The sequence below is a fragment of the Drosophila mojavensis genome, unplaced genomic scaffold (assembly GCF_018153725.1).
Source record: "Drosophila mojavensis isolate 15081-1352.22 unplaced genomic scaffold, ASM1815372v1 contig_74, whole genome shotgun sequence".
Classification (NCBI taxonomy): domain Eukaryota; kingdom Metazoa; phylum Arthropoda; class Insecta; order Diptera; family Drosophilidae; genus Drosophila; species Drosophila mojavensis.
In genome coordinates this window covers 24275206-24397101 of record NW_025318899.1, presented here as the reverse complement: position 1 = coordinate 24397101, position 121896 = coordinate 24275206, and the positions used below count along the sequence as shown (strand labels likewise).

The 121896-nt window shown below is 39.5% G+C and overlaps 6 protein-coding genes and 1 long non-coding RNA gene across 23 annotated transcripts in view; 6 read left to right on the top strand and 1 right to left on the bottom strand.

The window, feature by feature from the left end:
• Positions 1-604: 604 nt before the first annotated feature.
• LOC6583508 (potassium voltage-gated channel protein Shab) lies at positions 605-65480 on the top strand. Of its 15 annotated transcripts, none has more exons than XM_015162895.3 (13): positions 605-1004; positions 3849-4133; positions 38009-38557; positions 38631-40185; positions 47997-48840; positions 55841-55983; positions 56650-57021; positions 57542-57565; positions 60125-60238; positions 62385-63528; positions 63591-63784; positions 63853-64126; positions 64762-65480. In XM_015162895.3, the coding sequence occupies exons 4-13, from the start codon at positions 38638-38640 to the stop codon at positions 64986-64988; spliced, it is 4884 nt and encodes a 1627-aa protein (XP_015018381.2). In that variant the 5' UTR covers positions 605-1004; positions 3849-4133; positions 38009-38557; positions 38631-38637; the 3' UTR covers positions 64989-65480. The 15 variants fall into 15 exon arrangements, with proteins under 15 accessions (XP_015018381.2, XP_032587539.1, XP_032587541.1 ...); XM_032731648.2 differs by having other exon boundaries at positions 55766-55983; XM_044010246.1 differs by lacking the exon at positions 605-1004 and adding an exon at positions 3060-3325 and having other exon boundaries at positions 55766-55983.
• Positions 58431-60091, bottom strand: LOC6583509 (alpha/beta-gliadin A-III). Its single transcript, XM_002009141.4, has 3 exons — positions 59664-60091; positions 59425-59604; positions 58431-59363 (listed from the first exon to the last, which is right to left on the bottom strand). The coding sequence occupies exons 1-3, from the start codon at positions 59689-59691 to the stop codon at positions 58519-58521; spliced, it is 1053 nt and encodes a 350-aa protein (XP_002009177.2). The 5' UTR covers positions 59692-60091; the 3' UTR covers positions 58431-58518.
• Positions 65481-71401: 5921 nt separating the features above from the next.
• On the top strand, positions 71402-74133 carry LOC6583506 (odorant receptor 63a). Its single transcript, XM_002009138.4, has 10 exons — positions 71402-71855; positions 71924-72020; positions 72103-72247; positions 72315-72509; positions 72577-72681; positions 72735-72900; positions 72980-73085; positions 73242-73343; positions 73421-73576; positions 73641-74133. Exons 1-10 carry the CDS (start codon positions 71725-71727, stop codon positions 73698-73700), a joined length of 1263 nt encoding a protein of 420 aa, XP_002009174.1. The 5' UTR covers positions 71402-71724; the 3' UTR covers positions 73701-74133.
• Positions 74134-85759: 11626 nt separating this feature from the next.
• Positions 85760-86435, top strand: LOC122757497. The gene is made up of 2 exons (XR_006357549.1): positions 85760-85991; positions 86091-86435. It is a non-coding gene; the product is annotated as an uncharacterized LOC122757497 (long non-coding RNA).
• Positions 86436-87601: 1166 nt separating this feature from the next.
• LOC6583505 (carnitine O-palmitoyltransferase 2, mitochondrial) lies at positions 87602-90117 on the top strand. The gene is made up of 3 exons (XM_002009137.4): positions 87602-88768; positions 88830-89624; positions 89687-90117. Exons 1-3 carry the CDS (start codon positions 87696-87698, stop codon positions 89844-89846), a joined length of 2028 nt encoding a protein of 675 aa, XP_002009173.1. The 5' UTR covers positions 87602-87695; the 3' UTR covers positions 89847-90117.
• Positions 90118-109013: 18896 nt separating this feature from the next.
• Positions 109014-110202, top strand: LOC6583504 (actin-binding Rho-activating protein). Its single transcript, XM_002009136.4, has 3 exons — positions 109014-109155; positions 109210-109509; positions 109562-110202. Exons 1-3 carry the CDS (start codon positions 109132-109134, stop codon positions 109838-109840), a joined length of 603 nt encoding a protein of 200 aa, XP_002009172.2. The 5' UTR covers positions 109014-109131; the 3' UTR covers positions 109841-110202.
• A 10900-nt stretch (positions 110203-121102) lies between these two features.
• Positions 121103-121896, top strand: part of LOC6583503 (FMRFamide receptor) — a 12375-nt gene continuing 11581 nt past the window's right edge. For all 3 annotated transcript variants that reach the window (XM_002009135.4, XM_044009904.1, XM_044009903.1), the window contains exon 1: positions 121103-121896. This exon is cut by the window's right edge and continues 160 nt beyond it. The gene's annotated coding sequence lies outside the window, so the exon portion shown is untranslated.

Here is a 121896-nt window from a genome sequence, read left to right as displayed (position 1 = left end):
GCAAAATAAAAACAAGAACGAAAAAAAAAATATAACAGCAAATCCATATGTTTTAAATTTATGCATAATGAACTGTCACGTGCCCTAACTAAGTGACCATAAATAATAAAATCCAAAGGAAATGTCCAAATGAAGATAGAAAGAGAAAAACTCTTAGCAACTGATAGCAGTGCGAAAACAACAGCGAGGAGTGCGAGAGCGAGGGCGAGAGAGGCAGAGAGAGAGAGATAAAGAAAATGCCGCAAGTTGACAATGAATGAAAACGTTCGCAAAAATAACAGGAAAATGAAGAAAAAGTTAACCAGCCAACAGAAGGAAAACAACGAAAATTAACGCGTTCTATGGGTCTGGGTCGCTTGTGCTTTATCACCCACCAACAACAACAACAACAACAGAAGCAAAAATTATGCCAGCGAGCGATAAAGAGAGAGCGAGTGAGAGAGAGAGAGAGAGAGGCAGCGAGAGAGAAAGAGGCAGAGAGGAGCGCGGTAAAGAATGCGAGAGACATGAAATGAGCGCGAGCGAGCGAGGCGAGTGAAAAAGTTTTCCCATTGTGAAAAACTTGACATGGTCGCCATTGCCAACGCCATCATCAGTTCAGTGGAGTAACGGCCACAGCTGAATACGGACGTGTTGTGACGTGACGCGTTGAGTCGTCGAGTCGTCGAATCGTTGAGTCAGTCGCCTTCAGTGTACCGAAAGTTTTCGACTTTGGTCTGTCCGAGTGCGCCCAAGGGCTGACAACAACACAAACTGTACACAAAAAGAACAAGAGGAGCACGACGAGGAAGAAGAAGAAGGAGGAGGCAAAAGCAAAGCAAATACAAGAAATTCAACTAAACGAATACAAAGCGAGTGTGAAAAGCGTGTGTACAAAATAAAAAATAGAAATCAAAGTATGCCCAGTGCATTAATGTGAACGCGTCGGTAGTGCTTACCTTGAAAACCGAATCGTAGCGGTCCCCGATGCCATTTCCGATGCGTTGCGATACGATTCGATGCGTGTAAGTGCAAGTAAAAGTGCTGCGACAAATTGTGGCAGAAACCAAGCGAAATGCTGAGCAAATTCATGAAATATGTTCGACAAATGCAAAAAGCCAAGAATCAAACGAAAAAAATACGCACAAACAAATAACAGAAATTAAGCTGAAAAGCGTCAAATAAATCAAGTGACACTACACGAAAAGAAAGAAAACAGCGAAATGCCTTAAGTATTCGCACACACACATAAACAGACACAGCTGCAAAATGGCTGTGTGGCAAATTCCTAGTGACGCGTTTAAAGCGCAGAAAATAGCGGCCGCCACACAGCAGCCAAAGTCAATCCATTGATTTTTCTTCAGCTGGGCTGAAGGGGCAGCTGCCTTTTGGCCAGCCAAAAGGACACTATGATCCTGAAGTGTCTAATCCTAGCTGGCACATGGGGCTCCACACATTCAAATGTCCGCACATTAATAATGCCCACCGCATTTACAGTCCACTCTACTCCGTCTCCCTCTCCCTTGCTCGCTCCTTTACCCTCTCCATCCACTTACAACAGATAAATGGCACAAAAATCGAAAACTAGGCAAACAACACAACAAATTGCCAAACAGCAGCAGTAACAACAACACGAACAACAACAACTAGTGAGCCCAGCAGAGAATCTGGTCCACAGGGCTGGGCTTTTGATTGACAACATTCGTAGGGGTTGTGGGCGTGGGGGACGGGGCTTGGCGTCAGTTTGGGGAAGAAAAAAGAAAAAAAAAAACACGGGCCAGACGCAGACGCGGCGTCGCAATAATCATAAAAGCGTTGAGCAGCAGGCGGAAGGATGAGTGCCGAGGGATCCGAGTGGGGTCTGAGTGGGGTGTGCGGGGTGGATGGGCTGTGGATTCATAAATTCATGAGTATGCGTCAAACAAACTGGGCGCGGCGTCGTCTGCTAGCCCTTGAAACTTATTATTAATGCAGCAGCAGTAATTAGCTAGCAGTCAGTTGTTGGCAATTAGCCGTTAGTAGCTGTGGCTAGGGCCAACTTGCAGTTGCATTAATTATTCGGCAGGCGACTTTAACTAAAGGCCGCATCGGCAGCCCCAAAGGGTACGCCAATTAGGCGCATAAACTGTTTACAGAATGATAGACACACACAGATAAACAAAGAGAGAGAAAGTGAGCGAGAGAGAGAGTGTGTGTGTGTGAGAGAAAACAAGATGAAGACATATAGTCACGTTTTCACTTGACTAAGGTCAAAAGTTTCAACTTCCTACACACACCCCACCTCATCTCGGCTCCCCTCCCCTCCCTTTCCCACACCTTGCCTAGCCTTGCCTCAGCTCATTCCCCACGGCCTGAACTTGATGTTGTCGCGGCTGTCGTCGCCGCTGCTGACGAGGCCTCCGGCAGCTATTTATAACAATTTTTTGTGCGCCCGCACAAATAGCATAAGCACGGCCAATAAATGTTCAAAAACTTTTAGTATAGAAGACAAAAAACCACAAAAAAAAAAACCGCAGGAAATCAACGAAAAATATTCTCCAAACGCAAGATTCGCAGCTAAAAGACAACTTTGCAATTGTCTGCGAGCATTAAGTGGCTAAAAGTCGGCAATCAAAGTTGGTATCAAAACTAATTGAACACATGTAGAAGTCTCTGTGTTGTGTGTGCGTGTGTGTGTGCGTGTGTAACAGTGAACCAAACAGCGACTGTGGTATGCAGACACACAGCAAAGAGCGCAGGACACGCACAGTCCGCTTTTAACAGAGAGCGTTGGAGGGGGAGGGGGAGGGGGAGAGGCAAATAGAGAGAGCGGGCGAGAGACAGAGAGAGCGCGCGTGAATTAGAGAGACTTGTAGAGACTTCCAGGCAACAACAGACACCTTGAGAGTGCTTCCAAAATAACACATTCCGCATGGTACGTGCCTCGGCCGTGCTGGTTCGTTCTCGCACAAAGGATTGTACGCAGGCATTGGAAGGGAAGCCTCTCGTTTCGGCTTTGCTTTCCTTTTCCCTTTGGTGTTGTTCGGTTCTCGTTTTCGGGCTTTCGCTTCTTGATGTGAAGTTTCGCCTTGGCTGGCTCAGTTCGTGGCTAAACTTTGGAGCGTGTTGTGCTGGAAATTGTTGCAAGCGGATAGAACCCCGCCAGTGTTGGCATGTGAATGCAAATTGAAACTTAATAATTAAACAATCTGCATAAGAAACAACACAAATATATCAATTCGGCAACTGTGCCGTGAGTGTCGAGTGTCGAACCAAAGTGGACTCAGTAGAACAAGAAAAGAAGAAGGCGAGACGACACGAAATAGCAAAGCAACTGAATAATTGTGCGAGTGAATATGCTTTTGAAGTAAGGCGTGTACCCAGAACAACATTACAGCCAACACACTCACACACACACACACACGCACGCACACACACACACACAGACTCACGCACACACTCGTATGTGCGTACAGGAAGAGGGTAGGCAAGCAAAGCGTAGACAGATAGGCGAACAGCAGTGCAGACAAACGGACGACGCAAACGTGAGGACAAATATAACGAAATAACCGAGCTGCGACTTCTGTAAATTTCATAGAAGCCCGTGGCCAGCACGGCGTATACGCATTATCATAAATGACAACCGAATAAGTTTTTATTTGCCTCTGACTCCGCATTTGTTTGTCTCTGCTGCCATTTCTCCTGTGTGCTCGTATTTTTCGCTGGTTAATAGATCTAGAAAAAAAAAACAAATATTGTTGTTGTTGTTTGTTGGGGGCATTTTCAATGCAAATTGTTGTGTGTCTCTGTGTGTGTGTGCAATAATTGAGCCAAGTGGAGCATATATATTATAAATGTATATTCTTTAAAATATGTATGTTGCCTCTCAGAAAACGCGTGTGGCTGTGACAAATTTGGTGGCCATTCGAAGCGGAAAATGTAAGCCGCCGCAGCTTGAGCAGAAAAGGCCTCTCAGTGCGTAGGCTCCGAAGTGAGCAAAGCGGAAAGCGAGCGACGACGTTTCCAACTCTAAAAAACTCTCTCTCTCTCTCTCGCTGAGTAACTACTACAACTATATAAAAGGTCTAGTTATAACTAAAGTCTATATAAATATACCTGCAATCTAAGCACGCAGCTCTACTCTCAGCTCTAACTGTGCGTGTACTTCTAGCGAGGTAAGTAAACTGGGGCTAACTGACTCCACATCATCTAGTTGACTTGCAAATTCTAAACTCACATCTGCATATTCGAATATGATTATTAATTTTTAGTGCGCCTCGGGGCGTACTCACTATGAAATTATGTTAATTCAATCGATATTTTGACTAATTTGGGCAGCTTTGCATATTGCTGCGCCCGCCTCCTGCCTGCCACCAGCTGCGGTCGAGTGCCCCCCCAGTTATGAGTCAATTAGCGTTCTAATTTGACATGCTACTTTACGTACTTTACCAACTTCACTTCACTCCGCTCAACTCGACTCGTTGAGGCAGTAAAATTTCTTCTGCGTTCGTTTATCGATAACAAAACAAGCTGCGCAAACACGTTTCCGAGTTGTCAAATAGCATTAGGGCTGTTCTGGTTTGATATATATATATAGCTTGAGATATTTATGTATAGAGACATTTATATATAGAGATATTTATACACATAAATATTTTGAACGCTTGATAAGTCAAGTGATAAGCAGCAGGGTGTGTTGTCTTAATTTATGAGTTTTGACAACTTGTGAGTGAGTAAGCGGGCGTCGATTCCATCACAGCCCAATGTCTCAGCCAGCTCACAGGTGATAAAAGAGCACACAAACAGTGCTCCACGAGTGTCGGCAAGTGGGGAACGGCAGGAGTGCAGGTCTTTTAATGGCTTTGCCAATTCCATTGTCAACAGAGACGGACAAAGGTGTTTTAGCAATTTACAGCAAAAAAAGTAAAAAAAATTATAGTCCGGCTGCCCAGCTAAGAGATACCCAGGGTTTTGAAACATACCCAAAGATTGATTTGATATTAACGGAATTAATTAAAATTGTCAGCATGCGAACATATATATTCTTTTGAGTAACTGTCGCCTTATAACAAGTCCACACTCTATGGTTGTATTTTCAACTGATGTTCACTTTAAAGAATTTAGGAAAATTTAATGCTGCAATCCAATATAAAGGCAAAATAAAAGTTGCATAACTCTTTTTGTATATAGTATATTATTGGGCTTTGTATATAGTATAATATTGGGAGTGTTTTATAGTCAAGTCCCAGACTATTCCAGATTCTCAGATCGATGGGCTCACACATAACAGCAAACGAATAGGGCTAATCAAATCAACTTGACATCCTGATCGATAATAGCCTCCTTCTGTTTGTTGCGATAATCTTAATATTATACCTAATAGCTAAACATCTTTTAGTCTTTTACACTATCAAAGTTCGTCTAAAACTGTCTTTTTCTTGAACTTGAGTTGCCATCCTGTGGAGATTGTCTGACTAGGGTGCTTAACCAAGCTACTCGTGCAACTTTACATATATTATAAACCAATATACCCCGATTTTCCATTTCCAACGTATTCAAGGTATAAACAGGAACGATCCCTCCAAATACATAATCTAGTTGGGTGAATTATGTAGAGATTCAATGCCATTCATTGGGAATGAACAGAATCTCAGCTTGAAGAAATACTTTGCAAAGTTTTACATTTACCGTTAGCATTAACTTGTCCAGAACTAGTTATTCGTCTCTTGCGACAGGTGCTAACTCAGCTCTCAGGATTGACACATTAGAGTAATGAGCCAATGCGAAAAGTTGGGATTATTTTGTAAACTCGGCGAGTGTGCGGATATTTGTTAAGCGTCACGCGACATTTAGCACTAAAACTTTTGCTATTGGCTGATGGTCGCGCCATTTGCCTGACTTTCCTATAATATGTGTCTGTATTGTGTATAGAGTATATATATATTTATAGAATCGCTTAGTTGGCCCATTAAAGTAGTTAACTCGTAATGGGGTCAGCGTAAAGTTGATGCCATTTACGCCAGGTCAATTGACATACTATGACAGGCCTCGTTGTGGTTCCTCCACCGTCTTCTGTGCATTAGCCATCCCGGATGTCCTTTGCCTGATGACGCGCATACGTTGGCAGCTTTATCTGCAGCGCGGCTCCCTCTGCCTGCAGCTCGAGTCAGCGAAGCGCATTTCCATTCATTTTTTGAAGGCATAATCAATATTTGGCAATGCGCCGAGTGTACATATGACAAACAGTCAGCGCGCCTAGAAACTACACGATATGCCACATGCACATATGTATGTAGGTATGTGTGTGTGTGCCTGTCAGAGCTTACAGGCTATTGAGTTATATGTGCACTCGTTTCCGCATCTGAGTGCACTCTCAATGATTTGCAACAAAATGTTGAACGTCTTCTTGTTTCGCCTACTCCCTGCTCATGCAACTCCTCCTTGGCAGTCGCCCATGGTATACCCTAGTAATTACAGTCGAAGTAAACATCGCATAATGAAATTGTTATAAACAAAATAAATTTGAATGTGTGTAGGCTATATATATAGTCTTTCGGGTAGGTATAGCCTCGTTTCCAAGCCAAAACTCTCTTACATTCTACATATATTCCAATATCACGATCCACAATTCAGCTCCAACTGGGTTAATTGAACCGCTGCCTAGCTACTCCCCAACCTCTCCCCCAATCCGTTCGTATGTTATATGACAATTCTCAGACGTTTTCCTCAAGGTTGTCGTATCTGGAGCTGTAGTCGGCTTAGTATCTTTGCCATCGACTTTGTACTACTTATTTATTGTTCGCTTTCATGTTTTGCGCCTCCTGCCTCTGCTTCTGCTTCTCCTTCTCCATTTCCTCTTTTCTTTTTATGTTATGTACGAACGTCAGCGATAAAAATCAATGGCAACGACTCCGAGCAGCTACCGAGTTGCGTTTTGTATTTGATTGGTTTGAGCAAATTTTCGGTTTTTGGCACACATGCCACGTGCTCGTGCCGCGTGGGAGTTCCATGCCCAAGTCCTTGCTAGACATGAGCAGGCCGCCTCCTGCACTCGCCGTTCTGCACTCTGCATTCTGCTGGCTGCAGGTGCACATGCCGCACAGACGGAGCCCAAAAATATGCACGACACATGTACGTGGGCGTTGCCGGGGCTGGCTTAAAGCGCGGACAGGCGAGCTGGATGAGTGGGCGAGGCTGGCAGGCAGAAGCCGTCAAAACTTTCGTGCCGTGTGCCCCTTTAGCGCTTGTTTGTCGCCGGCAGGTCACGAAATGGCTGCCAAGAAGGGGCTGCGCGCCACAAATTTCTCTTTCAATTGGGCAATTGGAGCGGCAAACCCGTCGCCCCACCTCGTCGTCCATTCGTTTCAGCCTGTGTCTTGGATGTGCCCTGTCACAGACTTCTGGAGCCGCTCTTATTGTCCTTCAGCCTCGCCTCTCTCTGCCAGCCCTCTGCCAGACCTCTGCCGGCTTATGTATTATGAATACCCATCCAGCTTTAAATTCACTCATTTATGCATACTCACATATGCGCACCTCCCACTGAGAGTGCGAGCATTGAGACTTGAATGAATTGAGTGTCAATTGCTCACGCCTCGGTCCAAAGCGTGGCCCATACGCAATGTAATTTATCTTGCGCCCCATTATGGCAGAGCGAGCGAGGGCATCAAATTAATTATCTGCTTATCTATTGCTGTGCGCGTCACGGCCTAGGCGTTCCGTCTCCTCTCCGGCTGTGTGTATCCGAGCTCCGTTGATTTGGCCACTTTGACGGAAGCAGTCCGTAAGTGGCAGCCGTTTATCCTAAATGCCAGCCAGCAAATTGTGTGTGGCAACAACAGCAGCAACGCCAGCAGCTACTTGCAACAAATTCCTCTACTCGCTCACGAGAGTGCGGCTGACTGTAACTGTAGTACTGCTGCAAGAGCGCCACTTAAAACGCAAAATGAAAAATGCAAAAAGCAGAACGCGCAGGCCAAAATTTAAACACATTTGCCTCCACACTAGAAGTTGACAAGCTGCAACCCCAACAGTCTGGTAAAGGATGGGCGCAGAGTGGACGTGGTTGATGGTTAGTTAAAATAAAAATAAAATATGAGCGTCATAATTAACAGACATGACGAAACTCTATGTGATTCTTGAAGGCGAGCAGAAATTTATGCTTCTGAGATTCGAGTTCTCTTGAATAATTTACTTTAAGCAAATGAGATAAAAGCCATCAGTCTTACTATATTAAACCATTTATCATCCTAATTAATCTTATCTGAGAGTTATTTTCATAATAATAAACTGTTAATTACATATTTTTTATATTTATTTTTATAAAAATAATCACCTCTTAAATATATTACTCTCCTGATGACTCACAGAGTATAAATCATAGTTAATAATTTATAATTAAAATAATAATAAAATAATATTTGTTTATAATATATACATTATATATTTATACAATATATACATTTTTTAATATTATAACAATAAATATTACTAGTACATTTTATTTTTCTATTATTTTTATCAATAATGTTGAATAATTCTATATTATTCGAGTAACGATCCCAAAAATTGATTCTATTTGACTGTGATCAATTCTGCTGATGATGATCGCTTCAGCAAATATTTGTAAGATAGGATATCAACACTGAGAAAAGCAAATATCCAGTAAGTGTCAATATATATAAAACGATATTTCAAGCTTATATCAATAGACGTCTTTAAATAATCCTCTCATTATTTGATCATAATTTTGTTTTTATATTGTTTGCTCATCACCTCACTCTGGCTAACTTTCGGCAATTATCGATTATTGTGGAAAAGAAAATTTAAGCAAATTTGAAAAAGGGAATAAGTTCCAGATAAATTATTCCAAAAAATTCCTTAGACACTTTTTACTACCACGACAGAGAATCCCCAAAATCTGTTTTTGATTCAATTTAGTGTTTTATTAGGTTTTTTCGCAATCAACTCCGCTTGTCCAAAGATTCTTGCATATTATATTAGAGCTTGTAGACCTGTGCAGTAAATAGCGCACTTAATTGTCGTGCTTCTGTAGAAATAGCCCTGCTCGACTCAGCTCAAGCCCTCATCAGCATCAGCAGTGACCCCTGAGCTCGGCCAACTGCAAAGCATTTGCGGTTGCTCTGCGCTCCATTCTGCGAGGCAGCGCTAATTGCTGGCAGCTTCAAGGCTGCTGCAGCCGCCATTAGCGACATCAGCATTAGGTGGAATAGCGATAATGGAACTTCATAATTAAGACTGTGATAATTTCAATTATCTAAGCAACTCTGTGGCAAGCAATTCACCACTCGCCACTCGCAACTCGCAACTCGGAACCGTCTCTGGATTCTCTCAACTCTCAGCTCGCATCTCACACAACAGGCTGGCATAATTCTTTTTAATGGCGTTGAAATTCAATTAGGAAAACCCCTTCTTGTCATTGCTGCAAATTATGTGAGAAGACTGCTCAAGCGTTCGCTGAGGGCGTGGCAGATGGGCAGATGGGCAGACGCGTATGTTTGTGATATCTTAATAAAGTTAAAAGCGCTGGCGCTTTTGTTGAACTTGTTACTGTCAGTTGCACACGAGCATAAAATGGGCGGGGCCACTGGGAGTGGGACAGCTTGTCGCAAAGTTTTGCCAGCTTTGTGAGTACCAGGCGCAAACAGGAGGCAGGCACATCCTTTGCCCCGTGGAGCGAGGCATGTCGTGCTGGCTCAGATCAAAGCTTCTAAGGAAATTGAAAAATAAAATTTTTGCACGCGGTGAATAAAATGTAAAACGAGCAAAACACAAAATACAAAATACAAAACGTGCCAGACGATAGACGATAGACGGCAGACGAGAGGTGAGAGGCGAGAGACGAGTTCAGAGCCCAAACGATTCGCGTCAGCTTTTAAGTTTCGTGTTAAAACAGTGCCTGAGATCCGTTCCCTTCTCACTGCTCTCCCCTCCCTCTTCGCACCTCGGACTGGGTTGCTGACTGGTCGGGCTCAGTAATGGCCACCGGGGCTTTATGTCAGTGGCTTTATCTGGCTCTGTCCTTTGTTGCCCCATTTGGCTGCAAGCAGCGGACGGCGCCACGTTGCAAGCGAAGCATGTGACACTGTTTGTTTATTTATGCCACAGCTGCTGCTGCGCCCGCGAGGATGTGCATAAAATCGGCTATAGGTGGACTTGACTATGAAAACCAAAGGAATCCCGAGCAGCTTCTGTGCACAGAAAGAGAGAGAGAGAGAGAGAGAAAGAGAGAGAGAGAGAGATAATGAGAGAGAGAGCGTGCTGCAAGCATAAAGCGAGATCTATAGCTAACCACATGCAGTAAAACATGGCTGAAAGCTTTCAAGGCAGTTGGCAGTGTCGTTCACTTTATTATTAATGCATTCCACTGTACTATAGTCTAGCTCCGTGCCCAAGGCTTGACTGTACCTCCTCTGGTAGGAGACACGTAGACAACATATGGCTACATTTTACGTGAAATACTAAAAGGAACAGAGCCACAGGCTGCCTGCATATAGTTAGGCGGGAGTGTCAGTATGCGTATGTGTGTGTGTGTTGCACTAAGAACAACATGAACTCGGGCGGATGTGAGCCAACACTATATACATTTATATTGAAAATATTTACCTGAGAGCTGACAGCACACGCAGCAGGAGACGGAGTCGGAAGCGAGCTGCTCCTCCTGCCCAGTGGATGGCCTGCTGGGCTCTGCGTCGTTAGTCGGCCAAACGAAAGGAGCTGCTTCTGCTTACGAGAATTGCTCTTCAAATAATTAAGAATACCTCGCCGCTCTCACAATAGTCCTCCGATTTGTATAATCGAAAAGCCTTATCCCATTGGCTTAAGCCATTTCTTTCATGACCCATAGTTGAGGCTATAAATTCAAAGTAAGGTAAAAAGTTTTCATTTTTAACTTCAAAATGAATCGTTGCCTCATTTCCAAATATAACTTATATTACAAAATGAAATTCAATTGAAATGCTTTGATAATCAAATGGTAAAAGTTTAGCGATTCATTCATAAAAAAAAGAATAAGAACAAAAATCAGCATAAAGATCCCTTTAGCAGCACTGAAAAATCACAAACAAATCAATAAAATTGCAAAGTTTATTTGATGCATAAATATACAAATCAATTTTTATGTGCGCTGCCTCTCAGAAGCGCGCAGTACTGCCATAAGGCATCTGCCTGACAGCACTTGTCATAAAAATTATGAAATTATGTTCCCTGGGCATGCGAAAGACCTGAACAACGGCAATAGTCAAGAGCATCAAGTTGCGACTCTGACCTGACTATGAGATACCCCTCAGTTCGAGTGTTTGCACAGAATGAATAAAAATATTATAGGATTCAATGCTTCAAGAATGTTGCAATAATAATATAATATTCAATAATATTACACTAATGATCTTTTGAGAATATTGTTTGATATACCATTTTTTATTTTTTTTTTTTGAGACTATACTTTTTTATTATATCGTCGTTATTCTTTTCATTATTTAATATAAAATATCTAAATTTAATTTAGTTATTCCATTTCAATCCTTTTATAATTCAACATTTTATGAAGGCTACGCTGAAATTCTCTTGTCGAGTCATTTCAATGATGAAACACTTCCGCTTCGCCTTACCATATTTCTTGGGTTTCTTTCTTTTCTCGATGATTTGTTTGTTTTGCATTTGTGAAAGATAAATAAAATAGATAAATCGCTTTGCACATTCATATAGTTGAGTTGTGTTTCTGCATGTATTTATTTTATTTATCTATTATTATTATTATTTATTCATTTACTGCCTTTGCCGTCGCTCAGGCTTTCTCTTCTAAAAATACTAAGAGCTTAAATTTGCGATTTTCATTTAACTTCAATTTTTTCAATACAAGTTTAATTCGATGTTTTTTTAACATTCAATATTAGATCTTTCAGATGCCTTTGAGATTTCAAACAGATAATCCGAAACTAAATATTTGTCGTGCTGCGTAAACAAATATTTTAAGCCCATTGGGAGTAAATTCTCTATGCCGTAACTGTTTGCCCGGCCATATACAGTCATTCAATGAACATTTCGTAATCAGGCTTAGCAATTTCATAAATGCTTTGTGTGCCTGATTTGCAGTTATCTGCGTACGTGTGTGTGTGTTTCTAAGGCAACGTATTTGCTCAAGCGAGCATACGAATATGTGCAAAGCCTTGCTCTGTGTGTGTGTGTGTTATATAGAAATCGTAATAGTTGTTGTTGTTGTCATTGGCACTCTTGAAGCGCTAACCATTGGCTGTATAATCGCACTCATCACATCACATCAACATCATCATTATCATCAACTTAGCACCGTGATGTATGTGGTTTCCTCAATATTTTGGTCTAGTGTGGAGCACTTTACGCTCAAGTAGAGATTATCGCAAATTTGTTTACTCAACTCGAATAGAGAGAGAGAGAGAGAGAGAGAGAGAGGGAGGGAGAGGGAGAGAGGGAGAGTGCAGCTGCTCGTGTGGGTGTGTGTGTGTGCAAACACATTTTGCGTCGATTTTTCAATTCCTTTTTGGCGACTGCCTCTGACAGGCGACATCAGCAAACAAACACAGTGGCAGGAGCAGTGGCAGGGACAGTGTAAGGGGCGTGGCCTCGTGTGGGCCCCACGTAAACTGTAGACCTAAGTCGATTCTCGGCCCGTGCTGCTGGTTGACATAATTTCCATGCAATTGATTGACAATTGCGGCATTTTGTGGCACATTTGCAAACAGGCGACCCGCCGGGCGATGTATCGATTAGCCCCTGGCAGGACACGGCGCTGCGAGCGATGTCGCGCTGTTGACATGGCCGGCTGGACAGCCCCCAGTGGGTGGCCGTAAGTGTAATTGAATTGAGCCACAAAAGCGTCTGTAATTTGTTGCATGCAGCGTCTAACAGACGATAGTTATATGCATCGAGTGTATTTGCATACGCACGCGCCTCTCCCACATCGACACTCGCAATGCCATTATAATTTGCGCCTGCAAGTAGGCAGCACTCAGGCGAGTCTCTGGGGACTCTGCTGCTGCATGACTGCGACAAGCGGCTGCTGCTCAGCTCGGGCCCAATCACGTTCAGCCCAGCTCTGCTCAGCTCAGCTCAGCTCAGCTCGGCAATTTGAGAAGATTATCTCGTTACGCTGGGCGGGGACCATGTCAAAGGGTGCAGCCAAGCAAAAGGCGAAAAACAATTAAGAGTGTGCCACTGTATGTGTGCGAGTGTGTGCGTGTGTGTGTGCGTGTGTGCAAGGGTGCCATGTGTGTGGCATGCATGAATGGATCCGTTGTCGTCCGCCTGCAGGCTGGCAGGCCGACAGCAGGCTGACTGCAGCTTGACTGCCTATTGTTCTAGCCACGTTTAGAGCGCGCTGCAGCTGCACTGTAGTGCGCCAGTGGAGCGGCAACATCTTGACATTCGCAATGACACAAGTCATTGTGCTTGCCAGCCCATTCTCATTCACGTTCGTGCCGCGCCTCTATTCCCCTCATTGAGCTGCACAAAGCTGACGCTAAATTGTGGAGCTTGTGCCGTCATGAGAAGGAAGTGTGGCAGGCGAGGGGCGAGGGGCGAGGTGCGAGAGGCGACTATTTATATGAGTATCTGCATCTGACAGAAACAGCCCGAGATACTTCAAATTAAGAAACACTCCACACACTCAGCCCCAACGAGATCTAACAGCAGCACTTTCCGCATGTAAATAACAAACGCACTCAGATCCCAAAATGGAAAACTGAAATTTCTTGCCGCGCAATTTGTGTTTGTAAACAAAATAATTGTTGAAGGTTTTTCTTAAATGAAACACGGTATATGTAGGTGCAACGTAATAAGTTTATTTAACACAACAAAAATATTCAGTAACAAGTACACTTCTTCACGTACCGCGACGATTTGAATTTAACTAACCGAGCCGACACACTGATATTGATCTTACACATTGAACTTACTGAATGAACTTTGGCTCGACTTACAGCTCGCTTATATACCTACTTCTACTGCATATCGAATGTTCTGGATGTCTCCTTATGCTTCTATGTTTGCGTCTATTTCATAATCCAGAACATTCGGTTTCTTATTCTAGAGACAAATGTGCGATCAGCCGACGACTGTGTTTACCGTTAGCTCAAATGCTCACTTGATGATGAGTTTTTCGAGATCAATCCTCAACACCCTCCCTAAAACTCAACATCTCTATAACAAATTTGTCCCTTATTCTTCATTCCCAATTTCTCTCTTAGATACAAAAATCTGGGCTTTGGCAAAGCTTTAGTAAAAATGTCAGCGATCTGCTCTTCACTCTTTACATACCTTACATCTATCTCATCTTTCTCAAATAAATCGCGTACAAAATGATATTTAACATCTATATGTTTGCTTCGTTGATGAAATTCAGGATTTTTGATTAGCTTAATCGCACTTATATTATCTATAAACAAGATGTAGTTACTTAAATTAATGTTACAATCAAAAACAATTTCTTTAGCCATATCATTTCCTTACTTGCTAGAGCTGCACTTACATATTCGGCTTCTGTTGTTGATAAAGCTACACATTGTTGTTTTTTACTTTGCCACGTTATTGCAGCATTCGCATATTTACACAAAATTCCAGATGTAGATTTCCGAGTTTTCTTATCACCTGCATAATCAGCATCACTATATGTCTCAAATATATTATTAATTTTACTGTATAAAATTCCCAAATCCATCGTTCCTTTCAAATAACGAAATATTCTCTTAACTAACGTCCAGTGATGCTGCTTCGGGTTTTCTAGCTCTCGGGAAACTACATTAACAGAAAAACTTATATCTGGCCTTGAAACAACTTGTAAAAACATTAAATTTCCTATTGCTTCGCGGTAAGGTGCATTACAATTATTTTGTTCAGATACATTTTCATCAGACTTTAACGCTTCATTATAATTTAAAGGCAAGCTTTGTGTAATAAATGTAACAGGGCAACCATAAAAATCTGGCATACGAATCTGTGATCTATCTCGCAATCGCCGACCCATTTCACTATTATTATGTTCAGTTGATTCATCTTCAATTTTATTATTTTCGTATTCACTTTCATTAGTCTCACTTTCAGAATTGTCAACTAAAATTTCAGGCCTTTTAAACTGAGCTGTAAAGTTTTCTGGCTTAAAACATACATCTCTACTTATAATTACATCTCTCATATTTGGAACATATACACGATATCCTTTGCAATTTTCAACGTATCCTACTATAAATCCTTTAATAGACTTTTTATCTAATTTTCTCCTTTTTTCTTTTGGTACATGTACAAAACATTCAGTCCCGAAAATTTTAAGATTTCCGATATCTGGCTCTTTCTTGAACCACAACTCATATGGAGTTTTATTCCCATGTTTTGTTGGACCTGTGCGGTTAATTACATAAACTGCAGTGTTTACTGCTTCTGCCCATAGAAATAATGGTAACTCAGAATTAGAATGCAACATTGATCGTGCAGCTTCAATAATAGTTCTATTCTCACGTTCCGCAACTCCATTCTGTTCAGGTGTATAAGGAGCATTAACAATATGTTTTATTCCCTTCTTATTAAAGAACAATTTAACTTCTTTATTAATATATTCTCTACCCCCATCGCTGTGAATTTCTTTAATGTTTTCATGAAATTGATTCTGAATTGCCTGAATAAAAATTTGGAGTTTTTCAAATACTTCTGACTTATGACGTATAAAATAAACTTCCCGATAACTTGAATAATCATCTTTAAAGCTAACAAAATACAACTTTTTACCAATAGACTCTACCTCTATCGGACCGCAAACATCAGTATGAATTATCTCTCGTGTCTTTGTTGCACGGTCAATATTTTTGTGAAATGTTAGCCGATGCTGCTTCCCATAAGCACATCCTTCACAAAAGAAATCATTTTCTAGAAAAACAATATTCTTATTTTTCAAATAATCGCGAACATGTCGAACGTTTTGATGACAAAACCTCTCGTGCCATACTTGTAAAGAATCACTTTCTTTCGATTCTATTTTTCTTGTTAAATTACACAATTTTGGCATCAAAACATTCGCATCTAATTTTAATAAGTTTCCGAACCTAGAACCCGTTGCAATTATTTTATTATCACGTCTCAACAAACACTGTGTTCCTTTATTTTTAATAAGACAATCAACACCCCTTTTTGCAGCTGACATAATAGAAAATAAATTGTAAACTATTTCCGGAACATACAAAACATTAAACATTGTCGTCGCCCTTTTATTATTATTGACATAAGTTTCAATATCAATATTACCTTTTCCGTGCGCCGTGATATATTTACCGTTACCTACGCCTATCCTCAGGGGCTCCAAAAATTCTTCATAAGTAGAATACCAATCTCGACGCCTTGACATGTGATCAGAAGCTCCTGAGTCGATCACCCACACGTCATCTTCTCTGCCGTCCCTGCTCGCAATCAATCCTTTCCTCGATGATTCACCCGATTCTCCTTGATTATTTTCCGCTTGACTTCCTGCATTTCTCCTTTGGTGACATGTGTTGCTCTTGTGGCCTTTCTTCTTGCATATATAACACCTGTAGCAGTCCTTCTTCAGATGTCCCATCACGCCGCAGTTATAGCACTTCATAATTTTCTTCTTATTTTCATGTTCTCTTTTATTTTTTCCGTTGCCGGCGACTAACGCTGTTGACTCTTCAGGTACCACTTCTTGTTCTTTTGACCGCATTTCTTCTGTCATTAAACGAGTCGTCAAATTGTTCAATGTTCTTTTGCTGTCTTCGACCGAATCCCACGCACTATGAAAATAGTTAAACTTTTGAGGCAAAGATGACAGGATTCGCGACATTAACATTGTTTCAGGCACAGCACTTCCAAGATTTTTCATCTTGCTCCACAAAACTTCTAACTTTGAAATATTGTAGTCCACACTCTCACTTTCAATCCATTTGAAATCAAAAAACTGTTTCTGAATAGCCGATAAATTTTCTTCTGATTTCATATCATACACTGAGTTCAATTTTATCCACATTTCTCTTGCTGTTTTGCAGCTTACAATCAATTCCATCGGTCTTCTCTCGATAGAATGAATAATTATTTTCCTTGCAGTCTTATCAGCTTTCAAGAACCTTTTCGAGTCTCTCTCGTATGTTGCAGACTCCTGTGTCGGACACGTCAAACTACCTTCACAAACGGCAAGAACATCGTCGTCTTCTTCCAATAGCGTACGAATCATAAAACACCACAAATGCCAATTGTCTTTGTCGCGTAATCGTTCAATTCTCATATTTAATGGCTCCATTTTCATTGTCTTTATTTAGTTACAAATTTGCCACTAATTCACTTTTGTACTTGCACTCGATTTCACACTACATTACACGTTTAGCACTGTCTGGGCCCATAACCTGTTGAAGGTTTTTCTTAAATGAAACACGGTATATGTAGGTGCAACGTAATAAGTTTATTTAACACAACAAAAATATTCAGTAACAAGTACACTTCTTCACGTACCGCGACGATTTGAACTTAACCAACCGAGCCGACACACTGATATTGATCTTACACATTGAACTTACTGAATGAACTTTGGCTCGACTTACAGCTCGCTTATATACCTACTTCTACTGCATATCGAATGTTCTGGATGTCTCCTTATGCTTCTATGTTTGCGTCTATTTCATAATCCAGAACATTCGGTTTCTTATTCTAGAGACAAATGTGCGATCAGCCGACGACTGTGTTTACCGTTAGCTCAAATGCTCACTTGATGATGAGTTTTTCGAGATCAATCCTCAACAATAATAAAACACTGCATTACTGAGTTCGCTTCTCTCTTTAGAAAATTCTTCTGTTTCAAGCAAATAAAAGCAATTTCTAATCGAACAACTCTCAGGAATTCGACATTAAGTGCATCCACTTGTCAAAGCAGGTGCACGGAATGCGAGTTATATTTATAGGGTAATTGAAGTTTTTAAATGTTGGATATTCAGATCTGATTCTGAAAGCATATAAGCATATTATATATACTTTATATAATACATATATAAATATATGGAAGATCCAGTAAAAGACTCCGACTCAATATACCAACGATATTCGATTTGCTTAATTTAAATCTTTATCTGAATTTACTTATTTTGTTGATTACAAAAGTTGGGCGGAAAGTCTAACTAATTAAGTAATTTGATTATGCCATTTAAACGGTTAATAGCATTTTTGTAGGACTCAACCATTGGGTTATTAAAAGAGCAATATCAAAGCATGCGTAAAAGACACATATATCGGTAGACGTATTAAAGAATTTCTGAAAAGTATTTATGATCGACCATAAAATACTTGCATTAAAAAACAATTAAGAAAGCTTTTCACTCCCTCGTCTATAACAAATAAATGGAATTTTCAGCCGACGCACAGACAGGAAATGGATGCTCAGATATATTTTGTATCCAATAACAAACGCATTGAGCTGCCGAAGCTGTATCAACAAAAGCCGCTATGCAGGTGCATACGGCGGAGCCAGTTGGCTAAGTCCTAGCAGCTGTGCCAGCAATTTATGCAATTAATTTATTTTAGGCATTTATTAAATAAATATATAGACATGCAGCGTTCTCTGCATTCAAAACAAACAATATATTATTAGCGGGCGAGTGGAATATGCCTATATACATATCTATTTGTATATATATAAGTATATGTATATGCTGGCAGGTCTGATCTGGTCTGGTCTGCTGCTGGGACTGTGCTAGGTACTCGAACGAATCCATTTATTCGTTTATCAGGTGGTTTTCCCAAACGCCTTAAAATAGAATTTGTTTTCAATGAGAGCTAAAGAGCGGTATAAAGAGAGCGACAGAGAGGGTGAGTATGAGAGAGAGCGAGATGACGTGCAAGGCTGCGAGTGCTAGGCGGGTATGTGGGCCAACTGAAATAGCCGGCAACTGCGGCTGCACTGCAGCATGGATCCACTCCTATCTCTCTCTCTCTCTCTCCACATATCTCTCTCTACCTCTCCCCCACACTCTCACGATGCGATTGTGTGCGCTTTGCGTGTGAATTTTATTTTAAATTTAGCAAAATTCAAGAAGCGCTGCACACAAAAATAACCTCTTACTCATGTGGGTTGTGTGCGTTGCCTTCGTTTCTGTTTTTAATTATTTTACAACAATCATCTATTAATACGCTCAAGATTTATAATTCCTCGCGCGATATGCTTAGCATATTTGTGGCGCTACTCGCACGGCGACCTGTGCGCCTCATGTGTCAACGCGGCGAATGCGTAATATGCGTCTTGTTTGTTTATCTGGCTACTCTTGGGCCATTCCATGATTGTTATTGTTTTCGCTGTGTGGCAGACGCCAATAACACTTGAGTATAAACAACCATGGCTTTCGCATAGAATTTGTTTACAAACATGAGCTCTCTCTCATTGCGAGTGTATGTGTGTGTGTGTGTGTACGCCATTGTTACTTTCCATAGCGCAATGAAAGTTGTTTATGGCCAACATATGTTCAGGTCGATTGAAAATTTGCGAGCAAACAATATTCGCATTTCACTAGCCCGTTGCACCGATGCCCACGTATATTTTGAGATAAAAATTTCATTTCGCCGTTTGCCAAGTGGCAAGAGCTCATTTTCACGTTTTCACAATATCCCAGCAACAATAAATGGCAGCCAACAGCATCTAAGTGCACGAAGCCCACTCTCGGTGCTTGGTGGTTGCATTTGCCCCGGCAATGCCGTCATCAATTCAAAAACTGCGCCTTCCGCCTGCCCGCCAAAGGAAGCCACAGCAACAGCAACAGCAGCAGCAGCAGTAGCAGCAGCAGCAGCAGTGGCATCAGCAACTGATAAGGCCCAAGCCGTGGTCGGACATGCCCCAACGAGGAAAGTTTTGTGCCATTAACATTGTGGCTGCTACGGCAGCATTTACCGCAGTTCCCATGGATGCCAACCAACCGCCGCAGAAGGTCATTATGTTTATTAGTTGCACTTATTTTAAGACTGCGCCAGCACCAGCGCCTCCTTTTGCTCCTCCTCCTCCTCCTCCTCCTACACAGCCATCGGCATCGCCTACGCCCACATCCCCATGGCAATTTGCACTTGCTGCACGAATGCGAATTTATTTCCGTTTTGATTGTGTCATGTTGGTAATTTTAGCGCACGCTGCGTATACGCAACGCCCGCACTAGTTCAAACGCAGTGTCTGCAGGCGCGCTGCATTTCGCGCTGGCTGCCTTAAGAGCAACCCAAATGCAGCTCATAAATTAGTTTTATGAGGCTTTATTAGTAATGTTGCGGCTGGCCATTGTTGTTGCTTAGGTCGGCTGGCGCTCGAGCTAGTTTTCTGGGTCGTAAATTATGTCAGTGCAAGTGCAGCTCAAGAGCGAAGAAGCTTACGGGTCTCTTTCCAGCTGACACCTGCCTGTGGTTTTAGGCATTGTTGTGGCTTTATTGATTTCTGATTTACAACCGCAAAGTGTTACATAAATGTGACGCCTCTCTCAGCGAATGTGGCACAGCAATGTGCAGTCGAAATTCAAATGAAATAATTAATTAAAATATATTTATATAATAAATATAGTTATATCAATTGAAAATACGTAAATATTCATGTATAAATAAATTATATAAATAAATGAGAAAGCTTAGTAATAAATGAGACCTCAAATGAGATGCTACTAGAATCGAACAACTTGATGAGATGAAAATATAATGATATATTTTATGTTATTTATTTTTTAAATTGGAAATATTAATAGATATAGCATTGAATTGGGGTTAAATTTTAATCATATTCAGGTTATATTAAACAGCTCAGAAAAAAATAAAACAAATAAGTAAATTACAAAATTTAATTAAAAAGTCAACTTAATAGAGCCGCTCCGTTTTCCTTAAAAAATAAATTACAAGATAATAATTTTAAACTTAAATATTCCGGTTATGTATAACTGCTACTGGGCTGGTAATTTGAGTAAAAAGTAAGTTTTAAAAATTATCAAATATAAATAGTGAGTGCAGCTTTAAAGTTGCATCTGTTCAGGTAGTGTAAATAAAGAAAGTTTTCTGCACATCACATGCAAAATATTCATGCTGTAACTCGCCCTTCCGCTGACAGCTTAAAGCCCATGTTAACTAAAAGGGCTTAATTATGTATTGCACATTGTTCCGAGCACGTTAACAAACTGTGCACACAGCGCAGCTATCGAGCGTTTCATGCCTTTGCATAAATTTGCGGATTGAGGTTGTGTGTCATAGCCCCTTGGCTCCGCCCACCCCTTGCTCGGCCCCACTCTGTGGATCGCACTCGGGCCTCTTGCATGCCCATGGATAAAGGCCGAAGGCAAATGGCGAACGACCGCAAACACACAAACATAAACAAATGTGTGTAAAGCAAAAAGGCAGCAGGCGGGTGTAACTGACTGCCCGATGCTCTACACTTAACAGTTGCAAGGCTAGGAAATGTACGCATTATGGCTGTGGATAGAATACGCACCCATCTATGAACTCACTCAACTTTAAGTTAAGCTTTTCATGCTTCAGGTCATCGCAATATACCCCTGATGGAGCTCTGTAATGAGTATTTAAATAAAACAATACCAAAAAGCAAAGTTCGATGCATGCAGCGAGGCCGAAGAGACGCTGAGGACGAGGCTGGGAATGTGGATAGGCCTGGGATCCGTTACAGGCCAATAAAAAGTGGCTGTAAAAATGGCATTTATGGCTTCAACTACACTAATTTATTGCCCGTTTGCCGGGTAATGCGCAATTAAAACTGCCAAGTGTATTCAATTAATTTCAAAAGTCATGACAATGCATATGCAAAGGCTGTATGCGATTGGCCCTGTGAGTAAAATTTAAAATGTCGTCAACTCTCTCAAGACTGCAACGAAAAACCATAATTGAATTTAATTCTTGCGATTTACAGATTTAATTAAAGTCATTTGCGCTTGACGCTTTCTGTGCTCGTAATCCTTTTAAATCTCAGCTGTGGCAGTAAACAATAACTCAGATTATTCACTGCCAGAACAATTATTATTCGTGAGCCAACTATAAGCATTGAATAATAATGGAATAAACATTACCCTTGTATTTGGTCTGAACTTACTAATTATGATATTGGACTTCAGATTCAATTGAATTGAAAACTATAATAATAATAATAATTTTTGTTATACATACGGAAGATATAATTAGAATGACAAATATGATGCAAAGCATTGCCTTTTATATGATTCTTGAGCAATTTTGTGCTCTGTCATTGCTTGGCTAATGAATTAATTAGAGAAAGTTGAATTTGAATATTAAGTAGAAAATTGGAAATCAGGGTATAATCGTTTATTTTAATGTATGTAACTGCAAGAAGGAGGCGTGGCACACAGCATGTATATACCTAATCAGAGCGAGCTGAGTTGTTTTTAAAAATCAATAACTACCCTGATTTTTGTAATCTCGATTAAAACTTCTATCCCATATCCTAAAGCTATATCTTTCAAGCTAGAGTCTCCAAATGTATTTTCATTTTATAGAGTTTCATTTTTTTTTTTTTTTTTATATCCTCAACTGGAGCTTTCTTATTTGTTTATATACAATTTATATAATTTTATATTTAGATTTATTCGAACAACTTTTTTGGTATCAAATAAATAGTAATAAAAGAATATCAAATAAAAAGCAAATTGTTTTAAATTAATTAGTTGCTTTAAAGAGTTACTAATGGGGACATTAGCAAACAAAGAACTTTGGATAAATCGCAGCTGTATTAAATTTGATAAAACATAAAAATAAAAATAAAAACAAATTTAGATACGCTACGAACATTATATATTTTCTTTTAAGTTGTATGTTTTCGTATCAGCTGCTGGCCTGTGATAAAGGCCGACAGCAGCGCTTGGCCATAAACAATTGTTGATGCTCGTTGAAAGCCAATTAAATTCATGCGCTGAAATGCACGCGCACTTCAAAAAGATCCGGCGAGGGCGGCGGGGGTGTATGCTTGGGCGTGGGTGTGGCAAGACAGAAAAAGACACGCACACACACAGAGAGAGAGAGAAACACATATAAGAAATGTCAGCTGGTCCATAAAGCATTTCTGCCTACACGGACGCGGCCGTTAATGTACCAAGCCGAGCCAAAAAAAAAAAAAAGCAAGAGAAATGTAAAAATAAAACAGAATTTGGTTCATTACTGAAAGGCCACCTTGACGTTGTTGCTTGAACTCATGCCAGAGAACTATTGAAGGGTGTTGCGAAGGTCTGCAAATAACAGCCAGCGACACATTTCAGCTGTGGCCAGCACCTTTACCTTTTGATTACATCTCTGCGTACGAAAGCCACTTCTCGGCTCTCTCATTAGGGAGAAGTGCGCACTTTTCCATGTTGTTGCTGTTGCTGTTGCTGCTTTTATTGTTTATTTTGAATCGCCAACATAAGTATAAACAATTTGTGCTGGCATCGAATTATACGAGTATGCAATTAGTTTATGTAGCCATCATTTGGGCTCGAACGACCTTGAAATGGCTTCTCCCCCACCCCAGGGTGCGTGAGTGAAATCGTAAATGTAATTGGACAAATGGATAAATGAACAAATGGTCAAATGGAAGTCGTACTTTGAGTGTCTCTTGTGCGTCGTTGTCTAGGAAAGTATTTTGTTGTTAGTCATAAACTGACCCATATAGAGCAATCGATATTAACAGTGAGTGTGTTTTTTCTTTTTTCCCCTGTCGCCTTCCCATTTTTATCTATGCCTCAAAACTATACAGTTTTCCACGAACACAACACGTAAAGCGATTTCAGCTCTGTGCACATTTACTACAATGTGGCATTCGAATACATAATAATTTCACAAAACTTTTGCTTTTTCACACGTAGCCAGCACAACAAATCCCAAATCTGTATATATAGTTTGTATACTCGCATATAGAGTTTATATCGTAACATTCTTGCTTTTCAGCTTTGATTGATTAGCAACAACAACAAAAATAAAAGAAAAACTGACGAGAGTGCGAATTGATTGATCTATGATTCATTTCATTCACTGCTCAATTATTAGGGATTATAAAATCGAATATAATAAATCGAAATAGACTCTTTCAGTGCGACCAAGTTTATTAAGTCTCTCCTAGCTGCTAGTTCAGCATTGCCAAACAATTGCCAGATCAAGAATTTATTTATTGCAGGGTACATTATTTACAGGGTATCTTGCAGTGTACATATATATTCTCAAATGCATTCTTCACATTAGTTTAAAAGATTTCTAAAAGATTTCGGCAAATTTTCATTAAATTTTCACTGGCATGTGACTACATATGTCTTCCGTGAGCTCTCCCCTGCCTCACCGCCCTTAGCTGAAAGACGCAGCCGCGTTAATTTGAAGGCACTTCAAAACTAGCAACAAAATCTATTGTCATCACACCGAAGCTCCAATACACTTGCTAGCAAATGTGTATCAGAGATAATAAGTTAAATGAAAATATGTATGCTTATATTGAATAGTTGTACGATTTAGTTTAGCTTGCGTCGCTTAAGATATTGTTTAGCTATGGGAAAGGGTATATAGCCTATATCAACTTTGTCTTTAAGGTCTGAATCGTGATACACTTTGTAAGGGTATACGAATGTTCTTGGGATTTGAAAAAAAACGAAGGGGACATAAATGTTTGCGCATTTATGTTGTCAGTGGACTTGTCAGAAAAAAAATCAAGAAAAAGAAATAAGACAAACAGCAGTTGGTAATGAACAAATTAAGAAAATTTTGGTCTTCACTTTGGCAATTGGCCCAGTAAATTTTGTTGTCGATGTTATTGTTGTTGTTACATGTCACAGGAACTGGAAAACGAACAGAGTGTGAAAAGCATGGGCAGAGACATGTAGACACGTGTAAGCTGGGAAAATTAGGTGTGTCATGAGCAGCAGCAGTTCACAATAGTCGCAAACTAAATATGCCAATATTTAAATATACACATAAACTATTCCATGCATATTATATTACGGAATACATCATTGATTTTTATTTGAAACTCATGTGCAAATAATACGACTACCAAGAAATGTTCGTATTTCATTTTCTTACACAATCTACGAATGATTTCGTCATTCTCACTGGCGTCATTGGTTGAGCCTAGCCCGAAAATCAATTAAAAGCAATTTTAATAGAAACCAAAGTGTTAAATCAACAAAAAGCGCAAACCGACAACAAATTAAAGTAATAAAAAAAAATAGAAGAGAAATCATTACAAAGAAATTTCCCATTTGACTGGGGTCAGCATTAATATTGTTATTGTTATTGTTGATGTTGTTGTTGTTATTGGCGTTTGCTCCCCAAGCTGTTCGGCTTGTTGCCAAAAATAGCAATAGATATTAGATTTTTTGGCTGAGGCGGAACACGGTGCGCCGAGACGAATGAGGAAATGGGAACGGGAATGGGAATGGGAATGAGAGTTCGAATTCGTATTCAATAAAATCCATTGAGTTGTATCATTCACAATGCTTCAGCCGTTGTTGTAGCTGTAGATATTATTATTGCTGTTGGCCAAATTAATAACAGATAACAAAGGCGAAGTAAAATCTGGGCCGAAGCTGAAATAATAGAATGGAAGCCACAAAGACAAGGCAAGCTGACGTCCTCAGAATCAAAGCAGCAATTAACAAAACATGCGAATTTAAAAACAAAGCGAATCATAAAAACCATAATAACAATTGAGCTGGATGACAATACTGGCAATGAGATCTGTTTGCGTAATTAATCCAGCCAACAGGCTATTCATGGCTGAAAGGCTGTGACCGTGTTTGCTAGCCCAACGAAAAGCAATCAGCTCTTGGTCATAACAATGAAAGATTGCAGTGCACGCCGCATGCCGCATGCTACATGGTACATGGCACGACCTTCGGCCAGCTTTAATTTGAAGTTATGTGCGTGCTGATGTAACCAGAAACTGGACAGAACCCAGGCACCAAAATGCGCCCAACCGAACTTCAATGCACACCTGCAGGGTATGGGTGAAGCCAAACGAAACCAGGGCTAGGCTGGGCTCAGCGACTGACTGACTGACAGGCTGGTACAAGGGCATCAAATAGAGACAATGAGTGGAAGCCTCTCGCACTGCGCACCGTAAATCTGTGGTGGAAGGCGCAACATAGTCCAAATCCTTGTAATGGCTCGCTGCACAGCAGAAACTGCGGCAATAGAGATGAGAAATCGTATAAAACCCGTTTGTATGTTACTCACAAAATAAAGTGTATACATATAGTAAAATATATACAGTAATTGTCCGTATTTGATGGACCCATCTGGCACCTCTATATCCTTTCACAACGACTTCTACTCGTATTCATAGAGTATTCCTGGCAAGAAACTCCTGGCAAGATGTTTGCTCTATACGATGGTACGATATTTCACGACACGCTGCCATAGCTGATGCGTACGCAGGGCACTCAGTCTCATGCTGTGCAGAGGAGGAAGCTGGCTTCGGTGTTTCAGCAGCATCGGCTGGTGGTGGCCTCAGCAGTGCACCACCTTCACAACACCACAATACGAGCTTGGTGCAGGCGTACCGCTGTGCGGCAGTGGAACGAACCGTGCAACATGCCACACAAACAAAACGTACAAATTGACAACAAACACAAGAAGCAACAACACCAACAGCAACGGCAACGACAACAACTGCACAGAAACAGGCGCGCTGTATTCTGTATCATATTTTCATTCAGTATCCAGCAAGAAAAAGGAAAAAAAAGCTTCCCTTGCGCACGAAGCGGCTGCGATGTTCGTTAAACTGGCAAAGTAGGTCGTCCGTTGTCGTACAACTTCTAACAACCTCATTACGAGGTGTACGTATCGCAAGTGATGACGTCATTGGTTGAGCTTTGCGCTTTGCCTGCTCGTTCGTGCCACCAGAGCTGCGCAGCGCCAGCGTCCTCCTCTTGACTGATGTGGCCCCACGCACACTTCCGGCTTTGAGGCTGGCAGTCTGGTCGGCAGCGAGTTGGTCCTTCAAATGCCAAGTAGCTGACCTCAAAATGCCAAAAAAGATTTGGCATTTATCAATTGCTTATCAGAGCCATCAGATCGACAGGTTTTCGCACAAATCAACTACAGGCACCAAAAAGGTGCTCGTCCTGGAAGCCCCTGCGCACGCTGAGAGCGAGAGAGCCAACGACACAGAGCGAGAGAGAGTGGAAGCGCACGAGAGAAAGAGAGCGCGGATTACTCTCAGCCACTCGGCGTCGGCGTCGGCGTCGTTTTCAGTGTCAATGTGTTTACTGGAAAAACTCGACCGAACGAAGTTAGAACAACAACAAAAGCAACAAAAACTACGAAGGAAATTGCATTAGGCAATAGAATTGAGAGAGCTTTCTGGAGTAGCGAAAGGGAGCTGCTTGCTGGAGCGTAGGACAGCAGGCAGCAGGCAGGAGACAGGAGGCGGCGTATGCGTACCGCACTACGAATTATTATTATTATTCACTTTTATAGCTGCTCATATCTGTGCGTTGAATTCATTTAGTTTTGTTGGCAAGCCAAACGTATCTACTTTCGAAATTCCATAGACAGTCACATTGCTTGATTATGAGTATCTATTTTTATAAATGACTGGGTGTGTATGTGTGTATGTGTGTGTGGAGTGGTATACAACAAAATAGCTGAAGGACTCTAGTAGCCAATGGCTTACTCTATAAGCTTCCTAATCTCTGAATAGAAATAAAACCAAATCTGCTCTAATCGCTTACAATTTTATGAAACGGATTTAATTTTCATTCGAGTCTAACTAAACTGGAAACTGCTGTTTAGTCGTCATTCATTTACGTGCCTTAGCTATTTGCAAATCACTCTCATTTCATTTACATGCAAATTAGCATTACACCCACGCAGCTCACATTATAATATTCAATAGAGTATTCCTCTTTAATTATTCGAATAATTTTTGTGTTTATTTCGTATTCGAAACAATAGCAAGCTGTTTATTGTATATTTGGTAATAATATGTGGAATAGCGCATTTAGATATTTATCGACGAATTTCCAGCTTGTTTACATTATACGAAATATAAACAAAATATGACATAATAAATTATTATATTTAAAAATTCGTTTTGCCTACTCATTTAAAGCAAACAACTGTATTAGCTCATTTGCTTTCCATTCGATTCAGCTGGCTAAGGATCTGCGCCAAGGTCCTTGGTGCGCTGAAAAACCAACCCCATACAAATGACGAAGGTATCCTCATGGCAGTTAGTCAACCGTTTTTGGGCTCTTGTCCCTCTTCATTATTGTTATGAATTTCAATTTGTTGTCTCAAGGCCGCTGCAGGAAATTAAAGCCCCTTAATATGCGCAACACTTTTTACGCCTCCGCCTCCGCCTGCCTCCTGCCACCTGCCTCCAGCCTCCTGCCGCATACAGCTACATCCGCATGTGTGTGTGCGTGAGTATGCGTGTGTGAGTGTATGGATTTTGTGTACACTTTCCTGTGCCGTAGACGCTGCGTATACGTGATACGTATTTTAAACAAAATGGGATTTTAGTTTGATTTGGTTTTCAATTTCCTACTGCCTTATGGCACGCAATAAGCTTCAAACACATTTATTTTATTCAAAATGTGTGTAAAAGTATTCAACATGGAAGTGCCCGACTCGCAGATACCTTAAGCAATGAAAGCTGAACTTTTTATATCATATCTATCCGTATTTTGAGATACTGACTTGAGTTTAAGAAAGTTAATGATAATAATAATTTTAATAAAAATAAAAATAATTAATAATAATATATATTATAGTGATAATAATCATAATATTATTATTATTAATATACATTTAATAACAATAATAATTTTAAAAATAATTATATTATATTCATTAATAATAATTAATAATAAATATAATAATGACGATAATCATAATATTATTATTATTAATATAAATAATATTCTAGTTAAATGAAAAATTCAAATCTACAGCATGAAATCATTTTGATTTCCGGTGTCCTTCAATATATTTGAGTAGAATAAAGACAAAGACTGGCTCCATTCAATTTTGCCGAGCTCTGGGGACACACGCACAAGGAAATCGCTCGACCATTGCCGAATCAGGGTGCCAAGCCATATCCCGCATCCCAGCCCAGGGTAGGCAATCTTTTGCAATTGTTTCAAGTAGTTTTATTGCTGGCCAAGTGCCAAAAGGCCAAAAGTAGGCAAAACCCGCATCCCCGCCTGATTCGGATACACATAGGGCGACCGCAGCGAATAATTCAGCTCGAAAGTAAAACAAAAACACCAAACAGACTGAATGGACAGGCGTAGAAATAGATAGACATAGGCGTAGAGAGTGAGAGAGTTTTCGCTGTTGTCGGGATGACGTCACAGCTGGAAGATCACAACGAAGACGTCTTCGTTGGATGGGCAGATTATTTGTATCTGTTGGGTAAACAAATTGGCTGCGTGCGCTCATCGATTTTTATGAGTTCAAAGATTTACTTCGTGCCGCATTCCTGCACACTGCCAGCAACAAATTCCGGCGAATATTTTTGCAAATATATACTCAAACGTATCCGTATTCGTATTCATATTCGCATTCGCATGCCAGATATCGGAGAAAATTAATGGCGTAATTTGTTGGTCGCACAGCAGCAAAAAGGCAAAACAGTGCAAAAAATATAGAATACGAAATAGGTGAAAACAGATTGGAATGCTAAGAGAATACGAATACGAATCTGAATCTGATTGCGATTCTACAATTCCCATAGAAACTGCAAAATACTCTTGCTTCGACTTATATGCACAGCAATGAAACGGATAAATATGAATGGAACTTCAGACATATGTTGTTGAGCTTGGGTGATATGCGGTATATGGCTAAGCTATGGAGCTTTAGATATATGCATTCACTAAGCCGATTTGCTTGTCGGCTGCTGTGAGTTATAAGATTTCCATTATGTGAGATCCTTGAGATCTCAAGAAGCTTTTACATCAGATATAGTCGCCAACATAACATAAACTAAATCCTCATATTTCTGCATGCGCTGGGATCATTCAGCTGTGATTATAGGGTATGCCAGCAGAGTATAAAAGCCAATGGCGTATTTATTCAAATGCTTAAAGTGCGCTTGACGCAGCTAATTGCCAATAATGTTTTCGGTTCAATTATAATATTTCCGATTAAACGAGATGCTGTTGCAAAAATATGGTTTATTTACATGAATTTTTGCAAGCCATATGCGCCTGCTAAGCACGTGGCAACCAACAACAACAAAAACTGGAGCAATAATAACTAGCTTAACTTCGCGACTTTAATTGAGAGCAGGCACGCGAATAATCTAAACGGCCTTTGGCCTTTGGCTTTTGGCTTTTGGCTTTTGGTTGGTAGCAAAGCAAAATATTTGTTGGGAACTATTTTTAGTTCGCCAATTAATCGTTGAGCTGTTTTTATTTATTTAATATACATATATATATGTATATATTTATAATATTTTTTTGTGATAGATGGGGGAGGGAGAACCAGCGGATGTTAGGAATTTTAAGTGATTTGCTGCCGCTTGGTCAGGTCATTATTTATTTTGATTTCATATCGAACGGGCCGCAATAGAAACGCAGATAAATAAATAAATCCACATTTTACATTAATAGATGCGGTTGGCCCAAAAATAAATGCCTCGGCTGAGCTTACATATGTTTCCCGCGAGGGGGAGGAGAGACTGCCTCATGCTGATGGCCATTTATCATCATCAGAGGCTGGCAGCTGAAGCATTTTATGCGACATCAAATGTATGAGGTGTTTCACACAGCGCGGACAGGAAGAGCGAGAGTGGGAACGAGATCGATGCAAGGCCATTTGATTAATGTACTTAAGGGACATTTAGCAGTATGTAGCCAGTGGATAAATAAATAAAACAAAAAGCAAATAATTCGGAATAACAAAAGCCAATTCAGCTGCATTATTAATATTGTATTCAACACGATGTATCTTCATGCGATGTGTACCTATTGAGCTGTGTGTGTGTGTGTTTGTGTGTGCTGGGTGTGGCTGTGTATGCGTGTGTAATACTTATTATACCATACACGCATAGCAAACAGGTTGGCACACCACAAAACCCAGACGGATAGACAGACAGGCAGATAGACAGAGACACCGAGACACTGAGACATCGAGGGAGCAATGGCCATAATCGAAAATCAATAAGCCGTATATGAATTATGGCTAACAACTAACGGTTAACGTGAAACAACCAGCAACAACAACATTCAATAACAACTAGTAACGGCCAATGGCCTGCCAAGACACGTCGATTATGAATAGTTCATTAGATTCATTCGTCAACTGCGCCGTTGTTAAGGACAACAAAATGTCGGGTCGCCACGCTACGCGGAACGTAGCCTGAGCCAAGGCGCATTTCATTTCATTTTGACCACAACATGAATTCGCTCCACTGCAGTGCACTGCAAGCAACAAGCGTTAGTACAATTTGTGGCCCAAACGGAACAAGAAAAAAGGGTTAATGACACCATTGCAAATATTTTTGAACAGACCTAAAATATTTCATAAAGAATTTGTGAGAAGTTGAAGGGTATAAACTATTTAGTGCACTGTGCGCTTTCGTGCCTGCTTTTTATACCCTGAACCCATTGAAAATGGGAAATCAGGGTATAATGGTTAAAAGTATGTAACAGGCAGAAGGAGGCGTGGCAGACCCCACAAAGTATATATATTCTTGATCAGGGCGACGAGCTAAGTCGATTTGGCCCTGTCCGTCTGTCTGTCCGTCCGTCCGTATGTATGAACGCGTCGATTTCAAGAGATATAAGAGCTAGAGACTTGAAATTTTTTTTCCTAGGTCCGTGTATATCACGCGCATATCAAGTTTTTCTTTATATATCGATAACTACTCCCGATATTTTATTATCGATCAAAACCTTATCGAAAGCTAGTTATTTAATTATATCTCCTACACCTTTAGAGCTAGAGCTTCCAAATTTTAAATGTAGATTTATATGTATTTTATATAATTTCGGTTTTTGTTGTAATTTACCCCCACCCCTATATCCACCCCCTCACCCTTACCTTTGTAAAAGGCGTATTTCAAGTACTAGAGACTTGTGCTTTGGAATGTACATACATTTTCACCATATAATTACGCCCTGAAATTAAGATTGTACGTATAGAAATTAAATTATTCAACAAATAAATTCTTATAATGTTACCTACACTACAGCGCAGCCCAAGCGTATTTAGCAGAGCGCATTCTAATACGTGTGTGTGTATGTATGTGTGTCGAAAAGAAGTGCAGACTGATTAGAATATCAGATTAGAGGGTTCAGGGTATCTCCTAGTCGAGCAGTCTCGACTAGAGTCTTCTTACTTGTTATATTTGTATTAGTATGATGTAAATGTAAAATATTGAAAATATATATTGAAATAATTTCTTTTTAATTTGCCTAAGGGATAATAAAGTTGATATTTCATTAAAATACAAACAACATATATGAATAGTTAGACTCCGTTCGGAAGAGCACAAAATTTTCTTATTGATTCTACTAACAAAAGCTTAATGTTGAATCATATTTAGTTAATAATTAATAATCAAAAAATGTGTAGTACTGTCATATATGTAAATTAAATAGTTAAAAATATAAAAGCTATTTGCCTTCAGACTACTTACAGACTACTATGATATGTCATTCACAGAGGTATTAGCTTTATTATGTTTAGACCGAAGCACATGCAAGTTTCACATAAATATTTAATTTCAATTAAACTGTTTCAAGCATGCCGCCTGTCTGTCATATTCCCCATATTAACTGTAACCGCAAATTGTTTTTGCCACTTAAATAACTTGGAGATTCTTAAGTCCTATTACAAGTATAGCTATGTCCTATTATATATGTATAGCTATATATACTAGATGAGTAGCTTATTAATGGGGCTTTTAGTCTTGTTCTCGCCTCTGCTATGCATTCAGCTAAGCGTCGTCTATGGCAGCGATTGTTGTCCAGAGGGATGACGCCATGGCGCGGACACGCGGCAGGGGAGTCGTAAAACCGCTAAAGCCGTTGAGTAACTCAATAAAAGACAGAACACGCAGAGGAACCTTGTCAAATATGATACAGTTGTCGAGTGCAACAATTGCGTAGACCAAGAGACCTAGAGACCGAAAGCGTAGCAAGCGAGAGAAAGCTGGCGTTTAGCAGACACCATAAATACGCCCACATTCGCACTCACACACTCACACTCACGGTCCCAGTCACGCCCACACCGACACGAGTCTAGAAAGTGCGCCCATTAGCCAAGGCCAAGTTGGGCCCAAGTTGGTCAAGATGCTTGCATGCCAATGGCCAATAAGTCGGGCTCGCACGCAAAAACCAAAACAAAAGCCAAATTAAAATTGGAGTTGCTTGCTTCAATTTTCTTTTCTTTTCATTTTGTGAAAATGGAAAGTGTGCAAAAACGTTCAAAGTACGTACGAGTGTGTGTGTGCGTGTGTGTGTGTGTGTGTGACTTTCTAAATTTGTTTGAGTTTCGCTCGTGGCCGCTAACTAAATTAGAGCAGCCAAGGGTCAGCGCCAGCTACTGTTAAAATGGCGGCCGCGTCGGCGTCGGCGTCGGCGTCGGCAGCGGATGTGGACTGAGACCGGAAATGGCTCGGTGCTGTAAGGGGCTAGTTGGGCTGGGCGTGTGCTGAAGGCAAACAAGGCACATGACCAACAGCACCGGCTTAAGTGTTGAGGTTAGTGCTGACGCATTTGCAGCCAACACCAAGACAATAGCAGCAACAACAACAGCAGCAGCAACAACAACAACAACACTTTAATATATAAATGCACTTGACTCGAAATATTTGTTTGCCGCACGGGCCAAGCAGCATAACAACAAAATGGCGGCCATAAATTTAGTCAACGTCGACAATAGCGGCCCTTAAAAGTCAGCAATAAATGTTTTCCATTCGCCGAACAAAGCTGACACGCTTTTCCATGCCATTCCAACTGCAGCCCATTTGCATTTGTTGTTGTTGTTATTGTTGCAATTGCTGTAGCTATTGTTGTTGTTGCCGTTGCTGTTGTTGCTATTGTTTTTATTGCAGCAGGCAATCGGGGCCCCATCAGTTATGCGAGCTCTAAGTGGAATTTTGGCACTTGAGCCATTTACAATTTCCCATTCTGTGCACTTGAATTGATGCGTTTTCCCAGCTTATAAATGGAACTGTAAGGAGGCGAGTCCTTCAAATTAGATTAGAGTAGCTCTAATACACGAGAGAGGCTTCCGTGTAAGAAATTTACTCTTTAACTAAATGATATATGATGATATGAAATGCATATCAATTGAGATAAGAGTTTCTGATCAATAGTTTGGAGAATGTATCTCAATCGATATTTTTACTTTTATTTATATGGGACACTTTATTTTTAATCAATTTACTGCATACAAACATTTTTTAAACTCTCTTCCATTTCCTTGGTGTTCTTAGGACTGCACAAGGATCGAATTTTTATCTGATGTCCATAAGCTCGATCATTTTAATATGAGAGCTATCCTCGCATACTGGAACTCAAACATTATTTGAGTTTTGCATTTAGAACCTTAATGTGCCAAAATCATGCGTCTACTCCATCTATATGTATCTCTAAACACGTGTTGTTAAAGACTCTTCTATTTCATCTCTTGGCTAATTACCTCTGTTCGTATGGATGCCAGCATGGGCATGCATGAGTGTGCTTCTCCATTTTCAATTAGTGTCCAAGTCAAAGAAATCATTAATCACAACCTCCGTCCGCTCGCAGCAACTTTCAGCCATGTCATCCAGCATTGGCTAAGCGTTAAATGGCTAGTAGGCTAATTTTTAATAGCTGTCCATGTTGTTGCTCTTGCTTATATATTACGCAGCACAGCTCCATTAGGGATGTATTCAAGAAATGACCCTGACCGTAACCTGAGACACTCTACATACACACACACACATACACACACACACACACAAGTGCACAGCTGAAGGCTCCCTCGGGGCGTTATCAAACTATTTATGGCCAATTAAGTATTCATTTTGTAATTGTGCATACGTGTAGGAAAATTATGTCTAAGATTTATTGGGTACAGTGTGATGGGTCTCTCAGTCTCTCTCTTTCTCTCCGTGTGTGTGTGTGTGATGTCATAAATTCTGACGCCATTCTCTCACATTTTACGACAAGGACCGGGCTGTCAAATGAAATTATATAACGTGCAGCGAACGAGGTCCCGTCTCACATTATTACAGCACGGAATTAATTGCAATTTAACTTTTAGTCTGGTGTCAGACGTCAAGGCAATTCAACAGGTTTCAAGGTGTTGTTGCCCACTTGACGCATTCACACACACACACACACACACACGCAAACGTGTTGCATATGGCAGAACGATGGAGTACTTTACGCTTTGCATGCAACTTATTTTCATTTCGCGCCACAAATAATTGCATAAAGTTGAGTGCAGTGCACGCGACTCGAAGAGCAATCTAAACACAAAAACGCCAACAATGTTGTCAAAAATCGCGCTCGCTTTGCCATTGCCATTTGTAAAAAGCGACCCTCTCTAATAAATAGTAATTTAACCGGACTAAATTCAAGCAATACTAGCGAGCATATAAACATACGTACATATATATAGTCCTTCGTATGTGTACATATGTATACAACAATAATTTCGGCCTTGCACGCCAGATCCAAGTGAAATACTCAGAAATGTGACGGGCGCTTTGGGCATCAGTGAATACAACACTCAGCGCTCAGGACATGCGATTTCTTATATGGAGCAATCAAATACCCTAAAATTTAAAGCGCCGGAATTACACATAATGCAAAGTATAAACGGAAACGGAAATGAGTTGCTGGAATTAAAAAGAGATTTATAGGCATAGGCAGACTTACTTATGCGAAGCACTGATCGAAGTCGAATCCAAGTCCAGGCTAAAACACATATGGACTTTTATATGCTGCTATTGTATATGTCAGTCGGCAACAGATGCATATTTTATAAGATTAATAAATAATTGCAACTCACTTTGCGCGACAATTAAACTGCCTGTGGTAGTAAAATAATCGATTATTGTTTATCATATGATTAATGGAGCCATAATTAATAATGTTCGATAATCTGCGTGTTATCTGAGACCAAGTCATCCCTTAGCTGCTGCGACAATGCAGGGGCTAACAAAAATGTAACCTGAGCCTAGACAACACTCAAACAATCTAAAATCTGACACTAAGCATCTGTGCACTAGTGTGCATGGAAAATGTACTCCAGTACTTCCAGTGGCTGGAAATAGATTCTCGTGTTTGGTATATAAGATTAGCACTTTAAGCAAATAAATAAAAGATTAGTAATTTGAACAATCTTGGATTTGTCAAATGTGGAATTATTTTATTTAGCTATCTATCAATAATTATTATGTGTCGAAGCCTATCAAACTAATTCTCCTTGAATTGTATTTCTTATCTGTAATGCTCTACATCAATGAATATTGAGACGATTTATTGAAGCTGTACGTTTATTTATTGTTTGCAAAAATATATTTAAAGTCAGCAAGAAATAAATAAGAATAAGAGAATCATAAAAGAAATAAATCAAATTATTTTATTTTACCAAAAAATATTTAGGATTCTTGAAAATGACTGTGGAAATGTTTAACGTTTTCATTTTTATATACACACAAATTATATAAATATAAAAAAATTATATAGTCAAGTATTTAGAGTTCATGTACAATGCTTACACATTTCAAAAAACATTAAAAATAGTCAAATTATTATAAGTGTTTCCTCCCCAACTTGATAAACAACAACTGCAGCCCACACATTGTCCAAATATAAATAGCTGTTCCATTAATAAAGAAAAGGCAGTCAAGGCTATTGCGGCATGGCTTTTATCTAGGACTGTATGCAGTTTAATTAACATTTTATGGCCAATAGGTACGCAGCCCTGCGCTTATTACAATGCATTTCCGGTTGGCATAAAAATTCAAATTTGATTGCAATGCGGCAGAAATTGCGATTTAGGCAAAGGCCAAGCACAAATGCAATTTGAAACATTCGCATTTGCCCAGGCCGAAATGGGCAGCGCATATTTTTCAACCATCACGTATTTCCTGCAGTTATATATATTTGTTGTATATGTGTGAATGTGTGCGTGTGTGCGTGGTATGCGCCATGGCGAATGTTGATCCATCAAAGGCGAGTAGCATTCACGACTGTTTGGCGGCAGAATTTGTGCGCAGCCTTCGGCTCTTGCAAATTAACTGTAATAAATGGGCGACCAAATCGGTGTACTAGAACTCAAATGTTTTTGCCTTTATCTATCAAATCGAATTGTTGATAAATTTTAACACAAACACATGTATAAGTTTCCATGTATTAGATTATAGATTGGGCTCAGGCCATTCTCCACTACTTTTCGAATAGCTGAGCTGTGAGCTCTTCTAGCTGCCAGTCCATTGGATCGTATATATCATATATCCCCATACACCCAAAGAGCTACGCAACATTTTCACTGACAATTACAGACCCGTATCATTTCATAGATTGTTGTCATAGCTGTTATCGCATTAAATAAATTCCTAGCTGTCTGTAATTGTGTTACAATGCTAGCCAGCGGAGCTGTAGCCCCAATAAGTATGCTTTATAAAACCCGTTGCCTCATATATACCCTGCACCCATAGAAAATTGGATTCCCAGTCATATTGGCTTTCTGAAATTGTAGGTCAGAGGCAGAAGGAGGCGTGACAGAACTCAAAAGGTATAAATAATCTTCATCTGGGTGAGAAGCTGAGTTAAAATAGCCAACTCCGTCTATTTCTCTATCCGTCCGTCCAGCGATCCCGTATATCAGCTTTTCGAAGAGTAGAGGGTATCTCCTAGTCGGGCAGTCTCAAGTGGAGATACAATAGTTCTTATCACAGCTTATCTTATCAGCTGTCAATAAATATTGTTGAATAAATGCACGGGCGTGGCATTGCTGTGGCTCAGACATATTCGACATTAGATATTTGATCAGCTTTCCAGCCAGCTCGTAACTGTATTATAATTTATTTGCTAACCGCACTTTATCTCTCTTGCAGCTATATCCCGTTAAACAACAACACACTGCTTATTAGAGCCCCACAAAATGCTGCCAATCTTCGCCTGAGCCAGTCGAAGTTCGAATTAAAGCCCAATTTAGCCCAAAACCTAGAAATAAACTGTGATCATAGCCTAAACACGCAACAATAACACCTAGAGAAACAACAACAAGAATAACAAGAACAACGACCAGCAACCAGCATAAACAAACACAACAACGCCACACACACAAAGACATGAAGGACAGCTGCCAGGAAGTGAGACAGAGACCCAGCCAGAAGCAGTCGGATGCCAAGCGAACAGTGTGCCAGAGCCAGAGTCCCAGCCAGCTAGAGACCGTAACTGCTGCCCAATTGCTGAATTTATAGATCTCCAGATTTATCAGATAACAGTAAATTGAAATCAATTGCGCACAAGCAGCAGCAGCAGCAGCATCAGCAACAGCAGCAGCCGTAGGAAAACCAATATAGCCAAAGGACTAGGGAAAAGAGGAACGACGCCGGAACGACAGAGGTGGCTGTAATGACAACAATTGACGCGATGTAGCGGTAAGTAGCAGGAGCGGGGTCACACATATACATACATCTGCTAACGGTAATTTGTGGCATTTGCCATCTGCAGCAGACTTATGGTCGGCGAACGCGACAGAGACCGTGAGGCGGTACGCTGGGCAACGGGTGAAACAACACCGCTTCAAAACAATAATGGAGTGTTACAAATGGTCGGGCAATTGCATGGTGGACAGGCTGCTAGCCAACAACAGCAACAGCAACAACAGCAACAAAGTCAACAACAACAGTCAAAGCAACAGAAACTTCAACAGAAACAGCAACAACAACAGCAGCAACAGCAGCAACAGCAGCAGCAGCAGCAGCAGCAACAACATCCGGAACTGTTTTATCAGCAACACGAGGCAGCTGCGCGTGGACTGCAGCTTGCGGGAACAGCCGACGGCGGCGATAATCAGCCCTATTACGATACAAGCGGTAATGTCGATTGGGAGAGAGCGATGGGAACCGGTGGAGCTAGTTCATATGGTTGCGTCGGTGGAGCTGTCACAGCAGCTGGCGGCGGTGCTTATAACAGTGGGCCAACTGTTGCCGGCGGCGCTGTTGTCGCCAACAATCGGCACTTGGATTATGCTGATGGCATCGGCATTGCTGGCCCATCCGCCGCACCAGCAGCAGCGCACGCAGCAGCTGCTGCTCTCGGCCTGGGAGCTGCTGGTGGAGGCGGGAACGTTGCAGCGGGGCCGGTCGCAGGCGCCGGGGGGGCTGTCGGTAGCAGCACCGGGGCCATTGGCAAGGAAGTTCGTTACGCTCCATTCCCAGTTACATCACCAACGCATTCAAATCCCACAACTTCCCAGCAGACTCTTGCGCAGCAGCAGCAGCACCAGCAGCAAATGGCACTTGGTGGTGGGGCAGGCGGCGGCGGAGGTGGTGGTAGTGGAGCCGGCAGCGGCATTGCTGGTGGCAGCATTGGTGGCCCCGCTAGCAGCAGCCTCGGCGGCGGTGTGGGCGGGCTGGGCGGTGTTGGCGTCGGCGTCGGCGTTGTTATGCTACCGCCAGGTGGCGGCTCGCATGCCGGCATCAGCCATAGCAATACAACCGGCGCCCTGCAGCGGACACATTCCAGATCCATGTCCTCCATACCGCCACCGGAGCCGTTCATGATAGCGCAGTCGAAGCAGATGAACAGCCGCGTCTCCATCAATGTGGGCGGAGTCAAGCACGAGGTGCTGTGGCGCACATTGGAGCGCCTGCCCCACACGCGGCTGGGCAGGCTAAGGGAGTGCACCACCCACGAGGCCATCATAGAGCTGTGCGATGATTACTCGCTGGTCGACAACGAGTACTTCTTCGATCGTCATCCGAAGAGCTTCAGCTCCATTTTGAATTTCTATCGCACCGGGAAACTGCACATTGTGGATGAGATGTGCGTGCTTGCGTTTAGTGATGATCTGGAGTACTGGGGCGTGGACGAACTGTATCTGGAGTCGTGTTGCCAGCACAAGTACCATCAGCGCAAGGAGAACGTGCACGAGGAGATGCGCAAGGAGGCAGAGTCGCTCCGGCAGCGGGACGAGGAGGAGTTCGGCGAAGGTAAATGCGCGGAGTACCAAAAGTATCTCTGGGAGCTGCTTGAAAAGCCCAACACCAGCTTCGCGGCTCGGGTAAGTCCAATCAGTTACCAGCTGAATCATCTACCCTATCCGTACTGTGTTTACTTACCTAACATCATATACTATATATGCTATATTTAACGTAACCGTATTCATTATCCGTTATCCGTATGTGTCAATGTCAACTGTCCAGCGTAAGCGAAAAAAAAAAAACATTAATAAATAAGAAATCAATCAACATATATCTATTTATACTTTCCTCTTTTCTGTAATTCTGATCTTGAGTTATGTGGAATTTGGTTTGTGTTCCATTCGATTTTCGTTTTGTCTGTGCGACTTTTCAGTTCCGTATGAATCCGAATATTATTTTTACACTATTCAATTGCATTTAGTGCGGCATTTACAGCACTCTGTAAATACAAAATTCACTGCCAAGCGCATCGAAAATAGTGTAAAAATAAGATGAGCCCCTGCTGTACCATATAATGCCTCAATATATGTATGAATCTATTCACAACCACTCTATTATATACATATATTTATATATTTATGTATATAAATATGCTGAAAAGTTGCGCCGTTTGCGTTTGCCTTGCGTTAAAAGAAGCTTGCACAAAACTAACTGAAACAAGTTTATAGCCCTCATATATTTCATACAAATATTCGAACATGTCAGATTTCAATTCCTCGATAGGCATGCCTATCGATTTATCTATACATATATATATATATAGCTGTATTGCTTAATTTGCTGTTTAACTTCAAGCTAAGCTAGCCGCTTTGCTGCTCCTCCTCCTCCTGCTGCCGCCGCTGTAAATAAGTCTGGCAACCTGCTGTGCGAGATGAAAGCCAAGCTTTGGCCCTGTTTCAGTGTTGTGACTGTGACTGTATATACAATATATACCTTAACATACACACAGCTATGTATATATATGCAACAATATATATACATACATTTATGTTTATCAATCAATATATACGCCTCCTTATGTCAAGTAACTCAGCTCATAAGTTCGCTCAGTGTATTCGATTGCTTTTGTGTTGTGCCCAAATACAGCGTCACATTCAAGGGCAACAGACAAAGTACAAAGGACCTGCAGGGCCTGCTCGCACAGGACTTTCACTCAGTTTAGGTTCCTTCCAACTAACTTACATATCTCTAAGAGTTTGGCATCTGACATCGAGGGGAGTGCCGCTCCTTGCGTTATATTCGTAATATCATTTTGCGTTACACTTAACCTTTGATTGCCCCCACCTTTAGTGTTCTTATAGTAAACACAGATTTGGTTTGATTATTGTTTCGTTTCGTAATCCGACTTAAGTATCTATCTGTCACTAACCATGCGACGCCGTGACACCGACACCCCGTCTGTCGCTAGAATCGATCAACCTCATCTACATCATTTTAATTATTAGCATTAGCAACCGCACATCAAGTGCAATCAATGGAAAAATCAACCAAATTTATTTACTAATCGTTTTCTAATCTAACCGTTTTTTTTTATCACACACAGTATATATGAACAACTACATATATTTATAAATTTATACAAACTTTATACTCTCTCTCTCTATATATATATATATATTACATAATTTAATCTCTTAATTGTTGATGATGATGGTGAAGTAATCTCTCTCTATTTATCTCCAATCTTACTCCTAAACAAAAAACAACCCTTGTAACAATGTTTGGGAATGGGCAATAAGCGATATGACCAGGCGGCAGGTGTGCTGTAGAAATCCTCGAAAATATTGTAAAGAGAAAGACCTCTGGGGAGAAGCGGCTAAAGTCGTGTTGTAATACATTTCCATTTTCCATAGAGGTTAGATCAAAGCCCCGACTATTAATGTATAGCTTTGGCCTGGCAGCTCAGCTCAGCAACTTTTCAAGCGTCCCTCGATGACGCTTCGCAGCGGCTGTGCTCTCAGACGCCACGCCCCGCCCCGCCCGCTCTTGTACCATAACTGACCCTGATCATAACCCACCCACACCCATCTATAAATATATCTCAGCACTCACACAGTTTGGCTTCAGCTTGTAAATAGCAGCCGATTATTTGCCAATATCTCAAGTTCTGTTAGCTTTAGCTTAAGGCAATGGCCGAAAATGGAAATAATTACAACATATTTGGGCGCATCTCCAATAATTTTTCATTCGATTTTAATTTCCTTTTCATTTAAATTATGTATTTTTTCGTTAAAACTAACTGAACAAATTTGCAGGTGCAATAAACATTTTGTATTGGCTACGCATAATAAAAATATTTATTATTTTCACCAATTTCAAAAGCTTTTGACAATACAAAAGAAAAGCTGGTGAATATAAAATCGTTTTATTATTGCATATTTTAAATTTCAATTTCAATTTATTACAATTTATTGGCCCTCTGAAAATGTGCAAGCAAAATTTAACATTATTAGCCAATACAATTTCGTTGCAAAGAATTAGGCGAAAATAACAATTAACACAATTTTTGGTTTGTCATTTTACAAAGGTAATGAAAAATTTCCAGAGCTCTTTGCCAGTTGTTCTCTTAAAATTTTTATTTTGTTTTTCCTCAACTACTAACGAAGTGAGAAGAGAATAAACAACGTTTTTATTTGTGTATGTTTTTAGTTCTTTTCTAATACCTCGCCTAAACACATCCTTTTTTATACGAACAAGATAAATATGAGAACCAAAACAAAAGACAGTAAAAAGTAAAAAGTATACAGTAAAGAGTAAAGAGTAGTATTTCGAAATACTCCAAGCTACTCTCAGTTGTTACCTACGTTGAAAGAGTTTAGTCCAGTTTAACCCATTGGTGAACGATTTACCAAACTGTTGGCAACGAAAACGCGCTCACACGACCAACATTTGCCATTAATACTAAATGAATTACCCACAAATACCGATATACAACAACCTTACACACACACATATATATGTATTATATATATTTAATTTGTACAACCAAATTGAACTCGATGTTTTGATATTGTGTATTTCCTTTTGATTTACCTTTTGTGTTCCTTTTGGCGGCACGATATATATATACTAGCCCATCTATCGTATATATAATCGTACTCGTATTCGATACTCGTATTTGATGTCTTGTTATCTATTGCATACAGAAAATTTTCTTAACTCTTTGTTGTGTTTTAACGTATCTTACCTTTGATATTGACTGTTGTAACCCATTGGTCTATTGGCTTCGTAAACTACTACTACTAAGTACCTCCAATCGAATCAACTCAAAAACTTGAAACACACACAAACAGACACACACACTTACACACACACGAATACAATTAACGAGAACCTAAATAAAATTGAAGTATAAATAGATACCAAACCCGATACTATGTCATTCAGTCAGAACTATGAGAGTAATTTTCATTTTTCATTCCTTTTTGGTTTTTTAGATAATAGATGAAAAACGTATATATGTGTATCGCATAGATAACCCAAACTTGAAATATTAACCCACCAAATTTGCTGCATTTGAATGCCTAGTATAGAATGACGTAGTCGGCCATACTGAATTCTATAGCCAGTTTGTATCGAATTTTGTTTGTTTTTTAGTGAGTCGAACAAAGTATGCGAACCAACTCGTGCACCCCTCGAAACCCACAACAAATACTAGAATACCAGTATTGAAATACAAAACCTCCAAAACAAAACAAAGCGAAAAACCCGAATAAACCACAAAATAGCCGACAAGAAACACACCCAACCGCAAACTCGATGGAACCAATTGCAACAATCCTGGTCAAATATTTAGTCAGCTAGTTTTGTAGTGCAAGACGATGCGTTACTTTGGCCCTTGCTCATTTTTGTATTACGATCCACAATCTTGCACCTGCACACAAACACAAAGACACACACGACAACACACACACACACCAACTTTTAACAAACACACAAACAATTTCAAGTTTATGCCAACGTGGCGTATGCGCACTTTCCAATAAGAACCCACAAATTGAATGTGTTTTCATTTGATCATCCCAAGTTGAATAACTTTTATATGTGTATATAAATTTTCTAGTATAGCAAATAGTGATATATATTTCATATATGTCTTGTATATATTCTTATGATATTTATGTATGTATATATTATTTCTTTGTCCCCAACTTCTTGCCGCATGTCTTTATTAAATTTTCGATAAATTTATCGATTAGTTTATCATTTTATCTCCGACTATCTGGTTTTTTGTTGCCACTTTTTCCCAGTTTACCTTTGTGTTATATTTTCTTCTTCTTTTTGTATCATAACTCGCCCTGTTTTGTAATTCAAGTGGATTAACCAAAGACTACAGGGAAGTTAATTCAAATTTACGCCTGTATCATAATCTATATAATATGCTTACTTTTTTTTTAAGTCGCTTTTCATTCAAACCATTTGTATTTGCTTTCAATGGATTCTAGACTGTTTTTGATTTTCCTTAAAGTAAGGCAAAGCTTTTGTGAATCTATTCAATGCTCACCTTTTGAGCATGGGCTGTGCTTCTAGTTGTTTGCTTTTTGTTTAGTGAAAATCCAATGTCTTCATTAACCTCTCACCACATACTTAGTCCAGTGTATAGCATATTAGCCGTAATGCGTCTCCAAGCTGCGCTCAACTTTAGTATGCGTAATGCAATATCATTTTTACTTTCAACTCCCTCAAAAGAAACCCCCTCAATCATGACTGAGCAGCAGTGGTAGCAGTTCCAAAATTCGCACAACCCGAACACGTACAATCAGCTTATTGTTTTCAACATCTCCAATGCATTCTATTCAATCGACAAAAAATATAATTAAACAGAAGGTATAAAACGTGAATTGAGCTCAAAGTATAAATCATGCATTCCAAATCACATCAAGTAGAAAGTTGTACCCAGTACTTCCCGCGCTCATGACCCCCATGACCCCCGCCCCGCCTAAGTAAAAGCCTTATTTCAAATTTGATTAACTTTCCCGAAGTTTGATAGTCGATCGATCCACACTTAAATTGCAATCGATTGTGGCCACAGTGTATATAAGTATCCAAAACAATGATAACAGGTACCCGTCTATCTCTCTCTCACTCTCTCTTTGTCTTCTCTCTATGTCCAACTTTGACTCTCTTAGATTTAGAATAAGTATATTTTGTATCTTTGTACTATTTCTCCCACTCAACTCTATCGAACGCTTGAAAGTTGCTAAATGAAAGCACGATTTTTGTTCTCTATTTTAGTTTGACTTCATTCTCTGTTATGATATCTCTCTATCTCTGTATTTCTGAATATCTTTTCTTACACTTTGATTTTGATTTCATAATTTGTTTGGTTACTTTACTCTAATGATTTCCCTCTACTCGTACCCTAAGTATGAATCTCTTAATACATTGATATATATCTATATCTCTAACTATCAACTATAGCATATCATTTACATTTAACAAAACCAAACTCAATCTTAACTATCTAGCCTTATTCCCAGCCAAGAACCACGAAGCCCCTACCCCAAAAATCTAATAAAAACAGAACAAGAAACTGAAACCGACTCGAGCCATGCAAAATTATATTCATTTACTTGTAATACCCGCCATGAGGCTGAAGTAAAGAGAAATGCGTGGTTGCGTACAGTGGCCTACTATGGTAGATCTGGACACAAACTAATTTGTGCCGCACATACACATGACGACTCACACACACACATGCCCATACACACACAATCACATATATATGCATGAGTGTAAACACGATATATATAAGTATATATTTGTATATATTTATACATATATTTTCGCACTCATGCAGCCTTGTTTGTCGTTTTGAGACAAGAGACAGGCCACATCTTAAATAAACCATAAAAGCAATTTTCCAATCGCTTTAAAAGGTTTTCCAATGTTTAATGTTGTGTCCGGTGCACTAACGCCTTTACCCCCGGCTGCCTTTTGTTGTCAAGTCAACTGTCAGTGCATATACCGACACAAGCACACACACACACACATTCACACATACGTGTATTTATACACGTATTCAACTTTAGGAATTTTGACCATATGTGGCAATCAGAATTCCTCTAACTTTAGCTCTGTCTATCTTTTACTTTCTGTCTCTCTCTCTCTCTCTCTCTCTCTCTTCCTCTCTCGCCACTCTTTCTTTCTCATTCTCTTTGTCTCCCTCTATCCCCATTATCTGCTCTTGCTGGCATTGATATTCAAAATGCACTTGTTACTGTCAAAACAATTTGGCATTTGGCCACTTCAATATGCAGACCCCAACCTCCCATTAGACCTTTAAAACCAAAAACCGATAAACAAAAAACAAAAACAATTTACAATTTGCAGTTCTTAGTAAATTGCATCAATTATTTAGAAAAAATCTTTATAAGTTTCCTATTGTCATGCATTCATTTATAGATGACATCGAAATAATTGCAAATTTCACTTTTGACCAGAAGTATATTAGAAATGTATTCTTGGCTTGGATAACTGCAATTATTTGATGGCTTGACTTATAATTTGATTTGTTTCGATTCGTTTACAATTAGTATAAGTATTCGTAATTTCTAGCTCGAAAAGTTATTATGCATTCAATATTTTTGTAAAATGCTAGTACGTACGTTTCATTTGACCTACTATAGCTCCATTATACATAATATGTGTATTCGTAATTTCCGATTTGCTCAGTTTACACTTATCGTTATCTACAACTCCGATTCCAAAAACAGAAAACAAAACAAAACAATATAATTACAATAATAATAACAATCAAAACACAGACAGCGAAACGAACAGCAACACAATGTAGAACAAAGCGTTTCGTCCATTCATTATTATGAGAAATTGATTATACAAATGTCGACTGCAGACCCGATGGTAGCGTCTCTTATTTATTGTACCGTTGGCAAAATCCCCAACACCCCCTCTTTGTCAACCCCAAGTAGTGCCAATCAGAAAGCGCCAAAGGTCTCTGTCTCCATGCGTAGCTAGTAATTGCGTAAATGTCCTACACTCTTGTGCTACGTCATGTCCTTCGTCCAATACACAGATACAACTATACACACTCACACAGACACACACAGAGTCACAGACACCTAGAGAAACTAGCTCCCACCCAAGACACCATCCAATCAAACGACCTGCACTCACCCACAGATAACCAAAGCCACACGCCACGCCCACAATCACAGCCACTTGAAAGACACATTTAGAGACGTTAGTCAACGTGTATAACTAGTGCCCCGAAATACATACACCAAATATTACTAACCCCCTGAATTGAAGAGTTTGAGTTTGAGTTACTTTACTTTTAAAGGTATATATTATGTCGATATTTTATTTAGTTATTTTTTTAATTTTTAGTTTATTGTTCAGTTTGTATGATAAGGAAGAAGGATTACAAATGATATACTTCACATATAGTACAGCAGCCTTTGAATAGTACCAGCCAAAGAGAAATACGTTGACCCAACATAAGACCCAACAATGCGTGTACCCATCTAATGATATAGGCGATCAGGCATCAGGCATGAGGCTTCTGTCAGTTATACAACGATCAACAACATCTTTGAAACGGTTCTCAGATCGAACTCCCAGTTCCCCTTCCCGAATACAGAAAAACTAAACGTTTTGCGCTCAGCTAACCAATGTTTGCTTCAAACTGATTTATAACATCGAAAATGATCCCCAACAAAATTTAACCAATGAAAATTGTATATACGATATACAATATGCGGTCCCAAAAAGCCGAAATAAATATGAAAAGATAAGTGGAAGCAAGCGCTAATTGTTGTAACTCTGTGTGTTTGATTAATTAAAAAAAAAAAGAAACATTTATAATCGTTGTGATGTTGTTGTTGATGATCGTCTCGACAAAGTTTCGATTGTTCTTTACCGTTCACAGGTTATCGCAGTGATATCCATACTATTCATAGTCCTGTCTACCATAGCCCTGACGTTGAACACCCTACCACAACTACAACACATTGACAATGGTACACCACAGGATAATCCGCAATTGGCAATGGTTGAGGCCGTGTGTATCACGTGGTTTACCCTAGAGTACATACTTAGGTTTAGCGCCTCACCGGACAAGTGGAAGTTCTTTAAGGGCGGCCTTAACATAATCGATCTATTGGCAATACTCCCATACTTTGTTTCGTTATTTTTATTGGAAACGAATAAGAATGCAACGGACCAGTTCCAGGATGTGCGCCGGGTGGTGCAAGTATTCCGCATCATGCGCATCCTGCGAATCCTTAAGCTGGCCCGTCACTCAACGGGCCTGCAGTCGTTAGGCTTTACGCTGCGTAACTCATATAAGGAACTCGGTCTACTAATGCTGTTCCTGGCCATGGGCGTTCTCATATTTTCTTCGCTGGCATATTTTGCCGAAAAGGATGAAAAGGATACAAAATTCGTTTCAATACCGGAAACATTTTGGTGGGCGGGTATTACAATGACAACTGTTGGCTACGGGGACATCTATCCCACAACTGCACTGGGAAAGGTTATTGGTACTGTGTGTTGCATATGCGGTGTTCTGGTAATCGCTTTGCCTATTCCCATCATCGTTAACAATTTTGCTGAATTTTATAAGAATCAGATGCGGCGCGAGAAGGCCCTCAAGCGTCGCGAGGCACTCGACCGTGCCAAGCGCGAGGGCAGCATTGTCTCCTTCCATCATATCAATCTAAAAGATGCGTTCGCCAAATCAATGGATCTCATCGATGTGATTGTCGACACAGGTAAGTCGAGCAGATAGCTCTCGGTCTATCTGCCTGTCTCTCTCGCTTTCGCTCTCTCTCTCTCTCTCTCTGTCTATGTATCTCTCTGTAAACATTTGCCTGCTTAATACCAAGTTATCTACAACTTGTATCTTTGTAGATGTATGCTTCGCTTTGCTCTTTACGCTTTTAAGTTCTCTGCTCTATCTTAACTCTATCTTCTCGCAATTTACCTTTATTATTTATGTATGTATGAATTCATTATTTATTTGATTTATTTTTTTTTTAAGATGCTTCCATTCCTGTTGCATGTTTTTTGTCAGCTTCTCATATTTATTTCGATTTCAATTTAATTTTCAACTCTCAAACGAAGGCGTGTAAATAGTCGATTTAATAAATTGTTAATATAGTCTGCCGTAAGATGATAGAAATTTTCGGGCAATTCAATAAACTCATTGTTAATCTAAGTAAGCTTTATGGTATTTGAAAACAATTGTTAACTTGTTAAGCAAATTGAATTACTTTTAAGTTTCTGTAGCCCTTAGGCCTTTGCCTTTAATTGACACCTGCTCAACAATGCAGCCGCGTTAAGCCCAAGCGGACGCTGAACGCCGTCGGCTTTGAAGACAACACAACTAAGCCCCGAAACATACACACACACACACACACACACACAGTTGCATTGCCACAATGGTCAATTAGACAAATGCTTTTGTACTTAGCGCGCTTAGACAAGAAATTAGTGGGGATTTTACTTGTATAAAGCTCCAAAGCGCACTTACCCCACACACAGACAAAAACACACTCCCACGAACACTCACACACACACACATACACACACGCCTGTAAGTTGGCAATTTACTATTTCTTTATTGTGGATACGCCTAATATTTACGTCCAACTCCGCCCTCGTATCTAATTTTAGGCAAGCAAACAAATGTTGTGCATCCGAAAGGTAAAAGACAAAGCACCCCCAATATAGGCAGGCAAACCCTTGACGTACAAAGCGCTCCAGGTGACTAACATTGCGTATACGTAGCGTATAGCAAGCAATCAATCCAGCAATTAATCACCCAACATAATCCAACTCAACTACTTACAAGTTGTAGTCCTTGAAACTTACCTCTAGCGCTTACGTAAGACTTAGCCAATGCCAATTGCCAATTCAGTTAAAAAAGAACACAAGCTTTAGCAATTATAATCCAATAAATAAATTCTCTTTTAGAATCACTCTTATACATATATCAATTCTGTATATCTATACTAACAATCCTTGTATATACAACCGCAATGCACAGGTATTTATCTATAATCAAATATACTCAAGGTAATCTTCAGACATTCACTTAGACTGTAAATATACTCGGGCTTACTATTGGACATCGATTTTGAATAATATTTATTAGAGAATCTTTAGTTGGGAATCTGAATCTGAATCTGAATACTACTCAAAAAAAAAATACTTTGAGAGATATCAAATGTATGTTATTTACCGAAACTCCCTTAAAGATATATTATTGCATATGCTCAACAATTGGTTGCATTGTTAATTTAAGTTTGCATTGAACGTAAAATTTGCTTTGATTATCAATTCGTTTTATGCCGCTGAAACCAAATTGTTTATAAGTTCGTTTGTTCGCCCAAACGATTGAAATCATTACAAAGCTAAGCTTGATTTTCATAGTTACATAAACTATTATTATCACAATATACATAGCAAATTTGAATGTTCGATATAGAGTTGTAAATTTCGAATTTTATTACAGTATATACAAAAAAAAAAAAAAAAAAAAAAAAAAAAAAAAAAAAAAAATAAATTTAAATTAAAAATTTTTAAGTACATTTTAGAAAATTTTCAAGTGCTGATTACATAAATCATATATACATGCATATTATATACTCATCCTCTTAGACGATCGTAGTTCTTAGCTAAAGCAAGTCAAGCCTTCGGATAGAGTTATTTAACAATATTGAAAACAAAGTTAACTACAACAACAAACAATTTGTGTATCCATCAACCAAAAGGAACAAAAACAACAACAACACACACAATTTCAAAATCCAAAATAAGTCTATCCGTAAAACTGAATCTGAAGAACCAACTAAGCTTCAATTTATACCTTCAACTTGTTCTTTTCTCTGCTCTTCTTTTTCTACTTTTTCACACAATGTTAACTTGAACAAATTTACAAAAACTATAAAAATAAAAATAAATCCCAACGCGTTCGATGTCACCAACCAAACAAACACAAATATATCGCCACATCACACACACACTCACACCCACACACACACACACACGCACTTTGGTCGCTACTAAAACAAACCCGTTTCTAACCATTAAACCAACTTTCTTACCTAAATCGGGACTCGAACCACGCCTACAGGCGAGAAAAACACCCTGATTGAGCCGCCCCCGTTGCCATCATTCGGCACACCTCGTCGACGCGCACTCTCTGCTCGCATCCAGGAGCTGAACCGCAGCCTGCTGGAGGAGCGCGACGCCCAGCAGCAAAACAGCTCGAGTGACAACGAGGACAGTCGCTAGAGCGTGGCGCAGTTGCCGAAGCGTGCAACCACAGCAACAACAACCGATACCCACTAATACCAGAGCAGAGCAGCGCTGAGCTGAGCAGACCAGATCCAAGTCGAGCTCCAAGCCCCAAATACACTAAACCTAGCTAATACTAGTTGAAGAGTATCGTAAATGCTAACATTTTATTGTAAATGTAAATTAGACAATGCAACTTGTTATCTACCAACTAAAAACACATTCCACATTGAAAAAAAAAAAAAAAACAGAAATACACTCACACACACACATATATACATATACTTAGCCTTAGGTAAAAGCAACAACTGTAAACGAATTGTTATTGTAAATGTGTATGCAGGCAACCAAGTACTTCCTACAAGCTACTCCAGTTAAAAAGAAAAGCAACCCAAATACCAAAACCAATTATGAGTAACCAATATCCAGTATCCAGTATCCAGTTCACTGTTCATAGTTAGTGCTAGATTATAGAGATTGGCTTCCAGTTTTCCATTTGCTGCTTTAAGGCGAAGAAAGCCCCAATCAATACGAATTACTTGATGTACTTCCGTTAAGGCGAGGCTATTGAAATTAAATGTTGTGATTATATGTAACTGCTTCTAGGCGTCATGAATACTCATATACACACACACACACACACACTGAATACAAAAATATACATTTCAACTCATACACACATACGCCGCTGCTTGAAAACTAAATATCTCTCACATTGCGCATACGCAACGTTGGCCCAGATGCAGCGTTGCGTTTGCGCAATGTTCTCTGTCAACTGTAAGCTGTATTGAAAGTTTTGCTAATTGCCGTAATGCGTTTATTTGAACCGTTTAACTAAATGCCATCAGCACTTGAAAATATTATTTAAATGTCTTACTAAAACCAAAAATATAAGAGAAAACTCAAGGTGTTGAACACTTCTCATTCGATGTAGCATCTGCTCAAATTTGCTGATGTTCCTTTCCATTTGACTTACTTTGCAGCTTGTTCATGTATTTTGTTTGAGCCACACAATTTTTCCTTTGACTCGACATACTTAAAATCTAAGCAAAACTTTCAAGAGCCCCAAAAAGCAAAACATTTACTATGTGCTTCCACGGGGTCGCAGCGGCTCTGTGTGTGTATGTGGCTATCAGAAGGGAGTGTGGGACCAACAGCACCTGTTCCCATTCCAACTACTAATAACACGCCAAACGCGTTACAACAAATGTTCAAAACAATCCGCGTATGCACAATTTTAATTTAGTCTATATACTAAGTAGCTATAAGCTTCCCAAACATTTGTTGAGCACAATAGTCAAAAGTGATGGGCAAACATATATAAGGACTTGAATAAATCGAAGCTTTTATACCCTTTCGGGGCATCGAACTATGAATATATTGAAAAATGAAAATTTAATTTAAAAAATTGCCCACAGCGGCATAAAATGAGAATCCCTCCAAAATTCAAAGCGGCTAAAGAATAATAATAAAAATGAAATTAATGTTGCAGTACTCAGATCCTTGGCCATGGCCAGGAAATGATCTGGCCACGTTTATGCAAGAGTCAGCCTTATTTATGAAATTAGTTATTATAGGCATTACAGAGTCTAAGCTTTTCTAATTTAGTGAGCTCGCCACGCCCACGCGTGGCCATCAAAATTGTATGTAGCTAAACATATACATATACACCAAAATATATATAGCATATATATATTCAATATATTTGTAAACGAATACTTAGCAAATGATGGCAGAATGTTCCTAAAAATGCATAAGCCGAATTCAGCAGAAATAGCAAAAAAAAAAAAAAAAAAAATAAATCGAAATATATATTAAACGATTGCCTTATTTAAACGCAAAACGCGCTTAGTTTGCAGCAATAAATTGTTTTTTTGAAACAGAAAACACTCGATGTATACTCATAAGACTATTTAACCATAGTTGCAGTTGCACTGGCAGTTGCAGTTGCATTGCTAAGAACGAGAAAAAGCAAGTCATTTTTGTTAAGTGTTGAACAATTGTAGATCTAAGCTAAAACGCGTCGAGTAGCTAAATGAAGTTATACAAAAATAATATATAAAACCCATTAAAGAAATATAAAACCAAAAACTATTTCTATGTAAGTGTTCTTCTTCTCTTGTTTTCTATATTATTTCATTTAAGTTTTTTTTTTAATAATTTGCGTTGCAATTAAAAGTATTTTAATTGTATAAGTATTGTTCAAATATTTCTATCATATAAAATCGAATTGGAATCCAATTATACCTATAAAAAAAAATATTATAATGATTCTAGCGGAAAAAACCTTTTACGTGCCTTTTACTTCCAATTTCGTTTTTATTTCAATTACTTTTGTCCTGTGTATGTGTGTACCATTCTTAAGTTGTATATTTATATATATATTAAAAAAATATATATATGAATATATCTGTACGATCTCGATGCGTCAGAGATTAAAGTTATGTAACACTGCATGCCTCCTCTCTCAATTTTATCAACTATATATTTACATACATCTACTCGTGTAGAAATGCTCTAACTACGCTCCTAATGCCCAAGCCAAGTGTCTATCAAATAAACAATAACAACATCCAAAATATAAATCGTATTTATTCCAAGTTCTTATGGCTGTACTTAAACATTTTGTGTATTTTGTAAACATGTCAACTTTTGTGTGTCTGTGTGAGCTAGCAATAAAACCAAAACCTAATACGCTGTATTTCATTTAACAACACAATTTATAACACAACTCTACTTATCGGAATTGCATTTCTACAATGTTTACAGTTATGTTGAATGCTTGACAAATACTATCAGCTCTAAGATCTGTTAATCGATCAATCCATATTTTTGCTTTTACTGTGTACCTTTGTCAAGCTTTGAACTCCAACTTATGTCTATTAACCATTGCCCCATATAAAAGCCAAAAGGTAATCAATGCAACTGTCGCTCAATTAATATAAGCTTCTTGTGCAGGAAAGGCTTGAACTACCTACCAATCAAGCCGATTTACATTGATCTATTATTAATTAACAAAAATCAACAAAGAGTACACAAAACTCCTTTCTTTTCTTTTCAATACCATATGCTCTGACTGGGCATACTTTTACTGATTTTGTTGTCTTTTCTTGAGTTGAGCCTTTCAGTTGTACTTACTTTCGTTTATTGCCCTTAGGGCGGAACCATGAGATTGCGCAAAAGAACCATGAATTGTGACTTTGTTTAGCAATTCAGCAGTCGTATAACTCGTGTAACAATCAACCCTCATATGCGAACTTGCAAAGTATGAGTCAGTCTTTGCTCTCGTACATTTGTTTTGCCGATTTTGTTGGAGCAATTCATCGAAATTTCAATTTAATTTTTATATTTCAAATATAACATACTCTCATCCTATTCATATGATCAGACATTCAAGGAACGACAAACCGCTTAAATACTTACTGTGAATAAAAATCTCTGAAACATATATTAATAATTACCTTACTGAGGAACAAAAGAAAAGACTTCCTACTGAGCATTTGCTTTTTATTAGATACTATGAAGGTGCTTTCCGTTCTATATACATTGCGCCACTCTCTAGCTCACTTGTACTTGTTACAGCCTCACTATTCAAGTAAATGTTGTTTCTAAACACACACTCACACACACACACACACACTAACTCATTCACCCACGCATCATGTACATACTAATCAACTACAATTTGTATCAATATACATCTAGTTAGTCACATCTGTTAATACAGTCGTACATATTGACTTACCCACATAATCGCATTATCCTCGTACCGTACCCCCAGTTGTTGGCCGTTCAATGTTGTTTTTAAATGTAACTAACTACTAACTACAACTACTACTACTACTACTACTACTTGTTATCGTCAAAGTTATTGATCGTCGTCATTAAAGAGTCAACGTCGTCGTCGTTGTTTGAAGAACCATAGCATAAACCAATAGCCATAGCCATAGCATACATCATAATCTATCGTATTAATCGAACATTCATAAATTGCATATCTCTTTCTTTTATTCCTTTTATGCGTTTAATTTGAATTTCGTCTCATTTACGCTCTCTCAACAACAATAAACAAAACAAACAAACGAAACCCAAAAATCATAAATAAAACCACAACAACAACAAATTCCTAATATGCGGCTAAACAAATGCGAATTGACAATATCAAATGAATAATATAATGTCTCTTGAAAATTGCTACAAAATGCATTCATGGCTTTTTACGCGTGCTATCAACGATAACAACAACAACTACAACAACAACAACTACAACAACATCAACTAAACAACCTAAACAATAATAAAAACAACACTAACGTGTCGCGATAACTCCACACACACACCCATACACACCCTTACACACACACACACACACACACACACACATTCGCAATGCAGAAAAGCGCGAAAGTCACACAAGATCGCTAAAAAATTGGCACCGTTTAACCCACGCGCTACGCCGATCGCCCACAGGACACAATCTCTCCCAAGCGGATGTCGATGGCAATAGCACAGAGGGCGAGTCGACCAGCGGCCGCAATCCGGCGACCACGGGCATGGGCTGCTACAAGAACTACGACCACGTAGCCAATCTGCGAAGCTCGAGCATGCATCAAGTAAGTTCCATCCACAGGACCAACTAGCTAATACCCTGCATTTCATTCAGTAATCAATTCTAACAAATTCTCTGCCAAAAGGTAATTTACACAATATCAATCTCTAATTTCATAAATAATCCAATAGACTAATTGCTGATCTGATAGACCTAGAATTACTAACAACATGAATCAGTCCCCGACTGGCTCATTAAGCTGATCTAGATTTTATAAATGTAATTGAGATATATTTGCGAATACAATGATAATACCTCATTCTATATTAAGTATAATATATTCCCCTACTTTATTTTATGACTTTCTATAATAACATTCGTAGTTTATATACTTCTATTATTTATTTCATTTATACATATAAAGAGATTATTTTCGTCGCCAGGTCACTTTGAAATTATTATAAAATATCGAAGAAAACGAGCAAAAAACCTTTGCAGATTTATTTTCTCGCACTAAAATATTTTAAGCTAACAATTAAATAATTCAATCATTTAATATATTGAAGAAGCCATGATTCATACTGATATAATACAATAATATGCCTTTTAGCTATAACAAGTGAAGGGAATGAAATTGGGAGAACTACCAAGTTTCCAATAACTAACATCAAATCAAATATTGTTCCTGATTGATCGAGGCTTATTAACTTTCATTGCCACTTTTACGCAGCGTCGTGGTTCCAGCTCTGAGAAAGATGCAGTGCCGCCCTACAGCTTCGACAATCCGAACGCCAGGCAGACCTCGATGATGGCCATGGAGAGCTATAAGCGAGAGCAGCAAGCAAAACTCCTCGTCCAGCAGCAGCAGCAGCAACAGCAGCAGAAGCTGCCTCCTGCTGCACAGATGCCAGCTGGCGGGGTTGCCAACAACTTGGCCATGGTTGCTGCCTCGAGTGCTGCCACAGCTGTAGCTACCTCCGGGAGTGCTGGGCAGGAGAACGGCGAGGCAGGAGCAGCTGCTGCCTCCACCAAAGGAGAGGATGACACGAGCCTGGCGTCGAACCAGAAGGGATTGCCCATACAGATGATGATAACGCCCGGGGTAAGTGTGGGTGTCGGTTCGGGGTGTATTGTCTACCGATTAAGTGTGTAGTCCAAGCCACGTGCTCGTATATCTTAAATATCTTAATGTTTTCAAAGTTCTTAAACCGTAACTATGTATTAGTAAATGTGAAGCCGTTAACTGGAGCTAAACTATTTTCAACTATTGTATACAATACACTTACCATATATTTTTCTATCGCCATTTGGTTCCCACAGTCTCAAATTACTTCTTGGGGTGGAACACCCCGTTCATAAATGAACCCTAGTTCCTCTTCAGTTGTATCGAATCCGCTAAAATAATTTCGGTCATTTTCTCATTTTCTCATTTTTTTTTTTTTTTTTTTTTTTTGTGACTTGAATATCGCCTAATTTTCATTTCTTTTTTTGGTTTTACTCTCATACGATCATACAAGAAATACTAAAATAAAATACCCCCTAAACTTACCCACATGCGAGAGCTAGCTACTTATAAAAAGAAATCAAGTTCGATAACAACAACAACACATTTCAACTTTTAGATTTTACGGGGACGCAGTAAGGAGGTACATTCAAAGTATACACAAAGAACTCAAACTACTCTACTCTAATGCATACTACTTGCCACTGCTACTCTTTACTATCTATATAGAATCTTTAATTCTATTTAATTTACAAAAAAAAAAATTGAAAGAATTAATAATTTTCACCAAATTGATTTTCAGAGGCTGAACATATTGCTGCATTTTTTTCCTTCTTATTTTTTTACTTTCCTATAAGAAAAACTACGACTGAAAATATATAATTCGATCTTCCAATATTTGCATTTTGCGAATGTCTTCAAGTTCTCAATAAGAACGCATTTCAGCTGCTAGTGTGCTTAAGAGAATTATCTACATTTTTTTATTTATATTTTAGCTATCAAGTTTTTGATCCTGTATTGTTTTCAACTTTTTGCTTATACTCTATGCATATCCTTAGCCGATAGCCAGAGCGTGATCAATGAAAAACTTTAGACATAGAGCTGGCTCGATAGTCTTTAGCCGCTATGCTCTTATCAAGATTTGTAGTATAGGGTATAGCTGCATATTGAATATGTTGATCATATATGTATATACTCATGTAAATACTTATGTATATATATAACTGGATGTTTTTTCTTTGGTTCGTTAGGCTTGATCTAAAACTTGCTAAAATTTCTTGAACAAATATATATATATATATGTGTACATATGGCCAATTAATCAAACGGATTTTTATTTTATTTTTATGTCTACATATAAACAGTAATTTCCATAGGTGCCTACATTTGCATTCCTATTTTCGCCTTATCTATACGCATTCGCTGCAGCTGCTTTTAATGATATGCATTCAATCAACTCATCATCTACCCAACATAACCCACAAACAGAATAGAAACACACACGGATATGTAATTGCAGGAAATATATCTTAACTGGCAGATTCATATAAAATATAACTATAGAGATGGACAACTGTTCAAAGAGGTGTGCTTTAACTATGTATAGCGAGTGCCTTGGGCAAGCTCCTTGTTTTCGCCCTCCCCACGAATACCAGCTCCCACTCTAGTGCCAATGTCAGTGCCAGTCCCCTGAGCCATAGCCATGCCCATCCCTAGGCCAGTGTTAGGCCCCTGCGTTGCTGCGTTAAACGGAGGCAGCGTGATAATCATGGGCACTGGCGTGGGCCGATCGAAGTGCTGCAGCGGCTGCCGCAGCTTGTCGAGCAGTGCGTGCAAGTCGACCGTTAGCTTCGGCTGCACAATGCCCTCGGCCGCCTGCAGGCCGACCACTTGCGAGGAGAGCGCATCCACGTCCTGCCGAGCTGCGAACAGCAACTGATCGTGGGCAGCCAACTGCAGCTGGGCGATCTGCGCACGGATCGCAGCTGCTGCCACCTCCTGCTGGGCATTGTGCAGGGTCGCCGTAATGGTGCGCACATGATTGGCAGAATCTTCGAGCTGCGACTGCGCCGAGCTGGCCACCGCCTGCGCCTTGTGTATCTCAGTTGCCTCCAGCTGGACGCGCGCCTGCGCCACATACAGATGCTGCACCAGCTTGCGCAGCTCCTTACCGCGCTGCTCAGAATCGTCTGGCTCATATGGCGCCTGCTGCTGTGGCTCTGGATACTGTTGCTGCGGCGGATATTGTTGCTGTGGCGCATACGGATGATGCTGCTGCTGCAAAATGTTGCAATTGGGATTGCTTGGACTAGGCGTGGGCGGACTCTGGGCGGACGGATTTAGTGTCAGGCAGGTTGTCGGATTGGACGCACCAACGGGTGCGCAGGTAGTTTCCGGGCTGGGCTGGGGCACGGAGTCGCACGAGATGCCCTCCTGAAGCGCTGTGGAGCATTGCAATGTGAATGGAATGAGCTTCAGGTTAGCTGTGATACGAATACCCACTCTCGTCCTCAGCAGCGTCCCAGTTCTTGCTGTGGTATTGGCTCAGGCGCTTCAGCTTCAGGTCATCCACATTGGAGTCGACATATCCGTAGCCCCGCCTGAGGCGCGTTGCAGCGCGTTTTCCAAACATTTTGGGATGCTGCCGAGTGTGGCCTGATCGTAGGATGGTAAACAGTGCAACTAGAAGAAGAGAGAGACGAGAGACATTACGCATCCTCAGATGGAGCCAAAGAGGTTACCAATCCAAAGCAGGCTGCTTAAGCGCATTTAGAGCACATTTAGAGCAGTTCATTTAGCTTGTTTAGGAGCAAACAGTTTCAAATTCGACTCTGACAGCCGACACACACTCGACTGTCAGCTGTCACCTTGCCCTACCTAGTTCAGACACATCTAGCAATATATACTCCCCACACGCAGCTATCATCTCACAGTCTCGCGAATCGCCTCGAGAGTTCAATTAACGCCGCAGACGCACAAGTTTCGCTTCTCAGGGATCTTGATATTGACGGGCATGCGCATGAGAGTTTTGTTCCATTTAATCATAACCTAATAAATATAATGTAAATATGTATACAATAAATGTTAACTATGCCATTTTTTATGTTATGCGTATGTAGCATGTTGTGTGAGCATTTCTTAAATTTGTTGTATTTCGATTTATGCATTTACATTTTGCCAAAACCCTGAACCCTATTTATAGGAAGTTGCCGAGCTGCGCCGCCAGGTGGCGCTCGAGAACCTGCAAAACCAGCGAATGGACAATCTGGAGCAGGATGTGCCAGTGGAATTCGAATGCTGCTTCTGCACAACCAAGGTAAAATCGACAAGCAAGACAATCGATTTATCTACCCCAGAACACCTAATCACAGTTGAAAGACCACACAATTCCTATTGCACCTGCACTACCACTAAGTAACTCTAAACCTCTGCTTTTTGTGTATGTCGCATGCCTTTCACACTCACACTCAACTCTGAACACCTGAGACTACTTTAGCTGCACTTGCACCTGTTTGATGTCCTGTTCTAACTCTGTTTTATTTTCAACTAACAACTTAACCTATAACAACACGCCACATCATCTGAATAAAGTCTCGAACAAGATAGGTTCTAAATCAGTAGACCCACTATTGGAGCTCATAATTAACTAGATCGCGCTTGGCATAGGCCCCGTACTGGCATTGCAATCAAACTCGTAATCGTGCATCGAGTATTTTTGATCCCGAGTAGCTATCCGCAGTTGGTATTGCATATTCGAATTGAATTGAAGAGGACTGTGTGAATATTGCAGGATCGCATTTGCATCTTTCACGACAGGGAGTATAGCATCAAGAGGCTGGCGCGTCCACCTCCCTCGCCCAAAAACTATCTGGCACTCAAGCGCATGATCGAGGAGGGCACTATCGATATCTATTATCTGTGATCGATTCGGTTTCGATTGCAATTTCGATTCCTGAATGTGGTATGGTAACGTTAACACCCGCACCCCGTCCCCCTCTGTTCCAGTGTCCAAGTGAAGATCGTGTTTTGTGTTTATTGTTTCTTTTCTACATTATTATTTTAAAATCGAATCGATTGATTTTTTGTGTGTGTACAGCAAGCAGAGCACGGCGGTAAAATATGGCATTTTATGTTGACTTTGTTTCTTTTTCATTTCTTTTACTTAAAGGGTTTGCCAGGATGTCAAGGCGAGTGTATTCCTTTGCGCGCGAATAGCGTTTAGAAACTATTGAACTATTGATATAGAGCTTGACTAATTGATGTCAATCATAGCGACGAACACACTGACACTCACACACACAAACACATACGTCTTACAAATTTACTCAACGAAAAGCAAAAAAACAAAATGAAACATAATATTAAAGTTACAAACAAACAAACATGAAAGGAGTTAATTAGCTTTTACTTTAAACACAAGCCTAAACTTAATCTATTGAATATTATTAAAGCTATAAACGTGCGAGAAGAGCAAGCTAATGAAAGACATAGCAAATTCTAAGAATTTAATTAAATTAATTTTACTCCACACCCACACACACACACACACACACCCACACCCACACACCCACACAAATAAAAACGAAAACCGAAAGCAGCATGTGTTATTATCTATTATCTATTATCTACTATCTATTATCTATTATCTATTATCTACATACATACATATATGGTGTATATTATCTATTCGAGTGTTTAAGCTTAAGGCAATGAGATGAGTTTTAAACCAATTCTTTTTTACACACTAAGCACATATTTATTAGACCTAGTATTAAAAACATCGTTTGTTAGTAGCAAAAGAATAACAAAAATATTACAAAATGGAAAACACGGAAATACTATATATATTAAACTGATTTAATTAATTATTTGAAACATTGTTATGCAACAAGAAAACGAAACCAAAAGCAAAACCAAACCAAAACCGAAAAACTGCAATAAATAAATACAATTGATAATCGATTTCAATATTTAACCAGCACTATATTCAATTGGCACCTGATTCTGTTTGTATTGCTCGATTAGTAAAGTTTCAAATCGACTTTTGATTTCACTTAGTCATTTTTATTTTCCCTTATGAATATTTGAGAGCTGGATGAGCACAGTTGTGCTTGCGAAGTTCGGGTAAGTAAGAAGAGACATCTGATATCTTCATTTTTCTTTATAATTATTATTATTATTTTAATTTTAATTTCAATTAAGTTCTTATTTATTTTGGAACTACGTTTAATACAAACTAAATTCGAAACTCAGCGCTGCACGTTTGACTTAACTCGATGCATCCTAGTTGCATGTTGAATGCTCTTGAGAAACAACAAAGCAACAAGCCTTTCAGCAATACTCAAGTGCACCACTATTTACTCATTAACAACCGCAAGCAAGGTACTGGGCGTGGCCGCGTCTTGACCTAGTGTTATTTGCATTATTTGTCATGGAATGTCCACTCACTCTTTGCCTTGCAGGACTTTAAGGAATACACCGATGCGGAGGGCGTGATCTCGCTTCCAACTTCCGACTTCCACAAGCCCATCTGCCAGGAGCTACGCCAGGCTGCAGCCAATCGCCACGCCAATCAGTTCGGCCTGCTGGCGCCCGCCGCTGCTGCCGCACTGCCTCTGGTCCCGGCGTACACCAGCGCCAGCGCCAGCGCCATGATGCCCATCATTTCGCAGTCATCGTCGACGTCGTCCTCGTATGGCACGACCACGTCCACGACCATTGCTCTGCCGCTGGAGGGGACGCAGCGCTTTGGAGCGCCCATTGCGAGCAATTTCAATCACAACTACAACAACAACTTCAACACGACGACTGTGGGCGCTGGGGGCGTGGCGAACGGCCTGCTGCTGTTCGGCAACGGCAACTACGGTGCCAGCGGCAGCAACGGCAACGGCAATGGCAATGGCAACGGCAACAACAACAACAACAACAATGCTGATCTGGCCAGCGTGGACAGCTCGGACACATACGCCAGCTGCCAGACACATCCATTCCTCTCGCAGGGTGATCTCACGGCCGACTTCAATGACGAGGCCTGTGCACTGGACATCGATATGGACAATCTGTATATAAATCCGCTCGAGAAGGAGTCCTGCCGGGGCACCCACATCAGTAGCTCCACGGGCTTCATCGTAGGCCTGCCGCCCACCATGTCCGCCTCCGGCCTGTCCATGCGCGCCCAGGTGAAGAAGAGCGCCTCGGGCGACACGGCGCTGCGGAACCTGGCGGCGGGTGGCATCAGTCCGCTGGGCGATGTCTACCAGAGCTTCGATGTGCAGGAGCGTGGCAGCCGTGTCAGCTTAAACGAGAACTCAGTGCCAAAGCATCGCAAGACGCGTTTCCAGCAGAGCTTCACGGCAATGCGACCCAGCCCGCAGGCCAGCAGCACCAAGCCGCGTGCCAGGTTCGAGGACACTAAGCTGTACGACGACAACGTGCGCCTGGACGGAGGAGGCCTCTCGGGTCCATCCTCATCCAGCGGCAGCTCCGCCACGGGTGCCGCTGGCAGCAAGAAGAAGCGGTCGGCGTTTATGCCGGCCAAGAGCCTAGCCACTGCCACCAAACTGATCAATCAGCGTTTGTTCGGCATACAAAATGCGGGCGCCAAAGGTGAGCATTGGGGTGAGAGGGATTTCATGAGCCTGTCTAATGGTGTTTGGGATTTCCTTCAGCCAAATTTGAGAGCAAGCATTCCTCATCGATAGACTCGATCGACGCGTCGCCGAACCTGGAGCACCACCGGCGCTCCAAGTCGATATTGAAAAACAAGTCTGATATCTCACGCGTGCTGTCCGATCCTGAGAGTGAGCGTCTGTTGGCGGACAATATGTCTGGGTCGGGCGTGTCCGATAACGGCACCGTCATGGTGAGTAGAGTAGAGCTGTGTGCTGTAACTATATCAACTATATCAATTCATCGACCACTCAATTACAGGGCGAATCTGGCAGCGACTACTCACCGAATAAATTACCTCATTCAGTTTTAGCTAAGTCTATATCCCCACCACCCCTTAGGCACCGCAGCCTAATGAATCAACGGTCCGGACCAGCGACGTTGCAATCGAAACCAACCAAATTCCAGACTCCCCGGTACCCCGAGGAGCAGGCACTGCGGCAGGTCAAGCCCGTACTCTCGCGGTCCTCAGCCGCAGCCTCGGCTTCCAGCGATGGGCGCTACGATTCGAGTCAGACGAGGGATAGCAGTCTGGGTAGGTTCACGTTCCTATTGTAATTGGCAATCACTCTCACTGAGTACGTCGCTGAGTAATCCAGTAATTTGGCTGTGAATACCTGTGAAAAAACCAAAAACAATTCTGTTCTATTCCCTCTATCGCTCTATCATCAACGCGCCGTGCCGCTCGCTCCATAGTAACCGTCTTCGACGCTGCATTCTGAACAGCCCGAAATACCCACACTAAATCCACTCACAGACACAGTTATACAAAAACACTGAAGGATCTCCTCACATGAACTCAGGCAAGGCGAGCAAATTAACTAGCTACAACAATCTCACGAGATGTCACTGCAACGGATCCTCTCGAAGCTAATTAAACGTTTCAGCACACTTATCTGTACCCACCTCGTACACCTCGGTCAGAGACCGACCAGCTCTCAAGCAGCTGCGCACCAACTCCGTAACCTACACACACACACACACACACATGCGAATATTGTAGCTAACTCTATTGACTATTGAAGCTGTAGCATTTGGCCTTCAGATAAAGATTTTAATCACACACACACCCGCAGCTTTCTGTACAGCATTTACTGTAGCACCTATGTATTATGTATCCACTTATGTGATTCGGTTACTAACACTCTTCTTTCTGCCCCGAATCCATAGATTCCGAGACGACTTTCACATCACCCGCTCGGCAACCACAGGGGCAGGAGGCGCCCAGCAAGCCGCAGGACAAAAGCCCCGGCGTTGGAGAGCCTAGAGCGGACATGGAAGGACCGGGCGAGGGTGAAGGCGAGGCCAACGACGAGCAGCGAGCGCTGCTGCAGCCACAAAATGCAGATGAGCCGGCCAAGAGTGAAGGAGGCGAGGGCAGCGGTGGGGCTACGTAGCAATTAGTCAACACTCACACGAAAAGCGCTTAGTAGTTATTGTACTATATAAACCAAAATCGAAAAAAAACCTATGGAAAAAAATACAAAATACAAAGAAAAACTCAAAGTGATAGCAAAGTTAGCGAAAATGGAATGTGAATTATATAAAAGCAATGAACAGTATCCTAGTCTAATTTGAAATGCAGAGAGGAATGGCGTTGAAATTGAATATTTTTACAAAACTCAAGCTGAACTAAAACTTTAACTATGTATGAGAATCCGTAAATACACTGAATACCATAAAACACTAAAAAAAAAAAAAAAAAAAAATCTACTTAAAGTAAAATTATAAAAAAAAAAAAAAAAAAAAGAATCACAAACCTGCAAATCGTTGCGATGCCGCGCATGCCGTACAAAATTTAGTAAATACTTATCTATCTATATATGAAAACGGAGCCCCAATATTTAATGCCTACAATAAACATACCAAAGCCCAAAAGATACTAAAAATACTAAACCAAAATACATTTACATGTAAATAGAATCCTAAGCTAAAACTAATCTATTGTAAAGGCAACATTTATTTACAGCTTACAGCATATTTATTAATATATTGACGAAATCACCAGAAAAGCCTAAAGTAAACCGTCGAGTAAAATACAAAGAAAAAAAACCTAAACCTAAAGCAGAGAGCATATTTCATATTTTAAATGCAATTTATATATATATATATATCTATATATGTAAATAGATGTGTGTGTATATAAATATGTATATGTATATATGTATATTTATATATTCATGTATATACTTATACACATATGTATATATATTTATATATACATACATAATAATATTTATACACCCATTGCAAACTACATACATATAATTCGTGGCATATTTACATCTAACAACTAACATACAATAATGCCTATTTTTTCTCAAAGCACGCCACAAAAGACATAAGACATACATATATCTATATATGTAAATAATAACATTGCAGACCCATATACACCATATACATACATGCTAGATAAATTGATAGAAAATTCAAAAAAAAAAAAAAAAAAAAAAAAAAAAAAAACTAAAAAAAAAAAAAAGTAGTTAAAATCGTTACGTCAAATGTTCGTTTATATAGAATTGAATGTGTGTTGTCAGGGTAAGGCTTGTTGTTAGTGCTTTGTTTTCCCCCGAAACTAAAACCCTTCGATTGTTAAAAATTGATTAGAAACTTAAGATGAATATGCGAATAGATTGCCATATGGGGTCAGCAGTTTTTCATTTTAGTTTTGTATTTGTTTACATCCTTTTGATAAGTATCATTAGTGAACTCATCTATGTCTGTCTGTTTGAGAAGTCCATTCTCTTAAGCTCTCTTTAATCTCGTATTATACTTCCAAATATAAAAGAAGACTCGAGACTAACAGAGAATTGGCTGTTATAGTTTCTTTTCGTGTATTCCTGATATGGAAAAAAGTCTTAAACATTCAGATGATCATCTAACTGCCGGCTTGACTGAGTTTTCAAATTGTAGTCTGTTTGTAATGGGATGTCCTTATTGATTATTTTGACCCCTTTTATACTGGAAACATAGGAAAGATATTCGCCTAGTATGTTTGTTTGTGCTTTGCGCCCATCTAGAGATATTCCGGCTAACGTAGTATAGCTATGAGATGTACGTAATCGATTGATAGGTTTGTTTTGCTGTTGTTGTGAACATTAAACATGAAATGACATTTGAAAAAGGTTTTCCTTATTTACCTAGATATTAGTTGATTTTGTGATTTCTTGTTTTCCCTCTTTTTTTTTTGTTTTTGTTTTTTTTTTTTTTTTTTTTTTTTTGGGATATTTCATAGTGATATTTAAAATAGCTTACAATTTAAATGTGTGTGCGTCCCGTGTGTTAGTTCAAAGTTAAACAAGTACTTCAAAAGTTACAAAAAATATTCATAATGTCATATAAGTCGTACTTAAGTATTTAGTCGTGTCTCTTGGTTCCATATATAAGTACTTAGGATTAGAATTGAGCAAACGGTTTTCCTGCGATTTTGTTTCGGTTTTCCCCTACTCTATACTTTTATGAATAAGCAATATATTAAAAAATATGAGCGATATTTTAGAGTTTTTAGGTTTGATTTTGATTTTAGAAAACAATTTCCCAATTAACCCCATGAAAATGTTTAGTCAATTATCCACGTATCAAAATGTGTGTTTCCATGTAGCTCCTCTTCTAAGTTGTGTCCAAATTGAGAAATTAAAAGAAAAACGAAAAAGTACATTCCAAATTGTGTGTATTGATACTGTTAATTAATATATGACGACTGTATCATATGATTGTGGAGTGTGAACGAGCAGAGCCTTCAAATTGACGGTCAAATTTATTGAATTCGCATTTGATAATATTTTGTGGGCAAATCAGCAGGCGCGAGGTCGGCAGTCGACTAAACAAATATAAAAACTCAAATAATTATAATGAGAAAGTATTATTGCAAGCAAATTTTTATGCTAAACCAATAAATTCAAGCATTTATTAAATATTTAAAAACTACTCAGATACAGATATTAACATATAATGAACCACTGGCCATTGTCAAAACTAAATTCAAGAACAAAACAAAAAACAAAAATAAAAAATTAATAAAAAATTAAAAATAAATCAAATAAATTTAGTTACATTTAATAAACTTTTGAACTAACGAAAAACTGAATAGTCACAGCCTCGATGTATCCAACATCTGTTTGTTAGGTTCAATTGGTTGTCAGACATATAAAAGTCATTTCACGAGTCTTAGGAACCTCACGAATAATATACAAATGCCTGCGGATAGCGATGAATTGGATAATGCTAAATCAAATGCAAATTTAGCCCCTTAGAAACATATCAGTAAAGGAATACGAACTCACTCACTCACACACACACATGTACACTCACACACCTCACTTACATACACATACAATGTAAATTCACAAGGAAATTTTATTATGAGAAGCCAAAAATCTCAACGTCCGCTTTTTCAATTGAAGACCCTAAGAGATAGTGCAAATTTAAGAGAAGTAAAGAAAACCTAATTAAAGTAAAGCCAAAAAATTTCAATTTAAGAAATATGCTTATATGATTAAAAAGAAACCAATATGAAATCAGATGAAATGAATTATAGCTAATGCTTAAAGTTTTCGAATGTTTTACACAATATCTGGAGAGCTCTGGCCACATTCCAGTTAATTTGCAATTTATAATTTGTAATTTGTAATTTTTGAAACAAAGCAAAGAAAATGAAACTTTTGTAAATATTTATTTCAAGCTAACACTCAAAATCGCGCCGTTTCGCATCATAGTCTTTATTTACAACCAAATATGCAAACAACAAAATATAAATAAACATATATTGACAACAAAATGGCACTGCAATTTTTTATACAAGAAATCGTTTCGGTTTAAAAATTGTTACTATTTTTCTAAATTATTTTTTAAGAGCTACAGCATTAACATTAAAATTGATAGGCTGCGATTGCAACTGAAACTGCAATTGAAATTGCAAGCGAACAACAATGTCAAAATGTTATTATGTAATATTAATTATTATATTTAAATTATTAGTACGCGGTATGTACATTTTAAAGTACTCTGTCAGCGACGATTGAAGATCAGCGAAACTGAATACCATTAACATAAAAAAAAAACAAAAATAAATAAATAAACAAAAAAATAAATGCTAAATCGTTGAAAAAAAAATCAAATTTATTAAAACATATTACAAATTATATTGAGCGAAATATCATGGAAATATATAAATCATTGCGCAAAATTTAAACAAATCCTTTTTTTTATACCCTGAACCCATTGAAAATGATATAATGGTTTTGATAAAAGTATGTAACAGGCGGAATGAGGCGTGGCAGACCCCATAAAGTATATCTATTCTTGATCATGGCGACGAGGTAAGTCGCTTTAGCTCTGCCGTTCGTCCGTCTGTCCGCATGTTTCAACGCGTCGATCTCAGAAGATATAAGAGCTAGAGATTTGCATTTATTGTTTCCTAGGTCCGCGCGCATATCGAGTTTTGCTTTAAATATCGATAACTTGTCCCGTTATTTTGTTATCGATTAAAAACATTATCGAAAGTCAGTAACAGATTTATATCTCCTACATCTTTAAAGTTAGTCACCAAATTTTTAATGTAGATTTATATGTACATTATGGAATTTCAATTTTTGTCAAAATTTACCTCACCCCTATTTCACCCCCTCCCCATCACATTTGTAAAATACGTATTTCAAAAACTAGACTCTTGTGCTTTGACAAATACATGCATATCTATGTTATATTTATAATCTGAAAGTTTCATGAAGATAGTCTATCCACAAGAAAAGTTATTAAACAATTAAGTTTCCACAGTAAGCCACCACTGCAGCCAACGCGTGTTTATGCGTGCGTGCTTATGCCTGTGTCTGTGCGTGTGTGTGTGCATGTGCGAATAATTATTGAAATATCAGTTGCTCGAAGGGTTCAGAGGATCTCGTAGTTGGGTAGTCTCGACTAGAGCTTTCTTACTTGTTTCTTATAGGGTGGTAAGGCTGAGCTTTACAAGTTTTACACGAGAAAACCCCTCAGCACGATTGTTGGAAAGCTTTTCCAAGCTTTTAAGTGCTGTCAGGTTGCTGCAAAATATATTTGAAAAACTCTTAGTTGATACAAGAACCAGTTTATAGTACTGTGACGAAGTTTATAGCAGAAAGAGATAGAAGTCAATTACAAGCCAGCTAAATATACGATAATAATTGCTATTTCCAACTTATATAAAATATGCTATAAATATATGCATACCATAAAATGTCATTATATGCTTAATTTGGTTTTCATTCTAGCCAAATTATTTCCGAAATGTAATTGACAATTGCAGGTGAAGCAATAGAAGTATTATTAGATTCTACATGTATTTGGAATGTAAATTTATTATTTCATATATCTCTACAAAACTTTTCCGAAATCAGAACTCTAAGGAAGCGTGGCAGACCCCACAAAGTATATATATTCTTGATCAGGGCGACGAACTAAGTCGATTTGGCCCTGGCCGTCTGTCTGTCTGTCCGTCCGTCCGTCCGTCCGTCCGTCCGTCCGTCCGTATGTATGAACGCGTCGATTTCAGAAGATATAAGAGCTAGAGACTTGAATTTTTTTTTCCTAGGTCCGTGTATATCACGCGCATATCAAGTTTTTCTTTATATATCGATACTACTCCCGATATTTTATTATCGATCAAAAACCTTATCGAAAGCTAATTATATAAATTTATCTCCTACACCTTCAGAGCTAGAGCTTGCAAATTTTATATGTAGACTAATATGTATTTTATATAATTTCGATTTTTTTTTGTAATTTACCCCCCACCCCTATATCCACCCCCTCACCATCATCTTTGTAAAAGGCGTATTTCAAGTACTAGAGACGTGTGCTTTGGAATGTACATACGCATTGAAACTTTCATTAAGATTGTACGTATAGAAATTAAATTATTCAAGAAATAAATTCTTATAATGTTACCCACACTACAGCGCAGCCCAAGCGCAGTTAACAGAGCGCAAGGAAAGCGAAAATATGTGCAGACTGATTAGAATATCAGATTAGATGGTTCAGGGTATCTCCTAGTCGAGCAGTCTTGACTAGAGTCTTCTTACTTGTTTTTTATACTCATTCACGAAAGTGAAATGAGTATATTGGTTTTTTGCAATGTCCGTCTTGCTGTACGTCCGTCTATCCGTTCGTCCGTCTGTCCGTATGAACGCAGTTTATTTCGGCACTATTGAAGCTAGAGACTTGAAATTTGAAACACATACACATTTGGAACACATTTTTTAAATTCTGCTGCGCAGTATTGATGCTAGAGACCTGACTTATGATATATATACTCGGACTGACCACCCAAGATCAAAGAGCTAATGTGGATGTCCATCCACAGTAGGGGTGGCTTATATCTCCAAAACTAAAGGCTTCAAATTTGGATAGTTAAGTTACTAGTAACCTCCTCTATCGAAGAGCCAAAAATAATTGTTACGCCTTTTTAGGGGCGTGGCATATCGAAAAATACCTTGTAATTTTCATATTTTTGGAGAGTAGGCAATTAGTAGTAGGAAATTTTGCAGAGAGGTTACCGTTAGCTAGTTCTATGAACTGACCAAAAATGAGGTGTCTACGCCCAGTAGGGGCGTGGCAAATCGAGAAAAACTGCATTTTCTACAATATTAAAGCTAAACTTAGCTGCCAAATTGCTGCTGGGATGTGAATGAGTATTCCGCAGTCGGTAACGACCGACTGCAACGTTCTTACTTGTTTTTATTTTAGGTATTGTGGCTTAAGGTGTGATGTGAGTCTGTAAGCCCAAGCCTGGTGCTCAAATAATCAATGTAACTCAAATATTTTTTTGAATTTTTCATAAACTACGAGAATTTAGATAAAAATATTGAATTGGAGTATAATTAGTGAGACCTTAAGTCCTAAGACTCCTTTATTGAATTCCCAAATCAAAGCCGCACTTATTCTTACATAAATCTAATAATTGCTTGAATGCCCAAGCTCTTTATTGCCTTAATAATTAACTGCAGGGCGACACGTAATGGGGCGTAACACTTCCACATTCATTATTTCAGCTGTGTGTGTGTGTGTAGTGCTGCATAATTAATCAAATTTTTTGCCACGCCCCCTTAATAGGTTTATAAATGCCCAGCGCAAGCAGTTGGCTGGTAATTAGTCAAGATGTACTCGGAGCTGGAAGTGAAAGCGCTGGAGCAGCGCAACTATCATCGGATTAGGGAGATGATACGCGTCACCTACACGATGGGCTACAACATCATGAAGCCAGGACCTTGGGACAACCTCCTTAAGTTGTATGCCACCAAATCAGCCTTCACATAACCTGAACTGACAGAGAATGTCCTCATTCGTGTATTCGCAGCTGGAGCTTGCTGCTAATACTGTTCACGCTCCTCTCTTACTACGGCCACTGGCAGCTGTTCGTGCACTACATGCAGGACATTCCGCGCATATCCGAGGTTGCCTAGAGCACAGACAGCATAGACGTAGCAAACTAATATCTCCTTAACGGCACATATAAATTGTTTTTCATTTTTTCAGTCCATTAGCACAATTTTCCAGTCCCTGATGTCCATTATGAAGATGATTTACTATCTGATGGCGCCTCGCAGATTCTACGCGCTGCTTCGCCTCGTCTGTCGTCACGAGCTGCTGCAAAAGTGCGAGCTGTTTGCAGCTGTCTCTGGTCTGGTTAACCCGACTCTAATCTAATGAGTCTGGCCATGAGCAACGTATCCATCTTTCACTTGCAGATCTGCCTGTGGCACAGCCGCTGAAGCAGCGTGTGGCCAACACCATGGATCAGTGCTGGATCAGCACGCGCCGGCAATTGATGTTCTATCTGTTTTGCTGCATTGGCATCCTGCTGAATTACTTTGTCAATTCGCTGGTCGTCAACATCTATCACGCCCTCACCGAGCCCGACAACAACTACGAAGTGGCGCTGCGTAAGTGCAGGCGAACTGCATACACATACATATTATGGTTAGTTAATGGAGTCAGTCTCCTGTACAGCTCTGCCTTCGCTTTACCCCAACTGGATGGACAGGGGCATGACCTTTCCCTACTACCATCTGCCTCTGTTCCTCGAGAGCTGCAACCTCTACATCTGCGGCATGGGTAGGTGCTGTCGCCTGTGAGAAGAGCTGAACTCGAGTATTTCTTTGCAACAGGTGCCGTTAGCTTCGACGTGCTCTTCATCGTCTTCTGCACGCATGGCGTGGGCCTGATGCACTCCCTCACCCATATGATTGAGTACGCCACCTCGCCGCTAATTCCCCGAGAGCGACGAGTCCAGTATCTGCGCCATTGCATCTATCAATATCAGCGAGTCGAGGCGTGTGTAGAAAACACCAGAAGACGCTCTATTACTCACATTTATTTCTTTCTAATCTCTATTTCCATCTCTTTCTGGCAGCTTTGCTCTGGAGCTGAACAACACCTTTAGGCAAATCATTATCATCCAGTTCATACTCAGCCTCTTCTGCTGGGGTCTGGTGCTTTTCCAAATCAGCATTGGCATTGTGAGTCCCACTTTCCCATACCCGGTTCCCCCTAAAATATGTCCCCTGCAAGCTGGGCACAGAGTATTACGCAGTCGGTCTTGTCCGACTGACTGTCAACCTTCCTTGTCTACTTTCTAATTTCTAATCATCTGTTTGCTTTTTGTTCGACCCCAGGCCACCAGCCTGACAATAGCGCTGCGCATGCTGATGTATCTGGCGGCCGGTGGCTATCAAATCGTCATCTACTGCTACAATGGGCAGCGCTTCACAACGGCTGTAGGTCCTGCATCCTTTTTCATTGGATTCCTTTTGATGGGCCCACTGCTTTGTTTTTGTACCCTTTTTTATCGCAGAGCGAGCGCATTCCAATGGCATTCTACGAGTGTACGTGGTACGAGGAATCCAGGGAATTTCGGCAGCTCATCAGAATGATGATAATGCGCACGAATCTGAGCTTCAGCCTGGACGTATCCTGGTTCACCAAAATGTCGCTGCCCACCCTGATGTCGGTGAGTGCTCCCTGCCCCCGATGCCCGCCTCCCACTCCGGCTCTTACATGGCTGATAATTGCAGATGATACGCGCCAGCGGGCAATACACGGTGCTATTGCAGAACCTAATGCAGAAGAAGTAAAGAGACGGCTCCGAAACTCTTTTCGCCCATGCTAAGCACGCGCTGCTGTTTACCCATATAGCAACACTCTATCGACAGTCAATCAATATATGTTGTAGCTCGGGGCGTGCCATTTGTTTTCATGGGCGGTACGGATAGGCACTGCTCGGCTGATAATTCATTTAGCACATTAAAGTAATGAAATTGCTGGCTGATAACGACACGGGCAAACGCTGCCACAGACTGGCTCCACTGATAACACGCCCCACCCTCCACCGTCCACCCCCTCTTACCCATCGCCCTTCGCCCTTCACCCGCCATCCATCGACCACTGTCACAGTCCGACACTTTGCCAATCAATTTTATTTGTTTATTCAGCCGGGACAGCAGCCGCCGAGGCGGCACATGAAGACGTTCTGGACTACTCGGATGAGACTAACACTTTATGCTTTAAGCTGGCGCTTTCATTGCGCCCGATAATTGCTGCAGTGCCTCCATTGCTGTGCCTGGGGGTGTGGCGCTTCTCGGGTCTGAGCTGGCTTTAGCCTCCCCGAGAGTTTTCTTGTAATATTTTTAATGCATATTTGCTGTTAGTTGGCGCAGTTTTCTTTGCCTTTGTGCGGCTTTTTCTCTCTCCACGTTCCACTCTAATGCTTTTCTTATTTTTTGTTGTTCTCTCTTTTTGTCTCAATCTTTTTTATTCTCGCGAAGAACATCTTTTCCGAGCCTGTCAGATTATTGAGGCGAATGAATATTTTACAGCCTATTGTAACTGTGTCCTTGCTCAAATGTGCCAATGCGTGTATCTGTGTGTGTGTGGGTGTAGGTGTAGGTGTGAGTGTGTTACCTACACTAAAACCGCCTGATTTGAGAATTTATTATTATGACTATGTTTTCTGCATTTTTGCGCTGCACAACAATAGCCATGCCTTGTATTATTCATTCAGCGAAAGAGTGAGCAAATTAGCATATCAGGCAAATGATACATATATGTATATATGTATGTATATATATTTTGCCAACTAGAGCCACGCTAACTACTGAAAGCAATACAAGAGAACACTTTAAAGTTTTCGTGCTTTAAAAGCCCTTTAAAGTATAGTAAAAGTATAATAGTAATAAATTTCATTAATTCCTTTTGCAACCCTTTTAGGCTATCCATATTCAACGGACCTATGATGTTGATGTTGCCGATACTAATAATTTTATTTAGTTCAAGTAGATTTGTTCGCATCACTCTTTGAATATATCTCTGAAATGGCCGCCTTGAGCCTGTACGGGTTTCCAGATATAACTGACTGCATATATTCATATAGTACGTGAGATTAGAGCTTAGTTGTTCACTAAATATTTATTCATAAGTATAAGAGTATTCTTGAATATAAATGTAAATCAAGTGTGGGCAAAGCAAACAGTAAAATAATAACCACATTTAGCATCGTGTAATTTTCTAAATATTAAATAAATGAGGCGGACAGCTGACTAGGGCCGATGGCTCATGGCGTCACAGGTTTGGGTAATTTTTAATTTGGAAACATTCGTTTGATAGGCTCAACCCCCTGAAGCGCGCTAAATACATTGTTTTGCATATTCATGGACAACGCACATGCATATGGGCAAGTGCTCTCGGAGCTCAGACCCACTCATCAGATAATGATATTAAATTGAAAATAACATAAATAATTCAGCAATGTTCATTACACAAACATCAGCCCGCATCATTTGTTATTTGCGGCTTTAACACTTCAACGAGCACAACGAATGCAGCAGCATAATGGGATAATGGGCAGATCGGGTGTGAACGGCTTAATTTGCAGCCCTGGTGGGGACAGCCGCAAGCAATGCGCATTCAATCGAATAAAATAACATACTATAGGTGAATGATTGGTCAGTGGCCATTGACGTACTTCAAGCTTAATTACAAGCAAATTTGATTTGCATTTTCACATGTTGCGAGAGACTTAAGTACGCATGTTTATGTGTATTTTGCTCTGCCTCGCGTGTGTGGGCCTCAGTCATTCCCTTGTGTATCGCTCACGTTCCGGAAATGGCAAACATATTGTGTGTACTCGTGTTTGGCTCATTTCGAAGGTTCGCCCAACGGAATTCCAAGTAGCCCAGAGTTAAACTTTTATTAACAAAATTTGCTTAGGTTTTCTGTGCTCTGTGTGTGTGTGTGTATGGGTGTGTGTAGCCTGCAGACATCCTGACATTTGATGCGTAATCAGTGGCAAATTCGTTCATGTCCATCTACTTATACAATGCGAGGCAAAGCATAAATACACGAGCGCACGTTGCGTATACGCAATGTTGGCAAATCCGACTGCGTGCCGCATTAGAGGACCCTTTGAACAGCACAGCACGCTGCTCTTTTTTTCTTATGCTGCCATCTTTTTAGCCAGATTGTCTTGGCCATAATGACACTAATATATTTCTAGCTGCCTTTGATCAAACTCAAAGATGTGTGTGAGTGAGTGGCTGTCCGCTTGAATGTGTGTGAGAGCCAACCTTTTGACTTTATGCCGAGTGACCACTGTGCTGAGTGTCCCACAGGACTTTTGATATTTAATTTGTTGGCCCTAGCTTCTGGCTCATTTCTGAACTTAATGAAGCAGGTTTCGCAAACACATAGCGACTAGGCTGGCAAGTTTTTTATTAAATTTGTGGAAGATGACCTTCGAAGGTGGCTATTCGAAAGGAGAACTTCTCGGAGCTGCGCAACAGACCACAATATTGCAATTAAAAGCGCCCTAAACTGAGTGCCTGAGCTGTTGAAAATTGCCCGACTATTAAGACACATTTCCTGCCAAGGATCTGCTCAAAAAACAAACAAACTAGCAACTAGCAACTAGCGAATGTTTGTGTATGGAGCGACGAGTTGAGCGTAATTGCTATAAATATGAATAGCAAAAAACGGCTAGAGACGTAGCCAGCAGCTGGCCAGCCGAGTGGCAAAGCAATGGCAACAATGGCCGAAAAGGAAGTGCACTGGAGATAGATGGCATGCGATGGCATTGTTATATGTATTGTTAGCTGTATTCACACTCAATTAAATGAATGAATGCTTGTGCTGAATAAACAGCAAACTGCGCTGTGAATGTCTGTGTGAATGAAGAGAAATACAAATTCGCCAAGAATTGCTTGGCTTAATGTGTAAATGAGTGCCACACGGCCAACTATAGTACGCAGAAATACCCTAGCCAAGTTAATTAACGGGCTGTCCTACTTTATAAAAGAATAAAATTCATAGAGACATATTTAAAAAATTGCTGGGAATTTAAATGAAAACTAACGACAGTGGGAAAACATTGTGGAATATTCATTCATTCCCGATGTCCAACCTATCGAGCATGTCATATACATATAACTTGATTCCTATGCTCAGAGTATATGTCATGACATTATATTAAGATTAAATTTAAGATATATAAATAAAAGATATTCAAAACATATAATACAACTTTTATCAATTATACTTATATAACAAATTCATCATCATTCTCGCTATGTATTCATCTATCTATGTGATGTTCTCGCCTGTAAGATGACGTAAGTGTGCACTATGCAGGTAAAGTTAGTAAAGCCATCTCGTTATTCACTCTCCCAATAAGTATTGACATTAATATCTTTGCAATTTAGTTTTCAACTTAAAACCTTTATATAACATGTAATACTAATTAAAAATAAAAAGTATAAATATTAAGGTTAGACAAGCAAATTTACATCCAAATAGCGTAATCAACGTTACTAACAGAAATTATACAACATATTTGGGTCTTCTTCAACAACTGACCAAATTCGAATTTCATTAAAAGCAATACACATTTCTTTGGCATGGTAACTATGTATATATGTATGCTAATAATAAATATATATAATATAAATAAATAAATAAATATAAGTACATCATCGATAAATACAAAATACAAAAGACTTTTAATATGTAAGAGTAGATACGGCACGACTGCAGTAATACTATAGTAAATAAGAAGTATCTTCATAGTAACTCTTCAATCTAAGCCCTTTGCAAAGCTCTGCCTGGGCTCACTGCAGCAGTTTCCCCTTAGATGGCTGAAAGTATTTAAGCCATTCGTTGTACTCAGCTAGCCAGAGGCAATGCGTTGCGGGGCATAAAAACTTGTTTTCGCACTTGCCTGAACAACAAGTAAAATTAAATTTGCTGCACTTTAATCTTCGGGCGCCACTGTGGCGTTTGCCGGTTCATCCTTTTGCCAGGACGTTGCCAGCATTTCATTTTAGCCAAGACGCGACGTTTCGTATGCGAGTTTCTTGCAATTCACATTCCTTTTTTCTGCTCTATTTTTTCTTTTTCTTTTTTTTTTTTTTTAATTTTGCTCAACTAACTCATGCGAAATGGCACTTTATGCTCTTAGTTGTATATATAGATGTGTGTGTGGGTGTGTCTGTGTGTTTTTGAAGTGTAACTATGGCTGGCTGCGTACAGTTTGAGTTCCTTGGGAATTAGCACTAAGCTGCTAAAATCGTGCAGTTCGCTCCGCATCCGCTGCCTTTCGCCGCGAAACTTTAAGTGCAAATGAGCAGCAAAGTAAGGCGAAGAGTGAAGTGACTGTAAGACGGACAGGAGCAAGAAAGAGCAGCAAAAACTAGAGCGTACATCACAATTGTCCTCTTAAGCTGACTTCAACAAGAAGTTAATGCAAATACAACTTCGTGCGGCGACTCAGTGTCTGTCCGATGAATGTAAACGTCTGAATGACTCTCAATTATTCATGCAAAGGAAACTGTAGTACATCGAGCGAGCACCGCAATGAAAATTCTTAGCTTAACAGGTCTTATTAACATTTTTGCTTAAATATTTATATAACCGTAGAACAGTTAACTTACATAAAAACAAATTGTTTGTTTGAAATAATTTAAATTATTTTTCTCTTAAGGTAGGAGAACAGAAAAACAAAAACTCTGATGGTCAAGTCTGGAGAATATGGTAAATTTTAACTGTTAGATGGTAACTGAATCGATCTCGCTATTTTAAACCAAATAGGGCCTTTGCTTACATTGATTTTTGACACGGTGCATATCGTCGATTTTGATCTTGCACGAAAGCCACTTTATATCGAGTTTTCGCATACCCAAATATGCATGCACTATATGAGAATATGCAGTGCCTAAGCTATGTAGATAATTGTCTCTTTGGGATTACAACTGTGCGCATCGTCCTCACTCATTTGGACTCGTTGAAACTTAGAAATCCACTTAACAACGGTCGATTTGAGTTAAAAGTTAGAATAACTTTTATGAAGACCAAATTAGACTACAACAATATTTTATTCGACAAAGTACTTTAATAACATATTAAGTTCATTTTTATCAAATTCCATTAAACAGAAGTCTTTTCAAACACGAATAGTTTGACTTTAGTTCACGTTTAGTACACACTCTTTTCAAAGGAACGTTTCGTCTGCAGACTAAGGAATTCTTTTTGTGACATATAGATATATATATTGAACAGAGAAAGGGAGAGAGAGCGGGAGAGGAAGAGAAGAAATGCACTTAAAGAGAACCACAAATGTTTTTCCTATTTGTAAATAAGTTGAGCATTATTCATAGAGTGTCTAGGTATTTATGGTAGTCGAAGGACTTAAGTGGATATTCGAATTCTTGTCAGTACTAATTATCCAATCTTAATTCGACTCATTTGACACTCTATTTTTGGGTAGGGCAGCTGTTAATCCTTACATCCGTCTCGTCATTGGCAAAACAAAAGCTCATGCGGCCTTACAGACTTGCGCCGGTCATGTGGTAAGCCACAGCTTGCTCGACGCGCCCACAAGAAGGAGTCAACATCAATTGGCCACATGTCCAACCCATTTCACCCAATTAAAAGCTCTCTGCGGTCGATTCTGTCGTCGTTTGTGGCCAAACTTTGCATGGCACAGCCAGAATAGAGCGCTCCTACTACAGAGTATTGGGGTGTCTGCTTAGCACAAAGCCCCTGCATTGCAGGTATTGAACCGCAGCCACAGCTGCGAATAGGAATATGATGGCGATGCAGCAAGTCAGTGTTGTCGAATAACAAAGCAAAGCGCTGGCAATGCAATGGGAATGCGATTACACGCCAAACTAGAACGACACGCATGAACACCACCTAAGTTGAATTTAAATAATTGTCATTTACTTATCGATCCATTTGGCGTGCTTTACAACTATGCACACACACACACACGCGCACAGTCTTGCCATGCCATGGAATCGAATATCTTCGCTCAACTGCCAACTGCCAACTGCCAACTACTAACTGCCATTTGCCAGCTGCCAACTGCCAACTGCCAACTGTCAGGCAATTCAATTTGCATTCCTCATATCGTAGCTGCATTTCAATCTCAGCCATCACCCGCAGACTCGCTTTAAATAAGAGAAAATTCCAAACCATCTGCTCTGCAGCAGGTAAATATGCAAATAAATGCATTACAAAGGCAATCACGTCTGCCCGAAATACTCTGGACTCTCACTGCACTGGCCAAAGGCACCGGACAGCGCCGCAGCATACGTAATTCCCAGAAAATCCCTGAGATTCGCTTTTTATACATATATAAACTCTGTTTCCAATTGCTGCTCAAATATAAAGCTCTGTTTTTTAAATTGCTGTGACTAAACTTGAAATCAACTTGACAAAAATTTGGTCCTTTCCCATATGAACTCGGTAAATAGAGTATATTGTAGATTCGATATACAGAATCGAAATCATCCATATTATTAAATTCACTTTGTCAACTTGTTCCGGTTGAAGTGCATCCATCTGTATGCTTTTGAGCTGCATTTACGGAAATTAAGTTGTATATGAAGTGCTGCTCGGCTTGCACCAAGGAACCTCAAAAAAAAAGTGTGAGTGGATGAATACTTTTTCCTTATTTATTAAATTGATTGACATATGTAGTTATGCGAGGATATCATGCCCATAGAACAAGATTAAACCATTCATTTTGATATGTGAATTTTACAATATGAAGAGCTCAATAACTATGGTAAACATAATTAAGATGAAGATTTGTCTCTTGATTTATTTCGAAATTCATACTAAAAATCAGCATGAATGCATCCATTCGCTATACAACAGTAAATGAGTGTCAGCTAACGTTGTACAAAACTGTGTATTGACAACTGTTTTTTTTTTTTTTTTTTTTTAGCTCAATTTCATATGGTGCAGTACCAAGAGAGCATAGTATTTTTAAAAACACTTTCCTACTGTAAAAATCAGTCAATCAAGTCGATTTATTTTTCTTTTTAAGAGCATCCGAGTATATCAATTACCACCTTGGTAATCTTAAATCTAGAATATGTAAATAAAAACCTAAACAGCTTTAAACATGCCCCTATGGACTGTTTATTAATCTTGTAGTTTCTATTGAATTCAAATTTTAAATTTGATCAGATTCATTTCAAATTTGCAATTTGCAACTCTCAAAGTACCGATTACTAAATTCTGTAAACCTCAAAGTTGCGATGCGCGAATCCCTAAAACAAAACACGCAGCGGGCTTCTATTTTCGACGGGTTTTGTCGTCAATCACATACTTTCGACTGGTATTTTCAATTTGGCCCGAAACAAAGAGGAAAGAAAAATTCGCAAAAATAATTCAATAAACCGCATTTTTGCATGCGCATAAAACGGCTACAATAATTTTAATGAGAAACCAACAAACGGGCAACTCTGCCCAATGAGTGCGACACAATGGCAATGGCAATGGGATCCCCAATGCCAATAACAATGACAATGGCTGAGCCTCAGGCTGACGAACAATCGTCCAATTTGTTGATGTTGGTAGAGCAAACAAGCATCCTTGTTTGACGTTGCTGTTGAAAATATATATTTTGTATACCTCATATATAGGAGTGAGTATATTTCATGATTTATTTGGCCGTACATTTCGATCTCATTACAATTGCCGTGTAACAGGCAATTTAAGGGTCATTACTGACGTCCTCTAGTAGGGCTTGGACAGCAGCAGCAGCAGCCGACGCTCTCTTGATTAATGGCGGAGAGCACGGCATATGTGCGAAAGTGTTGCCTATTTTCGGCGGCGGGCCGCGCACTTCAGTCTTAATTGCTGGCCATAAAGCTGGCCAGAGAACTCGCGAGCACGCAACCCTCAAGTAAAAATAGAATACAAATAAAAATAAAAACAAAAATAAAAATAAAGAAAGGAAAACGACTGAAATCGGGCCAAAGCCAAGGCAAACATTTCAATTTGCTTTCGGGCTGCCCCGTCTGCCAGAATCTCGTGTAATTACGAGGCATGTGCCTGGCCGAACAGCACAGCAGCTTTGGAGCTCCTTGAGACGTGAAAAATTGAATTTATAACAAGCAAAAGTTGCATGTCCTTTGCTCCTTTCATCTCTGCGTGAACGGCGTATTCATCTGCGCGATGACTTTGTAGCAATTTAATGCGTCTCGTGTTGTTGTATATGTTGTTCTTGTTGTTGCCTCTGTGATAAATGATATTGTGCTTTCCACGCTCAGGCAATCTACCATGGCTGAAGCGAGCACAAAACACAGCACGCGGTAATTTGTCTGGCCTCCATCAAATAATTCGCCGCTCATGACTTCGCCTCTTTCACACGTTGCCCAAAATCAAAATCACACACAATACACACAAGCACAAATATCCACATAGGCACACACTCGCACACAGAGCAGAACAATTTGTAATGTAATTTGTTGAAATATGTATAAGCCAAATTTTAATGGCTAAACCAAATATCTAATTTTTCATTTAAATCAAATTCAATTCAACTTGTTAGGCGAAAGCATGGATATGCAAAAAGTTTTTAGAATCGTTCACAAAAGGAAAATAAACATATTTAGGCTGAATTACTCTGCTCATTATGAACATGGAGAATTGGTCTAAAGGTTGACAAAAGAATGATTATAGTCAGCTTGGGAAAATGGAAAATGGCTAACAGGTATAGAGCTAGAGCCAAGTATAGCTAGGAGGCTCACTTTTGATATCCTATCCATACATAGATACAATAGAATCCGGTTATAACAACTTTGTTTATATATATACTATAACGCTATATAACGTTCGTTCGGTTATTGTGACGAGAATCCCCCAGACAAACGTCTTCCGGCTATAACGACGGTGCGTTGAGCGTAATAATCGGATTCAACTGTAGATGGATATTGTACATGGATGATATGATGATGTTATATTCCTTAAAGCATGGAAAAACGATTATTGTACTTAATTAAATTAAATTATTAAATAATTAGTTATTTATAAATTATTTCATTTATTATGAGTTCATATACAATAATTTAAAAAATTAATATAATTTTTATTTATTTTGACAATGCTAGTACTTAGTCAAAGCAGCAAATATTTATATAAAATTTCAATTATTTTATTTTACCTATAGCAGACTTATCTGCATATTGACGGGTACCGATTAATAACAAAAATAAAAACGAATATATATATTTTTATTCATTATTATTAATTAATATATATTATATTATAACGTATATACAAATTTTGAGAGGTTAATAAAAACGAGTATGCGAGTTTCAGTTAAGATGCATAAGAATATAGTTTATATTATTCAAAATAATATATAGGTTTTCTTTTACTTAATTATCAAGCATATATATATTATTTCACTTTAACATTTTTAATAACCTTTTCCAACATCGATTGCGTATGGCTAGCTGAAGTCGACTGATGGAACTTTAAGAAATTTACAAACATTTAAGTGACTTAAATTGGAAATTTCCATATGGCCATAAAAAGCATTAAATACTCTATTATACATTTTTCTCTGTGACGGAAAATTCCAATTAAAGTTTGGTAATTCCAATGAAAATGCCACAATATCTTTGTTGCTTTAAGTATCGATTGTGGAATGTCGTTGACCTCTGACATTCTTATCATGTGATGGATGCTGGACGACTCACATCATGCACATACTCCGGTCGCATATTAATTATGTTTGTGTCTGCTGACCATAAATTAATAACAGAGTTAACAACGGTGTCTGTGTGTGAGTGATTCTCTCAGTGGACATCAAATTAATGAGTTTGCTGAGCTTTATTAACTGACCTATGAAGCATTGTCATTTCGAATTATCGAAATTAAGAGATGCAGACGGAATATTAAGTTAAATGAACAGCGCCTGATTTGCAATCCCAAAATATGAAGGGGGACATTAGCTGTTGGCAGGCAGTGTAGGCCTGTGGCTGGCCTGGTTGGCTGGCTCTTCTTATTTGTCATGCACGCCCCGAACAAGAAATTAAATTAAAATTGACTTTCGAATGCCTGCGGTGCAAATTGTAACAGCAACAACAACATCCACAAAGAAAGCTCACATCAGGACATGCCCACAGCCCGCAGCGCTCGGCCCACAGCCCTTGGCTCAAGGTCGTCAGTTGGCTGGCAGTTTTCTTAAGCTTTGAATATATTTAATTTCTTTTTGTCGTCGTCTTTATTTAGCTTTTAATCTCGTTGAGGTGCACTGAGGCATGTATTTATCTCCATTCTCTGCTTCCTGGGGAGTTGACAATGATGCTGCTCCACATACATATGCAAATTGCAAATTGTTGCTCTCGCTGGAGCTGCGTCATCTTTGTTATTTTGATTCCAGCTTTTATGCTGACCCATATATATAAATCATTGAATAGCAAAACACTTGCTTTTATAATGCACTAAAGCGTATGCCCAAATGTATAAATCGTGTTTTTCGGACTCACCTGATCGACCCTTAGCTAAAGCACCTTGCTGTCGCCGCTTTCCATTTCCTTGCGCTGCTCAATAGCCCGTCAAGAGCAGCTGAAAATCGTCTTTATTTATTTCGCACCATTCAACAAACACAAACTAACAATTGGCTGACAGTCGGCCCCGCTCTGTGCCTTGTCCGAGATCCAATTCAGAATCCCCTGGCAGTTTGACCTTTTGCATGCGCTCGTTCGCATTCCTTTCGAGCAGACAAATGGTCACGTCATTCCGCGTCCCACCCCAACCCAAATGAACGAAGCTTCTATTGTGTGCTTGCGCCGCTCACCTTTAAAAAAAAAGTTGATTTCGCATTCATAAATATTTCTGTAACATTTTCTTTGAATTAAATTCTCGTTTTCATCTGTCGGCCACTATCTGTCACACTGTCTTTCGCCTTCTCTATCCCCCCCTGTCTCCCTCTCTTTCTCTCTCTCCCTCTCTCTCTTTCTCTCTCTCTCTCTCTCTCTCTCTCTGTCTCTCTATCTCTCTCTCTGTCCCACCAAATTGTTCTCTTTGTTCGCAACCAATCATAATTATACGAATTTTCTATCGTCTCTAATTTAATATTGAATAGAGGGCTACGTAAGTTAAATTTATAAAAATTATAAAAACATATGTATATACATACGTATATACATACATATACATGTACATATACATAACAAGTAAGAATGCGTCGACTAGAGCTTTTTCTGCTCGATTATGAGATCCCCTGAACCCCTCAAGGGACTGATATTTCAATATTCCTTCGTTTTCTCAGCTTGCTCGAGAAACAACATATGCACACATACATATGCTGCAATCATTGTTGCCAGTTTATCCTATTTCCGGATCTACCTAGATCTACCCTATTTGAAAGAAATCTATTGGCCTATTGATAATAAATCCTTGAAAAAAGAGCATGTGATGGAATAGTAAAACTATAAGGGAGTCCCAGTCCCTAAGAGAACAAACTGTTGCCTATGCCTTCGAATTATATATTATTAATGAGCATAAGCTATCTAGCTTATCAACATTTATAATATATGTATATATATATTCTTGAACAGCGAAATGATTTAACTATACGTCTTTGTTTGCCTACATATAGTATTTGTTCGTATGTTTGTCTGTATTTGTGTCTGTCAAACTGTCTACCTGTCTCTCTCCGTCTGTCTGCCTAAGAAAAGCAGGAGTGAAGAACAACCACAGAGGATCATCAGTATACAATACATACATATATGGTATTCATAAACGAAGTAAAACGAAGCTAGAAGGCTTGCAGCAGCAGAGAGAGCTCCCATGGTCACAGAAATTTCTCTGAAACGACGCCTACCTGGCTCTCCGGGCATAATATTTGAGCGCGACTCAGGCTCGCCCTATATAAAGAGCTGGAGCTGCAGCATTTTTTCAGTCTTCAGTCAGGCCTGGTGCGAAGAAGTCGTGCAGTGCAGTGAATTGAGATGGGTGATCGTTCAGCTTTGCATTAAAGAGGAATTAATCAGGAGAAATACTGAGAGGGAGAGCCTGGAAGAAATACTTAGGGGAAATTAATATTATAACAAAACGGGAGATTCTATCAAGTAAGCCAAAATGTAAGTAAATATGTAAGCCAAAAAGGATAAAAGATTTTATACCTAATTTTCAATAACCAAAAACTGCGAATAATTATCGATTTTAAGATATTAACGAGCATGCCCATAAGTTTTTAGTCTCTAGCTGGTATATCTTCTGAGATCAACGCATTCACACGGACAGACGGAACGAAGAGACGCTCAGGGCGAAATCGATCAGCACGTTGCCTTTAGCAAATCCCCGATATTCCAATTTCAATGGGTCCAGGGTATAAAAAAATATATACATAAGTATATTAAGTTAAAAATGCTCAAGAATTAATTATGTTCATTAAGAAATCACGCGGCAAAATTAAAATTGTCGTTATTCAATTTTATTAATCAGCGGAATAAAATTTCGAGTTTTTCTTCTTCGTACATGACATTAATAAATACAAAATAAAATTAACAGCATGTGGCATTTATTGGAATTAATTATTAAATACGAAATTCATAAAATCTCATACGCCATTTGACGAATATATATTGAATTACACAATCATTGGCTGAATAAATCATATTAGCGCAAATGTAAATTCAATTTTCCATTTAAGGGTTCGCCTGATTGCTTGCCAAGTGACCTTACGAGATAATTTAAACATTTAAAGTCCCCATGGCTGAATTTAACCGCTAAACTTCAGCCGCTTTATTCTTCATGACCCTCGACGTTTATCGCATAATTTCGCCTCGTTTTTTCTCACCCAAGGCAGCTTTAGCTGAAGCTGGATCCTCGTTACGCTCATCGCTTTGCCCTTCTGTTGGCTTGTTAAATATTAACGCAATTTCACTTTGGCCAATTACACTGCAACCCATCCGCGTCCACACTCGCAATCGCATTCGCATCCGCATCCGCATTTCCTTCCATATTCACACTTGGATTCTGCGCTCGCAATTTTATTCAAATATTAATATAACTGTGCAAGTAAAGCCACTAGTGGCCAACCCAGCCGTTTCTCGAAACGCATTGCTCTTACATTTGAGGAATCGAGGGAAAAGTTTTTATGGCTAAATATTTTATATTCGTTTTCGAAATCGATAAACAAAGGTTGCTCGTTAAATTCGCCAAAAGCATACAATTTGCATGCAAATTCAAATATCTTGTTCGTCTCTAATTTTTGTGTGCCCATTTATTTATTTAGCGCACCTGGGGTCGGTCGTCCATTTGCAACGGTCAAGTCAATAATCCAAACAGACTTGTTTGACAGCGACCAAGTCGACAAGCCCAACAACAACAACAGTAAGCTCCGCCCGTCTGTTCAAATGCAAACATGAACCGCTATTTGCGCACGGGTTCACTGTGCGAAAGGTGAAAGTCCGAAAAAGAATTTTTAAGCCAATACAAACAACGAATCGATAAAAAAAAAAAAAAACAATTTACTTTCATTTAGAATTACTTTAAAATGCATTTGATGTTGTACTTAGAATTAAATTCAATTTCAAATATCAACTGAATTTTCATTGTAACGACTTCGATTAATTGCGCCCACATGCGATATATCGATAAGACATTACGATAGCGATCAGCTGTGATCTGGTCAAATACCAAAAATACCTAAATCTACCAAACAGATGTGTTCCGCAGTTTGTTGTTGTTGCTGCGCTTTGTTTTCGTCAACTAGTGGACTTTGCCTTGCATTGCGCTTTGTTTTCAATTACCGGCTTTAATAGAAAAGAATGTTTCGATTAAAAGTAAATAAAAGTCATTTTGCCGCCGCTGCGGCTGCGACGCGGCATGCCACAACAACCACGACGCATGGCACTCATTACCAATACTTGCAAAACTCAAAGTTGCCAACGCTCTACTTTCAACGCTCTCTACCCCGGCTGCCAATACCGCTGCTGGAAAAGACCTGCGAACGCTTTCTGGCCTCCGTGCAGCCCATACTCACTCCTGATGAGCACCGAGAGACGCAACAAGTGGTCGAAGAGTTTCGCCAAGGCATCGGCATGGAGCTGCATGCGAAGCTGAAGCAGCGCGATGCAGCCAACAAGCACACCAGCTATATCTCGCAGCCCTGGTTCGATATGTACCTCTCCGATCGAGCCCCACTGCCGCTCAACTACAATCCGCTGCTTGTTATGCGTGGCGACCCGCGACCTGAGTACCAGCCACAGGTGACGCGTGCCACGAATCTAATAATTAGCTCACTTCGCTTCTGGCGATCGCTGCAAGCCAATAATCTGGAGCCTGAGGTTTATCATATGAATCCAAAGAAGACCGACACGGACAACTATCGTCGCTGGATGGCCGTGGCGCCCAAGGCCTTTGCCACGTACGCTTCGTATGCCTTCAAGGCCTTTCCTCTGGACATGAGCCAATACAGCCGTCTGTTTGGCACCAGCCGCATTCCAAAGCTGGGCAAGGATGAGCTGGTGCAATCGCCGGAATCCAAGCACATTCTTGTCATGCGACGCGGAAACATGTATGCCATGAATGTACTCGACACCAGCGGCTACATTGAGAGCCCCAGCGTAATACTGGGTCGCCTAAAGAGCATTCTTGAAACGGATTCGCAACGCGAGCCAGCCAAAGTGCCGTTGGGTGTGCTCACCACCTCGCAACGTGATGAGTGGGCCCAGACGCGAGAACATCTAGTAAGCAATCCCAAAAACGCTGATCTCTTGCAGCGTGAGGTGGATGCGGCACTGTTCTGCCTTTGTCTGGACTCTGAGGAAGATGGCCTCTTCAACGAGGCTGACCCTGTGCCCATGCTAAAGCACCAGCTGGCGGGCAAGGCAACGAATCGGTAAGTGGTTATCTTACGCTGGCGGATACAGTTTTAATTCACATTCCTCCTCATATTCCAGCTGGTTTGACAAATCCATATCACTGCTGATCAGCGCCGACGGCGTCACTGCCCTAAATTTTGAGCACTCTTGGGGCGATGGCGTCGCTGTGCTGCGCTACTTCAACGAGATCTACAGGGACATGCTGAAGCAGCCATTCGTGTCGGAGGCCACTCCCCATACGCCAGCTCATGGAGATGGTATGAATGTCCGTCCGCTGAACTTTGAAATTGACGACCGAACTAAAGCAGCAGTGGAAGCCGCTTATGCCAAAAATGCCACCATCGTTGATAGCCTGGACATGAACTATCTGCAATACAGGCAGCTCAACAAAGGCACCTGCAAGCAACACGGCCTGAGTCCGGATTCCATCATACAGCTCTCTTTTCAGTTGGCCTATCGGCAGGCATTTGATCGCTATGTGGGCACCTACGAGTCCTGCAGCACTTCAGCGTTTCGGCATGGCCGAACCGAGACGATGCGGCCCTGCACAATGGCGACCAAAGACTTCTGTGAGGCTGTGCTGCAGCCAGCACAAAAGCAGCTCAGCGCCGGGGAGCTGCGCGCCATGATTGATAGATGCAGCCGCGTGCACGGCCAGCTTACCAAGGAAGCCGCAATGGGCCAGGGCTTTGATCGCCATTTGTTTGCTCTAAGGCACACGGCACAGCTGGAAGGGCTGCCGCAACCGGTGCTATTCGAGACTGAAGCCTACAAACGCATCAACTACAATATAATAAGCACCTCCACGCTGGGCACCGACACTGTGGTCGCCGGTTCCTTCGGCCCCGTAGTTAAAGATGGTTTCGGCGTTGGGTTCGTACATACGCACGTTTCTTGCGTTCAGTCTATCTTTAACTGTTTTAACATTTTTGCAGCTACTCCATTCAAAACGATTTTGCAGGCGCTATTGTGACCTCGTATAAGAATCAGGCTGAAGGCAAGAAGTTTATTGAAAGCCTGGAATCGGCATTTGATCAAATATGCGCTATCATTGAGCGCAGTAGCAGAGCTGTAAAACTGGAGCGAAGGAACTAAATGCTCACAATGGGAGATAAGTGCCCCCAGAGAAGGTCAAAATCAAGATGTCAAGATGTGAAGGGTGGGTCAAAAAGGGTTTAATTTATGCCTTTACAATATTACGAAGGTGTTTGATTTGCAATACCTTATTCTAAGCTATACAATTTTATTGGCTAGACCAAAAAAACATTTAGCTTTGCATTTGGGTTTAAATTTCTTTTACGTAAATAGAATAATTTAATTTATTTTGTCGGAGTTCTATAAATAAACCTGTTTCTATTCCCAGTCAGATATTCGCTTTAATTAGAGCGTTTGTCGTAGATATTTAGTATGCAAAACTTTGCCGCCTACAATTTCCCATTCTTGTTTCATCAGCACCTTCATTTGCTATGCAAAAGCCCAAAGTGGGCGGGGTCGCTGATTGGGCTCTGACGAAAGCCGAGAACCCAAAACTTGTGACGACTGTCATGTTGTCATCTGATTTGTACCCATTCCGAGGCCTTTCCACACGCCAGGCCGTGTTTCCCGACAAAGTTTATCAAAATATTGCTGTTGGCAACCGCAATGAACCCGACCCCCGTCACGCCGACAACCCCAGCCCTGGGGCCAGGCACCGCGCCACCTTTGCTACCATGTCGCTGTCGTTAAATGCGCTGACATTATCAGTTGATTTATCGCCAATTTTGTTGCCAACTGCCTTTCAAGCAAACGCATATAAATATGCCGCGGAAAATACATAAACAAAATTTGCTCATGGGGTATCACGATGGGCAACAATTTTTATGCCGCCACTGTGGCTGGGTCCAAAGACTCATGGAAGGGGGCGACGGGTAATTCTCTAGCCGAGCAACCTACTTTGAAGGCGTAGTTAAAATTAATTAACTCGCTTAACTGTTGACTGCCTTTGCTTTTTTCTTACACTCTTCTCTCAACTGCTAGACGAGTATATGCATTTCTCTTGGTAAGCTACTCCAGTTTTAACCATGTAATATTTATGAAAATATTTACATTATTCCTTGTATCCCTAAATATGCTGAGCATTCTTTAGTGAATATGTTGCCACTGAAATACTTTTACATTTTTAATTACCATATAAAATTCGAATCACACTGTTATACAGATATATTAGATATATGTATTCCCGTCTGATGTGTATAAATTGTAAGGTTTTTAGTCTGCATAATTTTAACCGGCTATAGTTAGCTAGTAAACCAAATCTGTTTAACTATACATGTGCGAGAATTTCTATTTATTTATCGGACAACCAGTTCTCCGTCTAACTATAACTGTCACATTATCTGACACCATTATCACATCAGCAAGGGTATTCATAAAATTTCTTTACAAAATCGGTTTTCTAGAAATTCATTAATTATTTGTTTAATAATATTAAAATATATTAAGAGTCATCTAATCTCAATCATCCCAGGGTATTAGCTATCATCATAAAAATTTCTGCATTTCTTTTGTGTGTTAAATTTACTTGTAATTTTAAGTTGATGTATGACAAGAGTATTTCATGGTCCTTTTTTCCCGAACTTTAATGAGAAACATTTAAAATATAGCAGCTGCTGGCAGGGGAAATGAAACTGACTGTAACTCATTAAAGGGACACTTCCTGCGTATATGTGTGTGTGTGTGTCTGAGTGCGTGTATGTGGCAACAATTAAAAACGCATTAAAGTGGCACAGCTTCAGCATCAGCTGGGCCAAGTAGCTGAGCTGAAGAGCTTCGACACACACACACACACACACACATATGTATATATGATTATGCGAGTGTGTGTATTATAAATGTGCGGCTGCACATTGGATTTTATATAACGCATTAAATTATTCAAAATGGGTGCGAACTCTGCGAATGGCTGTCCAGGCCAAGACAAGCTGGCGCCATAGTTCTGCCACGAGTTAAGCGGCCGCAGGCAGTTCATAACGCATACGACATGTGGTACATAGTCGCAAGGCGTAACGTGCTCGGCTTCGCTGATGAGTTGAGTTGAGTTGAGTCGAGTCGCGTATGAAGAAGATAGATTTATGTTGTTGCCACCTGATCTGGCACATAAATACACAGCAGCCTCTCATACCCTATAATCAATAGCTTTGGCCATAATTGAATATTAATTTCCAATTTTATACACAACAGCGCGCACAGCCCGCTTGTGCGTCTCATTAGCTACGGCAGGAGCGGCGACTCCTTAAAATCTGTGGCAGCTACGCAAAACTTTTTGCCCTTGCCACTGCTGATTTATGTTTTTGGCATTTCCCCTGTGTGTGTGGGGGGGTGTGGGAGGCGTGTTTTGTTTGGCAATTTAAGCACTTGACGCCTCAACTCACTCCTCAATTGGTGCCTGCAAACGCCACAGATTCCTGCTAGCAGTGGCGAGCGGACCGCAGCAACCGCAAACCACATTTCCATGGCCCTTTACATCCTTGTGTTTTTATATTCGTTAATGAATTTAGTAGAGCATATTGGTATTATAGAATGCCCGTCCTGGTGTCCACATAACTGTAATAAGTCTGTATGACATTAACGCTACAGACTGTCTTTCATAAAATATGTATATTCTATACTATAAACTATACTCTATACTCTGTTTGAGGTAGATTCTCTATTTCCAAATGAATGAAAAAAAGCAATAAGCAGATCTGCTCCAGGCCAGTAAAAATGGCTATAATACATCTTGATCAATTTCACACCAGAATTCGTTAAATTATGCATTCTCATTACTGTGGACCTTGTACCTAGATAATCCTATAAATCATTAGTTACTATGTCACCCACATCAAAATCAGCTCAACTGCCTGTTTAAATAACTTTCATGAGCGAGAATTATGCAGTCGGTCGAGCTTACAAATCCGATTTAATTTTGCTTTCTTCGCTTGACACTGCTAAATTTTGTGTATCTCGAGTCAGCGACAAGTTGTGCGCTCAAAGCAGCAGCCAATTAATATGAAAATCAGTCAAGTCATTTATTCGACCACATAAATTAAATGGCTATTTCCCCCGGTCCCCGCCCACACAATTAATTGCCTGGACATGGGCCACACGTGGCAAGTATACTTCGGCCCACCCCGAGTGCAGCTGCCGAGGCCAGACGCTCATCTACAAATTATGTTAATTACACTCACCAAATTGTTACTGCACACCGCACACATGCCTAGCATAACTTAGTTTACCTAGTTGCATGGCAACAAGTTTTTTTTTTTTTTTTTTTTTTTTTTTTTTATATTATTTAAACAGGCTTTTTACTACCTAATTGGCAGCTTAACAAGTTGAACATAAAGACACAATTATTTACAGTACACACTACAGAAATTTCATAACAATAACAATATAACAATTAACAAAAACATCAACAAACAATAACAATTTTTACGTAAATCACATGCAATTTGACTTGATACATTTTTATAGGAACCTCGCAGGGAGGTCCTGTGGATGGCACTTCTTCAGTCTTCTTTTTCTGGCTGCTTTCTTAAGTCTTCTTGCCAAAGGGTTTGGGTGGCCTTCGAGTCTTGCAAGGTAGCTAGCAGCTACCTTTTGCATAACGTCTCCAACTTTGGGGACCCTGAGATCTTTTTCAATGTCTCTGGTACGCATATACCAGGGAGCATTGCAAATTTGCCGGAGGATTTTTGCTTGTGCAACTCTTATTTTATTGAGATTTGTTTTTGCCGCAATCCCATAGATTTGAAGCGCATATCTCCATATGGGGCTGAGTATTGATTTATAAATTGTCACTTTATTGTATAGTGACAATTTATTGGCCGGCTTAAGAAGCCATGACATTTTTGCGCTTTTGGACAAAACAGACTTTTTGACCATCGTGGTGTGCATATTAAATGTAAGCCTTCTGTCTAACACTACGCCCAGATATTTGTGGCTTCTTTTGTGCGGTAGTGTTGAACCCTGCATGCTAATGCGACCACAGTTTAAAGGTCTTGTGGTAAACGTAACGTTTGCGCATTTGCTCCCGTTAATTCCAATGTTCCATTTGCACGCCCAGTCTTCAAAACTGCTCACATACTGCTGCAATGACTCTGTAGCTTTATTGATGCAGGTACTACTTGTCAGTACGGCTGTATCGTCGGCATACGTGGCTATCAGTACATTGTTCCGGTTTACTCCTGTGATGTCGCTATGTGAGGGCATATCGGCTGTGAACAGAGTATACAAGGTAGGGCCGAGAACGCTACCTTGAGGCACGCCTGCACATATTGGTCTTTTTGACGATTTAATACCATCAACATCAACCCTAAAGCTTCTATCTCGCAGAAAGCTGCTGACAATCTGGTACAATTGTGGAGTGAGAACGCTTCTAAGTTTGAATAGTAGTCCGTCATGCCAGACTCTGTCAAACGCTTGCCTTATGTCCATAAAGACAGCAACTGCATACTTCTTGTGTTCAAAAGCGTCCAGGATAAAATTGACCACACGGTGAAGCTGCTCCGGAGTACCATGACCTCTCCTGAATCCAAATTGCCAGTTTGGGATTCTTTGTTTGACTGCTTCAAGTTGCAGGATCCGGTCAAGGATTACTCTTTCGGCCATCTTTCCTAAGGCAGGAAGAAGACTTATTGGCCTATACCCATCTACTTCACTAGGACTCTTTCCAGGCTTTGGGATCATTTTTATTTGCGCTGTCTTCCAGATGTTTGGGAAGTGTCCCAGCCTGAGCATACTGTTTAGGATCAGCACTATAAATAGGAGAGCTTTTTTGGGTAGGAGCTTCAGTGTTCTGTTATCCAGCTTATCCTCTCCAGGGTGTTGAATGAATAAAAAGTTGATTTTCCGGTTGCTAGGACTTGCCAAGTACCACTTGCGATGGCCTCTTGCAGCCGTTTTCCACGATAACAACTCCGCGAATTTCCCCACCATTGGTGTTTTGCATTAAAGTCTCCTCCTGCAATGAACCGGTTTCCCAGGGACTGAAGTAGTACCTTAAAATCATTTTCACTCCAGGGCTCGTTAGGAGGAAGATAGATTGATGATATTATGACGCTTCCGATGTTTGTCATCAAACTCAAACTAGCCGATTGAATATTATTATTTGAAATGGGTTCAGTGATGTCATGAACAATGTTAGATTTTATCAGCACAGCAGATCCGCCTTTCGCTGTACCACTGGGGTGATTTGCGTAGTATTGGTTGTATCCAGGTGTATAAATTTTAAGGCCTGGGCGCATGTGTGTCTCCGTGACCAACATCACATCAATTGATTTAGCATCAAGGAAAAGTCTCAGCTCGTCATTGCTTTTAACCAATCCTCTTGCGTTCCACAATCCGATTTTTAAACTCGAATTGATCATTTTAAAATGAGCTTCTGAACCAGGACACGAAAGGCTTTGTTTGCTTCCATTGTTTCCTGGATAAGTTTGAACATTTGATCCATTCTTGAATTTAGATCTGATATTGCCTTTTCTAAAAGGATAAATTTGCTGTCGTATTCTCGGTCATCAGCATTGTCATTCGACCTAGACACTTGTGTTCTGGTAATATTTTGCTGATTTACTTTGGGCCTGAAGTTATCCGCATAAGAAAAGCCTCTCTGAACAGTGGCGTTTGAAATAAACTGCGCTCTAGAATTCTGAATGTCTGCATGATTGTTATTGTTTGGAAGTCTATGTTTGGGCAATCTTGCATCAGGCTTTAGCTTTTTGCTTAGCTTGACTCTGACTGTGCAGCTTTTAAAGCTGGAAATGTGGTTGTCTGCACAATTGGCACATATAGAGGTCTCACTAGACTTTAGCTGGCAGTTCTCGGAGCCAGTAAAATGGTCACCTGAGCATTTACCACAAACTGGGTTTTTGAGGCAATAATTTTTCGTGTGTCCGTAGTCTTGGCATCTGAAGCACTGGACTATTTCCCTGTTGTGTTTTGCTTTTAATATTGTAACTCTGTGCGTTCCAATATGAGTTATTTTAAAAGCCTCTGCAACATTTGGCGTCTTCTGTAAATTAACAAAGAACATGCTTTGTCTTGTTTTAGCATCATTCAATTCGTCATCATCATCTTCATTGATCTCAATATTGCGCCAGTCTCGTTTCCTGGGACAGTAGATGTTCAGTACTGTGAGGTTCCGATCAGTAAAAGCGCGTTCAATTCGATGTTTTGAGACGTTGGGGTGTAAGTCTTTAATGACCACTCTATATGGTGTATTTTCTTTTAGTTGATGATGCCAAAATTGACAATTTTGCTTAGATAATATGTCAACGACAGATCTAAATGCGTTTGAGTTTTTTGTATAAATACGCGAGATTCCAGATCTGGATGTGCGTATTTCATACTCGGTATCCGCGATAACAGAGCTTAACGCTGTCTCAAATTTGATCATATTATTAACCTGCGGCACGCAAATAGCTGGAGGCTTAGATATTTTGTTTTCCTGTTCCTCTCTATCAGGATTACGGTTGCTTTCATTTTCCCTATCTTGAACTTCTTCGTCCATATCCATTAGGGCTTCGGCTTCTTCAGCCAGAGCTGCGAAGCGATTGCTATAATTAGCTGCCGAGGAGGATGCAGCAGGGCTTTTGGTTAGGCTCCCAACATTTACGCTAAGCTGGGCTGGGTTCATTTTGCGGATTGTTTTTGACAGTTTGTCCGTTTTTTTATGTTTCTTCGAGACAGCCAGCTTAGTAGATTGGAAAGTGCAGTCTTTTTTTTGTGAAGGGCTAGCAGCCACACTTGTGCAAGAAGATGCGGCGCTAGAAACAAGGGCAGTAGAACATATGCTCCCAGTAGTATAGCTAGCAGTGCAGCTAACATTAGAAAATGTTAGGGTGCTCGTAGTAATGGTGTTTGTGCTTGTTGCGACCAAACCCACTCTACTTTTTGCCGCTTGCATTGCTTTTAACTGCTCTTCGGCCAGTTGGGTGCGCAGCTCTGCAGGCGTCGCACCAGCAATATTCCTCATCCTCTCAGTCCTGTCCTGCTTGATATTAAGCTGGGCTTGATTAGTTGAGCCTCCATCCATTCTGGGAAAGATTCACAAATTTGTTGTTGCCAAATTTGCTACTGCCCAATAATATGCAACACTGCTGATTGTTAACCTTCTTTGGACAACAACCAGCCAGTGCGACTTCCATGGACACCAACCACTGAACAGCTGATTTTGACAGGCGGTCGCTGTAAGGCGGCCGGAGCCCGACCGAAAAATTGCACTTTAACTTTATTATTTAATATTTATTCTAATTAATTTGCGAAATGCAGATTATTATTGTCTTCACCGTGTCTTTAAAATGACACTGTACAAGTTTTTCTTTTGCCACTAACGCGGCTTTGTAACAATTTTTAATTAACGAATTAACAAAAATCACAAGACGAGTTTCAGGTCAGCTGTGTGCTTGTCAGTAGTCACGACGAGACTGTGTGGCAACAAGTTTAGGAGGAAACTTTAGTTTAGCTGTACTTCGAGGGATCATGAGGCGTTGCAGGGAAATCATTGCATACTTTTGAGCGCACGTTGCCCGGATTTCTTCTCCAATTAACGCTCTATAAAAGTAAAAAATTCCTCGTTGCCTTTAAGTGGAAATAAACCATGTACTGACAGGGGAAATATCTATTTTGGTGTCAATTTATTAAATGATCATTTCCAAGAAAATAGCAATTATCCTCCTTAACTTTATACTCTTAAGGTAAATACTTGCAGTCAAGGCCTTAGACCAGATGCCATATTAACATAATACAGACGTTGCGTCGCTACGGAAAAGTGGGAATTGTTTAAAGCACAAATGACACGCGTGCCTCGCGGCCAGGTGCTGGCAGGCATGTCCTTATACAATTACATTAAATTTATGAGCCATTCAAGGCAAATGTGTGTACTTAACACCCCGAAAACAGCTCTCGCATTTTAGTTAATTGATATGGACGGAAGCTGGCAAAACAATGCCAAAAAGAAGACAGTCGAGTCGGTACACAGAAATACAATGTATATGCCATTTATGGCAGCGTGTATATATAAAAACAAGTATGTTGTGTTCGGACATGATCGACTGCATATATATATATATATATAATATATATTATATTATTTTTGTTATGTTCTGTATATTTTATATATTGTGTATATTATATATATTCGACATATATCTTAAATAAGATCTGAAATCGATCCACTTCTTCAAACACCAATTTTCTAGCATTGCTCAAAACAAATATACCCTTCTCACTTCGTAATCGGGCATTGAAAGCTAAATAAATATTTAAGCAAAGCGCTTAAAGTAATTGTGTTCATTTGATTTTAGCCACTAAAGAGATATAGAGAGAGATAGAGAGAATCAGAGAGAGATAGAGAGAATCAGAGAGAGATAGAGAGAATCAGAGAGAGAGAGGGAGAATAAAAGCGAGACTCTGCCAAGTAATTGTCATACGCAGGCAATCAGCCGAAATCACATTTGACCTAACTGAAGCGAGCGTTAATTGTATCTAATTATTTATAAGATTGAGTAACGCAGCGGAAATAAGAGAAACGTAGACATCGAGACAAACGCCAAGTTGCTGCAGACGACAAGAGAAGGAATTATTCTAAGAAATAAACAAAAAGAAAATAATATCCAGCTACAAATTGAATAGAGATTTTCGTTAAATGTTTGCCGATTTATTGCAATGTCGTCCAATACGTTGATTTTTCTTGGCAAAACGCCAGCAGAAGCATTGTTGATACTTTACGGCCAAAGAGCCCAAAAATAAAAAGATGAACTCGATTGGGCGACTGCAAGTTGACCTGCAATATAATTATATATTTAAGATATAGCTAAGTAGAAATTTGTATTAAAGCTTGATTTAATTATTTAAGAGACCTTTTGAGAAATATCATATTTAAAGAGTGATGTCATCAAAGCTACTTGAACCAAATAAGGTGAATATTAATTAATATATTAATATTTAATGATGTTACCATTAAAATTGTGTTCTTCTTCAATTAAAAAAAATAAATAAAATAAAAAACAAAACAAAATAAAAATCTGAGTCCGTCGAATATGGACAATCTGTCTTTAGAAGTACATTAATATATCAGATTAACCAGTTGGAATATCTAGTCTCACCTTAGCTATAAGTCGTATATACTCTTTCTCAGTTTAAGGAGCGGGGTATATTAAATGAAATAAAGCAAATTAAATTGACAACTCGCCAGCCAGAAAATGTTGCGTCAACATGAAAAAATGTTGCGAAGACATGTGCGTTGACGCAACCAAAACATGCTGCGCAGCAACAAAAGTTGCCACAAAACTAAAATGTATCCAGATACATGTTGACAGCCACTCAATGTTGCCAAGACACTTGTTGTGTGCGTCATGTTGCAATGAGTCGCGTATTCATTTCTTATTTGCCGTAAGCTTCATTAACATGTCTGCTCTGCATGTAAGTTCGAGTGTGTGTGTGTGCTCGCGCGTGTATGTGTGTGGCATTGTTAAATCGCCAGAGTGTGGGCATGACAATGCGCTTTGTATCTTGTGTCGTGACCTATCTGCGCAGTGGGGGAGGTGGGGAGCGAAGGAGCACAAGAATGGGGAGCACAGGGACGATTAACTCAGTGCAGCTCGCAGGACGAAGGCAATTAACTCGAGCCCCAATAAGCGGCAGAGAGTTAACTGTGCTGTATCTATTGTGCGTGTTGCACATGTCGTATACGTGTTTCGAGTTTTCTTTGCATATGTATATGCTCATTCCCAGCATTTAGAAACACACACGTCCCATTCCTGACTTATCATCCGCCGTTTGCCATTTTCATTTGGGTGTTTCGCACGCAAGCGGAAGGGAAATAAACTGACAGAGCCTGCCAGAAGGATGTGAAGGATGCTTGGGGTCTACTCGCATTCAAATTCACTTAATGCTCACTTTTGGGTCGGTATGGGTATGGGCGTGGTTGTGGATGTGGGTGTGGGTGCTGGAGTTAATTCAATTTACAGCTGATGTGCCAGTTGGCCGCCACTTTGATTGCCTTGTAACGTAGCACAAATTATAAGCTGCCCCCTTATCGCCGACGTCTTTAGATGTATAATTTATGCATTAAATTTGCATTTACCCAGCGAGCTTTTCATATGATCTGTGTCACGGTTAAAGCTCTGCGCCCCATCGGCCCTGACTGTACCCCGCACAGCAGCAGCGCATTCCAGTCGAAGGCTACGAACTGGCGCCACAAAGTTTCCTCGTTCACTCCATTCAAATTGCGTGGTGTCATTCTCCAAGCGGAGCCTAAAAAGAATTCCCTGCAAATAAAAAATAGCGTACAAGAGTAATGTCGAAGCTCTGTAGAATTTCCACGAACTTGTCCATGCAGAATGCATGATGTTGTAACCGCAATTTATAATACCCAGCATCAGCAGAAATGCCCGTCAAAGGGGTCGATTTACTCTTATTCATAAGATACCATGTAAATGACCAGCAGTTAAGTGTAACATTCAATATGAATGAAAAATATTCACTCATAAATGGATACATGTGTCTCTATAAATATATGCAGAAATGTGCATTATATGCACAAATGTTTATTTTATATGTATACATATTCCCAGAAGATACATTTAAGCATTCATTAATTATTTGAGTATAACAACGCGATTTGGTATGAATAATAAATTAAGACACTGCAAACTTTAAATGTCTGCAAAAATCTTCTTAAATAGATTGATTACCACGCCAACGAAAAGTAAGCGAAAATATTATCTCGTGTCTCTAAACTTATACACATGTTAAAATTGTTAATATTTAAATAATTTTATGTGATTTCTAAGAAAAGACACCAACAATGCGATGACAATATCAAGGACCCAATTGCTAGTGCTCAAATTTATTTTAAAAGTTATAAAATGGGATTAATAACATTGGTACTTGCACAACTCACAATTTCACATGTTTTCTTTTAAATATAAAGTTTAAATAAAAACAACATCTACACTACAAATTAGGCATCCTAGTAATATTTAAAGTTTTTCACATCAAAAGTTTTGTTTGCCGAATTCATATCCATCGTATTTATATTTTGCAAATAAAAATTTATGTTTTACGGCCCTTTACGGCCTTTAGTCCATCAATCAATGATTGAATCCTATAGGATGACAACATTTCATTCATAATATTTTTTGCTAATTTAATGTTTTATTTTATGAGAAGTTCTGCTCAACCTTAGACCAGAATACAGGGTACTAAAAATTCCAGCTCAAAATGGAGAGCAAGCTATTATGTATTCTGCCATTTACAGCTCGCGGCGAAATGTATACAGTTTTTTCTCGTTTTGAATGCTTCTTTTTTTGTTTTTGTTTTTGTTCTTGCTCTTTGCCTATCAGGATATACATAGTTTCATTTATCTTCTTATGTCCTTAGCAACGAGAGAGCGAGCAATATGGAACTTCAAAGCGACATTTGATTTATGGACAGTGCGGCTCTGTGGATATTGGCACAGCGGTCGGTGGGGCAACAACAGTTGCCTCGAGCAGAAGTTATGATGACTTGAGGCATTCCACACCCGTGCCAGAAACGTAAATTCCCATTTAGAGCGTTGACTGTTTGCGACAAAGGCAGCTAGGGCTGGTCCAGGGCGTGCTGCAAATAAAATGAGCCTCGTACGCTTACGAGTTTTACGAGCAAAGAGCAGAAGAGGAAAGCTAAGTTGCAGACGTCGCAGATAAGCAGAAACAACAAAAAATCGAGTACGATCGACTGCCTAATACTCGTTCAAGGTGCAGCCAAATTTAGCATTCAAAATTCTATATTTGACAAATATATTTTTATAATTTCTATATAATTTTGGATAGGTCTAAAGATACTGTCATACCACAGACAGACGACAGTCGATCAAGCAATATGCTCTTTTTATTTCGGGAGTGAGCATAAATACATTGACCTCTTTTTTATGCCAGACATGGGGTGTACGAATTTCGCAAGTGTTGCAATAATTTTCATTGGCTAGCCGAGAAACAAAGGGCAATGGGGCAACCTTATTCCCAGTTGGCCGGAGCCTTTGTAGGCCAAACGTGCGAAAGTAATTGCCAAGGCAGAGTCAAGTCAGCGTCGAACTTGAGTGGAACTGGGTCAAGCGTTCTGTATTCCAGGGATATAATTACATTTACTGTTTGACTGAGGGTTTCAGTTACATGTTTTGTCCGCGACAAACAGACGTCTTAGATTTCGCGCTGTCAGCTTTATGTCGCTTCATCATACTTCCCCTTGGCATCATCGCCTGCTTTGATCAGCCGTCGCCTGTCGTTCTTCAATGGAATACAGTATGCAGCATAAATGTAATTTAGTCACAGTTTCAGTTGCAGCAAAGGGGAACAGAAAGCGGAGAATCTGCAATTCACACTGTCATAGTTTTTTAACAGCTGCCGAGGCTTGGGAGCTCAATGACGCACACAAATGACTCAAGCTCCGCTAGTTCAGCTTACGTAAACTTAAAGCGTAAGGGCTTTAGTATGTTGACCTTCAGGCTGCGTACGTGTGTGAGTGTGTGTGTGTGTGGTCCTGTTTAAGATTGCTGTGGTAGCGTCAACGACCACGTCATTGTTCCGTATGCTGACCAAAGTTGTATCCAAAGTATGCTTCCCGAAAGCTAAAGAAAAACTTGTCAGCACGCAATAAGTAAAAGCCCTTTGCTCGCAGTGTTTGTGTTTCTCTTGTGTGTGTGTGTGTGTGTGTGTGTGTGGCTGTATATGTTTGCTTGTTTGTGTATCTGATTACGAAGTACCCATTTTATAAGACAATCGCTTAATACTGACAGCTTTTGCCATTGTTAACAGTTGATAGCATCAAAATTGATGCATTCAATATAAATTGCGTATACGCAATGTGTCCAGCACAGAAGCGAAACGTTAAAATAAGACAAACGCGCTTCAGCAAAATAAATCTTCCATGCAAGTCATTTAACTCTCCAGCAGTTAAGTTAATGAATTTCATTTAATTTAAAGGCAAAGCTAATTAATGTAGTCAAATGAAATTCAAAGCAGCTAACAAAAAGAGCTAAAACCCTTTAACTTTCCTCTATTTATAGCATAAAAAATGGTTTACAATTAGCATAAATTCAAATGTGCCAGTAGCAGTTGCCCCAATAACAAATATTTGCTCCCAAGACAAAAGAAAAACCGAAATAAAAATAACCAAACATTTTCTGAATGGGCGTAGCACAATGCAGACTTTAATAAATCAACACACGTCACGTTTAGCCCCGGGGAATTATGCTAAACTCCTGGATACTTCCATCAAAGGGCAAATGAATTCGTGAAAGAAAATTAAAGCTGATTTTTGGTTTGCACCAATAAATTTCTTAAGATACTATAGTTTAATATTATAACGTAATATATAATATGTAGTAATATATATTATATAAACAAAAGTGTCAAAAACCAAAAAATGAATATTTGATTCTACATGTACAATCTTGATGAAACTTGTACGTGCTAAAGCCCAACTCTTAGCCAATAAGTACAAAATCTCTCTGCTTTGGTAGAGTATATCCAAGGTAGAGTATTCCAAGGAAATGCTAGTAGGCTGCTACAGTATGGAAGAGTCAGCTTGCCTTCCTGATCTAGATTATACATAGATACACAGTATATACTATATGGCTTATCATTTCATGGTAAGAAGACTGCGCGACTGCAACCAATGTGGGAAGTCTGCATATAATGCCAGAGCTTGTCTGTCATTTGCCAACAAATAGAATAAATTTGACTCAACATGGCGCAATCGCCCATAGCCCACGGCCCTCGGTCCTCGGCTTACTGGCTAGGCATTGAGCTGGGCACAGTTGGAATTTAAATAGGTAATTAAGGGGCACCGGGAACTGGCCGAACAACAGAGCCAACAGCCTCAAATGGCGGTCGGTCGCCATGTTATGCATATTTAAATTGGTAATATTTTTTTGTATTTGTATGCTTATATTTGACGCTACTGACCAAGGACGTGGCAATAATATGCGACGTGGTATTAGCAGCTCACGCACGCTGTGTGACACAGAAAAAAAAGAAAGCATAATGAAAATGCGAATTAAATAAAGGAAAACTACGTATATTCGTATACATTGCGTGCAAATCATGGTCGCGATTAAGTGAAAATGAAGCAAGATTAATTATACTACAGGGGGGGGTGGTATAGCTTGCCCCATGCCTCGCTAATACTAACTAAGGGCCACAAATGTCATATTTTACGAGTGGGTTTCGGGGTTATTGTTACAGACGAGCATGCGAAAAGAAATGTATATAAAAAACAACAAAAATTAAAAGAAATATGAAGGAGGAGTGGAAGAGGAGGAAAAGAGCAAAGTGACCCCAGCAAGCAATGAAATTTCATTGCAGCCACTTTACAGTCAGACCGACCCACTGGTGGCCACAAAATTTAATTATCTGCTACTGCTCGCACTCACCAACCCACGACTGATGGCAATTAGAGGGGCCAAGATAAATAACAAGAAGAATGCAGACAAGCTGCAAACTTGCAAATTATATTACATTCCCAAACAGCAACAAAGTGCTTAAGCTCTTAAATGTCGAGCAGCTGGCAGACCCACATACAATGCCATGAATAAATATGCCAAATCTGGCCAATTTGCAATAATTTCCTGGCAACGTGCATTACATTACAAATTAAAATTAGTCTCACAGCATTAATATCAATAAGCCACATGCCTAATTAGTATAAACTATAAATATATTCTGTAAAGTGTGTTACAGATTTCCTATTACTGGACTCTATTTTTTTAAGCATTAAAATACACAAATTGAACTCTTAACGCTTGATAAATAGGTAAACACAATAAATGGCTTAAAGGAATATGTATGTTTATATTAACATTAAATTTTAATTTAATTGAAACGTGATTTCGATGGCAAAAACAGGTATATTCTGAACTTTTTTTTTTATCACATTTCAGCATCATAAATCAAATTACGAATGCATTAATAAAAGTAATTTTTATTACATTATGCAGATGTGAGCTCCCACACTCGAAAGCGTGTGAGCTCAGAATGTCTGGTTAGGTGAGCATTATTTTAGCCCACAATTTTATATGTTTCAGGGTAATAAAAGTCTGTGGTTTCTGTTAGCTTCCTCTTGGCTGGAGCTCTCTCATATGCCTAAGGAAACAAATTTTATTTCAAATATTCATTTGCCAACATATATTTATTTACAACAAAATAAGCGTAATTACGAATGCTAGGATGTCTAACCGAAACACCCTCACATTTAATGGGTTTAATAATTGACTTAAATGCCAGAGGGAATGAGAATTTGAGACATTGTGGCGTACGTCTATTTATTAATTGATTAGTAACATTATTTATAATATTCTTGAAAGCAAATTAATTTGAATGGAAATACACCTACTATTCAAAAAATATGCATGTGTAAATATTTCACAAATAAGATTTATTTATGACTTAATTTTACAATTTTGATATTAAATTTTTTTTTTTTTATGTAATTTTTCGATCACATTTATTGTAAGCAGGAAAATACAGAGAAAATATTAATAAAAATGAATATTAATTTTTAAGCCTGTCTTTTTATTGCATGCGAAACAACCAAGCGAATTAACTCAATTTGTGCATTATCGAATATTCGAAAAAACACTAAATATTTTACAATCTTTATGGCCACCCACACAACTCTGGCTTACAGGCTAGGGTCATAAAACTCTCGACTGCAACAGAAACAACTACAACAAGAGCAATAACAGCGGTGTGTCAATAAAAGTGTCAATCAAATCAATGGACAACCAACACTCAACCATTTTTCACACACATCTTGTGCACACACAAACACACTCTCACGCACGTTGCGTTTGTGTGTGAAATATGCGCCTGCTGTTGCATAGTTGTCTGAGCGACCGCCATTTTCTGTCAACAGCAATAAAAAAGAAGTTAAGTGTTAAGCAGAGATTTTTAGAATATTAAATGCTCTTACAGAAGCCCTTAAATTGATATTGAATAAATATAAGTACTTAGAGAGGATAGCATACAATAATATCTTATTTATGGCATAAATAGTATTTTAATTTATCTCAACTCTCTAATATTTTATTTATTTTAATCTCATTTATTAATATTTTATTACTTATATTAATAGTATTTTAATTTATGTTAACTTTTTAATTACTTAGTTTTAATTTCATTTTTAAATATTTTGTTTATTTTGTTTTTATTTAATATTCTATTTTGTTTTAATATAATTATATGTTATGTTTGATATTAAAATTTCTTATTTTATTCTTATTTTCTGTTTCTATTGAATTAGAGTCTTCTTTCTTTTCATTTCGTCCTTTGAGTAGATATTTGTGAATTTGGGAAAGGGTATTTTATGAAAAAGAACTAGTCACACATGTGGTATATCCTTTTTTGGGATACATTACCTAATTATATATCTATCTCGCACTTTCTTTCTGATTTTGTTTGGCACTGGTGTGCTTAAGGTTTAAGTTCAGTTTTCGGTTTCGGTTTAAAGGTCATCGCCTTAACAACGTCTTGGGATCTCTATGTAACTTCTTATGCTCAGTGGACAGCGCCCGCACAAATTTTGGGTATGTCATTGAAAAGCAACGACAGCAGTAGCAGCAGGACCAGCAGGAGGAGCACCGGCATTAGCGTCAGCCAAATGGAGCTGAACAAATTCATCTGCCATCTGCTGGGTATCAAACACTTAGCGTCGGATCAATGTTGGCCAGGCGAGGCAAGGGAATTGCAAAATTTGAAATACTTTCATTTGTCAAACTTCGACTTGGCCAGAAAAGACAGCATCAGAGAGTATGCAAATAAATCAGCTGTCGGTTGCCAGGATTATTAATGGTATATATAACAGAGCATTTAACCGATTTAGTCTGGCTGAAAAGTCAATTCCTTTGTGCAAACAGGTGTTGGGCGTACAAGGTACATCCAAAATGCAAATATGGAGCTCTGCTGTGCAAATTAAGCAGCCATTCCAATATCCAATATCCAATATTCCACGCATACTATCTAAAATTCACAAAAATTTATTGACGGACGTGCCTCGATTGCCAAGCAAACATAAGAATCAGTCGAGCGCGACACCACCGAGCCCCACTCCCATCACCACAATTGACCTCCTATCAAGCATGTGAAGTGTCAAAAGTTGTTCTTTGCCAAATTGAATTATGCAGTGATGCTTTTTTAAAGACACATGATACAAATTTAAGCTGAAACGTGCAGCTGTGTCCACAGAGACACAGATTTGTTCAGGGACTCTTGCATCTTTAGCATTTACCCAGCACTCTCGGCTGCTCGTTCGGCCACTCTTGGGCCCAGCGGAAACGAGAAGCTGTAACTAAATCCTGTTGCAATCACAAGCAAACAACAGACATACTTGACAAGTGGGCTTAAATGCAGGCTGTCAGCCAGCTTGCAGCATCTGCTACATGAAGCAGAGACTTTCTCAAGCAGAGACTTTGCTTCAATTTAGTAGAGAACAATAAGCTGAGTGAATGCCTGGTTGATTGCAGCTCAAATCACAGCACAAACTCTGCTAAGTGCAATTCTTTTGTTTGTTTGTAATTGATTAGAGAGCATTTAATGAATACAAACTCAAGCTAATTAGTATAAACTTTTATATAAGCTTAAATGACAATTTTTAATACTTATGCCAAATACCCAGATAAACGTCGAACTAAGCTCTCCTCGCGCCTCTCCCTCAGGACATCAAAGGCAGCTATGAATGCCTTGGAGTATCGAAGCATTTACCATAAATAAGTAAAAGCTAATACTGGGTGCCCAGCTCTAATCACCCCAAGTGCTGGAAATCAAACACAGACAATCCCCTTCCTAAGCCTGCAGATACAAATGCCAGACACCAGCTTTAATTGCGCATTAATGTTTATTGCGGAGCGGAAGTGGCGCCATTCTCCCGCTCCCCGATTTCTCCCACATTTGCTTAGCTATGCCAACAAATCCGCTCGCAGTCTGTCCGTGTCGAGCAGCGCTTGAAATACTCTTTGCCGGAGGAATGGTAAATATGTCACATTCTTAAGCTGCACAATAAACAATGGAGAAATTCCTAGTATGGTCACCCCGCTCATAGCTGAGTATTTGACTTGATTCCAAAGTAAACCAGGTTTAAATCCCAAACGGATATTGTAGCAAATGAACACAGGCTGATAAATAATGAGAGCAGAATATCATAAATTCCAGCGGAAACAATTACACGAAATTATTTATAAATACATTTTAAAGCTGAAATGAATAAAATTTTAATTATCCACTGAAATTATTATATTAAAAGCAACCGGAAAAAATGCTGCACACCTGATATGCTTCACTTTTGTTGTCTAAATTCACTTTTAAAAAATGATGCATACTTTTCAGGGATTCATTACCAACGATGCAAAAAAAAAAAAAAAAAAAAAAAAACACAAAAAGAAACGTTTCATGTATTAAATATTTTTCCCCTGAAAGAATTTTTATTTAATTTGACCATGAAACATTTCCGCTTTATTTATTTTTTAATGTGTGTAGCGTTTTAATTTATATTTAATATTAATTGTATATAAGCGGAAATAGAATTGTGATTTAATTTACAAATTTATTGTTTTTTGCGCCATTTTTGGAAAAGTTTTGTATGTTCATGTTATACAATAATAAATTTAAAGTTCTTCAATAAATAAATATTACACAAAAATCTGTATTTTTGTAGAATAAATAGGCTTATTAATGTTTTGCAATTATCATAAAGCTCTAATATTACTCTTAAGTATATTCACATTCTGTGAGTAGAGTATTAAAGATGCGATAAAAACTTAAGACATTTTTGGGGGACTTTTGTCCATTTGGTTTCATTAATTTTGTTGGTTCGTGCATTCGGTCTCTGAATTTGTTTTGTATTTCCTGGTCTGCTAAGCTCAAATACTTCCGCCTGCTTGCGCGCTATTGTGGCACAGAATTTATGGTGTAGTTGGCTGGCAGTTTCCGCCGCATTTTCCACATGCTTGCCGCAGGATAGGAAAGTGCTTTAAGCTCAACGCCATTTCGCTGGATAGATTAATTGGGTTATGCTGCGACAACCTTTTGACCTTTCGCTTGCCGCCCCTCAACAGCGGCAAGGCGTGCCATCGGCTCAGTCCTCGAGCTATTGATGAGGATTAGCGTTCGTGTGTCCAGTCGAGTCTGCCGCCCCTTGATAGGGTGTTGATGTGTTTAGACAGCGGTTGGGCAAACTGTCCGCCACATTTGCCCGAGATAGCAGGCGTTCTGTTTTTCAGCTTGTCGGCCGGCAGAGAGGCAACAAATATTGACGTTTCAGTCAGTTTTTGTTTTGAAAATCTAAAAAAAAAAATAAAAAAAATTATAAGTGGACTTTTTAAAAGCATATAATGGAGGCTAAAGGCAACACAGTGGTAGGTTCAGACATCGAACACTTAGCTCGGGCTTACCCCAACCTTTTTTTCAAGGAGAGGAGTGTCCTGTCGCGCATCAATATGTTTAACCAGCACGTGGAGGAGCACAAAAACTGGCAGCGTATCAATCCCTTCGCCCACTACAATGTGCGAGATGTACCCAAGCGCAGCATTCAAAAGGACCTGTACGGCACCCCACCCGCCGGCAGCCTCTCTGAGCGGCGCGCGGTGCAGGCGCAGATCCTATCCCTCCAAGAGATCCTACAGCTATGCGAGCTGATCAACGAAAATGGCGAGCGACAGTCGGCGGATGATGCCGCAGAGGTTAGCCTCATGTTTGGCGTGCTCTTTGAGGTGGGTAGCTCTGGTAAAGGTTCCTCCATCAACTCACCTGCCTGCCTTACAGATGTACAACCACATCTCTGACAAACTACTTGGCACGCTGCTCTGCGCGCGCAAGCACAAATACATTGACTTCGAAGGCGAGACACTATTTCAGGGTCGCGACGATAAGAAAGGCGTGCGTCTTTTGCGGCCTTTCGAGGAGCTAAGGGATGGCATTTTGAACAAAATCGAGAGCCTCCGTTGCATTTTAGCTGAGCAGCCCGTGGAGCCTATGGAGCCTGTGGAGCCTGTTGATCCTATTGAGCCTGTTGAGGCTGTGGAGGCTGTGGAGCAACCGTAGCTATGTAATAGGATGCCTTATTCTTGAAGGTGGCACGTGGCACGTGGCACGTGGCACTTGCCTGTCATACAATCGCTGACCCGTGTCATTGGTGGCACACACCGCACACCTTACACCACACACCACACTCCTCGGGGCACGTGCGCCACTCTCCAAGCCTTTAAAATTTAATTAAATTAACATTTCGGCTGCCTGAAGCCCGCTCAGTCCCAAGCATCTGTCCGCCCCGAGCCAAATGGCGCCCTGCTGTGATCTACGAAATACACCTGCCTCTCAAATTGTCACCTCGGATACACAGCTAATGTATCGAGAACACACATTTTAGCCAACATTTATATGCAAATAAATATCTTTGAAAAGCCCTCGTCTATTGTGACTCCGGCCGGAAATGAGTTCAAAGCAACGCCGTGCGGCATTTAGCATGTGGCTAGGTTACCAAAATATTGATATATGCACCGTGCGTACAGCGATACATATACATATCTATTTGTATTTTCACCTTAGCCGTTTTCGGTTGTATTCCCGCGTGGCACAGTGCGCAATGTTTTCGGATTTTATTGGCGTTCAATTACAACTTCATTAGCTCCCTATCGCAACAAGCGTGTTGAATACATATTAATGGCCGCCTAGCATGGAGGTTGCTATGCAAGCATTTACATCAATCTCAATAAATATTTTAAAAACAGTCAAGTGGTACATTTGAATAATAAATCCACATATCTACATAGTTATTTCATTACTATTCCATATCACAGATCTCATGGTGAATATGTAAGAGACATGGGAAGACATTCCAATGTTCGTTAAATAGGCGATATTATGGATCTTTATGGTCACCCTAATTCACTATACAGATGCTTAGCTACCAAGGCAAAAAATAGTAGACTCAAAAGGTGACATACATTAAATTGCCCTATAAGACCCCACATTTAACTCTTCCCTATATCTGATAGATATTGTTAAAAATAAAAGTTATCGATAAGTGTAAGAATTCTCTGATTTGAACTTTCTCTTAAATGTGAAAATTGATAAATTAAAGCTTACAATAAAAAATAAAATAAAAAAAAATAAAAAAAAATTAATACTTTGCAATTCTTTAATATTCATAAAGTTTGATGAAATATATACAAGAAAATATACCAGAAATATATAAAATGGGTTTTTGCAGATAAAACAATTCAATTGTGATCTGATAATTCTGAATGAAAAAGACCTTTCAAAACTTCTTAATTCAATTTTAATTACTTACATTTTATTTTGATTATACAAAAGTTGTTTTTAATACGCTTATTAAATTCCTATTCAATTCCTATTCCTTCAAATTTATCGCTTTCAATGAAACGTTTTATGTTGTATTTCCTCCTTAACTATAGCAAAGAATCTTGTTCAAAGCGCTTTAAGAGCAGATATACTTAGTTCAATTACTTTAATTGTATCATACGAACACTATATTTTTGTTGATACTAAAGGAATTCTCTAGTGCTCGATCAAGTTTTTTCTTCACTCAACAGTAAAGTAAACGTCAGGATAATGTTCAGCTTGTTATTAGTCCCTCCCATAGAAATACTATTTGATATACATTCAAGTTAATGTGTTCATCAAGTGTTAAGTGCCTCAGGTGGTATTTGTGTCTGCTGTGTTTGTGGTGTATATAACCAGAGCAAAGCTCAAGTGCAGCAGGGTATTTTCTTTTTCTTTTGATATATTTTTAATGTGTAATTAGGGTTTATTATTTTTTGGGAGAGCCACCGCTCGCTACCTTGCCACTTGTCACCCACTGCCACCCACCCACGGCCACTGAGCACCACCGACTACTGCCTCAGCTCGAGCTGGGCGTGAGTGAGCGACTAATGTACCGTTGATTTGATTTAACGACAAATTGCTTCTGGTGGGATACGGCTGTGAAGTAGAGCCGCCTGGCATATTGTCTCGTAATTCGTGTGGCCCACGCGATTGCTTCCACATTTATGGAGCTACATTTGACACACTGGGCGGCATGCGTCTGGGTCTGGGTGCTCCCCCGATGACATTGAAATTGGGCATGCCTAATTCAGCATGGAACATGCGTAATTTATGTGTATTGCGGAATCCTGTGCTCCTTTCAAAAATTTGCTTGTCAGTGTGTCAGGCTTTTCTTTCTGCCTGACAAGCAGCGAGACATACGCATCTCTGACTTGATTTTGTTCATTTATGTGTGGGCGCGGGGGGAACAGCATCCAAAATAAACATGTTTCCGTTTTAGCAATGGATTTTTGTTCTATGCAAATGCCAGGATACGGATCGTTGCGCACAACTTCCGTGCCCCATTTATCCGGCAGCCAACTACAACGGAAGGCCGCAGCCAATGCCAATGCTAAAGCAAAGCGCATAAAATATCCCAACACATTGCCTCTGTGTGTGTGCGTGTGTATCTCTGTGGGTGGATGGTTAAACACTGCAGGCGCTGATTGCTCAACTCTAAAATGGTCAAGGTCCGTTTTTTGTGGGAGGGCCATGAGGGCTTCGATGGATCCCTTGGCGAGGCGATTCAACTCCGAGCTAACTTGGCCTAAGGTAAGCAACACAAGTGGACACCATATGTCAATTGAGCCCCTGCCTGTGCCTGTGTGCGTGTGTGTCTGTAGTTAAGTATGATGCCGTCAACATATGAACTTGAGTCTGACCCAGCTCAGACTTCTGCATATTTTAGCTAGTAATTCTATTTCCAAGTATTGAGTTTGCTTTTTGGCAACGCTCCAATGAGCTTATTGACTTTCAGTTTCTATTTGTCTGCTGGAAGTAACGTCAAATGCAGTTTGGACAGAGCATATACTAAATTAAATAAAAAGCAAAATATTGATTTTGGCAATTGTTCCAAGACAAACTTTAAGAACATATCAAGAAGATTCACATATTTTCAATATTGCCAATAAGAAAAGGCAGTGGCAAACTTTTCTTATTGGAAATCGCAAATAATAAGCATAAGTCCCGTTTTGATTGCTTACCTTTCGTCGGTTATCTTTTCTTGTATACCTTTTGTGTCTTTAAGAATATTGCTTGCCTTTCTGTGGGGCTTCAGCAACTTAAGTCCAGCCAAGATGTCGGCGTCGGCCTTGCCTGTTGGCTTAAATTTCCGTCAAAACTGGTTGCTAATTTATGAGCACTTTGTGGGGTTGTTAGCTAGAGGCCGTAAGATGAGCACGCAGTGTATATCGCGCGCTTCCGCTTCCCGTTTCCCATTTCCGGCAATATTTTTCGAGCTGCTGTCAGTGGGCGATGTTGTGCTTTTGTGTACGTCTCAAAGGATTTGGCAACTACAAGGTGGTAAGCCGTTTCTGATGTGCCCGCAAAGGTCAAGCCCGTAGACAGGGCGACACATTAACAATGTCATAAACAAAGACTAGGCGAAACCTTCGGGCCAACGCAATCATAAAATAGTCATTTAACAATTGATAAGCCATGCCATTCTACGTAGCTGTCACAGGCAATAATAGCCTGCCAAATGAAGAACGAACGAAGATTCAACAGGAATTCTCAGTACCGAGCTCCGTTCTAGGTCCGAGGCGCCGTCGCAGCTGTCAAAATATGCCAGGGCATTATGAATCTGTGCGCAAGCAATAAGCAAACAACTTATATTTATGGAAATATTTTGGATATGATAAAAACACCACAAAGAACATAAAAAACTAATTTTGGAAAAATAACACGCCAAGCAGAAAAAGTTTGCAGACGACGCCAGAGGACAATTCTCGAAAGCATTATCTCTCAATTTTATACCACAATTCTATTATTTATATCCCGCACTATGGCCCAGTTGCTAAAAGTACAGCTGGATGTAGACGTACTAGGCTCAAGAATGGAGCAACTGGCCAAGTAGAAAGGTCACTGCGTCTAACCCTGAGCCAGGCCGCCAGCTGCTGACAGTGATAAAGCACTGGGCAATGAAGCAACAAAGTGCACACAAGCGAAGCTGAGCGGAAACAACAATAACACAATCCCTTCAATAGAAACTTCAACTCGGAGCACTTCTCTTTAACATCACGAAGATTATATTGTAGTACATTAAGAGAGCACTAAGCAGGCTGACTTTAATTCGCATTCTACCAGTTTGATTAATCAATTTATTTGCATATTTGAGTGCCTCCTTTTAAATAATAAATGAAATAATTCATTTTCATTGAATGGAAAAATGCTGTCACCAATTACAAATAGACTAGTTATCGAATTACATAAAGATTTTTTGCCAATTTTCAAGTACCAAGTCAATATATGAATATATTATGAATAATATACATTAATATATTGTTATCTTCAGGACCAGACAAGCTTCTGGCTATTTTGCAATTTGGAACATATTCTTAAAGGTAGTTTTTCTTAAAGGCAAATCGGTAAACACCATATCTGTCGTAACAGAAACGTTATAATTGGGTGTGCTAGACGCTTAAGATTTTGAATATATACTCCTGCTAACAACAACAACAAATAGAATCTTTATACTGGATATATGTATCTACAGAAGAGCTTAACAGAGCTGCTCTATTAGCTCACCAAAAAGTTTTCGATTTGAGTGCAACACGAAATACAACGGTATATATTTTCCACGTTTTAAAGCTACCTTTCCAAAAATATAAGTTGTAAGTCAATGTTTTTCGAATTATTTGGTTTTCTTAAAATAATATAATATAGAGGAAAATGGGATATATTTATTTTTAAGAAGAAGCAACAACTAAGCTGACTTAGCCAAGTCCATCTTAGCGGCTGAAGTGCAACATATACAATAAGCCTCTTTACAGCATGCGCACATGAAATGTTTCTTCTATCCATTTTCACTCGATTTAAATTGAACCTCACCTTATAAATGAAATCTTGTCGCGCAATCTTGCAGTACGTTTCGTTTGACACTAGTGCGGTTTATATTTTAATTTATTATAATTATTGAGGATTGCAGTTCGATTAGTTGAAGTTAAAGCGCAATTGCAAATATAGCCAATGCACTATGGTCAAAAAGTCTGATATTTTGGCATAAAGTCATTTTTTTTATGTATTCATAACTGAAAATTCAACTTATTTCTTGATTATAGACACATTAGATAAGAAAAAAACGTTTTTAAAAAATTTTTCAAATTAGTCATTTAAATTTAACGCGCAACTAAAGTCAGCTGTTTCAATGCAAGCTTAAATTATCGGTATGCAACGTTAAAATTTATTAAGCTTTGTCATTGTTTTGAGCGTGATTGTTTAAAGAAAAAGAATATTTTAATCATGGAAAGTAAAAGCACATGTATTTAAAATTAATGTTCAGTGTTAGTTTGTCAAGATTGTGAATGTTTAGCTGTGTATGTGCAATTGTTGTTGGTGTCTTTTTACAGGTGAAATTTAACAAACAGAGCCGTGTTTCGTGGTGTATTACTTGTTCTGAGCGCGCTTGAGCGCGCAACTAAAAACGACATGTTCAAGATTAATGTTTATATATTCGGAATTAATAAGTTTCCTCTGCCCCTTTTTGTTCCTTTTTGAATAAATTGACATGTTGCAGCCAAATATGAGTTTCGGCGCTTAACGTTGCTGGAAGTTTGGGACAACAACAAGCGCGATGATAGTGCACTTATCATATGGGTAATGGGAAAAGTAAAGAAATCTGATCTCAGTGCTGCTCAGGTGGATATACTTACTGAAAAAATCAGGATTTTTCTGAATCACGTCAAAAAATATTTGCCGCAGTGCAATCGAATGTTGCAAAGATTTAAGGCAACAGAGCTTCTGGAAACCACAGATTTTTATTCAGGAAACTTTGCACCAAGACCTGAAAGTCTTCTATACGGCGCGAGTCCATTGCATGCCTGGATTCGTTTTTTTTTAATGGAAGTAATGTCTCGAAAAAAGAATATTCAAGACATTATGTGGAAACAAATGGGTCTCCATATAAACATGCCCAAGCAAAACGGTAGTGGCAATAGTAATGACGGAAACACAGCCAGAAGAGCCTTCTCTAATACCCTTTTGTTTTCATCAGTAACAAACTTTGATCAAGCCCTTCTACACAATTTCTTTTTTATTTTGATTACCATTTCGTCTCACTATTCTGTAGATGTTGACAAATTTAAGGAATTTTGTAAGAGCACATTTTCAATGTACTTAAGTATATATCCTTGGTACCCAATGTCTCCGACTGTCCACAAAATATTAGTACACAGCTGGCAAATTATGAACTCATCCTTAGTTCCGGTTGGATGTTTAGGTGAAAATGCTTCAGAAGCTCGGAACAAATATTACAAAAGTGACAGAAAATCACATGCAAGAAAAAATAGCCGACTAAACACCATGGCTGATGTGTTTTATAGAGCAATGGATTCATCAGATCCGCAAAATAAAAAGAATATGTCTGAATAAAAGACAAAATCGAATTAAAAAGAAAAATCTTCCACAAGATGTCATATATCTTCTAAAGGCAGTATCTCCGCCGACCCAGAAAACTATTAATTCCGATCCGGAAAATTCAGATTCGGATTCTAATTTAGATCACGAATCTGACTGACTGACAACGAGGAAGAATAAAAAAATGTATTAAAAAAAAATTTTTTTAATAAAATTTTTTAAGGTACTAGGGCAGGTGGGTGAAGACATGGGCCAATTAAAAAAAAAAAATCCGAAATTCTATAAAAATTTAGCAAAAATATGTACCAAATTTCAAGGCTCTAACATTAAAATTGGACTTTATGCCAAAAAATCCGACTTTCTGACCATAGTGCAATGTGTAGAAGAGTTTGACCTCTTGCGATATTTCAGACATTTACCATCGCGTGACGAGACTACATAAGAATAGTCGCCTAACGCATTTATAATTTGTATACCTTTGACACAGTAATGAGCTCAAATACATATGTTGTGGCTGCTTATATTGTTGTTTAATGTTTGCAAAGATGCAAGCAATTCAGACAAGCTGAAAACAGAGCTCTTCAGTCTGGAATTCCTGCTTGTTACAATCAAATTGTATTCAAAAATTTAAGGCATCTCGCCTCAGCTGGACTGACTTTTCTAACAAACTCTGGCAACGCAACAACAAACTTAGTCACAGTAAGTAAAGCATTTGAAAGTTTCTTCCTTCAGTGCTTCTATGGAAACAACATAAACAAACGTGTTATCCATCTTCCTCCCGTGCTTACTGTTATGACACTTTTCAGAGAGATAACTTTCGTATTCATTGTATTGCGATTTGTTATGCCAATGCAGCTTGACTCCTAGCCAAAGTCGCATTTGACTGTAGCACGTCTTGAGGCATCAGGAGAATGCTTATATTCTGCGGCTCGCAGCAATGTGATGCAGGACAATAAGAAGAAATGGATGTAAGAAATAAAATAAATATTCGATTTACTTGGCTGCGTGACAAACTGCAAGCAGCTGGCTTTCAGGATATATTGTAACTCTCGGCATCTGCATTTTGTCGTCAGTCAATTTTCGTGTTCACTTTTTAAACAAGGAGCCTCAGTTGACAGACCGCAGCTGAGAGCTGGCAGCAGCTGCAGCACTGCCATAGCTGACAGCTTGGTGGCCACGTATGCTCGAGGGACAGATATTTCAGGGTATCAAACTGCGAACGGGACCCGTTCGTAAATCTTGCCGCCAGCCAGGGCCAAAGCCACTGAATGTGTATTAAGTTTTGGTCAGTGGTCAGCTTGCCAATAAATTCAATGCCCGTGGGTGGCAGTTGCGTGTCTCGGCATGCTGCTGCTGTACTGTGTAATTGCGTGAAATAACAGTTTCTATTGCAGGACTCTTTGCCCCGTGGTCCGTCTGCTAAATCAAGTGGAAAAACTCTGAATAATTCAATTTAAGTTTTCTAGAGGCACTGAAGTTTCAGTTTCAACCAGCCACACTTGGGAAACTTCTAACTGTTTGCCAATCAAAATTAAAACTTTAATTAAATTAGTTACCAGCATTTGACAATGACTCGGCAACTGAGTATATAAATAAATGAATCTATAAATGCGATGCACAACTCGCACGTCATTCGGCTGATTGTCATTCAGCTTTTTATAGCGCGCAGATGCTCGAAAAGCCTCAAAAAATACAAGAAGCAAAACAAAACTGAAAAGAAAACAATAAAAGCAGAGCTGACAAACCATAAAAAGGGATACAGTAGTAGCAGCCCGACAGGCGGCCAACCAGGCGCCAATCGACCCGCCCCGGCACTCAAGATACGACAGCGAGTGTAATAAAATTATATTTGAAGAAAAAAGAATGTAGTTTTTTTTTTTTTTTTTTTTTTTTTTTTTGTCTGACATTTGTACATGATGGCAGAGAAATGTATAATTCCTGCACTAATAGGCGATGCGATGGAAAGATAACTGCAAAACAGTTTCTAACTGAAAATTCTGAAAGTTTCAATGAAAAAAGAGTTTCTATGAATCATAGTTTGTATAACGTGAATCAATGCGAATATTTCAATTTAATTAAACATTGTAATAATCAAATCTTATAGTAGACGCTAAATAAATAATAAATAATTTCTTTCGTTTCATTCAGAATAAAGAATCATGAATTATGACTTTTTTCTATAGTAAAACTACTCATGTTTGATTATTTGAAATGTCACTTATGAAATAAGAAGTAATTAGTTAAATGTATGTCAATGGTAAATGAAAAATTACAAAGAGGACGATGTTTATTTTTATTTCTAATCTAATTTCTAAATTTTAAGTTTTAAGCTTTAATTTATATATTTTATATATCAAAATCCATGTACAATAAAAGCCTGCAGCACCCATAGTGTGTTTAGCAGGGCCGGATCAAAAACATTATTGTCATGGGTCCAGGTGTGTTGGGCGCTCATAAAATAGTGTTCAATATCCCAGTGATAAAATTTAAACATTGTAAGAGTTATGATTTAATTAGAATATATAGCGTATGTTAATTACAGAACATGAACTTGCACGGGTTGCATTTGCTTTCTCACGAGAGGTTTGGTCCTTAATGAAAATCCAGCCCTGGTATCTAGAAATTTCTTAAGAACTGTTTGCACCTATGTTTACGCAGGATAGTTACTATAACGTTTATTCAGTCTTCCTGCTTCTTTATTTGTCAAAGTCTTAAAAAAAATAAAAATAAAAAATAAATAAAAAAACAAAAGCAAAATCCAAGCTAAGCCACTGTCCATTGAAGTAAGACTCCAAATTTAATAATAAAATGCGACAATAGAATGCAAGCATGTGTTGAGCTTAGTTTTGCTTAGACAAGCAAATTTATGATTTTCGCAGACTTCCAGCAGCTGTAAGAATCCATAAAAGGTAGCAAAGACTGGGACTGCACTTTGGTTAAAATGGATTGAAAGTAAATCAAAGAGTGAGTTAGAAAGTTAAGAGTGGGGTGTAAATGCATGAACAGTCTGTAAGGAAACCCGTTGCTCTGCAGTTAATTATCATATTATATTAGGTTGAAGGCAATATTGAAATTTGTCAAATTTTCTGAAGTCTAAGAAGCTTAAAACTTTTGCAGATAATTTGTTAAGTGCTTCATCAATATGTCAATAAGTACCTCCTACTTGTAAGAGAATGGTGAAGCTCAAAAGTTTCGGTTGGCATGCTCTTAAGAACTTCAAGATTAAAAGAAAACAATAAACAAGAAATACGCAAACGGCCCAGCAAGCAGCCGAATTTGCAATCGATTTTGCCAGCTTGGCACGTTTTCAGTGGGCGTGGCGAGTGCCTTATGACTTAATGTAGAAATGAAGGCTTTATGGACTCATGGTCAGCCAAGCTATAATTGAGTGAAAGCTTATCGTTTCTGCGCGTCATATTGCAGACTCTAAGTTAAGATTAGGTGAATTCGTAATGAAAGGGGTAGTATTGTATGCCAATTTTATTATTCAGTCAAATTTTAACATTCTTAATATTCAGCGATACACTTCATAACTCTGCTTTAAATATTTAGATTTCTAATATCAAATCTCTAGGTTCTTCATAATCGGGTGTAATAGTCACAAATTTAACTTTCAATGAGTGAACCTAACAACGAGCAACTATGCAATAAACATTAAATTAATTTCCTCGTTTAGAGGAAACACCGTAAAGTCAATTTCACTTTAACGGACGTTGTTGTTGCTGTTCTCGTGAATGAATAGTTGTGCATTGCCGGCAACGAAACCAAGGGAGAGCGTTTACTTTGGGGGTTGCGGAAGACCCAATGCCCAAGCAAACATTTGACATAGAATCGCAGACTGGAGCCATGACGTAACTGTTCTTAGATATATATTCGTTAGAAGAAAATCAAGTATTTTTATAATGCTGTCAAGCTCGGTGCATTTGTTGATTATTACCATTGACTGTAATAATGTTGTTTAGCTGTCTCAATAAGTTTTCGTTTTTATCATCAGCAGACAATGATTCGATTTATAGGCCATTAAAAATAGATTACGTGGACTTTACTCTAATAACTCATCACTCAATTTAGGACTTAAAATCATAAAATAGAAAATAATAATCGAAGACTGTAATTGCAATTTCACGGCTGCTTCATTTGGAGAACAGCTGTTTCTTACCTATTCAGACACTCCAATCAACCGAATTATCCGACGGTTCATTATTTTACCATTTGCCAGGAATGATGACATCATGAAAGAAATAAAACTGAACTAGGTCAGCTAAGCACTCATCTCATCGAAATCTACTTGCACAATCAGTTCTTTTGAGCATTCGTCATCCTTCCCCAACACCTGGTAAAAAACATTCTTGTCTTTTCATTTTCTTGCTCACATTGTTAAGTAGTTTTATTGATATGGTATATGAAATAAATTAGTAAAAATCTTAAAAAAAAAAAAGAGATAGAGATATTTTTAAAATCCTAGACTAAACATTTACAGCGAGTTTTCGAAATCAATTATCCCTAAATTGCAGATGAGACTTAGCTCGATTTCTTCATCTGACGCAGCTGCAGACGACTACTCGGCGTCTAGCTCTGCTCAAATAGTTTAAAAATAAATGTTTAATGACAGCGCCCATTCACTGTGTGTACAAAGTAGACTGCACATGGCAATTGCTTATAAATAGTCGCAGTCGTAGTCATGCAGGCCCCAGTGGCCTTTTACTTTTACTGCGCAACAATGTTGCATCAACATTCAGACGCACAGAACGCGTACTATAGAAATACGCAAATGGTTTTTATGAATGAAACACAGACGACTGGCTGAGCAGTGACCGAGCCTGGCAACATGGCGCATGCGTAATGGCACTTTCAATGTGACTTTGGCGGCAGTCGGAAAAACTAGAGGAACTCGGCTGGCGGCGCAGTTGGCTGTCAGCGTTCAACGTGGTCGTGCCCAACGTGGACCTGCCTCAGGGGTGCCACTCGAGTGAATTCATATTCTTGGTACATCGCCCGGTGACGATGGGTGTTTAAAAATATCACTTGCATTCTGCTGAGCAAGATGACAACATACAGCCAGTGAAAGTGAGAAAGAGAGAGGCGAAGAGAGATAGAGAGAGAGAGCGACAGTGCGAAAGAGAGATAGAGTGCTGATATTCTTGTTTATATTGAAGAGAAATACAAATTAATTAAGAAAAAAAATATACTCAATATTTCAAATCGTTTACAGATGCAACCAAACAAGTCTTTAAAGTGTGCAGCCGTTAAATTCAAAGTGTGAAAAGTGCATCAAGTACTGGCAAATATATTCATGTTGTGATGTCCACAAATTAACAGCTGCCAGCGAAAATATATATGAAATCAAGTAAATCAAATACTTATAAAAAACAAAAAGTGGAAAAGAAAATGTCTGCGAGCATCACATAAATTTATAAATAAATAAAATTAATATATATATTATCAGAGAGTGTGTGTGAGAGAGAAAGAGTGCGAGAGCGAGCTGCAAATAATCATAAAAACCACACGAAATATTCAAAACGTGAAAACATATCAAGAAATTAGCCATCTCAAGCAAACGTAACCAGATTATGAGCACAAGAAACCGAAATCTGAATGTCGTTGGTAACATGCCCTCATGTATGTATGGTCGGTGTAGGTAATTACCTATAAGAGATGCCAGCACTGACGCCCTGGCATTGATGGCTGTCATTTTTTATATA

Coding starts and splice junctions, on each gene's coding strand:
- LOC6583508 (XM_032731648.2), top strand. CDS start 38,638: ATGGTCGGCGAACGCGACAGAGACCGTGAGGCGGTACGCTGGGCAACG. Junction 55,984..56,649: donor GAAGCTCGAGCATGCATCAA/GTAAGTTCCATC, acceptor ACTTTTACGCAG/CGTCGTGGTTCCAGCTCTGA. Junction 63,529..63,590: donor ACAAAATGCGGGCGCCAAAG/GTGAGCATTGGG, acceptor GATTTCCTTCAG/CCAAATTTGAGAGCAAGCAT.
- LOC6583509 (XM_002009141.4), bottom strand. CDS start 59,691: ATGCGCTTAAGCAGCCTGCTTTGGATTG. Junction 59,605..59,663: donor AAGCAGCCTGCTTTGGATTG/GTAACCTCTTTG, acceptor CTCTTCTTCTAG/TTGCACTGTTTACCATCCTA. Junction 59,364..59,424: donor GGACGCTGCTGAGGACGAGA/GTGGGTATTCGT, acceptor AATGCTCCACAG/CGCTTCAGGAGGGCATCTCG.
- LOC6583506 (XM_002009138.4), top strand. CDS start 71,725: ATGTACTCGGAGCTGGAAGTGAAAGCGCTGGAGCAGCGCAACTATCAT. Junction 71,856..71,923: donor TGGGACAACCTCCTTAAGTT/GTATGCCACCAA, acceptor GTGTATTCGCAG/CTGGAGCTTGCTGCTAATAC. Junction 72,021..72,102: donor ACATTCCGCGCATATCCGAG/GTTGCCTAGAGC, acceptor TCATTTTTTCAG/TCCATTAGCACAATTTTCCA.
- LOC6583505 (XM_002009137.4), top strand. CDS start 87,696: ATGTTTCGATTAAAAGTAAATAAAAGTCATTTTGCCGCCGCTGCGGCT. Junction 88,769..88,829: donor GCGGGCAAGGCAACGAATCG/GTAAGTGGTTAT, acceptor CTCATATTCCAG/CTGGTTTGACAAATCCATAT. Junction 89,625..89,686: donor AAAGATGGTTTCGGCGTTGG/GTTCGTACATAC, acceptor ACATTTTTGCAG/CTACTCCATTCAAAACGATT.
- LOC6583504 (XM_002009136.4), top strand. CDS start 109,132: ATGGAGGCTAAAGGCAACACAGTG. Junction 109,156..109,209: donor AGGCTAAAGGCAACACAGTG/GTAGGTTCAGAC, acceptor CTTTTTTTCAAG/GAGAGGAGTGTCCTGTCGCG. Junction 109,510..109,561: donor TGTTTGGCGTGCTCTTTGAG/GTGGGTAGCTCT, acceptor CCTGCCTTACAG/ATGTACAACCACATCTCTGA.